The sequence below is a fragment of the Phoenix dactylifera genome, unplaced genomic scaffold (assembly GCF_009389715.1).
Source record: "Phoenix dactylifera cultivar Barhee BC4 unplaced genomic scaffold, palm_55x_up_171113_PBpolish2nd_filt_p 000076F, whole genome shotgun sequence".
Classification (NCBI taxonomy): domain Eukaryota; kingdom Viridiplantae; phylum Streptophyta; class Magnoliopsida; order Arecales; family Arecaceae; genus Phoenix; species Phoenix dactylifera.
In genome coordinates this window covers 488,868-633,046 of record NW_024067675.1, presented here as the reverse complement: position 1 = coordinate 633,046, position 144,179 = coordinate 488,868, and the positions used below count along the sequence as shown (strand labels likewise).

The 144,179-nt window shown below is 38.5% G+C and overlaps 5 protein-coding genes and 1 long non-coding RNA gene across 7 annotated transcripts; 2 read left to right on the top strand and 4 right to left on the bottom strand.

Moving 5' to 3' along the window:
• Positions 1-5,721: 5,721 nt before the first annotated feature.
• LOC120104687 lies at positions 5,722-6,405 on the bottom strand. The gene is made up of 2 exons (XR_005507063.1): positions 6,243-6,405; positions 5,722-5,775 (listed from the first exon to the last, which is right to left on the bottom strand). It is a non-coding gene; the product is annotated as an uncharacterized LOC120104687 (long non-coding RNA).
• A 37,790-nt stretch (positions 6,406-44,195) lies between these two features.
• On the bottom strand, positions 44,196-44,939 carry LOC108511921. The gene has a single exon (XM_017846928.1). It carries the CDS (start codon positions 44,937-44,939, stop codon positions 44,196-44,198), a length of 744 nt encoding a protein of 247 aa, XP_017702417.1.
• Positions 44,940-49,699: 4,760 nt separating this feature from the next.
• LOC120104691 lies at positions 49,700-85,326 on the bottom strand. The gene is made up of 5 exons (XM_039116252.1): positions 85,242-85,326; positions 84,163-84,295; positions 83,882-84,026; positions 50,053-50,403; positions 49,700-49,948 (listed from the first exon to the last, which is right to left on the bottom strand). The coding sequence occupies exons 1-5, from the start codon at positions 85,324-85,326 to the stop codon at positions 49,892-49,894; spliced, it is 771 nt and encodes a 256-aa protein (XP_038972180.1). The 3' UTR covers positions 49,700-49,891.
• Positions 85,327-88,665: 3,339 nt separating this feature from the next.
• On the bottom strand, positions 88,666-106,669 carry LOC103724297 (elongation factor P). Of its 2 annotated transcripts, none has more exons than XM_008815511.4 (11): positions 106,353-106,669; positions 105,687-105,717; positions 105,568-105,581; positions 105,405-105,455; positions 104,088-104,157; positions 101,206-101,272; positions 101,018-101,085; positions 97,876-97,999; positions 95,634-95,673; positions 90,556-90,623; positions 88,666-89,002 (listed from the first exon to the last, which is right to left on the bottom strand). In XM_008815511.4, exons 1-11 carry the CDS (start codon positions 106,551-106,553, stop codon positions 88,996-88,998), a joined length of 741 nt encoding a protein of 246 aa, XP_008813733.1. In that variant the 5' UTR covers positions 106,554-106,669; the 3' UTR covers positions 88,666-88,995. The 2 variants fall into 2 exon arrangements, with proteins under 2 accessions (XP_008813733.1, XP_008813735.1); XM_008815513.3 differs by having other exon boundaries at positions 97,876-97,996.
• Positions 106,670-108,566: 1,897 nt separating this feature from the next.
• Positions 108,567-118,999, top strand: LOC103724296 (5'-adenylylsulfate reductase-like 5). Its single transcript, XM_008815510.4, has 4 exons — positions 108,567-108,946; positions 116,551-116,732; positions 116,844-116,968; positions 118,266-118,999. Exons 1-4 carry the CDS (start codon positions 108,773-108,775, stop codon positions 118,691-118,693), a joined length of 909 nt encoding a protein of 302 aa, XP_008813732.2. The 5' UTR covers positions 108,567-108,772; the 3' UTR covers positions 118,694-118,999.
• A 13,226-nt stretch (positions 119,000-132,225) lies between these two features.
• Positions 132,226-133,771, top strand: LOC103724295. Its single transcript, XM_008815509.4, has 2 exons — positions 132,226-133,188; positions 133,311-133,771. Exons 1-2 carry the CDS (start codon positions 132,409-132,411, stop codon positions 133,437-133,439), a joined length of 909 nt encoding a protein of 302 aa, XP_008813731.1. The 5' UTR covers positions 132,226-132,408; the 3' UTR covers positions 133,440-133,771.
• The last annotated feature ends 10,408 nt before the right edge of the window (positions 133,772-144,179 follow it).

Below are 144,179 nucleotides of genomic sequence, written 5' to 3'. Positions count from 1 at the left end.
AAACTAGGACCAATGTAAGGTTTCGAAGATCTTTCAGATAGTTATTCTCCTAGCAAAAATTCAGATTTATTTCAATAACCCTACCAACGATCCAATCCATCATTTTATTCCTTTCTCTATATATAGGCAATGCTTCAAAATCTAGAGAAGGTTGTCGCAATATATCCTATGGGACATGAAGTATAATATGGAGTCTCTTCTATTTCTATAAAAGTTAGTCCAAACTATCACTATAGCTAGGTCCCTCTCAAGCCTAATCTGTGAGTATTGAAGCTAGGGAAATAGGCCTAGGTAGGCCTGAACCCACCAGCCCCCCAACCCCACCCCGCCCCCGGCCAGCCTAACTTGAGGACAAACCTTCGGCCTCGCTCGAGTTTGTTCAAGTTGCACCTAGACCTAAAAATTGGGCATAAGTTTCAGACTAGGCTCGAGTAGATGCTTTGCCCAACTTGGCCCTAGCTTGAAGTTCAAGCTCGGCTTTTGGCTGGAAGATCCTTCTAGCCAAAAATTTAATTTCGAGCCAATCTAGATCGAGCTCAACCTTTCAGCCCAAATAGGCTTCGAGCTGGGTCCAGGCATAAGCTCATGCCGGAGTTTGTAAAGAAATTTCAGGCCTAAGTACGGTCCAAAGCCTAAAAAAATTATCCGAGAAGGCTCAAGCACGCAAGTGGACCTACAGTATTCCAACCCTAGTCGAAACTCTAAAATAGTAGCCTTTAGACCCTGCCCAAAACTTCTTAATTCTTCCAGCCGCATGATACAAGGATGGTAAACAAAACCAGCAACTAAGAGGACTTTGTCCATATGATCTCCGATCACATACCAAGGCCTAGTTTTATCTTAAATCTCCATCGATCTAAATGTACCATCAAAACATCATATTGCCTGGGAGAAACAAAGCAAGAAGACAAGGTGAGGGTTGGAGAACATCAGTTCTCCACGGGTCCACTTTGATTTTATGATGAAGGAGAAAGCTTATAAACGTATATTAATAAAGAAGAATATATATTTTATGTCATTAGAAATTACTGGTTTATCATTCCATAGGTTTTGCTTGTCTTTTTGTAAAGTCTTCAAATACATCGAGATTTTGAAGGTAGGCACGAAGGAAATAACCATTTCCACATTTGGCTTTGATGTTGGATTCAATATGCATAGAAGAGTTTTGGAACCTTAATTATTAAACTTATGTAATTGGATTATTTCCTTGACACGTCAAAGTGGTTTAAACTATTCCTTGAATCTAGGTTTCAAACTTGCAAAATTCGATTAGTTAGAACAGTCATGCCCACAAGCTAGAATTTTGAATGAAGAGAAAGAGTCCAAATTACCTTAAGTTGTCTTGTGTTTGCAGCAAGACATTTATATTAGAAGTACATAAGTTGCAACCATTAGTACAATGGATGTAATTAACTGGTTAGGCGTGCTCCATTGCACACCCTATCCCTCACAGGCATTACACAATTCTCCCTTATAAGGGGTACATGTACTAGCAAAGCTACGCATACAAGTCTTGCAAAAATAGCACCAATTCTATACTTGAAAGAGCATCAACTGCATTTTCCAAAAAAATTTTAAAAATTATTGTAAGATCGCACTCACTTTCGAAGTGATTTTTGAAAGCTGACTTAGAACTAATTGTCGACACATATGCTATAGTATTATAATAATGACAATCTCTAGTAATCATGATGGTGTCAATGTATATTTTATGCACTTACTGTAATACTTCTAAGATATATCTCAATTATATATAGTAATATTATTAGTTTAGATGTAAAAAGTGATTCTTTGTATTTAAAAATTGGAACGTTTGTGTTGTATAACATTAATCTTTTAGCCAACTTAAAATAGGGCTTAAATTAACAGCACCAGTAGGAAATTTCTAACTCAAGCATGCATTTGAAGTATCCAAAGTAACTTTACCCTGGAAAGTTGGAGGTTTCTTTGTGCACATAAAGCCTCAAGATGAGGTTATCTGCACAAAAGAATCTCAATCATATTACTAAGGTAACATGACTTCAGTTAACATAGATCGACTCATGAAATTAGAAGGGAAGTGGATTTGCTGTTGACCAGTGATAGTAGCAGTCCCTAACAATCAGAAATGTCCAACAAGTTTCGAGTCGTATACTGTCTTTGTTGCATGAATCATGCAGCATGCAATGTAATGAAGGCAGTGATGCATCAATGGCCTAGAGAAACTAATTATTCTCAGTAACGTTGTAATGAGGTGCCAAAATAATGATATCTTGTAACATTTGTAACGCCAGAGTATCGGTGCAAGAGGTAGTAACCATTATATCGCGTTCATGCCTAACGGATTGTTGAGGCCAAAGTAGCACCTCATTGGCAGGAAATAATGGAAATATGACACCCCTTAGATGGGCATTGTACTCTCTGGTTTGTTGCATTGTAGCAGCCATCATCATCCTCATGATCTTCCTTCACTTATCTCTCTTACAACTTGCATGAAATAGAAATAGCCTTTCCACCTAATCTTGTACCTTCTTAGCTTTTTTTTTTTTTGGTAAAAAAATAGGAGGGGAGAGGGAGAGGGAGGGGCAGAGCCCCACTCGCGTAGCAGCCTCCGCTGGGCTCCCCTTTCACCAGGGAATATTCAATATGGGTCGTAAGTTTCCGTATGCCCTCTCCAACCCGTGGAAAATCCTACTGGGCCATCCACGTGTGAGTACATCACCCCAGCGCCACCTCAGTACTGATGGAAGGAAAATATATCCACAAAGAGCCATCCGGATGTGGGGCATGCGGTCCCCTGATTTAATTGACGCCCGCGCGTTTCGAACCCAAACAACTTGGATGGAATTCAAGCTTCCTTGCCACCAGGCTACCACCTTGGTGGCAACGTTCTTAGCTTTGTCTCATTGCTACCCTTGAAGCTTCCATGCCAACGCAAGCACTCCATGTGTGCAATAACACCCCTCATGCTCTCATGAGGGGAGTTGCGTGAAGATCCAATCTTTTCTAACTTGAAATGGAAGTAATCCTTTATTCGCACTAGAAAGCGAACTTGATGGTCTGGCGACATGAAGGACAATCGAGGATAATTTCGGTTCACATTGTCTGTGGCAGGGAATCTTCTCACATGATCATGGAGTGAGCTGCTTTGCCCAAAAGAGAGCTCATCATCTCTTATAGTTGCATGTTTATGGGCTTGTACGTCCCTTCTGGAGATTGTCGGTCAGCTGTATTTTGCTTAGATTATGCAGGGAATCAGTGGCAGCACAGAGTGTAATTCGCCTTGATATTCTGGAGTTAGCTGGCTGTCATATGCCTCCGAATAGTGTTTAATAAAATATTTAGGGCATGATTCGGCTGAAAATTTTATAGAATTCGTAGGTTAGATCGATACAACCAGTAAAATTATAAGATTATAGACTGGGTGTGATCTATATTCATAAATTCTAGAAGCATCTTTGGAGTGGGCCAGCCTAAATCCTGTATGAAAGGAAAAAAAAAAATCTCATCCCAATCATCCAAACAAGCTCTTAGATAAGATCACAAATTCTTCCCTGAAAATCCCATGCAGGTAGGATGTTGCAATCACCTTGTGCATTGTATCCATCTCATGTCCATTTTGCCTGCTGTGTTGATAGATACAGTCCATATGTAACATGTTTGCATTTATAATTATATGGCATTCATAATACATTATAGCTATCTATAATGCCAAAAATGATGTTGCTTGGCATCTTAGCATTCTCTACTTTCATATTTCAATTTGAACTCTGTCTTCTAGAAGATAATCAAACTTGGGACATATCATTCTAAAAGGTTGTCACTAAGACTATATTCAAATCCAAATAGAAGTGCTGCTCTTGTGGTTATAGTCTCTATATCTAGAATCGGCATCTTCAACAAAGGAAGCAGAAGCGCAAGCATCTATGGAAGGTCTTTTAGTACTAGAAGATATTGGAACCTCAAATGCTCAGTTAGAGGGTGATGCAAATACTATATGCAAGTTTCTACTCGCAGATGGATCTCATCCGTCTTGGCGCATTCATCGCATAATCTTAGACTGGCTTCCTCAATAAATCTTGGTATATTAGTATAAACTACCTTGTATGTTTGCCAAAACTACCTTATGGAATTACCAAATAATTCTTGAATGTATAAAATTTATCTATAGAGAAACTTGGAATAATATCTGATACGTTCCTAACTAGATATACTTAGGAAAGGAGAATCCATAAAACTGACTCTAAATAGTTGAAAAAAATACTTGATAATTATATTTACATCGAATCTATTTATACTAATGAGTTGATGAATGTAACTTGTTTTGATAGTTGAATGAAATCAAGCCCTGAGTGACCTTTTATCCAATAATAGAAACTCCATTGGATGGGCTTGTTATTAGAATTCACATTTTGATTTTGAATTATCCTTTCTTGCTTGCTTGATAATCTAAAACAAAGCACTGTTAAAGTTCATATTACAAAGATTCTTTGCCTGTTATGCTCTTATATATTCTTGTGTATTTTGAGACTTTCAGAAAAATGAAAAGAAAGATAACTATTCTTATGGTGGATGGAAGACTTTTACTGCTTGACTGTAACTTTCATCATTTTTATATTTTCAAATGGACAAAACCATAATCATATTTGCGTGAGTCTCGTGTATTTGTTGCTTTGCTTGCTTTGAAGGAAATCAAGAAAGAGATCAATGTCAATCTTAGTGTAGCTAGGTAGAGCCTCCACACTCAGATGATAACCTTAACAATGAGAGAAACCAAACATGAAAGGGTACTGCCGAGGTCATGGGGGTTCTACGCTGCGGAATTCCATGGTCTGTTGGGAGGTATCATTGTTACATGGGGGTAGGGTTGTTTCAAATTAGATGTTTTCAATGTGTGCAAACAAAAGGTGATTATAGTGATTTTGGAGGAGAAACGAGGCCCGTGGGTCCTTACAGCTGTGTATGCTAGTACTAACTATAGAGAAATGAGGAGTTTGTGGGAAGTGGTATCTCAGTTGATTAGTCAGGTTACCCTATATTGGTGGCAGAAAATTTTAATTGTATTATCGACCCTCAGGAGAAGTTGGAGAGGAAGGCTTTCTCTTACAAAAGGGAGATTAAGGAGTTCGAGGGCTTCATCAGGTCGAATTAGAGGTGATCAAAACCCGGGCCGGGCCGGACTCGGGCCGGGCTCTACAGCAAAAATTATGCCCGATAGCTATGCCCAGACCCGGCCCGGCCCGACTATCGGGCTTAAATTTTTGTCCAGGCCCGACCCAACCTTATAAATCTGGTCCCAGGCCCGACCCGACAGGCCCGATTTTTTTTTTTTTTTTGGAATTTAGAAATGGGCCAAAATGGCCCAACAGCTTAATGGGCTCTCTAAAACTGGATGTATTTTTCTACCTTTATTTTATTTCTCCAATTATTAATTGGTTAATGTTAAGCATATAACTAGCCTATTTCAAATAGATAGTGTTGGTGGTGGTTTCAAACTTTGGAATTTGGATATATCTATAAACATTAAAAAAGAAAAAATTTGCATCTTCAAGCCAATAGAAAGAAAATAAAATGTATGAAACATTATTGTCCAGCTGAAAATTACAACCCAACAATAAAAACTACAAACTTAAACAATTACATATTTAGACAAAATACAAATTACATTGTCCCATTAACATTATAACAAACATCCATCTTTGTGCATTCAAAAGTAAATGTAATCATAATTCTTGAAGCCACTTCCATAATAGAAAACTGTAGAAGAACATCCTTGCATCTTCTAACTCTCAAAACCTACAAATACAAAATTGAAACATTAGCAATTGGGATGGTAGTATTTATCATAATAAAAATAAAGCCCCATCCAACCGGCAAAAAAAAAAAAACAAAAAAAGGAGATCAGGAGCCCATCTCAGCCTGATAGCCGCTCCCTGAGATTCTCAGGTCAGGGGAGAAGAAACCGAGAGGAGAAGATTAAAAGAATCTCCACCCTCAAGAAGTCCATCTCCAAACCCCCGATCTTTCTTCCTGATGGCCCAGCTGGAACCGGAGCAATGTGAGGGAAGGAAAACCAAGACCAAAACCAAAAAAGAGAAGGGATGAAAGATCACTCCCTTCCTCAGAGTTCAGACGTGTGTATCAACTATCAAGCCAACCAAATCGCTCCTCCCTCTTTCTCTCCAGTCTCCACCGGTCCACCCAAAACAAAATCCATCCGGGATCGAGCTCGAAGAGGAGGAGGAGGAGGAGAAAAATCTTACCGGTGACTGTGAGTCGGTGACCGGAGCCGCGGAGGTTGCCGTCCGGGGGAGAAGGACGCGAAGAGCCGCCGGTCGGTCGTTGAAGAGGCGACGATACCGAGAGGAGGCGGCGGCTACAGGGAAACCGGCTACAGGGAGCGGCTATCAGGCTCTCAGCGAGGGAAGGGGGGGTCTCTCAGCAAGGGAAAGGGAGGGGGGGTTTGGGGGGGGCGGCGGCTCTCAGCGAGGGAGGGGGAGGGGGGGGGGTTGGGGGGGGGGGGGGGGGCGGCTCTCAGCGAGGGAAGGGGGAGGGGGGGTTTGGGGCTTTAGTTTTAGGGTTTCTTAAATTTTTTTAATATATTATATTTTATATCAGTGTTTTATAGCCGGGCCGGGCCGAACCGGGCCACTTTTAAAAGTGTCCAGGCCCGGCCCGATTTTTTTGGTCGGGCCATTTTTCCTGCCCAGGCCCGACCAATGGGCCCTTTTTCAATGCCCAAGCCCGAAAAATTTCGGGCCGGGCTGGGCGGGCTGGGCGGGCCAGAAGGCCCGTGATCACCTCTAGGTCGAATGGTTTGATAGACTTAGGCTTCTCGGGCCTAAGGTTTACATGATGCAATAATCAGCAGGGGCAAGCCCATGTTTGGAAGAGATTAGATAGAGCATGTGCTACAGCTGGATGGGTCCAATGCTTTCCGGATCATCACGTTAGCCATTTGCTGAGAATCGCTTCGGATCACAGCCCTCTACTGGTTTGTACTGATTCACTTGTTCCTCTTCACTCTCCATTTAGATTTGAGAAATTTTAGCTATGTTATCCAAGGTCTTGGGAGATGGTGAGGGAGGTATAGAAGGTTCCTGTCAGGGGTGATGCTATGTACCGGGTGACACGTAGGCTGGAGCTGACGAGGAGATGACTAAGAAGGTGGTACCGTGAGGAGGTGGGAAATATATTCAGGAGGATTGAGGAGGCTAAGGAGACCATTGCTAGGCTACAGTCCTAGGAGGCCGTGAGGGAAGGTTTATCGGATGAGGAGATGGTGAAGCTCAAATCGCTATTAATGCTGCATGACTTTCTTCTTAGATAGCAGGAGATCTTTTGGAGACAGAAGTCAAGGGTACAGTGGATATTGGAGGGCGACCGAAACACCAGTTTCTTCCATCAGGCGGCAGTGATCAGGAGAAACCGGAACATGATCAAAGCCATTAGGAGTGAGGATGGGCAGCTGTCGGAGGACCCCGATACGATTTGGAGGATATTGGAGGGTTTTTCAGGGCTAGGTGGATCAAGCAGATAGGGAGTGGATGTCCGACAGATATACCAGTGCCATCAGGTGGGGTGTCGGAGGAGGATAATGCAGTATTGATTAGGCCGGTTGTTGCCCAGTAGATACAACCCAAGAGGGGGGGTGAATTGGGTCTTATAAAACTTTTAAGCTACTTCTAACACTTTTCAATTAATTATGCTAAGTTGTATAGTTGCACAGTGGAATTTAAACTTAGCAATAGGTTGATTTATCGAATGAGACTTGATTAAGTAAATTTAATATGCTTGCAACTAAAGGATGCGCGGATAAGAGTTAAGCATGCAATTTATCTAGGTAAGTAAGTGAGCAAGATAGACAATGACAAAAAGCATCACAAACACAACAAACATATAGTGGTTCGGTGCACCCCAGCACCTACATCCACTCCCCAAGACCTCTTGGGAATTTCACTATAATCCTACAGATTACAGCCGGTTGTTTTACAAGCTCACAACCCAACTTGTTGTTTTACGAGGTCACAACGAACTCGGTCGGTTTTCCCAGGCTCACCGACTAGAACCACCCGATTGTTTTCACGGGCTCACAATCCAACCCAGTTGGTTTTCCCAAAGGCTCACCAACCACAACCTTACAACGATTGTTTTCCGGGTTCACAATCAACCCAGTTGGTTTTCCCAAAGGCTCACCAACCACAACCTTACAACGTTGGTTTTTCCCTTTGGCTCACCAACAAACCTTACCCCCTTGATTCAATCCCTTGATTGAATCAAGTTACAAGATATTTAGAGCAAGAGTTTAAATCAAGTACAAGCTTCTCAAATAAGCGAATATAGCAAATATAAACAAGTAAAGTAAAGGGAAGAAGCCCTCAAACAAATTTGTAGATGGAGGAACTCGGCTTCTTCTTTACTTGACCCTCTTCTGATTTTGCCCAAAGTAGAAGATCAACGAGGCAGCACACGGATGGAGAGGAAGCTTTGGGATTCACTTGGATGCTCTTCTTCTCTCTATTTTACTTTGAATGGCCCTTTTGTGCTTATGGGAGATTTTCCATGTAATCTCTTTGGAATCTTTTTCCTAAATGTTCTCTCCCACTTCCATACCGTCTTTCCTAGCTCTCCTCTTGATTTTATAGCTTTACATGTCGTGGAACCAGAAATCTAGCCGTTAGAGAGAAAAATAGAGCCGTTGTGCACAGTCTGCAACTCCTGACAAAGTTCCCGTTGGGATCGGAGTCGACTCGCGCGATCAGGAGTCGACTCGGCTGTAGCAGGAGTCGACTCATGATTTTCTGGAGTCGGCTCGGCAACTGTTCCAGATTTGAATTAAAGTGGTCTTCTCGACTGGGAGTCGACTCGACTTAACCCGGAGTCGACTCGCCAAAATCTGGAGCTGACCTCGCACTTTTGGAGTCGGCTCATCCCAAGGAATCCATGGATGCATTTTTCAACTTTGCTTACTCGAGTCGACTCGGAAATTCTGGGAGTCGACTCGGTGCTCAGAGTCCGAACTCCCGAGCTTCTGTCTTTTGGCTCGTGCTGTCTCGGAGTCGACTCGAACTGTCTCGGAGTCGACTCGGCCCTCAGTATCCAAAAAATAGTCTTCTGTCTTTTGGGGTCGCGCTGCCTTGGAGTCGACTCGAACTGTCTTGGAGTCGACTCGAACTGTCTTGGAGTCGACTCGCCTCTTAGAGACGAAAATGCCGTCTTCTGTCTTTGGGGTTGCGCTGCCTCGGAGTCGACTCGGATTTTGCGGGAGTCGACTCGGCTCTCAGTGTCTGAAATTGGCTCTCTGACTTTTTGCTTGTGTTCCTCTGAGAGTCGACTCTCACTTTCTTTGGAGTCGACTTGCCAACCATCGGAGTCGACTCGCGTTCCACTGGAGTCGACTCGAATCTCAGACCCGAAAACTGCTCTCTGACTTTTCTGCCTTGTATTTCTCTGGGAGTCGACTCTTGCTTCCTTAGGAGTCGACTCGGCAAGCATCGGAGTCGACTCGCGCTCTTCAGGAGTCGACTCGTTGACAGGTTCTGAATCTTTCTGTCCGGCTGTCTGTTGCTCCTTGGAGTCGACTCGGAACTGTAGGAGTCGACTCGAGTGCCTTTCCTTTGAATTTTTTCTTAAAACTTGCTCTTCTAAATTGAAGCCTTTGAACTTGAATCTTGGGCCAATGAGGTGTGGCTTTCTTCTAACTTTTCTTGAGAGCTTTGGAGGCCTTCTTGAATTCTTCCAACTTGCTATGTTCCTTGCAAAATAAATAATCTTTCTTCTTGCAACACAAACATTAGTATTTATACTTCAAGGTTTTGTGATCATCAAAATCAATCTTTAAATCAATCTTTGGGTCATCAGTCTCCCCCTTTTTTATGATGGCAAAACTTGGAGTATATGCAATATAAAATATATTGTGTTCTAGAAGTAATACATAGCTAAGTTGCATGAAGTAGAAAACATATATATTTAAAAACATACTTCATGATAATGCTTTAGATTTAATCAGCTTAACACAATCAACATATTTCAATTTAAGCTGAGTTGGTGTTCAATGCAAAACACAAAGCATTATGAGCATATACTTAGATATTTCTCCCCCTTTTTGACAACATCAAAAAGATAGTGAAACATTAAGCACAAAGATAAGAATGCTCAAATATTTCTTTTTCTTATTGTACTCTGATTTGCATGTCAAATTATTGCAAGGATATGAATCATAAAACTCAATGCAATAATATTAGAATCAGATTAATGAGCATAGATCAGAGCCAATTAAGATAATTTCAGAGCAGAACACATCGAATGTGATTTCAAGAAGTTTTCTAGTTTGATACCACAGATAGTTTTCTAATCAAGTATAGGTGGAATCTTCCTTAGGTTAATACAAGAAGTACCACAAATGATATTCAAGGAAACACATGAGTGGAAATCTAACCTCTCTTTAATAAGTATGAAAGCTTGTTCATTTAAGACCTTTTGCCCAATCTATTAAGTATTTTATCAACATGAGAGCAATTTAATTGATTTTCAGAATAAAAGATCAAAACTTATATATTTGAAAGACATATCATCATGTTGGATCATTAATTCTTAATGACTTCAAGGTTCTTTTATGATAATAAGAGCATTGGGGCACAAATACCAAAATATGAATTCATGCAATTTATGATTCATCTCAGAGCTCTTTTAAAGACTTTCTTTTGTTCTTTTAGAAAATAAGCACAATTTGATACATAAAAAATATGAATTGGCACACAATTTAAGTTCTAAAGAGCAAGCCAATTTGGACTCATTAGTGAATTTCAAAATAGATTTTCTAAGAGATACTCGAAAAAAAAAAAAATTCAACATGTTATTCTCCCCTTTTTCATTAAGTTAGAGGCTCTTAAGATCAACTATTTGAATTGCAATTTGGTTCATGATTTATGCATAAGATATATTAACCAAATAACAAGCCTCAAGGTGTATCATAAAGATTTTCAGATTAAATTTCAGATGATACATATTGGAGAGCATTAGGATCACTTTTCATTTAGTATGCTTTCTCTCTCCTTTAGTTATAGATTTATGCGATTAAGTTCCATAAGATCTCTCCTTCTAAGATTTTCTTTCTCCCCCTCAATTGATCATTCCATTTAAGTGTTTAGAATTTGAAGATAATGTTCAGTAAAATTGTCAATCTCAAAAAAAAAATATATTTTCTACAAGTTTCAGCTTATTTTCATAAGACTCAAAGTTTGAGATAAGACAACCTTTATAGAACTCATCTCAAGGTATAAACTTATTATATAGTTAAAGCAAGTCTTGCAATATAAGGAGGTTCATCAAAATCAATCCATAAAATTCAAGGTATGCATTAAAGTAACTATAGGATAAGATACTGAATATCTAAAGCTCTCCCTCAAAAGATGCATTCTTCTTTAATCATTCTTTTCTTTTGTTGAATTTCAGATTTTAATGATAAACATGAATAAAACTGAAACTTTATGATATCAAGAATGTAGAGTGATCTAGAATTATTCAAAATTTATAGCAATCACTCTTTTTAATCTTTCAAGAACAAGTTATGCTTCCTCTTAATCTTTGAGAAAATGTACTGAAATATTAATCAGAAAATGATTCATTTGAAGCTCAAATTCTTTTAAAAGCATTTACATTTTCTTTCTTTTAAGAATCATTTGAGTGAGCTGAAATGTTTCTAGACTTAAGATCATTCACTCTCTTAATAATATATATATATATATATATATATATATATATATTGATGGAAGTCTTTAATAATGTAGGAGAGAAAAACATATAGATGATCATTGAAGTATATATATTTATAGAACTCAATTTCTTAATTATAGTTTTTCAGCAATGTATACATGAAGCACAATAAATCTTTTTAATATCAAAATAAAATCATATATTTAAAAATATTTGTTTGCAATTAAGATCATTGAAAGACACATCATTTAGACCAATATTGGTACACTCTAAAGATAAGTAATGATATGTTTCGGATGCGTATCGGAGCAATCAACCAAGGCATCAAGATTTTAAGTAAATTAATTCTGTTTTTCTTACATTAAGATTTTATTTAGCAATCATATTGAGTTTAAGCTTTTATATAAAATCAGATTCAAAAGATTTTCAATAGAGACTTTCAAAGTCATAATTTGAGATATGTATCTTCCACATTGTAGCTCATCTTAAATCATTATGATTGAAGGCACATATTTCAATAACATTAGAGCACTTTCAGAATCTTTGTATTTAATGTTGAGTTTCGATACAAAATGGAGGATATTTTAACAAGTATTAGGATATTATGTATCCAAGTTAGGCAAGTAGAAAGATAGATCAAGATCAATTCATTTTGCCTAAATAGAAATATCCTTCTCTTCTTCTTTTTGTAAATCTATTTAACTTTCAAAGTTAATCGTGAATGATAAAACTGAAATTTCTTTTTAATATTACTTAAAAAAAAACTTTATGTAGTATTTTAAACATTCAAGCATTGAAACACAAGTTAGTTTGAGGCAAGGGTGAAGCAAAGACTTGTGAGCAAAGTTAAGACATATTCCAAGTTAAGACCTATTTCAATCAACTTATCCAAGCATGGGGCATTACAAAATATTGAGAACTCATAATTCAAAACATCATGCCACATGCAAAATATATTATGTGTTAAGTCATGCATAAAAATACTAAGAACAAGCATGTTAAGGATCAAAATCAATTCTTTTTAAATAAACTCCCCCTATTTAAATATAATCTTGCATTGATTTCATCCTTAAAGTGTGTTTTCAAGTGATAAAAAAAAATGACTTGATTCTTCTTATATACTATCATTTATTTTGTCTTTCATTTTTTTTTACTTTCTTATGCTCTATACTCTATTTGCTCCCTATCCGGTGGAGTTGGAAGGGGCACGAGGTACTACCACTAGCCTCCCTCTTGTGCCGTCCCTAATATACCCTACACCGAATAGTTGGGTCAAATAGTGCCGGTACTACCACTAGCCTCCCCATTGGCACCATCCCTATGATGAGCAATATAGAAAATTTATAAAGTTCACTTCAAACTCTCCCTGTTTAAGTGTAATTAATTACGAATTTTATCCCTTCCAAATGTGCCGAATATATTATGCTTGTTTTTCTTTTCCTTAAGATTGAAGTATTTGCCTTTGCTTAGATTTTACATCTCTTGAATAATATCCATTTTCTTTTCTTTATCTCTCTCTCTTTTTGTTATTCTCAAGTAATTTACATGAAAGAGTAGAATAAAGAAATAATCTTATGTATCATATAGATGTATATCATGCAAACAACATTTTCATTGTGCTCAAGGATTCATAATTTCTCACAAGTTATTTTAAATCAAAATTTTAAGCATAAACTTGTGTATTTCATGGTTATGACATAGGCAAAGATATATTTTAGTTTGGGCAAACCATGAAACAATTTCTAAAAGTATAAGTCAATCAATATATATATATAGACATGATATCAAAAATTTATAATTAAAGACTTTAATCATGCCATAATAAGATTTAAGTTATTGACTTTGCTCAATTAATTTATGAGAGAAATATCTAGAATTACCAATTCATTCTGCATTCTTCAGTCAAATACCTACTAGATTTCTTATGTATGAACTTTTGGCTGAAGAAGGTCCTCTCTCTTGTTTGCATGTGAATGTTTATTGTATCTTACATGGAGATATCCTTCAAGTTGAGATCTCTCATTTTCTTGCTCAAGGATCCTGCATTATTAACAAACTCCTTTTCTTTCTTGAAAGAAAGTCATTAGTTTCTTCAAGATACAAAACATTCATCCAACATATTTTTTTGACTAGATGACTCAATATAAGATATGACAATAGTTGCATGTTGAGTCACTTTACTCAAGAGATTACCTAAATATAAGCAAGCACATATCACTTGAACTAAAGAGATAGTTTCATTAACCAAAATGGTTCAAGGACAAGCATGTGAGGCAATAGAAAGATTTATCAAGGTTAAATCAATTTTTTATTTTCAGAATCAATTTAGCTTAGATTCTATTTGCTTAAGATAATTATCAATAAGACATGTTAGCTAAGTTTTAATCAACTTATCTTAAATGGTTGTTTCTATCAAAATTCAGATTATGATTTATTTGTTATCAATAAAATATGATTCATTAAAGTTAGATTGAAGTCTTGCACAAGGGCACATAATGATCACACAATCTGGTCTATTAGGTATATGATAAAATAATTATTCTATCATGCTTTTGATGCTTGTTCCAAATCACAAATTGCTTTATCATATTTGTAATGAATGTTTTCAAATAAGGTGGTTATTTTACATAGATCTGAAATAATCACATAGAAGTGCATTCTACACATTCATTTGACAGAATATAAAGCTCATAAAGCAATCAAATGATAATGGTGATCTTTACTTCTAATCATGCAAGAATTTCATCAAGATTTATTTCATCTTTTCTTGATTTAGTCTTTTAGTAGTTATCAATTTTTCTTCATTAAGTGCATTTCTGAAAAACTCAATTTGGTTCTGATTATTAACAAGTTTTCAGATTGTTATATGTAAAAGATTAACCATATACATATATAATTTGATTTTAGTATTTTGATAATAAATCATTAGTCTCATAAAGAATAAACTGAATTGATATTTCTTCAACTAGAATCTTTTCATTGAATATTCTATACGCATTGCTTGATGAATGATATCCAAGGATAGAAATATCTTTATCAGATTTGGCATTATTTTCAAAAGACCATATCAAGCATATCATAAGCTACTGAAAAATATGAAAGATATGCAATGGTTCATTTTCCATTTTTCAGAAGATCAAAAGGAGTTTTCATCAAAAATAGATCTAATAGAAATCATATGTATGACAAGCAGTGATGATAGCTTTTAAAAATCATTTAAGTAGATGACTATCATACACAATTGTCTTTTTCATTTCTTCAAGAATTCTATGAACCCTATTTTACTTAAGGTGTCCTTGGTGCTGAAATAATTAATTTCTGTATAAACTTTATCAGAATTTTGGTTTTCAACACTGTGTCATGATACTCTTCACAGTTTGGAAATCTTTTTCATTTGAAACACTTTTACAGGATTTAGCAAATACAGAAAATACTTCAGTTTTATTTGCCAAGAACAAATCCAATGTAAGCTTTTGAAAACTCAGTGATGGAAACAACATCTTTAGATTTAGAAATTGATTCTTGTTTGTTTCCTTAGTTAACATACATAGCAAACTTTGACCTTTCAGAAGATACTCTAAGTAAGCCAATGCCAAAGTCTTTTGAAATTAAATCCATACTCGCATGAGTTGATATTATATGCCAAAGATGGTTTCTTTAATCTTGGTATTTATAGTGCAATATTCAAAGGCATACCAAGTACACATTTTCATATCTATGATCAATAAACAATAATGCCATGGATAAAAGCTCTCAATCAAGCATATAGAGAATTCATAGAGTTATTCTTAATAAATTGATTAATCATCTAGCAACTTATCCAACAATAAGTAAAGTATAATATAGAAAGATGGAGAAATTTGAAGTTATTTCTTCTATTTTAATTATTTTTCTTGATTACATTTAAGTTTTATTCTTTAATATATGTCTAGAGCACCCAATGTCCAATTTAACATCTTTTGTTGGAGCCTTGAGTGCTAGACACACCTGCAGAAAATATTTAGATTTTCAACTTAGGAACCCAAGCTCTTTTGGGTCCTTGCAGGTTAGCTATTATTGTTCCTTTTGGAACCCATATTTTCTTAATAGCTATTTTGTCCATAGGCTTGCAGATTTTTGGACTACAAGAAGTGTATTTCTGCATCTTCTTATTAAATTTAACAAACATGGATTTAACATGAGTGGTAGATAATCCTTCAGTTTTCTGTTTTTGCCTTTTAGGTTTATCAAATTTGTAATGTACAGATTTAGGAACAGAAGAGATTTTGCATAACCTTTGTTCCTGTTTATCAGCATTATAAGAATCTATTTTAAAATGATTAGAAACTGTTTTAACAAACATATTCTTGAAAGATTTTTGGGTGTACCAAGGTTGACATCCCAATCCAATATTATCAAATTCAGCTCTTTGATTATTTATCATTAGATTCAACTTTTCAGAGCTCAAAGTAAATCTTTCAACAACAGGTTTTAATTTGTCAACTTCTTTAGTTAATCTTTTGTTATCTTCTGAAAGCAATTCATTATTTTTCTTAAGTTTATCATGGCTTTCAGTGAGAAGTTGGTTTTTCTGATTTAGTTCTTGATTTTCTTTAATTAAGATTTCAGTTTTACTAGTTAGTTTCAGTTTTTCATCTATTAGAATTTGATTTTCATTCTTCAAGTTCTTGTTCTTACAAACAAGTTTCTTATATTCTAAATACAAATCAGAAAAGGCATCGTGAAGTTCATCAAATGTAAAATTGCTTTCAGTTTCAGCATGTACCTCATGTGCCATGAAACATGAATTTGCAATATGATACTGCTCTTCTTCTACACATGATGTTTTAGATTTGTTAGTGCATTCATATTTATCTTCAAGCATATTCCATATTTCTTTAGCAGTCATACAAGAAGATATGCAATTAAACTCATTCCTATCTAATGCACAATATAATAGGTTCATGGCTTTTGAATTTTGTTGAACCATTTTCTCATTATGACTAGTGTTTGTGTGTGTTCCATTGACTATAATGCTCCATAAATTATAATCAAGTGATTGTATAAAAATGCGCATGCGTGCTTTCCAATGTGTATAGTTTATGCCATTAAATAGTGGAGGTCTATCAATTAATTGTCCCTCTCCTAGAAAACTATCTATTTGAGTTGTCATGATCTTTGGCTCTTTGACGGTTAGGTCAAAAACACAAGGCAAGAAACTATAGAGCACCTGCTTTGATACCACTTGTTGCCCAGTAGATACAACCCAAGAGGGGGGGTGAATTGGGTCTTATAAAACTTTTAAGCTACTTCTAACACTTTTCAATTAATTATGCTAAGTTGTATAGTTACACAGTGGAATTTAAACTTAGCAATAGGTTGATTTATCGAATGAGACTTGATTAAGTAAATTTAATATGCTTGCAACTAAAGGATGCGCGGATAAGAGTTAAGCATGCAATTTATCTAGGTAAGTAAGTGAGCAAGATAGACAATGACAAAAAGCATCACAAACACAACAAACATATAGTGGTTCGGTGCACCCCAGCACCTACATCCACTCCCCAAGACCTCTTGGGAATTTCACTATAATCCTACAGATTACAGCCGGTTGTTTTACAAGCTCACAACCCAACTTGTTGTTTTACGAGGTCACAACGAACTCGGTCGGTTTTTCCAGGCTCACCGACTAGAACCACCCGATTGTTTTCACGGGCTCACAATCCAACCCAGTTGGTTTTCCCAAAGGCTCACCAACCACAACCTTACAACGATTGTTTTCCGGGTTCACAATCAACCCAGTTGGTTTTCCCAAAGGCTCACCAACCACAACCTTATAACGTTGGTTTTTTCCTTTGGCTCACCAACAAACCTTACCCCCTTGATTCAATCCCTTGATTGAATCAAGTTACAAGATATTTAGAGCAAGAGTTTAAATCAAGTACAAGCTTCTCAAATAAGCGAATATAGCAAATATAAACAAGTAAAGTAAAGGGAAGAAGCCCTCAAACAAATTTGTAGATGGAGGAACTCGGCTTCTTCTTTACTTGACCCTCTTCTGATTTTGCCCAAAGTAGAAGATCACCGAGGCAGCACACGGATGGAGAGGAAGCTTTGGGATTCACTTGGATGCTCTTCTTCTCTCTATTTTACTTTGAATGGCCCTTTTGTGCTTATAGGAGATTTTCCGTGTAATCTCTTTGGAATCTTTTTCCTAAATGTTCTCTCCCACTTCCATACCGTCTTTCCTAGCTCTCCTCTTGATTTTATAGCTTTACATGTCATGGAACCAGAAATCTAGCCGTTAGAGAGAAAAATAGAGCCGTTGTGCACAGTCTGCAACTCCTGACAAAGTTTCCGTTGGGATCGGAGTCGACTCGCGCGATCTGGAGTCGACTCGGCTGTAGCAGGAGTCGACTCATGCTTTTCTGGAGTCGGCTCGGCAACTGTTCCAGATTTGAATTAAAGTGGTCTTCTCGACTGGGAGTCGACTCGACTTAACCCGGAGTCGACTCGCCAAAATCTGGAGCTGACCTTGCACTTTTGGAGTCGGCTCATCCCAAGGAATCCATGGATGCATTTTTCAACTTTGCTTACTCGAGTCGACTCGGAAATTCTGGGAGTCGACTCGGTGCTCAGAGTCCGAACTCCCGAGCTTCTGTCTTTTGGCTCGTGCTGTCTCGGAGTCGACTCGAACTGTCTCGGAGTCGACTCGGCCCTCAGTATCCAAAAAATAGTCTTCTGTCTTTTGGGGTCGCGCTGCCTTGGAGTCGACTCGAACTGTCTTGGAGTCGACTCGAACTGTCTTGGAGTCGACTCGCCTCTCAGAGACGAAAATGCCGTCTTCTGTCTTTGGGGTTGCGCTGCCTCGGAGTCGACTCGGATTTTGCGGGAGTCGACTCGGCTCTCAGTGTCTGAAATTGGCTCTCTGACTTTTTGCTTGTGTTCCTCTGAGAGTCGACTCTTACTTTCTTTGGAGTCGACTTGCCAACCATCGGAGTCGACTCGCGTTCCACTGGAGTCGACTCGAATCTCAGACCCGAAAACTGCTCTCTGACTTTTCTGCCTTGTATTTCTCTGGGAGTCGACTCTTGCTTCCTTAGGAGTCGACTCGGCAAGCATCGGAGTCGACTCGCGCTCTTCAGGAGTCGACTCGTTGACAGGTTCTGAATCTTTCTGTCCGGCTGTCTGTTGCTCCTTGGAGTCGACTCGGAACTGTAGGAGTCGACTTGAGTGCCTTTCCTTTGAATTTTTTCTTAAAACTTGCTCTTCTAAATTGAAGCCTTTGAACTTGAATCTTGGGCCAATGAGGTGTGGCTTTCTTCTAACTTTTCTTGAGAGCTTTGGAGGCCTTCTTGAATTCTTCCAACTTGCTATGTTCCTTGCAAAATAAATAATCTTTCTTCTTGCAACACAAACATTAGTATTTATACTTCAAGGTTTTGTGATCATCAAAATCAATCTTTAAATCAATCTTTGGGTCATCACCGGTGATGGAGAAGGATATTCAGGAGGTACTGGATGATAGTAGGACAGGATGTGGCAGTAGCTATACAGCAGTTTTTCAGCACAGCTGTGATGTCTACAGACTAGCAAAGGACCTTTGTCACCCGATACCGAAGCGGTAAGATGCCACTGAGCCGTGTCATTTTTGTCCGATTAGCCTGTGCACTACGTTGTACAAGGCTACGGCGAAGATACTTGCAGTTAGACTGAGGGATATTCTTTCTAGACTTATCAGCCCAGAGTAGGGGGCCTTTGTTGGGGGGTGAAGCATTTTGGACAATGTTCTTATTGCCCAGGAGTTTATGTTTGATCTTCGCAGGGCGTCGAGTAAGAGGAGTTTGATGGGAATCAAGTTGGATATGGAGAGGGCCTACGACAGGATGAGGTAGGATTTTGTGCAGCAGTCTTTGTGGGAGTTTGGTTTTCATAAAACATGGGTCAGATGGGTGATGGGTTGTGTTAGAGCTCTTTTTTCCATTTTGGTGAATGGCACACCATCTCGATTTTCGAGTCCTCTGGAGGGTTGCGACGGGGTTGCCCTCTCTCTCCACTCCTCTTCATCATTTGTGCAGATGCGCTCTCTAGAGCTCTTCGGCATGCAGTATGCACTCAGGATCTGGAGGTCTATAGGCTAGTATCTAGGGCCATCCCGATCTCTCATTTGCTCTTCGCCGATGATTGTTTATTGTTGGCCCGGTCAACTAGGCAGGCTGCTCAAGTTATTTGGAGGATTCTTCGAGACTATTGTGCAGCATATGGTCAATGGGTCACTGTAACTAAGTCAGCAATGTGCTTCAGCCCGAAGACCAGACCAGTTGTGAAGGCCTCTATATTGAAGATTCTGGAGGTGGGAGAGCAGGAGGTATGCTGAGGTATCTGGGGGTAACGCTCTCGGGGCACCGCTTGCGCAGCAGGAATTTTTCTTCACTTGAGCCTAGCATCAGGCACAGGTTAGAGCGCTGGCAGATGCACTCTCTGTCTATGATGGGCAGGGTCACCCTGGTGCGGTTTGTCCTCTCCTCGATTTTTGTTTATTTACTATCTAACTCTTTTATTCTGGTTGCACTGTTGAGGTCTCTTGAGCAGCTTTTTAAAAACTTTATCTGGGGGAGGGGCAGTGGAAGAGGAGGCATCCATCTGATGGCGTGGGAGGTTGTATGTTAGTTGACCAGGGATGGGGGATTAGGGGTACCATCCCTGGTGGTGAGACGGGAGATCTTGGCGGCTCGACACGCAGCCAGATTTGTGTCAGAGCTGGAGGGCATGTGGTCCTCCTTGATGAGGGCCGAGTATGGTGCTTTGGTGCCTGGAGTTCGAGTTGGCCGTCACCACTCACCAATTTAGAGGGAGATATGTGCTAGAGTTGTGCTGGTGTTCCCGGAGATTAGATGGGCCATTGGAGACGGCCGGTCCATCGATATGTTGGAGGATGCATGGGTGACTGAGCAGCCGATCGGCTGGCTGCCGACTATGGTGGATACGTCGAGGCTAGCTGGCTACAAGGTTAGTGACCTGATGGAGTCTGGTGGGGGTTGGTCGCGGAAAGGTTTGATTCAGGAGATTTTTGGGGAGCAGTTGGCAGAGATGGTCTTGGCCCTACCGCTCCTTCTAGAGAGAGATCAGATCGACTGGTCTGGGTGCCGACAGGGCGCTCGCAGGTGCGTGCCAGGGATCTCCAGGTGCTGATGAGCAGTTTGCTAGCGCGGTAGATGGAGGAGGCTGGATCTGGAGGATAAGGATTCACCCACGTGTGGCGCTCTTCATCTGGAAGGGGGCATAGGGTTGCTTACCGACTAGGTGATTGTTAGCCCGGCGAGGAGTGCAGATCACTCAGTGCTGCGAGGTATGTACGGATACCAAGGAGACTATTGATCATGTCCTCTTGCACTGCCCTAGGGCTAGGGACATATGGAGTAGGTCACTTGTTCTACTATCCCTTGTGGTGGAGTTGGCACAGGATTTGACTCATCGACTGAGAGCTTCCATGCAGAGTCCTAGCACTGTAGAGGCGGGGATATTATGGGCATACCTAGCCTATCACATGTGGTTGGCCAGGAATGCCAGTCTGTTTGAGGGCAGGAGGTTACCTCCGAGGATGGTGGTGGATAGAATGATGTTTCATGCGAGGGAGGTCACCACTGTTACTGCTAGATTCACTTATGGAAGGGCCAGGGACATCTGGGGTACTTATTCTGCTGTCATAATGCCCAGATTTGTTCTTGTTTCTTGGGTGCCCCCACCTCTTGGTCATCTCAAAGTGAACTTCGATGGTAGTGTATCCATGGACTGGATGTCGGAAGGGGTCGGATTTGTGATCAGAGACCATCTTGGCAGGTTGATAGCAGCGGGCGATCATCGTACACTTGATCATACTACAGTTGGTGCTGATTTACAAGCGGCTTGGGAGGGCATCTCCTCTGCGAGGCGGGTACTGGGTGCTGAGTGTATATGCCTCGAGGAAGACTCTTCAGTGGTGATTGATTGGGTGCGGGGAGTAGACAGATATGGTGATGGTCATCCTCTTATCCTTTTGAACTTGCAGGATGTACTCACGTAAGAGCTATATGAATTGTCGTTTCTACCAAAAAAAAAACATGAATGGGCGCTTTTTTTCAGCTGACTATTCTTAGTCAGCACGTGCATTGCACGTTCCAGATTCTAGACACTATTCTAGTCTAACAAAACCTCCAACCAACCCTTTAAGATTTGAATTGACATCGTTTCGTTGATTCCTTCTAAACATTTTATTTTAATTAAAATTTAGTTATTCACGACATACAATGATCTCTTTTAAGCATCTATGGGTGAATGGTTAAAGCGTTCAACTTATAATTGGAAAATTCATAGGTTCAATTCCTACTAGATACACGCCAATGGGAATGTTCAATAAATCTGTTGGAATTGGATCTGTATCAATGGAATCTCAACAACTATGTATAACAATTGCTATATTCATACTATAGTATATGAACAGTGAAAACTAGAATTTTTATCAATACTAAAACTCATAAGGAAGAAAATAAATTTATGGATAAAATCAAATATATAGTATTTACAGAAAAAAGTATTAGATTATTGAGGAACAATCAACATACTTATAATATCGAATCAAGATCAATTAAAACAAAAATAAAACATTAGGTCGAACTCTTCATTAGTATTAAGTTAATAGCTACAAATAGTCATCCGACCTTCAGAAAAAAAAATAAAAAATTAAAATTTATTATGAAATATACAATGCATTACAAACGTTAGATCAAATTATGCTTCAACAAGATTATTTTATTTCATCTGCTATAGAGAAAAGAAATTCAAGCAAATTACTTCCGCAAGTCGTAGGTAGGGGTAGCAATCGGGTCGAGTTAGATATAAACGGGTCGGATCAGATGCAGGTCGGATTTCAAAATCATAAACTTGAACCCAACTTATTTATTAAACATGTCAAGAATTACAACCTGAATCTATCATGTTTAATAAACAGGTAACCCGACCTGACCTATTTAACCCGCTTAATAAACAGATCGGGTCCAGATTTATGATTTTCTGACCCGACTTGTTTAGTAACCTAAATCCACACACAGAGTCTTCACTTATTTAGTCAATTGCATACATAAACCGACGTCCCCTCATGATCAAACAAGATAAAATATTAATCGATAGTAGGCACATGAAATCAGACCTCAATAAGTAGAAAGTTCGCATGTTTCATGCTAGAATTGAAAGGGATTTCAAGAGGCGAGGCGGCCGACGACGGGATATTTGGCCTGAAATTTCTTGTCCCAGTCCGGAAGGACGCCCATCTCTTTGTCGGAGAGGCCGTCGAGGTTGCCGCAGACGTCCTCCTCACTCTTGCTCATCGTGGCCAGTGCCCGACTCGCCTCCCGGCCAGCAAAGACGACATAGGGGCTGTCGGGGCCGTAAAAGCTCTTGTTGGAGGTGATGTCGTAGACCGTCCCCCAGATCGTGATGTAGATGGGCTTGCTCGGGTCTCTGCCGCGGTCGCCGTCGACGGGGAGGCGGAAGAAGTCGGTAGGGGGAAGGAGAGGGCGGAGGCGGAGGTCCGGAGGAGAGGGCGGAGGCGAAGAATCCGGAGGAGAGGAGAGGGGAGGCCGAGAGAAGAGGGCGACGCGATGAAATCAGGCCGAGGTGGTGAAATAGAATCGGGAGACTGGATAATTACAAACCCTAGGTCCCTAACCCTAAGGAGAACCGGAGAAGTCATGGTGAAAATTGAAATCGGGCCGAGCAGAGAGCGATGTGGCGGGGCTTTTCTTTGGGCCATGAAAATCTGATTCAACCCGAGTTACTGACCATATATTAAACGGGTTAACCGGGTTGAACGGGTCAGATATCTAAAATATGTATCCAACCCAATTAATAAACAAGTTAAACGGGTCAATCTGTTTACGACCCGAACCTGTTTAGGCCAAATCTAAATCTGTTTATGGCGGGTCGAATACGGGTCGGGTTGGCGGATCGGGTCATATTTTGCCACCTCTAATCGTAGGTCGCGTGCTTGGCTTGGTCCGCCGAGTGCCGGCAGCTGCTCCCCCAAATCCCAGTTTCTTTGCCTTCTTTTCTTCTCCAATTTTTTGTGGTCTTTCTTCTCCACTTGGCTGCCGAGGTTCTTCTCTTTTCTTGGGCTCAAGCTCAATGGCGGAGGGGAAAGCGAAGAGCCAACCAATTGGGGGTTTGGAGCACCGTGAAGCCCTTCCTCAACAGCGGGGCTTCGCGGATGCTCGCCACTTGTGTCATCCAGCCTATTGGTATGGTCAAGATTAGATCTTTCCGTCTTTTTCTTCTTCTATTTGTTGCATTCGGATCTTTCCCTTCTTTCTGTTCTAACTTTTGATGAGATTTTGTTTCCTGGGATTTGTCTTGATCCGTAGATCACTGGTGTCTCTTCTCTACTTCCTTTCTTTACCGTAGACTGGGTTAAAGCTCTAGCTTCTTCGGGACTTTCTTCATTACTCATAATCTGGTTTGGGGCTTTCCATTTGCTCATTCCGGTTTCTTCATGGTGGCTGCACCTTGGACGAAGGAGGCGAAGAAATTTGGGTACAAAAACCATTTCTCGCTTGGAAAACGAACAGCGAATGCAATCACCGCTTGTCCTAGAGCCCAATATGTAAATTTTTTTTAATAATGAGACTAAAGAGTGTAAAGACAGATATCAAACACAGGACCTCTGCTCTAATACCATGTAATCGCTACTTATATCTGTCCTCAGTTGCCAGTTCTATGTTGTCATACAATCTCCCTGGCTTGCATAATTGCATTGGTTGTCATCCGGGATTACAATGCCCTGCTAGTGAATTTTCTTCCTCCAGGTTGACTCGGTTGCTGCATTTTTGTATCCCTGGGACGGACTCGGTTGTCGCAGTTGGGCTCCCGCCATCCTCGGCATTGGAACATAGCAGTAGAGTTAAACTGACCCCAGATCAAGCTTTTCACATTTTCATAAACCCCCATCCGAGCATACACCATTGGAATATAGCAGCCAGGAGAGTACAACTGACCCAGATCAAGCTTGCTCGTAAACCCAGAAAGGGAAGCCGAGTTCAGAATATATGCTTATAGCCGGAGAATAAAAGACAATTCGCACGGACATCAGATTGTTCCACAGAGAATTGTTGGTATCACCATCAATCAGCAAATAAAAGAATGCCATGTCAAGCCTAGATCCCGATGCTTGAACACCAACCTCCACAGAATGGGTTGAGACCAGGCCTACAAGTTCTCGAATCGGTTTATACAAATGTTACTGGGCCAGGCTCCTCCTTATTCATTACTTTTTTCTTTCTTTTCCTCCCTCTCTTTTTTTTTTTTTCCTTGGCTAGGTGTTTTGCCTGAGAACATGTTGTTACGTCTCAAATCCAGAATATGACATGGCCATGCTACCAAGGAGTACAACCCACGATAACACGAAGCCAACATTATATTAGCTTTCAAATTCATCTCAAATACAATAGAATAAATAGGAGTTCAATCTCATTATCCAATAAATACAAATAATACTAGTTCAGAGCGTCTAAATCTAAATATAAATACAAAATCCATAATCTTTACTATTAAAAAAAATACTAACTACAAATTTATAACCAACTGAAGAATTAAAATTCTGCTTTGCTATATAGATCGCCAAGTTTGCTAGCGCGAGCTTTAAGCCCTGACTATCTTTCGTTCCTATCGACCCTATTCGTCTAGAAAGAGAAAAAAAATAGAGGTATATAAGCAACATAGCTCAGTAAGTAAATCTTCACTACCTTATCAGATCGAGCATAAGTTTTTCATTTCAATGCATCATTTAAGAAAAATAACAGATATTTCAAAATAAGCATTTCATAATACAATATATTAAAAATAGGTTATAAAGCAAATCATGCATAAACAAATCATCCATCTTTCATAAACATAGTATCAAGTTTATATTGCAAATAAATTCGTAAATTGTTATTCATGTCATGTAATCTTATCATAGATCAAAACATTGTTCACGGATATTCGTGTTATGGTCACTATAATCCGTGACAGAGCCATCTTCGTAATCAACAAGATATCATAGTTTGTATTCGTTACCAACTCTAACTCGTTAGTAAAGGACCGTTTTCATTAGATGCTAATTCCAAGATGTCGATTGACCCCGATTTTTATAGACGATTATAGCAATCTGAGAGCTTTTAGAAAACTTATATCTTTTTTTTAAAGCATATACATAAATAAATGAAAAACACTAAATAGTATGATGATATTCATATTTCATAACAAAATTATTTTCAATAAAACATTCATGAAACTATTTTTTACACTAAAGCATGATTTTCATAACACATATGCTGATCCATAATATTAAGAAAAGTATAATATTTCCACAAGCAAATTTTATACACAGAAAACATGATCATTTGAAAAATAATAAGAAATACAAGATCTAATTACACATCCAAAAACTAGTAAAAGGTATAAGATTTACTTACCTCTTGTGTCTTAGACCGTCAAACTTTACTAGGCAATTCAATTAACCCTATAAAAATATTAAAAACAAAATTAATTTCTGTTTGACACTTTTAGTCAAATTAAAATAATAAGAAATAGAGACGAGCATTCAACGATTTCGGATGAGTTAGGCTCGAGCGCTTCAAGCAATAAATCATAGGGCATGAAATCAATCATGGCCAAGGACGTTTACTATAGTTTATCATCAGTAGATTCAATATGTTGCCCAGATAGACAACCCAAGAGGGGGGGGGGGTGAATTGGGTTTTAAAATAATTTGAGTAATTAAAACGATGTGGTTGACTAATTAAAAACTATTGCAAGTTATTTAATTAATGCTAAGTGCTGTGAGTGATGTGAGGGGAAGAAGAAGAGAGACAATCCAACACAAACACAAGGTTTTATAGTGGTTCGGAGCTAACCCTTGCTCCTACGTCCACTCCCCAAGTCTCACTTGGGAATTCACTATAACCCCCTTGGATTACAGCTGGTTGTTTTCCAAGCTCACAACCAAACTTGTTGTTTTACGAGCTCACAACGAACTCGGTCGGTTTTCCCAGGCTCACCGACTAGAACCGCCCCGATTGTTTTCCCGGAATCACAATCAAACCCTTACACACGTTGGTTTTAACTCGGCTCACCAACCAACCTCAATCCCCGATTGAACCAAGTAAATACAAGTTGTAGAAAGAAAACAGAAAATGAGCTTCTCAAAAAGCAGATGAAAACAATATGAACAATAAATGAAGTTAAGAAGCCTCAAACGCTTTTAGATTGGAGATGAGGAATGGCTTCTTAAACTTCTGGTCTCCTCTAGAAAGAGTAGTCGACTTGAATGCAGGAGAAGGAGGCTTTAATTGCTGGGAAGATGTAGTTGGAAGCAGTAAATGCAGATCTTCCTCTTTTTCGTTGAAGAGCACGTTGCAGAGCTTGAATGCTTGATTAGTTGGAGTGGAATGGTTGTTCTCTGCCTTGCTACAGTCCTCTGTGACTATTTAAGCCAACCCCCACGGAAACTAGCCGTTAGAGTGCTTTTTCTGCCCGTTCTGAACACTCTGCGCAGCCTGACAATATGACCGTTGGTGGGTTGGAGTCGACTCGCGCGATCAGGAGTCGACTCGGCTGTAGCGGGAGTCGACTCAAGCTTTTCCAGAGTCGACTCGGCAACTGTTCCAAATTTGAATTAAAGTTGCCTTCACGACTGGGAGTCGACTCGTCTTGACCTGGAGTCGACTCGTCAACTTCTGGAGCTGACTTGGCAATTTTGGAGTCGGCTCATCCACTGAAGTCCGTGGATCCAATTTTGAATTTTGTCCACTCGAGTCGACTCGACTGTCCTGGGAGTCGACTCGAATCTCAGAGCCCGAACTCCCGATCCTCTGTCTTTTGGCTCGTCCAGTCTTGGAGTCGACTCGAATTTCCTCGGAGTCGACTCGGCTCTCAGTTTCCGAAACTTGGTCTTCTGCCTTTTGATGTGAAGCTGTCTTGGAGTCGACTCGAGATGTCTGGGAGTCGACTCGAATCTCAGAGGCAGTAACTTGATCTTCTGTCTGTTGATGATCGCGGAGTCTCGGAGTCGACTCGCGTACTGCGGGAGTCGACTCGAATCTCAGAGTCCCAAAAATGCTCTCTGACTTTTTCTTTGTGTTCCGCTGAGAGTCGACTCATGCTTTCTTTGGAGTCGACTTGCCACCTATCGGAGTCGACTCGCGTTCCACTGGAGTCGACTCGAATCTCAGACCCGAAAACTGTTCTCTGACTTTTCTGCCTGTGACTGCTTGGAGTCGACTCTTACTTCCTTGGAGTCGACTCGGTGAACATCGGAGTCGACTCGCGCACTTCGGGAGTCGACTCGCTGACAGGTTCTGAGTTGAAGCTTTCTGTCCTTCTGTCTGTTCTCAGTTGGAGTCGACTCGTACTTATCTGGAGTCGACTCGAGCTCGTGCCAGTGAACTTGATACGCTTGGAGTCGACTCGTGATACTCGGGAGTCGACTCGAGTCTCAGACATTGGTTCAAACAGACTCCTTAACTTATCCAAAAATTATGAACCAAGTCTTGGGACACTTAGACAGGATTTTCACTGAAACACTCAATTGAATTTATTAGTAATCAAAAGATATACTCAAATGCTTTGAGCTCATCAAAATCAAATGGGGTTTTAATCAATCACTCCACAATCTCCCCCTTTTTGATGATGACAAAACTTTGAGTATATGTAAAATGAATTGCTCAATAAATAATGAAATAAAATCCATAAATGAATTCAAATGTCTGGTAATTCAATTTATCCAAGCTTGAAAGGAGTGAAACAATAAATTTCGGTGTTAAAGCTCCCCCTTTCATTTGGAATTATATAAGCCTTCATATTATGCAATCAATTGTTTGGCTTATATGTCATTAATGATTTAGTTTGATTAAAATTCAGATTCTCCCCCTCAACATATGCATTCAACTATGTTTTGATTCTCTGAATTTCCTTTTAATGTTTTGAAGTTTTTGAACTGAATTTTTTGTATTTAGAGGGAAAATCTGTCAATTTGTTCTTGTGTAGGATTCAGCTAATCTCCGAATATCCCTTGAATAGATTCTGGAGATTACTCCATTAGGAGCCTCAAAAGAGAGATAATGAGCCTCGAGGTACCGAATCCACTTAGAACAAATTTGTGTGTTTTTAAGAGTTTTATGTTTTTATTGATTTTCATTGATTTCTTTTACATATTTCGCCCCTTTTACATACTTTATACATATTTCTCCCCTTTTTTTTTACATATTTTATTTCTCCCCCTTTTTGTCATCATATCAAAAAGGAGGTAATCACACACAATCAATGGCACAACCAATCATCAAATGGCACATAATTGAAGATAAAATGTCTACTCATTGTATTGATATGAATGTGAATACATGTGAGAATACAATAAGTAAAGTAAAACAAGACAAAACACAAAAACATCTATGGCCTCCTCGAGGATGAGGCACCTCCTCTCGAGGATGTGGGTCCTCCTCTCGTGGATGTGGCTCCTTCTCTCAATCGGCTCTGCTCCATGAGGAGGGTGACTGCATCTGTAACATGGCCAAGCTGCGTGATAATAGACGTAGTGGCTCTGCTATGTGTAGTGGAGAGCTCAGTCACCGACGTCTGAAGCCCAGTCACCGACGTCTGAAGTGCGTCCAGCTTGTCGATGAGTACATTCGACAAGCGCTCGGCCCCCTCGGTGGTGGTGTGCATGTCACGACCTATGTCCTCTCGCATCTGTCGAGTGGTGCTCGTGACCTCACTCATGCTGTGGAACTGGGCCTGGACCAAACTCCGGACATTGTAGATCTCTTCCCGTACATGAGCCGTCATGTCAGTCACGGCTGTCAAGGAAGGGACCAACTGAGAAGATACGGGTGCAGGAGTGGGAGCAGGCACCGCACCTCGGAGCTCCCGAAGCAGCTTATCCCTCACATCTCTGACTATCTCCTGTCGCAGCTCCCGGAGCTGCTCAGGATCAATCCGGACCTCCATGGATGGTGGAGCCGAGGAGGAAGGTCCGGCGGAGGTGGTAGGAGCAGGAGGAGTGGATGGAAGGTCTGGATGGTCTGGAAGGTCTGGGTAGTCTGAATCGGGCTCAGGACTGGGTGAAGGTCTGGTGGTCTGAGCGGTGAGGGTAGACTTCCTAACCCATACCCCCTCTCTCTTCCGAAATCCCATCCTGTGTAGGGTCCCCGCACGCGTGCGATCAGTCCATCGCAAAGCGCGAAAGGGCTCCCCCTCAGGAATGGGAACCTCGTACTCCCTAAAAAGAAGGGTGAAAATCATGCCGTATGGGAGGGTGAGCCTAGGTCTATCTAGGGGCTCACACATATACCTATAGATGAGCTTAGGAAAGTTGATTGGGGTGTCCTGAAGGATATAGAACATAAGAGCTAGGTCTCTCTCATTTACAAAATCAAATCTCCCTGTCTTAGGGAAGATGGACCTAGACAAAATACTCAAGAGGATCCGCACCTCAATCGGTAGTGAGCTCGCGGATACCTCGTCTAGAGGTGACTGGGGTGGATGTCCTAGAACGGCCGTAAGGGCCTCAACCCTATCCTCAGGGTGTGCGGGAGCCACCCCTGCTAATGGAAGGTGGAGGATGTGGGCAATAAGATCCTCCGTGACACGCAAAGGGACACCGGCTACTGTGCCCTCGATACCTCCATCTCCCCGATGGACGGTACCATAGAACTCTCTAATAAGGCCCGGGTATGTGGGGAGGTCCAGTGTAAGGAAGTACTCTAGGCCCTGGGCCCTAAGTCTATCACCTATGGTGAACCCTTCCCGGGAGAGGAAGTCGAAATCGACATACCTCCCGGTGGAGACGACCTTCCCGGCCAATGGCCTCGCGGGAACCGCCCTAGGCGGGGAACGAGCCGGAGGTGGTTGCCTCGCGGGATCGTGCCGCGCCTTGGAGCGCCGCTCGGGACCGGCCTCAGGTCGGGACCTCTTCCTAACTACGGTCTTACGCGGCATTTTGACCTAAACTGAGAGAAAAAACCTAGAGGACAGTGAAGGACCGACGGAAAAGACTCGGAACCGACCGGGAATGACCTAGGAAGGGAGGAGAACTCAATGTCCGGCGAAGAATCGACGGAAAAATGGCTTGGAGACGATCGGGGACGACCTAGGAGTCGGCTCTAGGGCTTTTTGAACAGTGGCGGCTTGAAAGAAAAGTGTTTTCGAAACGACAAATCTAGGGTTAAAAAGTCGGATCCCGACTGCGAGTCGACTCCACTGAGTCGTGAGTCGACTCGACCTCGAGTCGACTCCAGAATATGCGCGAGTCGACTCTCCTTATGCGCCTGTGGACCTCGAGTCGACTCCCGACAGTATGCGAGTCGACTCCCCCTCTGCTGCCATCTTTGCGAGTCGACTCCCGCCAATGCGCGAGTCGACTCCCCCTTAGGAGCCGGCTCTGAAACTTACTCGAGTCGTCTCTAACTTTGGCACGCACCTAAAACTCATGCTATAATCGTGCCGAATGACGGAAAATCACTTAATTAAGATCTGATTTGATGATCATTGGAAAGAAACTCTATTTTTAACCACATTGTAATCATCAAAATCAATGTATCTAGTGGAACCACTAGGATGGATCAATCACTCCAAATCCCCTCCTAAGCACACTAAACCTTTCTTCACTTAGGGGTTTTGTAAAAATATCTGCTAATTGATTATCAGTACAAACAAATTGGAGTGTCACATCACCATTCAATACATGATCTCTTATGAAGTGATGTCTTATCTCAATGTGTTTAGTTCTTGAATGTTGAATTGGATTTTTAGTTAGGTTTATGGCACTTGTATTATCACAATTAATGGGAATTTTATCTTGTTTAATGCCATAATCTTCTAATTGTTGTTTAATCCATAAGATTTGAGCACAACAACTCCCGGCTGCAACATATTCAGCTTCTGCAGTGGATAATGCAACCGAGTTTTGTTTCTTGCTAAACCATGAGATAAGGTTTTCTCCTAGAAATTGACACGACCCGCTGGTACTTTTTCTATCAAGCTTACATCCAGCGAAGTCTGAATCTGTGTATCCTATTAAGTTTAGGCTAGATTCTTTAGAGTACCATAGCCCTATGTTCTTAGTTCCTATTAGGTATTTAAAAATTCTCTTAACTGCAGCTAGGTGTGATTCTTTAGGATTAGCCTGATATCTAGCACACATGCACACACTAAACATAATATCAGGTCTACTTGCAGTAAGATACAGTAAAGATCCTATCATACCTCTATAAAGTTTTTGATCTACAGATTTACCTGATTCATCTTGGTCTAACTTGCATGATGAGCTCATGGGGGTGCTGATTGATTTGTTTCCCTCCATATCAAACTTCTTGAGCATCTCCCTGATATATTTGGCTTGATTGATGAAGATGCCTCCTTCTGACTGTTTGATTTGTAGCCCGAGGAAGTAATTCAGCTCTCCCATCATGCTCATCTCAAACTCACTCTGCATCAAATCAGCAAACTCTTCGCAGAGGCGATTGTTAGTAGCACCGAAAATGATATCATCAACATAAATCTGTACTAATAACATATCTTTATTTTGCTTTTTCAGAAATAATGTTGTGTCTACATTTTCCCTAGAGAATTCATGTTCTAATAGAAATTTGCTAAGCCTCTCATACCATGCTCTAGGTGCTTGTTTTAAGCCATAAAGTGCTTTGTTTAGTTTATATACATGATTAGGGTAATGATGATTTTCAAAACCAGGAGGTTGTTCTACATATACCTCCTCATTAATATACCCATTTAAAAATGCACTTTTTACATCCATTTGAAATAGTTTGAAGTCCTTAGAGCATGCATATGCTAATAGTAGTCTAATCGCCTCAAGTCTAGCTACGGGAGCAAAGGTTTCATCAAAATCTATACCTTCTTCTTGATTATACCCCTTTGCTACTAGTCTAGCCTTATTCCTTATAACAATTCCATTTTCATCAAGTTTATTTTTATAAATCCATTTAGTACCAATAATTGGATATTCAGAAGGTCTCTCTACTAGATTCCACACTTTGTTTCTAGTAAATTGGTTTAGTTCTTCTTGCATTGCATTTATCCAATTTACATCATTTTCGGCTTCTTCTATATGTTTGGGCTCAAAGTGTGAAACAAAAGCTAGATGGTTATTCAAATTCCTAAGGGATGCTCTAGTCCTAACGGGTTGAGATGGATCATCTAGAATTAGTTCCTTAGGATGCCCATGAGCATACCTCCAAGCTTTAGTTAGCCCATGATCCATAATAGCCTCTTGGCTTGATGATTCTCCTTCAATCAACTTTTGATTATCATCTTGTAATCCCATCTCATCTATCTTTTCTTCAAGTATTTCAACATCATCATCAAAATTAACCTTCTTACTAGACGAGATGTCACTAGAGTCATCAAAAACAACATGTATAGATTCTTCTATAACTAAGGTTCTTTTATTAAAGACTCTATAGGTTTTACTAGTTGTAGAATAACCTAAGAATATTCCTTCATCAGATTTAGGGTCAAATTTCCCTAGATTATCTTTTCCATTATTATGCACAAAACACCTACATCCAAAAACATGAAAATAATTAACCTTTGGTTTTCTGTTTTTCCACAGTTCATAAGGTGTTTTCTTTATAATGGGTCTCAATAGAACTCTATTTAGTATGTGACAAGAGGTATTAATGGCTTCTCCCCAAAAGTACTTAGGGAGGTTACTTTCACATAACATAGTTCTAGCCATTTCCTCTAGTGTTCTATTCTTCCTTTCCACCACTCCATTTTGTTGTGGTGTTCTAGGTGCTGAGAAATTATGGGTTATCCCCTTCTTACTACAAAATTCATTAAATGACTGATTTTCGAATTCGGTACCATGGTCACTTCTAATGGCTATGACTGAAGACTCTCTAGCATTTGTTACTTCCTTATGGAACTTCTTAAACATAGAAAATGCTTGATCCTTATGCACTAGGAACATGACCCATGTGTACCTAGAGTAATCATCTACTATAACTAGACCATATTTATTTCCACCTAGGCTTGTTGTTCTAGTTGGACCAAATAGGTCCATGTGTAATAATTCTAGAGGCCTAGAGGTAGAGACACATTTTATGGATTTAAAAGAGTTCCTAGATTGTTTGCCAAATTGACATGCCTCACATATTTTGTTCTTTTCAAATTTTAATTTTGGCAAACCTATCACGGAGTCTCTTTTAACTAGTTTAGTTATTGTGTCTATGCTTGCATGACCTAACTTACGGTGCCATAACCAACTAGCATCATTATCTTTAATTTCATTTACAACTAGACATTGGTTATGTTTTGCAAGATCTTCTAGGTCTACAACATATACATTTCCACGTCTAATCTCTTTAAAAACTAAACTATTATCATTAGGATTTGTTATAATGCATAGTGATGGTTTAAACATAACATCATATCCTTTATCACATAATTGACTAATGCTTAACAAGTTATGCTTAAGACCATCAACATATCTAACATTATCAATAAAAGTAGAAGGGGTGATTTGAACTTTACCAATACCAATGATGTGACCTTGGTTGTTGTCTCCAAAAGTCACAGCACCTCCCTTCTTAGCTTCAAGGGTGAAAAATTGATCTTTGTCACCCGTCATGTGCCTTGAGCAGCCACTATCCAAGTACCAGCAGTTTTTGTTGACCTTGGCTGCAAGACACTCCTACACAAGCAAATCATGTCATCTTAGGTACCCAAGTTTTCTTGGGTCCTTCATGGTTAGTCAAGTTGGTTCCTTTTGGAACCCATACCCTTTTAATTTTTCTTTTTGTTTTATTTTTCCTAAAATTACACATATTTGCTTTATGACCTATAGTACCACAGCAAAAGCAAGTTATTTTCTTAGTTTTAGTTTCTCCAGCTTTAACAAAGAAGTTACTAAGAAGTTTTTGTTTATTTCTTGGTTTATACCCTAAACCCGCTTTATTAAATACGGCTCGTTGACTATTAAGTATCATGTTTAATTTTTCAGAACTATATGTAAATTTTTCAACTAAGGGTTTGTATTTGTTAAGTTCTTTAGTTAGAGTTTGATTTTCTGCTTTTAGGTCATTAAGTTCTTTTGTGAGATCCTTATTTAAGATTTGTTTATGATTTTTAAGTTCTGAAAGTTCCTTAGTTAGTTTTTCATTATCTTTAGTTAAGGTACTATTCTTTTGAGTTAAAAGTTGGTTGCTTGTCTTAAGTTCTATATTTTCTTTGATGATTAAATCCTTATCCTTAACTAATTTATCGTATTTATGTAGGTATGATTGATTAGCTATTTTTAGTTCTTTATTCTTAAGATTTATGGCCTTATATTCTACCATTAATTCATTAAATGCATCATAAAGTTCATCAAAAGAAAAATCAAGATGCGTATCGGAAGTTACCTCGTTTTCGTTGGCCATGAAGCAGAAATTGACCTTCTCTTCTTGTTCATCATCTGATGAGGAGGATGATGAGTCGGAGTCGGATAGTGTAGTGACAAGAGCCTTCTTCTTCTTGTACTTACTCCCCTTCTTCAGTAAGGGGCACTCTGCTCTTATGTGACCCGGCTTCTTGCACTCGTAACACCCAATCCCCTCATTTTCCCTTTCCTTACCTTTGTCCTTGCGGTAGGAATTTGAGGGGCCTCTCCTTTGATGATACGCCTTCTTGTGGTTGATAAATTTCTTGAACTTGCGCACAAGAAGTGCCTCACCATCATCTTCCTCATCTTCTTCTTTTTCACTGCTGCTGTTGCAAGATAAGTCCTTGTTAGATGAAGTAGATTTTAGTGCTAATACCTTTTTCTTATGAGAGGACTCTTCCTCGTTGTGTTGCTTCATGGTTAGCTCGTGCGTCATCAAGGATCCAAGGAGCTCCTCGAGTGGTAATTTGTTCAAGTCCTTGGCTTCTTGGATTGCCGTCACTTTAGCTTCCCAAGACCTTGGTAGACACCGAAGGATTTTCCTGACAAGCTCACTGTTAGTATAGTTCTTGCCAAGGCTTTTTAGGCCATTGACAATATCAGTAAACCTAGTGAATATGCATGTAATTGTTTCATTAGAATCCATTTTAAATAGTTCATATTTATGAACCAATATATTAATTTTGGATTCTTTAACTTGATTTGTGCCCTCATGAGTCACTTCAAGTCTATCCCAGATCTCTTTTGCAGAGTTGCAAGTAGAGACCCTATTAAATTTATTTCTATCTAAGGCACAATAAAGTACATTCATAGCTTTAGAATTAAGTTGTGCCTTCCTCATGTCATGTTCATCCCAATCCTTTTCTAGTTTGGGTACCTTGACACCCTCTACATATATGGATGGGATGTATGGGCCATTTACTACAATGGTCCACATCTCATAGTCTTGGGCTTGGATGAATGTTCTCATCCTAGCCTTCCAGTATGAGTAGTCGGATCCATTAAAGAAAGGGGGTCTTTGGGTGGACTGACCCTCAATGTGGGAAGATCCAAATGGGGTTGTCATTTTGATCTTTTAACTCTTGGGTGGAAGAGTTTTAGGCTCTGATACCACTTGTTGCCCAGATAGACAACCCAAGAGGGGGGGGGGGTGAATTGGGTTTTAAAATAATTTGAGTAATTAAAACGATGTGGTTGACTAATTAAAAACTATTGCAAGTTATTTAATTAATGCTAAGTGCTGTGAGTGATGTAAGGGGAAGAAGAAGAGAGACAATCCAACACAAACACAAGGTTTTATAGTGGTTCGGAGCTAACCCTTGCTCCTACGTCCACTCCCCAAGTCTCACTTGGGAATTCACTATAACCCCCTTGGATTACAGCTGGTTGTTTTCCAAGCTCACAACCAAACTTGTTGTTTTACGAGCTCACAACGAACTCGGTCGGTTTTTTCAGGCTCACCGACTAGAACCGCCCCGATTGTTTTCCCGGGATCACAATCAAACCCTTACACACGTTGGTTTTAACTCGGCTCACCAACCAACCTCAATCCCCGATTGAACCAAGTAAATACAAGTTGTAGAAAGAAAACAGAAAATGAGCTTCTCAAAAAGCAGATGAAAACAATATGAACAATAAATGAAGTTAAGAAGCCTCAAACGCTTTTAGATTGGAGATGAGGAATGGCTTCTTAAACTTCTGGTCTCCTCTAGAAAGAGTAGTCGACTTGAATGCAGGAGAAGGAGGCTTTAATTGCTGGGAAGATGTAGTTGGAAGCAGTAAATGCAGATCTTCCTCTTTTTCGTTGAAGAGCACGTTGCAGAGCTTGAATGCTTGATTAGTTGGAGTGGAATGGTTGTTCTCTGCCTTGCTACAGTCCTCTGTGACTATTTAAGCCAACCCCCACGGAAACTAGCCGTTAGAGTGCTTTTTCTGCCCGTTCTGAACACTCTGCGCAGCCTGACAATATGACCGTTGGTGGGTTGGAGTCGACTCGCGCGATCAGGAGTCGACTCGGCTGTAGCGGGAGTCGACTCAAGCTTTTCCGGAGTCGACTCGGCAACTGTTCCAAATTTGAATTAAAGTTGCTTTCACGACTGGGAGTCGACTCGTCTTGACCTGGAGTCGACTCGTCAACTTCTGGAGCTGACTTGGCAATTTTGGAGTCGGCTCATCCACTGAAGTCCGTGGATCCAATTTTGAATTTTGTCCACTCGAGTCGACTCGACTGTCCTGGGAGTCGACTCGAATCTCAGAGCCCGAACTCCCGATCCTCTGTCTTTTAGCTCGTCCAGTCTTGGAGTCGACTCGAATTTCCTCGGAGTCGACTCGGCTCTCAGTTTCCGAAACTTGGTCTTCTGCCTTTTGATGTGAAGCTGTCTTGGAGTCGACTCGAGATGTCTGGGAGTTGACTCGAATCTCAGAGGCAGTAACTTGATCTTCTGTCTGTTGATGATCGCGGAGTCTCGGAGTCGACTCGCGTATTGCGGGAGTCGACTCGAATCTCAGAGTCCCAAAAATGCTCTCTGACTTTTTCTTTGTGTTCCGCTGAGAGTCGACTCATGCTTTCTTTGGAGTCGACTTGCCACCTATCGGAGTCGACTCGCGTTCCACTGGAGTCGACTCGAATCTCAGACCCGAAAACTGTTCTCTGACTTTTCTGCCTGTGACTGCTTGGAGTCGACTCTTACTTCCTTGGAGTCGACTCGCGCACTTCGGGAGTCGACTCGCTGACAGGTTCTGAGTTGAAGCTTTCTGTCCTTCTGTCTGTTCTCAGTTGGAGTCGACTCGTACTTATCTGGAGTCGACTCGAGCTCGTGTCAGTGAACTTGATACGCTTGGAGTCGACTCGTGATACTCGGGAGTCGACTCGAGTCTCAGACATTGGTTCAAACAGACTCCTTAACTTATCCAAAAATTATGAACCAAGTCTTGGGACACTTAGACAGGATTTTTACTGAAACACTCAATTGAATTCATTAGTAATCAAAAGATATACTCAAATGCTTTGAGCTCATCAAAATCAAATGGGGTTTTAATCAATCACTCCACACAATAGACATTTGACAAAGCCAGATGAACAGTCTAGTAGGCGACCCAAGCACTAGGGCAGTTTAAGGCCTCTTTTCAAAAGTCAACTCGAGTTCATTGGTCTGGTCGCAGGACCCAATTTTGGGTTTCTTAGATCTTCTAGAAAGAAAAAGTAAAGAGAAGAGAAAATAGGGAGGAAGAGAGAGAAACACTCTCTTTTCTCTTTACGAACGGGAAGTCATCTTCCCCTTCCCTTTCCCCATGCTTCCACCCACAATCCAAGAGGGGTGGTGGCCATGGCAGCCCGACTCCCACTCGATGGCAGTCATAGGCGATCGCAGCCTCGGTCAAACCGACGGCCGGTAGCGACAAGACTTAAAAGAACACGACCGAAATAGGGGTGCCCTGTTTCAGATGAAATTTCAGCGGTTGCTGACTAAAAACCGTGGGAACGAGAGCCCAAATTATAAAAGAATGAAGAGAAGAAGATGGAGAGCTCGTACCTCGGTCCGGCAGGGCTCTCTAGCAATCTTTCTGAGCAAAAAACAGAGGAAGACTCTCCGAAAGATGGCTTAAGATGGAGAGCAAAATAACCATTGGCTGAATCCCGTGAAACCATTTCATAGAAGTTCATTGATATCTTCTTTTTATAAAGCAAATCGACTGGATCTTAAAGGGGAAGGATAGGGAGTCTTAAATAGGCAAAGATTAAGCTTTTGGTGTTCGATTAGGCTTGGGATTCATCCTTTTCCAATCACGATCGGAAATGGGGAGGAATGGGGAGGAAGGAGACTTCCAGTTGGAGTCTTCGTCTCCTATTCATCGAGCCTAGGCTAGCCTCTTAGGCCTGGCCTATAGGCCCAATTTTGGTGCGGGCCGGTCAGTGGATTAGGCCCTCACACATGTAGCAGTCATTACCATGCGTGTCACACATTAAAAAAAGGCCTGTTAACTCAGTCATTAAATGCTTATATTTGATGCAAGCATACCAGATATATTAATGAACCTCCTTTAGAGGAGGCATACGAACCACCTCCCAGCCACATGATCCCAGAGGCAAAAAGCACATAAAATGTCTCACCTGCATCATGGGGCGGGCAAGTTGAGTGAAATACAACTTACCATTCAAAAACCAGTAAAGAGACAATTAGCAAAACCAATGAGCAGATATTACTGCTTCAAGTGAGAGATGCAGAGACCTTAAGCGAAGATGACAGCATTTTCTTTGACAGCAGCAACAACGAAACTCTTACTTCGTAAAAGGATGCCAGTACATGAAGTGGACTCTGTAATTATACATACCAATTCTCTGAGCTGATTGTACAGCATTTTCGAGTTTCAACAGGTTAATGATTCTTTCCTTATCAAAAAAGAAAAAAAAAAGGGGAAAGAAAAGGTTAATGATTCTAGCATGCTGATTGTGCAAGTCTTCTAGTTATTCATAAGTAAAAATGCAAAAGAAAGCTAAATCGCAATTTTAAACAACTTTGATATAAGGTGAAGAAAAATGCCAATTCTACTACCTGATTGTCACAGATGTTAACAGTAAGATTGCACCATAATTACTAGTATTTCAGTGATACACGCTTTACATTTGACCCAATAGAGGAGATAATTGGCATGCTTACACATCGTCGATACTTTCTATTTATAGTTGGTGAATAATGATACATGGTAATGCAAGACTTGCGACTCTAGTCCTAGCTCCTGTATATGCCAATGAATAATGTATGTAGGAAATCAAAGTGTGAAAATTGCACATGTACTTGATCAAGCAACCTAGTCAAGATAAAGTTCTACCAGAACTTGTACTGCATGGGTATTTAGAAAAGACCTAATTTATCTCAAAATTAAAAGAAGGATATACAAGTACAAGCACCTCAAGAATATTCATGCAGAAAGCATCCCAGGGACTTTTAAAGTTTTTCTACCTGCGAATTGATGGTTTCAGCTCCCACGTCTTGCTTGCAAATCCAGAAACACTTCAATTAATGCTAACAATTCTAGTTGCTTGCCCTGGTTCTTAAATGCTTGACACAAGGAGACAAATTTAACGAAAGATAGACATTGGTTATTGATATGCGGTCATAATAACTAAGTCATTTGCATACCTAATTCAATCAGTATTAAAAAATTCTAGGCAAATCGAACAAACTTAATATTAAAGTGTACTAAGATTATGGACATCAAACATGCTTCTGTCCACAAGTTCAATCGAGGTTTACTCCTCTTATCCTTTATTAGTGCCACCTCCTGAACTCCTCCAAGCGCTTTAGATAAGTACATATTTTTGCAAACCCATATCCTCCAAAAGCATGATACATACTTCTAGCTTTGCATTCAACCATGCGTGCACAAGTATTTGTTGCACTGTTACAGTAAGTTCATTGATAATGAGTTCGAAGAGCCAAATAGACTATAATATATGATGTTACATGACATAACAAGATGAAACCTCCAACCATTAAAAATATCATCAGCACCCTACCCTCTAGAAGGCCCTGATATTTTGTTTTGGAAGAAACATTTAGCTGCAAATCGGTAATCAGGTTGCCCTCAAAAAGATTAGGAAGCACATAGGACAGAGATGCAAGTGCAAGATTTCGAAGAAATTGCCAAGCAGATTTTGCAACTGCTATTGTATTACAAGTGTTACCGCTCATGCTATTGTCACTAATATGATTGCTGCTCCTGTTGCTCCTGCTAGGGATGCTATCAGGTCAGGTTGGGTGTAGGTACCATCTAACCCAGACCCAGACCCATTAGGCGGTTCAACTCTAGGTTCTAATGCCGGATCTAAGTCTGGATAGCTAAATTGTAAACCCGTCAAGACTATGGGTCAGTTAAGGATCAAGTCCAGATCAGATCCAGAACCACATGCCAAACAGGATCAAGTACAACAAGGAAAAGGAAATAAGAAAGAAAGAGATTATAATGCCTAACGGCTGGAGGTTGGAGGAAAGTGATAGAGGCTTTAGGTGGGAGGTGGCACAAGGGGCCAAGGTCATAGCGGTGGGAGGCAAATTTAAAAGTCATAGATATACTTTACAAGAAAATCTAAAATAAAAGAATTAAAATATACAATTTATATTGCATAAAAAATCAGGTAAATTGTTGGGCCAGAGTCAGGTCTAGGTTGGATCCTATATGTTTCTACTAAACCCAAACCTCGATCCAAAATGTAAGGGGTCTTCCTTTGGAGCCATTCAAGATCCAAAAGCCTAAGGGTTTGGATTGGGTATGGATTAGGTCTAAGCGACAGAACTACCTCCTACTAAAACTGTTGCTGCTGTTAATGCCATTTCTAATGTCGCTAGTATTGTTGCTCGTACTACTACCACTCGTGCGGCTACTGCTGCCATTATGGATTCAAAAACTATCAGAATGGGATGGTATAATCAGTACTGTATTGTTTAAAGCGAAACCACTACTGCTATGGGTGTTGAGATGTCCAAATAGGGTGTACTAGTACGTACTGTCTGTACCTACATACCGATAGTAACATACGGGTGCGTAGTGGTCAATACCCACAGTTTTTTTTTTATTCTTTTTGATGTTTTAGTTTCATTATGTACCTATGGCATACTGATAGAAAATGGTGCGGGTTTTGGTGCCAGTGTTTGAAACCTTCACTACCATTACTATTGCTATTCCTACTACTCTTACTCTTCAATCCTGTTGTTTCTATTGCTACTCATGATATTTGGTCAAGGTTTTCATCTCAGCCGGTATCTCAGCTGAGATATCAATTTGTATCAGTATCAGGCAGTCTCAGATATGATAAAACCTATATTTCAGCCTATACAATATTGACTAATACCGACCAATAACCAATATATTTCAATGAAGCAGAAATTATATCAAAATATCTGTCAAGATTTCCTGATATGCCTTTTTAGAATCATAAACTAATAATTTTGAACTATTTATTAGTATTCAATCATTTTCATACAATAGAAGCTAATCAGGGTTTACTATGTTAACCAAGATCTTGAAAATCTGAATTCCTATAACCCTGACTGAGATACCAGAAGTCTTGCCATTTTCCTATTTTGCCAAATTTCCTGTCCTAGGCAAGGTAAACTAAGATCTCAGCCCATCTTAATATAGGAAACCCTCTAAGATAGTTGAGATCTTGGTAATAATAAACCTTGTTTTGGATTCAACTGACTGCTATCAGGGCCCCTACTGCATCCACTTATTGCTCCTGCTACAGCCATTGATGCTCCTATCACTAATGCTACTATCACCACACCTACTCCAGCAACTACTGTTATTGCTTGAATCATAATTACTATGGAGCTAAAATCTAATTGCAAATTCATTCACTATGGGCAGAGGACAGAACTAGTCCATACATTCATAAGCCAAAATTACTTAACTTGAGAAAATATAAGCAAAATTTCCTAAATGCTAGAAGTCTGCATCGAACATTCCAGCGACTACCACTTCCTATTAAGGGTTTTCCGTACTCCTTGCACATGTAATAACTAGAACCATCTTACCAAGTACTACAACTTCCTAGTAAGGGAATCTCTTTGTTGAGTTCAAAGGTTTCTTACATGTCACTTCAAAGAATACTTAACAAGTTCAGAATGAGAGAAAAATTCAGCTAGCAATAAATTCACTACCTGGACAATTATCCAGAAAATTCAGAAAGAACTTAAAAGATTAAAAACTAACAAAAGTATAACCAAAAGAAGTTATGTTGCATGAATATTTATCAATGTAGCAAAAGATGATGAAGAAGAAGAAGCACCAGCATGGGAGGAACAACAAGAATGTACAATAGCATTAACAACAACAACAACAACATTGACAGCAAACAACATTATTAGTTTTATAAATAATCATGAAGTATCTGTATACATGAAAAATTAATGAAACTAGGATAATGGATGAATGATCTGTTAGGAATTGGTTCAGAAATCATTCAGTCATGAACTATTTGAAAAATGGCCATTCTCTGAAGCTGATATGGCAGTTTTCTAGGTGAAATTACCATTTCTGTTATTAGAGAAAAAGGTGATAATTGAACTTCTTTTATTCGCAGGAAATCTGAAGGAAACAAAAGAAAACATTGCCAAATATTATTCATTAAGAAACAAATTTGTCTAGAGATATGGATATGGAAGTTGAGTAAAATTATGCACTCAAGAATGGTCAACTACTTTGATGAAGTGGGAAAAATAAGCTTCAAAATGTTGAAGAATTTAGGCTCTCAATGCATCAAAGCATAAACCTCATGGAGTAAAGCATAAGCAATAAACAATTAGCATTATATTGAAAAAGATATAAAACAAGAACAAACATGATTTTGTATATGAGTGTTGCGTTTCCACTTGGGTTACATTGTCTAATTCTGATACAACAGTCCAAATGCAAATCAAGTTCAAGCATAGGAATAAGATGCCTAATTTAATTCCATATCATCATAATGCTTTTGTTAAGCTTTAAGTGAATGATGACAAGCAATCATATCTAAATATGGCAATTCTGTGTACAAACAGCATTATGTAAAATATACACAAGAAAATTTCTTCCACTCCATTAAAGAGTGGAAATCGCAAAGCCTGGAAGGATTAAAAATAAAACACAAGGCAGTACCACACACAAATCTTTCTGTGCAAAGTTATGCCACCCTTTATATAGCACACAATGAGCTTAAGATGCTTTATCGCAAAGCCTCACCTCACGACAAGGCGAGATGTGCCTCAAATAAACCATTTTAAATGATGGATTCCTTCCTCTTGAACATGAGCAAATTCACCAAATTCAGTAAGCACAACTTCTACGTGAACATATATTTTCTTTTTCTCGAGCTCGATGCAATGCTAAAATCATAACAAATGCATGCAAACAGAGCCTATTATCTCCAACACTAAATTGAGCTCAAACTATCCACAGCCAATTATTAACAATTCTACAAATACCAACGAAGAAAAGAAAAGAAAATTCTGTCTCTACCTATCTTGGAAAAATTTTCTCTTGAACAAGCCAAAACCCAAAGCCTACTGATCAACCAAAACCCCTGCCATCAGTATCACTCCAACCTCCCTTCATCAGCAGCATCCAACTGTCTCAGTTCCTCCTCTCCAGCGTCCAGCTGCCCGACCTCCTCGCTCGAATTTACCCTCACCTCCTCGCTCGGGTCCGACCTCAACCGCTCGTTGGCATCCCGGCTCTCCGCCGCCTCACCGGCATCCGCCCTCGCCTCCTCGCTGCCGGCATCCGGCCTGGCGAACTTCCCGTCGACCCGGGGCCTGAGGTCCGCGTACATCTTCCGGGTCTCGTACCTGACCGTCTTATCGAACTTGCGGCTCTTCCGCTTCTCCTTGTACCTCATCACGCTAGCCACCCGCCCGCCGGGCGCAGCCCCGCCCGCCGACCGCCGCCTCCGCTTCCCCCTGCCACCGGCGCCGTCATCAGGATCGACGGATGAAGGGGCCTCCTCGTCGGACGACAGCTGCACGACCTGGTTGGGGTCTCCGCCGGCGTTAGGGTTAGGGTTCAGGTTAGGGTTGGAGACGGGGTAAGGGTAGGCGTAGGTGTAGGGATAAGGGCTGGGATTAGGGCTAGGGTTAGGGTTAGGGTTTGGGGGGACGGCGACGATCCAGTTGTGGCCGTGGACAACGGCGGCGCAGCCGGTGCAGAGGAAGGACCATTCCACGCGGCAGAAGGGGATGCCGGGGGCGGCTCGGCAGGACTCGCACTCCCTCGCTGCGATCCCGCCGCCGAGCTCCGGCCGGATTCCTCCGCCGCCACTGCCGCTGCCGCTGGCCGCCATGAACTTCGCTCCACAGCGGTCTCTTCTTCCGGTTGGCGCAGTGGGATTTAGGCGACGGCAAATGGTAAACCGGGATAGCCCACACGCATACGTGGAGGCTTATTTGGCCACAGAAGGGGCGAGAGGGGAATCGGAGTTTCCTTTTGTGAGTGCAGTGCCTTTGGCCTCCGCAAGGGAGAGGAGACAGCCCTTCGTGGGGAGGAGGACCCACATGGGTTGGGTCATTTCGCTTGTTCGGGTCTAAAACTTTGTTCCCTTCATGGGTGTAATAAGATTTTGTTTTTGTTTTTTTTTAAGAAAGAGAATGCTTTATAGAGATAAAAAAACTAATACAAAAAAACAACCATAGAGAAGCAACCAAGATGCCCGAGCAGCGGTGGAGGGAGACGCGTTTACTTCGAAATATTTGGTATGTAGTGAGTGATGACGTAGTTTTCCATGTCAGACATGAGATTAGAGGGACTCGGTGTCGCTCCGGAGGTATCTTATGAGTCAGAGAGAGAGAGAGTTGCCCAGGACACTGTGAAATTTATTGTTTTCTGACTTTATTGAACATATCCATACTCGAATTATATGAAATGATTGTGATATAATGGGCATAACCAGATGCAGAGTAACACAGACATTCTTTCTTCAGCCCACCCGTATTGCAGCTAAAATGGCTTCGATGGACCAACAAACAACGCGAAGATATAATGCATGACAGGGATCTGCAATATGAAAGGCATAAGCAGTCAAGATATGAGCTAAATCTGGATGCATCTGGTCACCTGACCTGACACAAAAATCCCTTTTTCAGTGCCCGCACGGCAATATCTTGAAACCAAGGGGAATGCTGCAAACGACCTGCCGAAAAAAGAAGGAAGCCACATGACGACTACAGCAGAGTCTCCTTGCACCCACCCACACTTTCTTGGGGGTTAAAATGAGAGATAAGTGCATAAATCCCCAGCCAAGCACCTACAAGTTCTGCATATGGAATTACAGAAGCAGACAGCGTTTGACCTCCAGCAAATAGCATTGTCCCTTCATGATTTCTAATTATATACCCAGCTCCAGGAAATCATTGGCTTCGAAAGAAAACTCCCTGTTATGAATAAGGTTAACTATATCCTTAACCTTATTCATAACAGGTGTGATAAGGTTTGCTAATGCACCCATGCATTAGGTCGCAGAGATCGAAGACACCCCTATATGTATCTTCTCTACCGGTACACATGCTGCAACTTGTAAGACAATATCCATCTCTAACTTTCTCGAGATCAACTTTGATAGCAATGTAAAGAACTGCTGATCATCCTTGATTGCACTATTTGCTGGGTTGAGAGCTACATGAGAGGAACTGGCATTTGCCATCTCTGTTTTACAGGTGAACAATATAACTTTGGAAGAGGATTCCAAGATAGTAGATTGACTCAAGGAGCACCAGAGCTTTAATCTCCCCTTGCTGGCTGATGTTTAGAGGCTTATATCCAACTGCACCTCATGTATGGTGGTCCGATATATGCACAGGGATGCTAATAATGTGGCTTTTTAGGTAGCATCCTATATGACTGAACACAGTGGTACTGTGGTATGGGAGCCTATCATTATTACCCTAGTGACTCCGAGATATAGTGGCGACTGATTCTAGTGGTTGTATTTAGGCCCTGTTTGGGGGAGCTTTTGGAGGGCCAAAAAGCACTTTCTGGCCCTCCAAAAGTACTTTTAGGTAAAAAAGTGTGTTTGGTAAAATTTTCAAGAAGCTGTTTCCGCTTTTGCGGGAAGCTGAAAACAGCTTTTTGGCAGAAGCTCAATTTTGGAGCTTTCCGAAAACGCTGTTTTCAGCTTTGTCGGGAAGCTGTATTTTTGACCAAAATATCCCCATTTAAAAGTTTCTTTTTCCTCCCAAAAATCTCAATCGCACCGCCTCTTTCTCTCTCACCATCCCCCCTCTCTCTCTCTCCCTCTCTATCTCCTTCTCCTCAATGCCGCCGACCCTCCTCTTTTTTTTTTTTTTTTGGGGAGGCAGCCACCATGCCGGCCACCCGTGGCCGCGCCCCCCAGCCCCCACCCGATCCCCCCGCCGCTGCGACCCACCACGCAGCAAAAAAAAAAAAAGGAAGGGGAGGAAGGGGCCGCCATGGCCGTTGCCTCCCCGGCCGGCCCGCCGTCTCGGCCCCCTCCCGAGGCCCCCCTCCCCCGCGGTCGCCGCGGCACGCCGTCCCGGCCCCCTCTGAGCCCCTCCTCTCCCACGGTCGCCGCGGCACGCCGTCCCGGCCCCCTCCCGAGCCCCCCTCCCCCCGCGGTCGTCGGGGCCCGCCGTCCCGGCCCCCTCCCGAGCCCCCCCCCTCTCCCGCGGTCGCCGCGGCACGCCGTCCCGGCCCCCTCCCGAGCCCCCCCTCCCCCCGCGGTCGTCGGGGCCCGCTGTCCCGGCCCCCTCCCGAGCCCCCCTCCTCCCGCGGCCGCCGCGGCCCGGCCCCCCTTCCGGCGCCGCCGGCTTCGCGGGAGAAGAAGAAAGGAGAAGAAGGAAAGAGAGGAAGGAAGGAGAAGAAGGGAAGAAAAAAGAAAAGAAAAAAAAGAAAAAAAGGAAAGAAAAAAAAGAGAAGAAAAAAAGAAAAGGAAAGAAAAAGAAAAAAAAGAAAAATAAATAAATAAATAAATATGTATATAAATGAACGAATAAATAAATAAAAAAATAATAAATAAATATATTTCAATGAAATAAAATAATAAATAAATAAATAAATAAAAATATTAGTAATTATTTAACCAATTTTTTCACCTAGTTAGAAAATTTGTTAGAGAAATAAATGGTCATCAAAAGAGTAAAAAATTAATTTATACTAATAATTATAATATTTTATATATTTATTATTGTATTATACTATAAATATAATATAATATAATATTATGTTATGTTAAATAATTTAATATTATATTAAATTATTATCCTATAGTATACAATGTTATAGTACTATATTATAATAATATTATGTTACATTACATTAATATTATACTATATCATATATTTATGTATTAATATATATTATATTTTATTATGCACTATTGTATAATACTAGTAATGTCCTTTATGGTTATTTTGCCATATAAAAGTACTTTCTCAGTTTGTTTACCAAACAAATGTTAAAGTGCCACAGCACTTTAGAAATGTAGTTACCAAACAGGAAACAGCTTTTTATAAAAGCTCTACTTCCAACAGCTCTACTTCTAACAGCTCTACTTCCAACAGCTCTACTGCCAACAGCTCCCCCAAACAGGGCTTTACTCGACGACTTTTAAAGCAGCCGCTTCAGAGAAAGAGAGAGAGAGGGAGAGAGAGGCAATGTACGATGTCGCTATATAAGTTGCATGTAAGCTATTTTCTCCCTCCACCTATCATTGATTTACCAAAAGGAAGGCCACAACAACTGGGCCTGGCTCACTCAGTCCAAAAGGAAGCTATATAAGATTCCAACATCAATGAAGAGGGTCTCAAAATTTTCAATAACATTGGGTTGATTTTAAAAAAAATGTATAAAGAAGCACGTCCAAGATATAGAATAATATTTTTGATCCATTTAGTGTTCCTAACTATGAGGAAAATGTAGTGTGATACAAAGGTAAACCTCCTTCGACTGAAATGCTTTGGAAGGAAATGATATGAATGAAATGCAAAGCTTGCACGAACTCGATCCTTAACTGCAAGAGAGTAGATTATGTTAAGTAGATTGAACCACCACCCGCAAAGGATAATGTAAAGTAGTGCGATTGGTCACAAATTAAAGAACATGTCAAATCTCCACTCTCTAGGGTTTGGAAGGATCGGAATAAGCAGCACACCGAGGTTATATTGTTGAGGATGTGATCATTTGCCACCATGCACTTGGTGGTATTTATAGGCATTTTTGTTATATATTTTGCATTAAATGTGAAGTTCTCTTTCCTTGATTTAGAAGAAAATATAACATTTTGTTGTTGGCATGCCTAGCTAGTTTTGAGTTTTCGGTTTGGAGGAAGAATTTTTTCTTACTGAAATATTTTTGTTGAAAACTGATTCCTGAAAATATAATATCTGAAAAAATGGTTTTAGCAAATTTGATTGATATGAAAAAGTGTTACATTCCAAACTAGCCAATGTTTGGTTAACCATCTATTTTCTTAGAAAAGTTGTGTGAAATATCCATCGTATCTTTAATAAAGAAAAAAAAATCTTATTCATAGATTTTGATGGCTTAAAAGTAATTTTTTAAAAAAAAGAAATCTCAATATTCAACTAGTGAGGAAGTAGCTTTTCTTACGACTAATAGATAGCTGTGATGTTTGCTATGACTAATTGCTTACGATCACTATAGGAAAAATGATCTATCCCGGCGCTTTTTTGGACCTTTAGCGACGCTTTTTAGCGTCGGCTAAAGTACCGCCGACGCAACGACACGCGTCGCCAAAGCGTCGGAGATACTTGAGTGGGGAAAGTTTTTGCCGACGCTAAGTAAAAGCTTCGGCAAAAGTCAACCTTTGCCGACGCTTAGTGAAGCATCGGTGTATGGTTTTTTCCGACGCAAAAAAGCGTCGGCATAAACTACAACAGTCGCTGCCGGTTAGTAGCTGTATTTTGTCCGACGCTTATCGCATGTTTTTACCGACGCTTATTTGCGTCGGTAATTACCGACGTGTTTTCGCGTCGGCGAAAGCGTGCCAGCCTGTACCAAAGGAGGTTTTTAACGACGCTTTAAAGCGTCGGGAGTGGTTTTTTTAATGAAAAAAATTAGAAAAACAAATACACATTAAGAAACATATTATAGCAATATGAACCTGCATTACATTTACATCAAAACAAACATTCAGATCATTCAAAAAATACATATTGTCATATATGATGAAATTTACATAATAAGTTTAGAATTACAATGTATTTTGAAAAATATAAGAAAAATACATATAAAACTTCTTAGATAACTGTCTCAAAAATATCAGGGACCGGATTCAGCACCATCATCATCTCTACGAGCTGTTGAAGTATCAGAAATCTACAAAAAAAAAAAAAAATTTAGAAGTTAGGAATATGAAAATCATTAACTAATGAAAATAAGTGATAATTATGTAAAGTCATCAAATATATATAGTTATTTACCTGAGGAGGGAGAAATCGCTGCAACATAGATGAAATATGCTCAAGCTGAGACTGCAAAGTTTGTTGGTTCTGCTTCAGCTCCGCCAACTCTGCCTGATGGCGATCCTTCATATCTTCAATTGAAGCCCGAAGTCTACTAACTTCTGCATTGCTACTATCTTCTCCAGCATTTCTTGTATATATTTCCACTGCAGACAACTGAGTGGGGGTAACTCCAACGCCATAATCCCTCACTCGTCCATAACGCTCTGGGCCTAATAATTCGGCGAGCACCTGAGCTTCGACATGACTGGTCGCGTCGGATGATGATGACTCCCCGACACGCTCTGAAATAAGAGTTGTTGTCCTGTCCTATAATGTACAAAAGAAAAAGTCATATTAATGTATGCCAATAATAGAACTAATAATAATATCGTTAAAAGATTCAAAGATTAATACATACAACTATATCTCTTGCCTCCTTCCGAACAAAACTGCCATCTCGGTGGGTGTGAGTCATCTTATAAAACTCCACCTTACCAGGCTCCCTCCCATTATCATTGAGGATGATAGTGGTATTTTGATGATTAATACAACAATCAAGAGTATGTTACAAGTTAATTCGATACTTCATTTATGAGTCTGTTACTCTCAGTATATTCGTATAATAAGATAAAGATGCATTTCATTGTTTATATGGATGAATCTAACCTTGAGTTGCAGCAAAGTGTGGATTGAGTCGACCCCAATGTTGATTGGGTCGACCCCGGCACATCAAGAAAGCATCTGGCACACTTCTGCAAAAATGGCACGGATGAACAGTAGTTGGGTCGACCCAAGGAAAGCATGAGTCGACCCAAACCTCAAGCCTCTCAAGCCTCAAGAAAGCAGTTCTCTGAAAACACTGAGAGGGTCGACCCAAGAGAAAGTTGAGTCGACCCAAACTTGAGTCGACCCAAACACTGAGAGGGTCGACCCAAAGGCAATGACATTCAAAATAGGTTCTCTGAAAACCCTGAGAGGGTCGACCCAAGTGAAAGTTGAGTCGACCCAACTGAACCTTGAGTCGACCCAAAAAGATGTTGAGTCGACCCAAGTGAAGGAAGGCTGAATTGCAAGGTTCTGTGGTCTGAGAGGGTCGACCCAAGGAAAGGTTGAGTCGACCCAAATGAAAGTTGGGTCGACCCCAGTAAAAGTTGAGTTGACCCAAGCACGGGCAGAAGCATAACGGCTAGTTCTGCAGAAGTACTTTTTGTCCTTCCAACAGTGAGTAACGGCTAGTTTTTGAATTCTAACCGTTGGGGCTTGTCCAATGGATGAAGAAAACTATTTAAAGTGGCACTATTCATCAGAGAAAACATCCTTTTGAAAAATATCAAAGAGTACACAAGAAAGACAAGTGCCCTAATCTTCTTCATCCAAGTGCTTCATTCAAGAGTAAAAAGAAGGTGGTTGAGCAGATTCCAAGAGTCATTAAGAGCTCCATCCACCCTTGAAGAGTGAAGCATCCTTGACAAAGAAGAGAGAAGTCTCATCAAGCGATAACTATTCTCTAAACTCTTCTTTGTAGATTATATTGTTATATTTGCTCATCTAGGAGCTTAAATCTTCTTACTTCTTTTATTAATCACCTTGTAAAGGTTTGTTGGTAAGCCCGCAAAACCAACGGTGTAGGTTGATTGGTGAACCCGTAAAACCAATTGTAAAGGTTCGTTGGTGAGCCCGGAAAACCAACATAGGTTCGTTGGTGAGCCCGTAAAACCAACATAGGTTTTTGGTAAACCCGGAAAACCAAAGTGTAAAGGTTTTTGGATTGTGAGCCCGGAAAACAATCCAACTGTAATCCGCGGGATTATAGTGAATTTCCAAGGGGTCGCTTGGGGAGTGGACGTAGGTGCTTAGGAGAGCACTGAACCACTATACTTCTTGTGTGTTTGTATTGTGCTTTGTTAAATTCCACTAACTCATCAATTGACATAAGTAATATAGTAAAAATTAAGAGAAACCAATTCACCCCCCTCTTGGCTTGTCATCTTGGGCAACAAATGGTATCAGAGCAAGGTGCTCCGATAGTATTTATTGATCTCACAATCAAGAGTTAAAGATCATGACAACCCAAGTGGGATGTTCTATGAGTGAGGGGCAATCTACAAATAGACCTCCTCTATTTAATGGCACAAATTACACATACTGGAAAGTTAGGATGAGGATATTCATTCAACCTCTAGACTATGAATTGTGGTATATTATAACTAGAGGACCTCACACACCCACAATTAGTATAGAGGGCACTATCATACCCAAACCAGAAATGGATTGGAATGAAAGTGATAGAAGATTAGCACAATTAAATGCTAAAGCGATTAATGTACTTTACTGTTCATTAGATGTAAGTGAATTCAATAGAATATCTACATGCATCTCTGCAAAAGAAATTTGGGACAAACTTGAGGTCACACATGAAGGAACTAATCAAGTTAAGGAGTCAAAAATAAACATATTAGTACATAAGTATGAATTGTTTAAAATGGAATCTACTGAGTCCATAACTGATATGTTTACTCATTTTACTGAAATTATAAATGGGCTAAAGAGTTTGGGAAAGTCTTATACTAATTCTGAATTGGTGCGAAAAATCTCAGGTCTCTACCAAGAGTTTGGGAGGCCAAGGTAACTGCAATTCAGAAAGCAAAGGACCTCAATACACTCATCAGAGGTGCGGGCAGACGGATAAGGAGAGCAATTAGAGGAACTTCTACGATCACTCATGACCCATGAGTTGACCATGAGGCAAAATTCAGAAGATGAGGTCAAGAGAAGAAAGACCATTGCCTTAAAGTCTACCACTCCAAAACAACAAACTGAGTCGGAAGATTCTGATGATGATGATGAATTTGATGAAGAAGGAATGGCTATGCTTGGAAGAAAATTCAGAAAATTTATAAGAGGTAAGAATAGATTTCATAAAAAGAAACCCTTCTTCAAAGGTAGCTCAAGCAAAGAAAAGGGTAAGGACAAAGAAAAGAAAAAAGAAACACCTATTTGTTATGAGTGTAACAAACCCGGGCATTATGAGATAGATTGTCCGGAATTAAAGTGGATGGCAAGAAAACTTAAAAAGAAGAACTTCATGGCTGAATGGAGTGAAAGTGAGGAGTCAAGTTCGGAAGAGGAAGATCATCAAGAGACGGCCCAAATATGCCATATGGCCAATGACGATGAGGTAGATTCTGAACTTGAATGTGATTTTACTGTTGATGAATTACATGATGCATTTTTAGAACTCATGGAAGAACATAAAAAACTAATCAATAAAAATAAAGTTGTAAAAGAAGAAAATCAATCTCTTATCAAAGATAAATTAAAACTATCTCATAACTATGAAACATTAAGTAGGAAACTCACAAATGAAACCAAGAATCTAATTGCTGAAAATGTCAAGTTAAAAGAAGATGCTGAAAAATATAAATCTTTAGTAGATAAGTTTACACTTAGTTCAACCAAATTAAATATGATTCTTGATAGTCAAAAAGCTGTATATGATAAGGCTGGATTAGGATATAAAACAAATAGGAAACAAAAATACTTAAAGAACATTTTTGTAAAAGCTAAAAATGAAAATATTACTTGTCATTGCTGCAATAAATTAGGACATAAAGCATATTAATGTAACTATAGAAAGTCCAGTTAAAACAAATTGAGTAATAATCATAAGCTTAAATTCAAGAAAGTTTGGATTCTAAAAGAAACATCAAGTACTAACCCTAAAGGACCCAACATAGTTTGGGTACCTAAAGCTCATTCTTGATCTTGATTGCAGGGGTGTCTTGCAGCTAACAAAGTGGAAAAACGATGGTATCTAGATAGCGGCTGTTCAAGACACATGACCGGTGACGTAGACCAATTTGTCACCTTGGAATCTAAGAAGGGCGGAGTAGTAACCTATGGAGACAATGGAAAAGGGTATATCATTGGAAAGGATAAAATTTTCATTACTCCATCTACCTTCATAGAAAATGTCTTATTAGTTAATGGTTTGAAACATAACCTACTTAGCATAAGTCAATTTTGTGATAAAAGGTTTAAAGTCACATTTGAAGCATCAGTATGCATAATCACAAATCCTAAAGATAATAGCATTGTACTTGTAGGACAAAGGCAAAGAAATATTTACATGGTAGATCTTCATGAGTTAGGCAAGAAAAATGGATTATGTTTAATTACTAATGAAGAAAAGAAAAATGAAACAAGTTGGCTTTGGCATCGTAGACTAGGACATGCTAGTATGGAATTAATATCAAAACTAGTCAAGAAGGAGTTAATAAAAGATGTGCCAAAATTAATCTTTGAAAAGGACAAAATTTGTGGACCATGCTCTTTAGGAAAACAAACAAAATCATCCTTCAAATCAAAGAATATAGTATCAACAACTAGGCCTTTTGAACTCATACATATGGATCTATTTGGACCCACTAGAACTGCGAGTCTAGGAGGGAAGAAGTATGGACTAGTTATAGTATATGATTTTTCAATATATACATGGGTTTCTTTTTTGGCACATAAGAATGAAGCATTTTCAGAATTCTTGAAACATTATAATTATATCATAAATGAAAAGAAGCTCACCTTAGTAGCAATTCGAAGTGATCATGAAACTGAATTTGAAAATCAACACTTTGAAGAATTTTGTAATAAAAACGGTATCTCACATCAATTTTCAGCACCTAGAATGCCTCAACAAAATGGGGTTGTTGAAAGGAAAAACAGGACCTTGGCAGAAATGGCACGCACGATGTTGTGCGAGTCAAATCTTCCAAAGTACTTTTGGGCTGAAGCTATAAGCACTGCTTGTCATATTCTAAATCGGGTTTTAATACGACCAATAACCAAGAAAACTCCTTATGAACTTTGGAAGAATAAGAAACCAACCGCTAAATATCTTAGAGTATTTGGATGTAGATGTTTCATTTTAAACAATGACAAGGAGGATCTAAGTAAATTTGATGCCAAGTCAGATGAAGGTATCTTCTTAGGATACTCCACATCTAGCAGGGCATACAGAGTGTTCAATAAAAGAACACTTGTAGTCGAAGAGTCAGTTAATATCATAATTGATGAGTCTGATAGTGAGTCTGCTAGGAAAGAAAATATTCTTGATGATGATGCAGGAATTATTAACTTTGAAAAGTTGAATCTTGATGACGTGCCAATTCAAGATAAGGGAAATGACTGCGTGCCACCACAGTCTCAAAACTTGCCAAAGGAATGGAGGTATGCATATGGACACCCTAAAGACTTAATCATTGGTGATCCATCTCAAGGGGTAAGAACTCGATCCTCTCTTAGAAATTTAAATGATTATCTTGCTTTTGTCTCACAGTTAGAACCTAAGACTTATGAAGAAGCTGAAAAAGATACCAATTGGATAAATGCCATGCAAGAAGAATTAAATCAAATCAAAAGAAGTAATGTATGGACATTAACTGAAAGTCCAAAGCATAACTCTGTAATTGGAACAAAATGGATCTTTAGAAATAAATTAGATGAAAATGGGGTAGTTGTAAGAAATAAAGCTAGACTTGTAGCTAAGGGATACAATCAAGAAGAAGGGATAGATTTTGATGAAACATTTGCTTCCGTAGCTAGATTAGAGGCTATTAGATTACTTCTAGCTTTTGCGTGTTTCATGGATTTCAAATTGTATCAAATGGATGTAAAAAGTGCATTCTTAAACGGTTTTATAGAGGAAGAAGTATATGTAGAGCAACCTCCTGGTTTTAAGAATCATGAATTGCCAAATCATGTGTTTAGACTACATAAGGCATTATATGGATTGAAGCAAGCACCTAGGGCTTGGTATGATCGATTAAGCAAATTTCTACTAAATAATGACTTCAGTAGAGGAAAAGTAGATAAAACACTTTTTCTCAAAAGAAAGGACGAAAATCTGCTAGTGGTACAAATATATGTAGATGACATAATCTTTGGTGCCACAAATGATAATCTTTGCAAAGAGTTTGCTGATTTAATGCACGGAGAATTCGAGATGAGTTTGATGGGGGAACTAAGTTTCTTTCTAGGATTACAAATCAAACAAACTAAGGAAGGTATCTTCATCCATCAAACTAAATATACAAAAGAAATACTAAAGAAGTTTGGGAATGAAAATCACAAGGGAGTAGACACTCCAATAAATCCTACTAGTAAGCTAGACAAAGATGAGAAAGGAAAGAATATTGATATTAAGCTTTATAGAGGATTAATTGGATCCTTGCTCTACCTTACTGCTAGTAGACCAGACATCGTGTTTAGTGTAGGAATATGTGCTAGATACCAATCAGATCCTAAGGAGTCACATTTAAGTTCTGTTAAAAGAATTCTTAGATATTTAAGAGGAACTACAAACATAGGATTATGATACTCGAGAGACTCCTGTCTAGATTTGCTTGCATACTCATATGCTGATTTTGCTGGATGCAAATTAGATAGAAAAAGCACTAGTGGAACATGTCAATTTTTAGGAAATAACTTAGTATCATGGTTTAGCAAAAAGCAGAATTCAGTGGCACTGTCGACAGCTGAAGCTGAATATATAGCTGCCGGCAGTTGTTGTGCTCAAGTACTATGGCTTAAGCAACAACTAGAGGACTATGGAGTTAAGCTAGATAATATTCCTATAAAGTGTGATAATACTAGTGCCATCAACTTTACTAAAAATCCGGTTCAGCATTCTAAAGCCAAACACATTGAAATAAGATATCATTTTATTAGAGATCACGTGCAAAATGGAAACATATGTATTGAGCATGTATGTACTGAGAAACAATTAGCTGACATATTCACAAAATCCTTGAGTGAAAATAGATTCTGCACGCTTAGGAGGGAATTAGGCATATGTGATCCTTTTTATTGAAGAGATATAAAAGGGAGCAAGCAGTCTCATGATACACTCCTCCCATTTCTAAAAATCGATGAAACATGAGTCAAATTGTCATCTATAGATTCCTTACTCATGTATCATTGTTCCAGAAAGAATTTGTAAGGATTGGAAGCAAGAAAAATTTTTAGAAGGGAAAAGGAAGAGAAAGGAAAAATTTCTGAACTTGGGTCGACCCAACCCAGAATAGGGTCGACCCAACGTTGAGTCGACCCAAGAAAATTCTTGAGTCGACCCAACGTCGGGACTCCACTGTTAAAAGGGGGACCCGTGAGCTATCTAGGGCACTGTTTTCACTTTGTCCTCTTCCGAAAATCCTATTCCCCACTCTCAAATCTCCTCCAATCATCTCCAAACAGTAGATTACTTCAAGATCTTGGAGAAATGGGACCCAAGAGAGCTGTTGCCCAGATAGACAACCCAAGAGGGGGGGTGAATTGGGTTTTACACTAATTTTGCAATTAAAACGTTTGTGGATAACTAATTAATTCTTTTTGCAGGTTAATTAATTAGATGCTGTGAGCAGTGAATGAAAAGAAAGTGCAAATAACAAGACAATCACAAACACAAGGATTTTATAGTGGTTCGAAGCTAACCCTTGCTCCTACGTCCACTTCCCAAGTCTCACTTGGGAATTCACTATAACCCCTCGGATTACAGCCGGTTGTTTTGCAAGCTCACAACCCAACTTGTTGTTTTATGAGGTCACAACGAACTCGGTCGGTTTTTCCAGGCTCACCGACTAGAACCACCTCGATTGTTTTTCCGGTATCACAATCGAACCCTTACACGTTGGTTTCAACCTAGGCTCACCAACAAACCTATATACCCTTGATTCAATTTTCTGATTGAATCAAGTAAGAACCAAATGGAAAGAACAAAGACAAACAGAAAAATAGAGCTTCTAAAAAGCAGATATACAGAGATATATATAAGAGAAAAGTTAAGAGCCCTCAAACACGTTTGAGATGAAGTAGAGAAGGGCTTCTTGAACTTTGGGTCTCCTCTTGAATGTCTGGATGACTTGGAGGCGAGAGGAGACTTCTTTAATGCTGGAAAGAGTTGGTTGACTAGAGTTAATGGCCCTCTTCCTTCTTTTCCGTTGAAATCAGTTTGCAGATGAAGGATTCTTGTTTTCTTTGAGTGGAATGTTACTTCTCTACTTTGCTACAGTCCTCTGTGGCTATTTAAGCCATTCCTCACGGAAACTAGCCGTTAGACTCACTTTACTAGCCGTTCTGCACACTCTGCACATCCTGACAATGTGTCCGTTGGGGTCGGAGTCGACTCGCGCGATCTGGAGTCGACTCGGCTGTAGCGGGAGTCGACTCATGCTTTTCTGGAGTCGGCTCGGCAACTGTTCCGGATTTGAATTAAAGTGAGCTTCTCGACTGGGAGTCGACTCGACTTAACCCGGAGTCGACTCGCCAAAACCTAGAGCTGACCTGGCATTTTTGGAGTCGGCTCATCCCATGAAATCCACAGAGCTATTCTTCAACTTGGCCCACTCGAGTCGACTCGGAAATACTGGGAGTCGACTCGACGCTCAGAGCCCGAACTCCCGATCTTCTGTCTTTTGGCTCGTCCAGTCTTGGAGTCGACTCGAACTGTTCCGGAGTCGACTCGGCTCTCAGTATCCGAAAAACAGTCTTCTGTCTTTTTGGAGTAGCGCTGCCTTGGAGTCGACTCGAGCTGTCTTGGAGTCGACTCGCGTCTCAGAGACAACAATATTGTCTTCTGTCTTTTTGGGGTCGCGCTGTCTCGGAGTCGACTCGGGCATTGCGGGAGTCGACTCGGATCTCAGTGTCCGAAAACTGCTCTCTGACTTTTGCTCAGTATAACACTGAGAGTCGACTCTAGCTTTCTTTGGAGTCGACCTGCCAACCATCGGAGTCGACTCGCGTTCCTCAGGAGTCGACTCGGCTCTCAGGGTCGAAAATTGCTCTCTGACTTTTTGTCTGTAACTCCCTGGAGTCGACTCATACAGCTCTGGAGTCGACTCGGCTAGCATCGGAGTCGACTCGCTGACAGGTTTTGAGTTGTATCTTTCTGCTCGTCTGTCTGTTCTTAGTCGGAGTCGACTCGTAATGTTCCGGAGTCGTCTCGAGCCTGTGCCAGTGCTTCTGATACGCTTGGAGTCGACTCGTAATATCCCGGAGTCGACTCGAGTCTCAGACTTTGGTTCATCTTGACTTCTTAACTACTTATCCAAATTGTCTCGAACCAAATCTAGAGACACTTAACCATAAATTTACAAGAATATCACTGAAACACTAGATTGAATTCATTAGTAAACATAAGATATACTCAAATGCTTTGAGCTCATCAAAATCAAATAGGGTTATAATCAATCACTCCACAATCTCCCCCTTTTTGATGATGACAAAACATTGAGTATATGTAAAGTGAATTGCTCAACAAACAAGGAGAATTATAGTAAAATTTTAAAATGAATTCAAATGTCTGGTTATTTAATTTATCCAAACCTGAAAGGTGTGAAACAATAAATTTTGAAGTTAAGACTCCCCCTTTCATTTGGAATTATATAAGCCTTCATATCATGCAATCAATTGTTTGGCTTATATATTTAATGATTTTGCTTTCTTAAACATTCAGATTCTCCCCCTCAACACATGCATTCAACTTAGTTTTGATTCTCAGAATTTAACCTTAAATTTTTGGTTTTTAGAGGAAAAATCTGTCAATTTGTTCTTGAGTAGGATTCAACTAATCTCCGAATATCCCTTGAATAGATTCTGGAGATTACTCCATTAGGAGCCCCAACAGAGAGATAATAAGCCTCGAGGTATCAAATCCACTTAGAACAAATTATTGTGTATTTTAAAAGTTTTTCTTTTTATTAATTTTCATTGATTCCTTTTTCCTTTTACATATCTATTAAATATATTTCTCCCCCTTTTTGTCATTGCATCAAAAAGAAAGTAAGCAGAACACACAAGCAAGCGGAGATCAATTTGCACAATTTTGAAGAAATTTGTCTACTCATTGTATTGATGTATATGTAAGTACATTTGTGAATACAATAAGTAAAGTAGTAAATACATGTCAAAGTAAACAAAATAAGCTAGGGCTTCCTTGAGGAGGATGCGGCTCCCTTGGGCAGTCTGGACTGGTGTTCCATAAGTACGGTGACTGCATCGGTGACGTGCCCTAACTGTGTGATAATGGCCGAGGTGGCCCTGCTGTGTGTCGTGGAGAGCTCGGTCAGAGTCTCCTGAAGTGTGTCCAGCTTGGCAATCAGGACATTCGCCAAGCGCTCGGCCCCCTGAGTAGTGGTGCCCATATCATGTCGGATGTCATCTCGCATCTTCCGTGTGTTGCTTGTGACATCGCTCATGTTGGAGAACTGGGCTTGTATCAGGCTCCTGACGTTGAAGATCTCCTCCCTCAGATGAGCCGTCATCTCGGTCACGGCTGATAAGGAGGGAACCAATGCAGAGGAGGGTGCAGGGGCTAGACCTCGGAGCTCCCTCAGCAGGTCGTCCCGAAGATCTCTAACAATCTCCTGCCGCAACTCCCGGAGCTGCTTAGGAGAAATCCGAACCTCCATGGGCTGAGTAGGTGGAGCTGAGGAGGAGGGTCCGGCTGAGGTGGTGGGAGCTGAGGTGGAGGGAAAGGTAGGAAAGTCTGAATCAGGATCTGCACTGGGAGAATGTCTGGTAGTAGGTGTGGAGGAAGATGGTTTCCTGACCCAAGTTCCCTCTACCTTACGAAACCCCATCCTGTGTAGGGTTCCCTCACGCATGCGATCTGTCCATCGCAATGCGCGAGAGGGTTCCCCCTGAGGAATAGGAATCTCGGACTCCCTAAAAATAAGTGTGTACATCATTCCATAAGGGAGGGTGAGCCTAGGTCTATCTAGTGGCTCACATAAGTATCTATAGATCATCTTGGGGAAGTTGATAGGGGTGTCCTGGAGAATGTAGTACATGAGGGCTAGGTCCCTCTCAGACACAAAATCAAATCGGCCGGTCTTAGGGAACAATGACCTAGAAATGATGCTCAGGAGGAGCCGCATCTCAACAGAAAGTGAGCTAGCGGACACCTCATCTAAGGGGGACTGGGGTGGACTCCCTAAAATGGCCGTAAGGGCCTCAGTCCTATCCTCGGGGTGTGTAGGAGATACCCCTACTTGGGAAAGATGGAGGATTTGAGCTATGAAATCCTCGGAAATAAATAATGGGACATCGGCTACGGTTCCCTCTATCCCACCATTGCCCCTATGCACAGTTCCATAAAACTCCCTAACTAGACCTGGGTATGTGGGGAGATCTAAGGAACAAAAGAACTCTAAACCCTGGGCCCTCAACCTCTCCCCTATGGTGAAGCCCTCCCGGGAGAGATAGTCAAAGTCGACGTATCTCCCGGTGGAGACCGCCTTCCCGGCGCACGGTCGCGAGGGAACCGCCCTCGGCGGGGAACGAGCCGGAGGTTGTGGCCTCACGGGATCGTTCCGAGCTTTGGAACGTCGCTCGGCACCGGTCGCGGGTTGGGGCCTCTTCCGGCTCGGGACAACTGACTTACGGGGCATGGTTGACCTAGGGATGAGGAAAACACCTAAGGGACGGAAGAAGGTCGACGGAAAAGCCCTAAGGACGGTCGGAGACGTTGTCGGAGTCGGCTCTAGGGTTTGTGAACAGTGGCGGCGGTGAATAGAAGTATTGATTAAACGCTTGGATTAGGGTTAAAAACTCGGATCCCGACTGCGAGTCGACTCCTGTAAGTCTCGAGTCGACTCGACCTCGAGTCGACTCCAAAATATGCGCGAGTCGACTCCCCTTATGCGCCTATTGACCTCGAGTCGACTCCCGACTATATGCGAGTCGACTCCCTTATGCTGCCATTGATCTCGAGTCGACTCCCGTATATGTGCGAGTCGACTCCCCCTTACAAGCCGACTCTGAAACTTACTTGAGTCGTCTCGAACTCTGGCACGTACCTAAAAATCATGCTATTTTCGTGCCGAATGAGGGAAAATCACTAAGTTATGATCTGATTTGATGATCATAGATAAGAAACTCTATATTTTGCACAATCTAATCATCAAAATCAATGAGTTAGAAGAGAATATCACTAGGATGGATCAATCACTCCTAATCCTCTCCTAAGCACACTAAATCTCTCTTCACTCAAGGGTTTTGTGAAGATATCAGCTAATTGATCATCAGTGCAAACAAATTGAAGTGTCACATCACCATTCATTACATGATCTCTTATGAAGTGATGTCTTATCTCAATATGTTTAGTTCTTGAATGCTGAATTAGATTTTTAGTTAGATTAATGGCACTTGTATTATCACAATTAATGAAAATTTTATCTTGTTTAATGCCATAATCTTCCAATTGTTGTTTGATCCACATGATTTGAGCACAACAACTCCCGGCTGCAACATATTCAGCTTCAGCAGTAGATAATGCAACCGAGTTTTGTTTCTTGCTAAACCATGAGATTAAGTTTTCTTCTAGAAATTGACATGACCCGCTGGTGCTTTTTCTATCAAGTTTACAACCAGCAAAGTCTAAATCTGTGTATCCTATTAAGTTCAGACTAGATTCTTTAGAATACCATAAACCTATACTTTTTGTTCCTATTATGATGACCCAAAGATTGATTCATAGATTGATTTTGATGATCACAAAACCTTGAAGTATAGATACTAATGTTTATGTTGCAAGGAGAAAGATATTTATTTTGCAAGGAACATAGCAAGTTGGAAGAACACAAGAAGGCCTCCAAAGCTCTCAAGTTGGAAGAAAGCTACAATTTATTGGCCCAAAGTTTAAAGTTCAAAGGATTCAAATTGGAGGAGTAAAATCAAACGAAAAATTCAAAAGAACAGTCTTCGAGTCGATTCCAGTGGAATTCGAGTCGACTCCGGAGAAGTATGAGTCGACTCCGGAGAAGTGTGAGTCGACTCCTAGGAGTCACAGGCAGAAAAGTCAGAGAGCAGTTTTTGGGTCTAAGATTCGAGTCGACTCCAGTGGAACGCGAGTCGACTCCGATGGTTGGTAGGTCGACTCCAAAGAAAGCAAGAGTCGACTCTCAGCGGAACACAAAGAAAAAGTCAGAGAGCATTTTTGGGACTCTGAGATTCGAGTCGACTCCCGCATTGCACGAGTCGACTCCGAGACTCCGCGACCATCAACAGACAGAAAAACCAAGTTACTGCCTCTGAGATTCAAATCGACTCCCAGACAGCTCGAGTCGACTCCAAGGCAACGCTACACCAAGATGGCAGAAGGCTGTGTTTCGCAAACTGAGAGCCGAGTCGACTCCAAGGAAGTTCGAGTCGACTCCAAGACTGGACGAGCCAAAAGACAGAGGATCGGGAGTTCGGGCTCTGAGATTCGAGTCGACTCCCAGGACAGTCGAGTCGACTCGAGAGGACAAAATTCAAAATTGGATCCACGGACTTCAGTGGATGAGCCGACTCCGAAATTGCCAAGTCAGCTCCAGAAGTTGGCGAGTCGACTCCAGGTTAAGACGAGTCGACTCCCAGTCGAGGCAAGCACATTAATTCAAATTTGGAACAGTGGCCGAGTCGTCTCCGGTAAAACACGAGCCGACTCCTGCAACAGGCGAGCCGACTCCTGATCGCGCGAGTCGACTCCAATCCCAACGGTAACATTGTCAGGAAATACAGACTGTGTCCAACGGCTCTTTTTCTTGTCTCTAACGGCTATATTCTTGTTTCCACGCCATCTAAAGCTATAAAAACAAGAAGAGAGCTAGGGGAGAACTCATGGAAGTGGGAGAGATCATCTAGGAAAGAGATCTCAAAGAGATTACAAAGGAAATCTCCCATAAGCACAAAAGGGCCATCCAAAACGAAATAGAGAGAAGAAGAGCATCCAAGTGAATCCGAAAGCTTCCTCTCCATCCGTGTGCTGCCTCGGGGATCCTCTACTTCATGCCAAATCAGAGGAGGATCAAGTAAAGAAGAAGCCGAGCTCCTTCATCTTCAAAACTCGTTTGAGGGCTTCTCTTTACTCTATTTGTTTATATTGTCATATTTGCTTGTTTAAGAAGCTTTGTTTTGTTTTATACTTTGTTTTAATATCTTGTAACTTGATTCAATCAAGGGATTGAATCAAGGGGTTAAGGTTTGTTGGTGAGCCAAAGAAAAACCAACGGTGATAGGTTTGTTGGTGAGCCGAGGGTAAAACCAACGTGTAAGGGTTTGATTGTGATCCCGGAAAAACAATCGGGGAGGTTCTAGTCGGTGAGCCTGGGAAAACCGACCGAGTTCGTTGTGCGCTCGTAAAACAACAAGTTGGGTTGTGAGCTTGTAAAACAACCGGCTGTAATCGGTAGGATTATAGTGAAATTTCCAAGAGGTCTTGGGGAGTGGATGTAGGTGCTGGGGTGCACCGAACCACTATATGTCCTTTGTGTTTGTAATGCCTCTAGTTATTGTCTAACTAACACACTTACTTACTTAGATAAATTGCTTGCTTAATTCTTATCCGCACATCCTTTAGTTGCAAGCATATTTAATCAAGTCGAAGTCTATACATCAAACCCTTGCTAAGTTTAACTTTCACTGTGCATCTATACAACTTAGCATAGTTAATCAAAAACTTTTAGAAGTAGCATAAAAGTTTTAAAAGACCCAATTCACCCCCCCTCTTGGGTTGTATCTACTGGGCAACAAGTGGTATCAGAGCGGGTGCTCTAAGTTTAATCATTGATCTCACGATCAAGAGCCAAAGATCATGACAACTCAAATAGATAGTTTTCTAGGAGAAGGACAATCAATTAATACACCTCCACTATTTAATGGCATAAACTATACACATTGGAAAATACGCATGCGCATCTTTATTCAATCACAAAACTATTACTTATGGAAAATCATAATAAATGATCTTCACATACTCTCTCAAACTTTTAATGAAAAGGACTTAGCACAATTGAATGCTGATGCTATGAACATATTATATTGTGCTATTCAAGAAACAAAGTTTAATGAAATTTCTGCATGCTTATCTGCTAAGGAGATCTGGGATACTTTAGAAAATATTTATGATAAATCTCAGATTAGCTCTCATGTGCTTCAATTACATTCTAACAATGAGACTGCAGAAAAAGGTGTTGAATCTCCCACCTCAGTCGAGTCGACTCCAAGTATTTCAGAGTCGACCCTCAAGATAACCGAGTCGACTCCAATAAGGTCCGAGTCGACTCCGAGGCAAATCAACTTCCTAAAGACAAAGAAAAAGAGGAAGCAAGAAGAAAGGAAGAAAGAGATAAAAAGGAAGAAAGCCTTGACCAAGAAAGAGTCAAGCCATAAAATAAAAGTTAGGAGCAACAATGATGATATTAGCTCCAAGAAACTACAAGAGGTAACGGACTTGTGCTTTATGGCACAGGAAGACAAGGTAAAATCTGAATCTACTTTTACCTCAAATGATTTTCAAGACGAATTCTCTTATGATGAATTATTAAATGCTTTTCACGATTTGTATAGTGAATGTAGAAAATTAGCTGTAAAGAATAAAAATCTTAAGAAACTAAATCTGAAAATTTCAAAAGAAAATCAAATTCTAATAGATGAAAAACTGAAACTAACTAGTAAAACTGAAATCTTAATGAAAGAAAATCAAGAACTAAATCAAAGAGATCAATCTCTCACTAAAAGTCATGATAAACTTAAGAAAAACAATGAATTACTTTCAGAAGATAACAGAAGATTAACTAAAGAAGTTGACAAATTAAGACCTGTTGTTGAAAGATTTACCCTCAGCTCTGAAAAATTGAACCTAATGATAAATAATCAAAGAGCTGAATTTGATAAAGCTACATTAGGATATCAACCTTGGTACACCCAAAAATCTTTTAAGAATATTTTTGTTAAAACAGTTTTTAATTATTCTAAAACAGATTCTTATAATACTGATAAACAAAAGCTAAGTAAAATCTCTTCTGTTGTTCCTAAATCTATATATTACAAATTTGATGAACCTAAAAGGGAAAAACAAGAAACCGAAAGTTTTTCTACTACTCATGTTCGATCTAAGTTTGTTAAATTCAACAAGAGGATACAGAAATACATCCCTTGTAATCCTAAAATCTGTAAATTCATGGACAAAATAGCTATTAAGAAAATATGGGTTACAAAAGGAACAATTATAGCTAACCTACAAGGACCCAAAAGAGCTTGGGTTCCTAAGTTGAAAATATGATTATTCTTCAGCAAGTATGTCTAGCTATCCAAGGTTCTAATAAAAGATGTTATCTAAACAATGGGTGCTCTAGACATGTGCTAAGGAATTGAATTTAAAATGTAATTAAGAAGAATAAGTTAAATAAAAGAAATAATGATATAAGTTATTATTGCATCCTCTCATATTGAAATTACTTTAGTATTCGATTAAAATATGAATTGCATGTATTGATCAATTTTGAGATATAGAAAATACTTTTGGAAATATAATCAAATCACTTCATTTTATAGTATACTTTACTCACTATTGGATAAGTTGCAAAATGATTAATTTATTAAGAATAATTCTATGAATTTTCTATATGCTTGATTGAGAGTTTTTTATCCATGGCATTATTGTTTATTGATCATAGATATGATAATGTGTACTTGGTATGTTTTTGAATATATGCACTATGAATACCAAGATTAAAGAAACCATCTTTAGCATACAAAATCAACTCATGCTAGTATGTACTTAATCTCAAAAGACCTTGCCATTGGCTTACTTAAAATTATCTTCTTAAAGGTCAAAGTTTGCTATGCATGTTAACTAAGGAAACAAACAAGAATTAATTTCTAAATCTAAAGATGTTGTTTCCAACACTAAGTTTTCAAAAGCTTACATTAGCCTTGTTCTTGGCACTCAAATTGAAATATTTTCTGCATTGGCACAAACTCACAAAAAGCGATCAAATGATAAAGGTTTGCAAACTATGAAAGTAATGTATCATGGCATAGTTCTGAAAACCAATTTTATGTTAAGTTGTGCACAGAAAATAATATTAAATTCGATTATTTCAGCACCAAGGACACCTTAGGTAAAATAGGATTAATAGAATCTTTGAAGAATTGAAAAAGGCAATGTTGTATGATAGTCATCTTCTTAAATGATTTTTAAAAGCTATCATCACTGCTTGTCATACATATGACTTCTATTAGATCTATCTTTGATGAAAACTTCTTTTGATCTTCTGAAAAATAGAAAACGAACTATTGCGTATCTCTCATATTTTTCAGTCGTACATGTTATGCTTGATATGTTCTCTTGAAAAATAATGCCAAATCTAATAAAGATATTTCTATCCTTGGATATCATTCATCAAGCAAAGCATATAGAACATTCATGAAAAATTCTAGTTGTAGAAGTATCAATTCATTTTATTCTTTATGAGACTAATGATCTATTATCAAAATACTAAAATCAAATTATATGGTTAAATCTTTTACATATAACAATCTGAAAAACTTGTTAATTAGAACCAAATTGGATTTTTCAGATATACACTTAATGATGACTACTAAAAGATTAAATCAAGAAAAGATGAAATAGATCTTGATAAGATTCTTGCATGATTAGAAGTAAAAATCACCTTTATCATTTGTTTGCTTTATAAACGTTATATCCTATCAAATGAGTGTGTAGAATGGACTCCTATGTGCTTACTTTATATATGTTAGATAACCACCATATTTGAAAACACTCATTACAAATATGATAAAGCATTATATGATTTGAAACAAGCATCAAAAGCTTGATAATTATCTTAAGCAAATAGAATCTAAACTAAATTGATTTTGGAAATAAGAAATTGATTTGACCTTGATAAATCTTTCCATTGCCTCACATGCTTGTCCTTGAACTATCTTGGTTAATGAAACTATTTCTTTAGTTCAAGTGATATGTGCTTGCTTATATTTAGGCAATCTCTTGAGTAAAGTGACTCAATATTCAACTATTATCTTATCTTAAATTGAGTCATCTAGTTAGAAATATGTTGGATGAATGGGTTGTATCTTAAAGAAACTAAAGACTTTCTTTTAAGAAAGAAAAGGAGTTTGGTAATAATGCAGAATCCTTGAGCAAGAAAATGAGTGATTTTAGCTTAAAGGACACCTCCACATAAGATACAATAAACATTCACATGCAAACAAGAGAGAGGATCTTCTTCAGCCAAAAGTTCACACATAAGAAATCTAGTTTGGCTTGAAGAACATATAATGAATAAGTAATTCTAGATATCTCTCTCATAAATTAGCTGAGCAAAGTCAATAACTTTAAATCTTATTATGACATGATTAAAATCTTTAATTATTAATTTTTGATATCATGTCTATATGTGTATTGACTGACTTATACTTTTAGAAATTATTTCATGGTTTGCCCAAACTAAAATATATCTTTGCCTATGTCATAACCATGAAATACACAAGTATATGCTTAAAATGTTGATGTAAAATAACTTGTGAGAAGTTATGAATCCTTGAGCATAATGAAAATGTTGTTTGCATGATATACATATATATGATACGTAAGATTAATTCTCTATTCTGCTCTCTCATGAAAATAACTTGAGAATAACAAAAAGAGAGAGAGATAAAGAAAAGAAAATGGATATTATTCAAGAGAAGTAAAATCCAAGTAGAGGCAAACACTTCAACCTTAAGGAAAAGCAAAACAAACTTAATATATTCGACACATTTGTGAGACTTGTGTGAGCATTCTTTTGGAAGGGATAAAATCCATAATTAATTACACTTAAACAGGGAGGTTTTGAAGTAAACATTTTAACCTTTCTATATTGCTCATCATAGGGATGGTGCCAATGGGGAGGCTAGTGGTAGTACCCGGCACTATTTGACCCAACTATTCGGTGTAGGGCATATTAGGGACGGCACAAGAGGGAGGCTAGTGGTAGTACCTCGTGCCCCTTCCCAACTCCACCGGATAGGGAGCAAATAGAGTATAGAGCATAAGAAAGTAAAAATGAAAGACAAAGTTAATAAAAATATATAAGAAGAATCAAGTCAATTTTTTTTTTTTAAACACTTGAAAACATACCTTAAGGATGAAATCAGTGCAAGATTATATATAAATAGGGGGAGTTTATTTGAAAAGGAATAGATTTTGATTCTTGACATGCTTGTTCTTAGTATTTTAATGCATGACTCAACACATGATATATTTTGCATATGGTATGATGTCTTGATTTATGGGTTCTCAATATTTTGTAATGCTCCATGCTTGGACAACTTGATTGAATGTTTGGAATATTACATAAAATTTTTGTTTGGCATTATTGAAAAGAAATTTTCAGATTGGTTGTTAACAATCATCATTAAAACCTGAAAGTTGAATAAAGGAGAAGAGAAGGATATCTCTATTTAAGAAAAATAAATTGATTTTGTTCTATCCTTCAACTTGCCTAAATTTGGTATATAATGTTCAAATTCGTACCAAAACTCAACATTTAATACAAAGATTCTGAATATGCTCTTATATGTTTGAAATATGTATTTTCAATCGTAATGATTTAAGATGAGCTATAATGTGGAAGATACATATCTCAAATTATGATTTTGAAAGCCTCAATTGAAAATCCTATGTAATTCAGAATCTGATTTTGTATACAAGCTTAAACTCAATATGATTTCTAAATAAAATCTTAATGTAAGAAAAACAGAATTTATTTTGATTGCTCCGATACGCATCCGAAATATATCATTTCTTATTTTCAAAGTATACTAATATTGGTTCAAATGATGTGTTTTTCGATGATCTTGATTGCAAACAAAAATTTCTAAATATATGATTTTATTTTGATATTAAAAGGATTTATTGTATCTCATGTATACATTGCTGAAAAACTATGATTAAGAAATTGAGTTCTATAAATATATATACATCAATGATCATCTATATGTTTTTCTCCCCTACATTATTAAAAAAAAAAACTTCCATCAATAGAGTGAATGATCTTAAAACTAGAAATATTTCAGCTCACTCAAATGATTCTAAAAGAAAGAAAATGTAAATGCGGTTGAAAGAAACTAAGCTTCAAATGAATCATTTTCTGATTGATATTTCTATACATTTTCTCTAAGATTAAGAGAAAGCATAACTTGTTCATAAAGGATTAGAAAGAGTAATTACTACAAATTTTGGAATAATACTAGATTACTCTACATTCTCGATATTACAGGATTTCAGTGTTATTCACGTTTATCACTATAATCTGAAATTCAACAATTTAAAATGATTAAAGAAGAATGCATCTTTTGAGGGGGAGCTTTAGATATTCAGTATCCTATCCCAAAGACACTTTATTTTGATGCATGCTTTGAATTTTATGGATTGATTTTGATGAACCTCCTTATATTGCAAGATATGCTTTAATTACCTTAAGATGAGTTCTATAAAGGTTGTCTTATCTCAAACCTTGAGTCTTATAAAAATAAGCTGAAACTTATAGAAAATATATTTTTGAGATTGACAATTTTGTTGAACATTATCTTAGGATTCTAAACTCTTAAATGGAATGATCAATTGAGGGGGAGAAAGAAAATTTCAGAAGGAGAGGTCTTATGGAACTTAATTACATGAATCTATAGGAGAGGGAAAGAATACTAAATGAAAAGTGATCCTAATACTCTCCAATATGTATCATCTGAAATTTAAATCTGAAAATCTTTATGATACACCTTGAGGCGTGTTATTTGGTTAGTATATCTTATGCATCACTCATGAACCAAATTACAAATCTTAAGAGCCTCTAATTTAATAAAACAGGGGGAGAACAATGTATTAAATTTTCTTGAGTATCTCTTAGAAAATCTATTTTGAACCTCACTAATGAGTTTTAATTGGCTTGCTCTTTAGAACTTCTATTTTGTGCCAATTCATTATTTTATGTATCAAATTGTGCTTATTTTCTAAAGAAATAAAAGAAAGTCTTTAAAAGAGCTCAAAGATGTATCAAAAATTGCATAAACTCATATTTTGGTATTTGTGCCCCAATGCTCTTATTATCATAAAAGAACTTTGAAGTCATTAAGAATTAATGATCCAACATGATGATATGTTTTTTCAAATATATAAGTTTTGATCTTTTACTCTGAAAATTAATTAAATTGCTCTCATGTTGATAAAATACTTAATAGATTGGGCAAAAGGTCTTAAATGAACAAGCTTTCATACTTAGTGAAGAGAGGTTAGATTTCCACTCATATTTTTCCTTGACTATCATTTGTGGTACTTCTTGAATTAACCTAAGGAAGATTCCACCTACACTTGATTAGAAAACTATCTGTGGTATCAAATTAAAAAACCTCTTGAATTCACACTCGATGTGTTCTGCTCTGATCTTTGTACTTAATGTTTCACTGTCTTTTTGATGTTGTCAAAAAGGAGGAGAAATATCTAAGTATATGCTATATACTCAGAATGCTTTATTACTTTGAATTGAATACAAATCAGCTTAAAATTTATTACTTTAAGCTGATTATCTAAGTATATGCTATATACTCAGAATGCTTTATTACTTTGAATTGAATACAAATCAGCTTAAAATTTAAATATGTTGATTGTGTTAAGCTGATTAAATCTAAAGCATTATCATGAAGTATGTTTTTAAATATATATGTTTTCTACTTCATGCAACTTAGCTATGTATTACTTCAAGAAATCAATATCTTTTATATTGCATATACTCCAAGTTTTGTCATCATCAAAAAGGGGGAGATTGATGACCCAAAGATTGATTCATAGATTGATTTTGATGATCACAAAACCTTGAAGTATAGATACTAATGTTTATGTTGCAAGGAGAAAGATATTTATTTTGCAAGGAACATAGCAAGTTGGAAGAACACAAGAAGGCCTCCAAAGCTCTCAAGTTGGAAGAAAGCTACAATTTATTGGCCCAAAGTTTAAAGTTCAAAGGATTCAAATTGGAGGAGTAAAATCAAACGAAAAATTCAAAAGAACAGTCTTCGAGTCGATTCCAGTGGAATTCGAGTCGACTCCGGAGAAGTATGAGTCGACTCCGGAGAAGTGTGAGTCGACTCCTAGGAGTCACAGGCAGAAAAGTCAGAGAGCAGTTTTCGGGTCTAAGATTCGAGTCGACTCCAGTGGAACGCGAGTCGACTCCGATGGTTGGTAGGTCGACTCCAAAGAAAGCAAGAGTCGACTCTCAGCGGAACACAAAGAAAAAGTCAGAGAGCATTTTTGGGACTCTGAGATTCGAGTCGACTCCCGCATTGCACGAGTCGACTCCGAGACTCCGCGACCATCAACAGACAGAAAAACCAAGTTACTGCCTCTGAGATTCGAGTCGACTCCCAGACAGCTCGAGTCGACTCCAAGGCAGCGCTACACCAAGATGGCAGAAGGCTGTGTTTCGCAAACTGAGAGCCGAGTCGACTCCAAGGAAGTTCGAGTCGACTCCAAGACTGGACGAGCCAAAAGACAGAGGATCGGGAGTTCGGGCTCTGAGATTCGAGTCGACTCCCAGGACAGTCGAGTCGACTCGAGAGGACAAAATTCAAAATTGGATCCACGGACTTCAGTGGATGAGCCGACTCCGAAATTGCCAAGTCAGCTCCAGAAGTTGGCGAGTCGACTCCAGGTTAAGACGAGTCGACTCCCAGTCGAGGCAAGCACATTAATTCAAATTTGGAACAGTGGCCGAGTCGTCTCCGGTAAAACACGAGCCGACTCCTGCAACAGGCGAGCCGACTCCTGATCGCGCGAGTCGACTCCAATCCCAACGGTAACATTGTCAGGAAATGCAGACTGTGTCCAACGGCTCTTTTTCTTGTCTCTAACGGCTATATTCTTGTTTCCACGCCATCTAAAGCTATAAAAACAAGAAGAGAGCTAGGGGAGAACTCATGGAAGTGGGAGAGATCATCTAGGAAAGAGATCTCAAAGAGATTACAAAGGAAATCTCCCATAAGCACAAAAGGGATATCCAAAACGAAATAGAGAGAAGAAGAGCATCCAAGTGAATCCGAAAGCTTCCTCTCCATCCGTGTGCTGCCTCGGGGATCCTCTACTTCATGCCAAATCAGAGGAGGATCAAGTAAAGAAGAAGCCGAGCTCCTTCATCTTCAAAACTCGTTTGAGGGCTTCTCTTTACTCTATTTGTTTATATTGTCATATTTGCTTGTTTAAGAAGCTTTGTTTTGTTTTATACTTTGTTTTAATATCTTGTAACTTGATTCAATCAAGGGATTGAATCAAGGGGTTAAGGTTTGTTGGTGAGCCAAAGAAAAACCAACGGTGATAGGTTTGTTGGTGAGCCGAGGGTAAAACCAACGTGTAAGGGTTTGATTGTGATCCCGGGAAAACAATCGGGGAGGTTCTAGTCGGTGAGCCTGGGAAAACCGACCGAGTTCGTTGTGCGCTCGTAAAACAACAAGTTGGGTTGTGAGCTTGTAAAACAACCGGCTGTAATCGGTAGGATTATAGTGAAATTCCCAAGAGGTCTTGGGGAGTGGATGTAGGTGCTGGGGTGCACCGAACCACTATATGTCCTTTGTGTTTGTAATGCCTCTAGTTATTGTCTAACTAACACACTTACTTACTTAGATAAATTGCTTGCTTAATTCTTATCCGCACATCCTTTAGTTGCAAGCATATTTAATCAAGTCGAAGTCTATACATCAAACCCTTGCTAAGTTTAACTTTCACTGTGCATCTATACAACTTAGCATAGTTAATCAAAAACTTTTAGAAGTAGCATAAAAGTTTTAAAAGACCCAATTCACCCCCCCTCTTGGGTTGTATCTACTGGGCAACATATTAGGTATTTAAAGATTTTTTTACTGCAATTAGATGAGATTCCTTAGGATTAGACTGATATCTAGCACACATGCATACACTAAACATGATATCAGGTCTACTTGCAGTGAGATACAATAAAGATCCTATCATACCTCTATACATCTTTTGATCTACAGATTTACCTGATTCATCTTGGTCTAGTTTGCATGATGAGCTCATAGGTGTGCTGATTGACTTGTTTCCCTCCATATCAAACTTCTTAAGCATCTCCTTGATGTATTTAGCTTGATTGATGAAGATCCCTTCTTTTGATTGTTTGATTTGAAGCCCGAGGAAATAGTTCAGCTCTCCCATCATGCTCATTTCAAACTCACCCTGCATCAAGTCAGCAAACTCTTCGCAGAGGCGATTGTTAGTAGCACCGAAAATAATATCATCAACGTAAATCTGCACTACTAACATATCTTTGTTTTTCTTCTTTAGAAACAGTGTTGTATCTACATTTCCCCTAGAGAACTCATGATCTAGTAGGAATCTGCTAAGTCTTTCATACCATGCTCTAGGTGCTTGTTTCAAACCATAAAGAGCTTTGTTCTGTTTATACACATGATTAGGGTATTGATGATTTTCAAAACCAGGAGGTTGTTCTACATACACCTCCTCATTAATATACCCATTCAAAAATGCACTCTTTACATCCATTTGAAATAATTTGAAATTCTTGGAGCATGCAAATGCTAATAATAATCTAATTGCCTCTAGTCTAGCTACAGGAGCAAAGGTTTCATCAAAATCTATACATTCTTCTTGATTATACCCCTTGCTACTAGTCTAGCCTTATTCCTTATTACAATTCCATTTTCATCAAGTTTGTTTTTATATATCCATTTGGTGCCTATAATTGAATATTCAGAAGGTCGTTCAACTAGATTCCATACCTTGTTTCTAGTAAATTGGTTTAATTCTTCTTGCATTGCATTTATCCAATTTACATCTTTTTCAGCTTCTTCTATGTGTTTGGGCTCAAAATGTGAGACAAAAGTTAGATGATTATTTAAGTTCCTAAGAGATGCTCTAGTCCTAACAGGTTGAGATGGATCATCTAAAATTAATTCCTTAGGATGCCTGTGAGCAAACCTCCACGCCTTAGTCAGCCCATGATCCACAATAGCCTCTTGGCTTGATGATGCATCTCCAATTAATTTTTGATTATCATCTTGTAACATCATCTCATCTATCTTTTCTTCAAGAATTTCAGCATCATCATCAAGATTAACTCTCTTACTAGAAGAGGTATCACTAGAATCATCAAAAACAACATGTATGGATTCTTCTATAACTAGGGTTCTTTTATTAAAGACTCTATAGGCTTTACTAGTTGTAGAGTACCCTAAGAATATACCCTCATCAGATTTAGAGTCAAATTTTTCTAGATTATCTTTCCCATTATTATGAACAAAACACCTACATCCAAAGACATGAAAATAATTTACCTTTGGTTTTCTGTTTTTCCAAAGTTCATAAGGTGTTTTCTTTATAATGGGTCTCAATAAAACTCTATTTAATATATGACAAGAGGTATTGATGGCTTCTCCCCAAAAGTACTTAGAAAGGTTACTTTCACATAACATGGTTCTAGCCATTTCCTCTAGAGTTCTATTTTTCCTTTCCACAACTCCATTTTGTTGTGGTGTCCTAGGTGCAGAAAAGTTATGAGTTATCCCCTTTTTACTACAAAACTCATCAAATAAGTGATTTTCAAATTCGGTTCCATGGTCACTTCTAATAGCTATGACTGAAGTATCTCTAGCATTTGTTACTTCTTTATGAAATTTCTTGAAAACTAAAAATGCTTGATCCTTATGAGCTAAGAACATGACCCACGTGTATCTAGAATAATCATCTATAATAACTAGCCCATATTTATTTCCACCTAGACTTGTGGTTCTAGTTGGTCCGAACAGGTCCATGTGTAGTAGTTCTAGAGGTCTAGAGGTAGAGACACAATTTATAGATTTAAAGGAGTTTCTTGATTGTTTGCCAAATTGACATGCTTCACATATTTTATTCTTTTTAAACTTTAGTTTTGGCAAACCTATCACGGAATCTCTTTTAACTAGTTTTGATATTGTGTCCATGCTTGCATGACCTAACTTACGGTGCCATAACCAACTAGCATCATTATCCTTAGTTTCATTAACAACTAAACATGGGTTATGTTTGGCAAGATCCTCAAGGTCTACAACATACACATTCCCACGTCTTATTCCTTTAAAAACTAAACTATTGTCATTTGAGTTTGTTATGATGCATAGTGATGGTTTGAACATAACATCATAACCTCTATCACACAATTGACTAATGCTTAGTAGATTATGCTTAAGACCAGCAACATATCGAACATTATCAATAAAGGTTGAAGGGGTAATTTGTACTTTACCTATACCAATGATGTGACCTTAGTTATTGTCTCCAAAAGTCATAGCACCTCCCTTCTTAGCTTCAAGGGTAAAGAATTGATCCTTGTCACCCGTCATGTGTCTTGAGCAGCCACTATCCAAGTACCAACAATTTTTGTCGACCTTGGCTGCAAGACACTCCTACACAAGCAAATCATATACATTTAGGTACCCAAGTTTTCTTGGGTCCTTCATGGCTAGTAATGTTGGTTCCTTTTGAAACCCAAATTCTTTTAATTTTTCTTTTACTTTTATCTTTTCTATAATCACATACATTTACTTTATGTCCTAATGTTCTACAACAAAAACAGGTTATTTTCTTAGTTTTACTTTTCCCTGCTTTAACAAAGAAGTTACTAAGGAGTTTTTGCTTATTTTTAGGTTTATACCCTAAACCTACTCTATTGAATACAGCTCGTCGACTATTAAGTATCATCTCTAATTTTTCTGAGCTATATGTAAATTTTTCTACAATAGGCTTGTACTTTTCAAGTTCGAGTGTCAATTTTTGTTTTTCTGTTTTCATATTATTTAATTCTTTTGTGAGACTCTCTTTTAAGATATGTTTATTGTTTTTAAGTTCTACTATTTCTTTGTTCAGCCTTTCGTTATCTTTAGTTAAGGTATTATTCTTTTGAATTAAGATTTGATTGCTTGTCTTAAGTTCTGAATTTTCTTTGATAATAATATCTTTTTCTTTAACTAATGTATCATACTTCCGGAGGTGAGTTTGGTTAGTTAGTTTTAATTCTTTGTTTTTAAGGTTTATTGTCTTGTACTCGTCCATTAATTCATTGAAGGCATCATATAGTTCATCGAAAGTAAAATCTAAATGTGTTGCGGATGTTACCTCATTGTCGTTAGCCATAAAACACAGATTGGCCTTTTCTTCTTGTTCTCCATCCGATGATGATGATGATGTGTCGGAGTCCGATAGGGTGGAGACGAGGACTTTCTTCTTCTTGTACTTGCTCCCCTTCTTCAGCAAAGGACATTCAGCTCTGAAGTGCCCTGGCTTCTTACACTCATAACATCCAATCCCCTCATTTTCCCTTTCCTTACCTTTATCCTTGTGATAGGAACTTGAGGGGCCTCTTCTTTGATGTGAGGACTTCTTCTGGTTGATGAATCTTCTGAATTTCCTTACAAGGAGAGCCTCATCATCATCTCCCTCATTGTCTTCTTCTTCACTGCTACTACTGCAAGATAAGTCTTTGTTAGTAGAAACAGATTTTAATGCTATTACCTTTTTCTTGTGAGAAGACTCTTCTTCGCTGTGTTGTTTCATTGTGAGCTCGTGCGTCATTAGGGATCCAAGAAGTTCCTCAAGTGGAAGCTTGTTCAAGTCTTTGGCTTCTTGGATTGCCGTCACCTTGGCTTCCCATGACCTTGGTAGACAGCGAAGAATCTTCCTGACAAGTTCACTGTTAGTATAATTTTTGCCAAGGCTTTTTAGGCCATTGACAATGTCAGTAAACCTAGTGAACATGCAAGTGATTGTTTCATTAGAATCCATCTTAAATAACTCGTACTTATGAACTAATATATTTATTTTGGATTCTTTGACTTGATTCGTGCCCTCATGGGTCACTTCAAGTCTATCCCAAATCTCTTTGGCAAAATTGCAAGTAGAGACTCTATTGAATTCATTTCTATCTAATGCACAGTAAAGCACATTCATTGCTTTGGCATTGAGTTATGCCTTCCTAAAGTCATTGTCATCCCAATCTTTTTCAAGTTTGGGTACAGTGACACCCTCTACATAGATGGATGGGATGTATGGTCCATTTAATATAATGGTCCACATCTCATAGTCTTGGGCTTGGATAAATATTCTCATCCTAGCCTTCCAATATGAGTAGTCGGATCCATTAAAGAATGGGAGTCTTTGGGTAGACTGGCCCTCAATGTGGGAAGATCCAAATGGGGTTGTCATTTTGATCTTTTACTCTTTGGGTAAAAAGAGTTTAGGCTCTGATACCACTTGTTGCCCAGATAGACAACCCAAGAGGGGGGGTGAATTGGGTTTTACACTAATTTTGCAATTAAAATGTTTGTGGATAACTAATTAATTCTTTTTGCAGGTTAATTAATTAGATGCTGTGAGCAGTGAATGAAAAGAAAGTGCAAATAACAAGACAATCACAAACACAAGGATTTTATAGTGGTTCGGAGCTAACCCTTGCTCCTACGTCCACTCCCCAAGTCTCACTTGGGAATTCACTATAACCCCTCGGATTACAGCCGGTTGTTTTGCAAGCTCACAACCCAACTTGTTGTTTTACGAGATCACAACGAACTCGGTCGGTTTTTCCAGGCTCACCGACTAGAACCACCCCGATTGTTTTCCCGGGATTACAATCGAACCCTTACACGTTGGTTTCAACCTAGGCTCACCAACAAACCTATATACCCTTGATTCAATCCCCTGATTGAATCAAGTAAGAACCAAATGGAAAGAACAAAGACAAACAGAAAAATAGAGCTTCTAAAAAGCAGATATACAGCGATATATATAAGAGAAAAGTTAAGAGCCCTCAAACACGTTTGAGATGAAGTAGAGAAGGGCTTCTTGAACTTTGGGTCTCCTCTTGAATATCTGGATGACTTGGAGGCGAGAGGAGACTTCTTTAATGCTGGGAAGAGTTGGTTGACTGGAGTTAATGGCCCTCTTCCTTCTTTTCCGTTGAAATCAGTTTGCAGATGAAGGATTCTTGTTTTCTTTGAGTGGAATGTTACTTCTCTACTTTGCTACAGTCCTCTGTGGCTATTTAAGCCATTCCCCACGGAAACTAGCCATTAGACTCACTTTACTAGCCGTTCTGCACACTCTGCACATCCTGACAATGTGTCCGTTGGGGTCGGAGTCGACTCGCGCGATCTGGAGTCGACTCGGCTGTAGCGGGAGTCGACTCATGCTTTTCTGGAGTCGGCTCGGCAACTATTCCGAATTTGAATTAAAGTGAGCTTCTCGACTGGGAGTCGACTCGACTTAACCCGGAGTCGACTCGCCAAAACCTAGAGCTGACCTGGCATTTTTAGAGTCGGCTCATCCCATGAAATCCACAGAGCTATTCTTCAACTTGGCCCACTCGAGTCGACTCGGAAATACTGGGAGTCGACTCGACGCTCAGAGCCCGAACTCCCGATCTTCTGTCTTTTGGCTCGTCCAGTCTTGGAGTCGACTCGAACTATTCCGGAGTCGACTCGGCTCTCAGTATCCGAAAAACAGTCTTCTGTCTTTTTGGAGTAGCGCTGCCTTGGAGTCGACTCGAGCTGTCTTGGAGTCGACTCGCGTCTCAGAGACAACAATACTGTCTTCTGTCTTTTTGGGGTCGCGCTGTCTCGGAGTCGACTCGGGCATTGCGGGAGTCGACTCGGATCTCAGTGTCCGAAAACTGCTCTCTGACTTTTGCCTAGTATAACACTGGTAGTCGACTCTAGCTTTCTTTGGAGTCGACCTGCCAACCATCGGAGTCGACTCGCGTTCCTCAGGAGTCGACTCGGCTCTCAGGGTCGAAAATTGCTCTCTGACTTTTTGTCTGTAACTCCCTGGAGTCGACTCATACAGCTCTGGAGTCGACTCGGCTAGCATCGGAGTCGACTCGCGCTCTTCAGGAGTCGACTCGCTGACAGGTTTTGAGTTGTATCTTTCTGCTCGTCTGTCTGTTCTCAGTCGGAGTCGACTCGTAATATTCCGGAGTCGACTCGAGCCTGTGCCAGTGCTTCTAATACGCTTGGAGTCGACTCGTAATATCCCGGAGTCGACTCGAGTCTCAGACTTTGGTTCATCTTGACTTCTTAACTTATCCAAATTGTCTTGAACCAAATCTAGAGACACTTAACCATAAATTTACAAGAATATCACTGAAATACTAGATTGAATTCATTAGTAAACATAAGATATACTCAAATGCTTTGAACTCATCAAAATCAAATAGGGTTATAATCAATCACTCCACAAGAGCCGTAACCAAGCGATCCGGGAGAGTCTCACAGATCACACGTGCGGATAGGGAAGCTACAGAGCCATCTACAGTGTCTCCACAAGGTGAGACACGTGTAGAGCCACCTCCTCCTCCCTCCCCTTCAATACAACTTGCAAAGTTTGCGGGGAGACCGGTTACAACGGGGAGAAGGATCCATTTCGAGTTCTTGGATCAAGAAGGGTTCCGTTTGGGGGAATGGATCCGAAGGCAAGGATGGGAGTATCTTTGCTCCCTAGATGTGGTGATATACCCGAGACTAGTTCGTGAGTTCTATGCCTTTCTCAAAACTGGGATGGGAGGGCTTATATCGGAAGTTCGAGGAGTTAGGGTTCGAGTTTTCGAAGAGAGTTTGAGTGAGTTGCTTCATCTCCCCTGCGAAGGAGCAACTCCAGAAAAGCCAGAAAATAAATTGAGAGCCTTGCAGTTAATTCTTCAGAATGAAGACTTCGACTACTCGGAGAATGTTATAGCAAGCTCTCTTTCTGCAGAAATGAGGTTGTTGCACAACTTCATTGGTCGGATTCTGTTTCCGAAGAGCGGGAGATTTGATCTCATTTCAGAGCGAGACCTAGTTGTGATGGAGCATATTATTCAGGGTATTCCCCTGAATCTCCCGGCCATGATACTGAGGCAGATGAGGAAGGTGATTTGCAACTCCAGAGTCTCCCTGCCTTATGGTATGATACTCGCCTTGATCTTCCGACAGCACGATATTTGTAGAGGGAGAGATCTCCAGGCATCTACTATTCACTGACACATACACTGCACGAACCCTTATTCGCATGGGTTACGAGAAGGTGAACGGGCAGTGGGTACGTACTGGAGCTGGGATTCAGGGTGATGCACCAGAGATTGGAGACCCCATCCCTGAGGATGAGGAGCATATGGATCATCCTACTGCACCTTCAGAGGCTGGACCTTCGTCATCTGTTCCTGCGGGAGACACATATGAGTTTTGGAGTAGGATGACTGAGCTTATGTCAGCTCAGGCGAGGACTATCACTGATGGGCTGACGAGCAGACTAGATATCATGACTGCTGAGATCAGTGATCTTAGAGAGCAGATAGGAGCTCTATGGAGAGAGAGAGGTTCATGGACCATCTGTGCCACAGGCAGCTGAGTCAGAGATTTCGGCACAGAGTCATCCAGCTCACCGAGCTCCACGCCAGACTCAGTCCCATCAGGCTCGACCTCCCCTCGCCACTTACGCTAGGAGGATGAGGACTAGATCACAGCCATTAGATACCCCCTAGGCTGATATTAGCATTATGATTAGAGCCTAGGATATGTATCTAGTTCTCATATGTATTTTGTGTTGATCATGTACTTTGAACTTTGATTGAGGAACATTGTATTTATTTTTGTTTTGGCATTATTGTACTAAAATGTTTCTTTTTGATCAATGAAGTTTAAATGTTTGTTAATTATTGTGTCTATTCCCATGCACCTATTTGATGATAACAAGAAGGGGGAGAAGTAAGGAAAGAGAAATAAGTTGAGCAAAGAAAGAGAAATAAGTTGTCAAACAAGTTGAAAATTATAATAGGAAAGCATATACATTTAAGGGGGAGCAATTTGTAACAATGAAAATGATCAAATCTAAAATTTATATTGAATTTCAGAATTTGGCACATAGAATTTCAGAATTTGGCACATACCTTTCACACCTCGATACATAATCTGAAACTCATGCTTTATCTCAAATTTTTGAAGTTTCATCTTTAATGAAATATAAAAGAAAGGGGGAGTAATTCAAAAGGTCAAATTGAAAACATTTGGATGAAATAGGGGGAGACTTCACTCTCAAATTTGAAAAGCTGAAATTCAGCAACTTGAGCCCTTTTAAAACTAATTTTAAGATAAGTATCAATAGGCTCATACTCTATATTTTGTAATCATCAAAAAGGGGGAGATTGAGGATGATAGTGGTATTTTGATGATTAATACAACAATCAAGAGTATGTTACAAGTTAATTCGATACTTCATTTATGAGTCTGTTACTCTCAGTATATTCGTATAATAAGATAAAGATGCATTTCATTGTTTATATGGATGAATCTAACCTTGAGTTGCAGCAAAGTGTGGATTGAGTCGACCCCAAGGTTGATTGGGTCGACCCCGGCACATCAAGAAAGCATCTGGCACACTTCTGCAAAAATGGCACGGATGAACAGTAGTTGGGTCGACCCAAGGAAAGCATGAGTCGACCCAAACCTCAAGCCTCTCAAGCCTCAAGAAAGCAGTTCTCTGGAAACACTGAGAGGGTCGACCCAAGAGGAAGTTGAGTCGACCCAAACTTGAGTCGACCCAAACACTGAGAGGGTCGACCCAAAGGCAATGACATTCAAAATAGGTTCTCTGGAAACCCTGAGAGGGTCGACCCAAGTGAAAGTTGAGTCGACCCAACTGAACCTTGAGTCGACCCAAAAAGATGTTGAGTCGACCCAAGTGAAGAAAGGCTGAATTGCAAGGTTCTGTGGTTCTGAGAGGGTCGACCCAAGGAAAGATTGAGTCGACCCAAATGAAAGTTGGGTCGACCCCAGTAGTGGATGCTATATGATAGAACAATTTAAAATAGTTGTAAAGAGTTTGAAAAAAACTTACGAATTCAGCTCTACGCCTAGCATAACTCATCGAGCCTAAAGTATGAGGAACAATCTGAGAGGCTCGTGCAGCTCTACCAATGTTGAAATATATCTTTCCAAAAAAGAATAAACAATATAATATATTTAATGTATAAATTTGTAATCTATATTATTAGTAAATACAATCTAAGGTATTGAAAAAATATACACAACCTGAGCTTTCTCTGAAAACCAGTAGTGGACAAGCTCCCTCCATTGATGAGGGATTACATCAGGAGGACAAACACGAGCCACCTCCTCTTCAGTCATGCCCACATGCTTCCAGTCCGCATTTAGTTTCGCCTTATATTCTTTCCATTTGCGGTTAACGGACTTCAACACCCAATCATGGCTATTTGCAGGAAGGATAAACTTTTTCTACACCAAAGTCAAGAATGTTATAACAATGATAAATCAAAAAATAAAATTATGATAGTAAGCAAATTCAGTTCTTTACCTCAATAACTTTAAGAAGCTCAACCTTATACGAAGGAAGCATTTCATTTCATTTCGTATAGTTGAGCGGACACAACTGACCCTTCCGTGCAACCGATCCTAGAAAAGTCGATAAAATGCTTGCAGCCCTCTTGATAGGCTGCCCCAGTTCATTGCATTGAACGACGATCTTCTCATCCTCACGTAGACTCCACACGTCCTGTGCTCGAGTGGGTCCTCGTGTCCTCCTCACTCTTCCCAGTCCATCTATAAAAATAAAATAAAATATCCATGGATTGTAAGAAAAATTAATATAAAAAATGTAAATCAAATTACCCTAGATGTGCACGTCATCCATGTCTGGACAATCAGCAGGTGGCACGTGCTCAGACTGAGACTCATGCTGATGGGGCTCGTCGGGCTGCTGAGACCGTGGAGACTGATCGGAAGAAGATCCCACGGATGTGTGCTGAAACTCAACATCTCTGAATCGTTTTCCTCGCAGCATGTTGTTACTTAGTATGCACAAAAAGAAGCAATATTAGTTAAATAATAAATAAAATCTAAATAAATTGCTAATTAATTCAATGTATAGAAGTAATTTCTATACATTAAGCAAATGTATAGAAATGTCAGAAATGCTTAGAACATGCCACCATTCTCCAACTGATGAACAAATAGCCCACGATTTCCTAATGCTCAGCACAGAACACATCTCAAAGGCAAGTTCCAGTTCCTCTTTGTTTGATTCTCCACTGTTAATAGCTTTTTAATCAACAACAGCCTCCCAATATCTCTAAGCTTCTTCAGAATTGCACTCCTCCAAGTAGCATAAAAAATAGGAGGAACAGATCCCTCCGCAGTGGGGAAAAAAAAAAGAATCAGAGAAACCTTTCACAAGAAAGATCCCATATCCAAGTCACCCTATCTATGCCCTCATTCAGAAGCACATGCTGTTGGATGCTAACCAAATCAGCAGCCTCATCTTGCTCCTCCTCAACTTGTAGAAGCTTTAGGAAATCAACTGGTTACAGGATTATTCTTAAGCACTGAAAATGAAGGCATATCATTACAAGCTTTTGCTTTCAGAACATGGTTCCAAAACACTTAAATGGTTTCTAAGAGCTCTCAATTTTAAAGTAAGTATTTATAGAATTTTAAAAGTTACATAGTTTCTATAAGAAACAGTTATAAGTTTATAAACTATCAAATTAATGAAGAAATAAGAGAATTATACAACATATTCTATGTTATGTGGATTGCATTATGTTAGATTTAATCTTATGTATCTAATTATGCACTTAGTTTCTATTCCAGCGTTAAATCAACAATAAAAGAATTAAAAAATTAAATAGTGATTTAGATGTTTGAGAGAATATTTGTACAGCTAAACATATTATGGCTTCCTAGTGTTTAAACCTTCATGCTTCAATCGAGTTCTGCTTTGGTGTTTAAGTGGCTGTTGTTGACAAATTTGATTGAGTAAATGATCAAGTTGCAGTGGCATGCTAATGTTTCAAGTCAGTCGTTCCTAAGATGAACGATCACTTTATTTATTTGTTGGCTGCTATAAGTCCACATTTCCTTTTGTTGATGAATTCATCTCATGAGTAGTCGTCAAGTTCATGGAACTGTAAAAGTTGAAGTAATCTTTGAAGTTCCTCTTTCCAATTCTTGTATTCATACTTTATAGGAATAGATTCATTTATCTACATAAACAAATAATGTATATTGTAAACAAACTGACAGCCTTACTCTTCTATACAAACTCTAACAATTTCTGATTCCATTCATAATCAAAGAAAATAGATTTTAGACAATTAACTAATAATATCTTGTACCATCAAGCTCAACAAGCTGAATTTATGTATGCAATGGTTAAGTTAAAATTTGATAGTAAAAGAAAGAATGAAAAAAAATATCATTATTAAAGAGGCCAACGGTAACACTTCAGAAGTTACACATATTACCCTTGGTCAACCCACAAGCCAGCAATGCGTCAACCATTGCAGTATATGCAGTTCTATCAATAACAAGATCAGGCAATGATTTCATCTCCACCACAATCTTCAGAACTAAAACCAGGTGTTTGTTGTTTCCTAAACCCTAAAGCACTTATCAAACACATGGGATACGCACCAAATGCGATGCCTATCAGGATTTTTGAGTCAGTGAACTGTTACACTCTGCTAAAAGTGAATCTAACACCACTCTTTGCAAATCCAAGCTCAAAAAAGAGGAGTCTAGGCATGGAAAAGGAAAGGAATGGAGGGCAAATAGAGAGAAGAAGGTACAAGAAATCTAGTCTAGAAATACTACTAGTCTACCATCCAATATCCTTTTGCTTTCTCATCTGCTGCTCAGCGCTCTCTCTTCCATTGTTCATTGTTTTGCCTAACCTCAATAACAGGAAAATGTGTATGAGGATCAAGACGGAGAGTATGAGGATCACTTACCTCAGACGACGGCGATGTCGACGGCGACGGAGTAGCTAGGGCTCGCTTGGGATGGAGGTGAGCTGTCGGCGCGCAGCTAGGGCATCGACCGGCAGAGGATGAGGAGACGGGGCCGGAAGAGAGTTAAAGACAAGAAGAAAACAAAGAGGAGGAGGAGGAGAAGGAGTAGGAGGCTTACCTCAGATGACGGCAAGGTCGACGGCGGCGGAGAAGCGGAATCTTCGATCGCCGATCGAGGCTAGGGATGGAGGTGAGATTAGTTTGAGGAGGAGGAGGAGGAAGCTTACCTCAGCCGAGGGCGAGGTCAACGGCAGCGGGGAAGTCGGTGCGCAAGTAGGGTATCCACCGATAGAAAATGAACTCGAGAGGGGGCCGAGCGAGCGGTCGGAGGTTTTATGTTTTTTAACGACGCTTATAAACGTCGTCTTTTGTAAAAGTTTTAACGACGCTTAATAGCGTCGTTGTTTTTAAGATTTTCCGATGCTAAGTTAAAGCGTCGGCAAAGCTTGGCGCTGAGCCAAACTTTACCGACGCTTTTCCCTAGCGTCGGAAAAAGTGAGTCGGCAAAACCCACATTTGTTGTAGTGGATATACACAAGGAAGAGTTCATTCTCTGTGATACATCAACTTGATTAGCACCAACCAAATGTCCCAATGACCATGTTCCATCCACGTCGAGGTCACACGTTTTGCCATTTCGTCCACACATGCCGATAAGATATTCACCCTTTTTTCTCTTAAGGTTCTCTTCAACATCTGCTGAAGTTGATGGGAAAGAAAAAGAACGCCGAGCAAATTCGTGCGAGGAAAGCTTTTGCAGCGCAGCATCTCCAAGTTTTTAGGATGACTAATTTTGATAAAGCCTAAAATTTAGGGATCATAAATTCCTTAAGGGGCTATTTGGTTGGCGGAAATCTAATATTAAAAAATAAATCCTATATCATATTGTCAAGTTTGGTATGAAAAGTTGATGAAAAGATATAATAAAATAAATGATGCGTCTCATATCTATTTTTCTATTTTCCTATGCTAGATTACCGGGTGGAGGCAATTTAATATTAATATATTGATTAATAATATGTACAAAATAATAATATATTAATATATTTATTAATAAATATTATTTTTTTAATAAATAATTAATAAATATTTATTAATTATCAATAAATCTAAAATAAGATTTATTAATAATTAATAATTTTTAATATCAAAATATACCAAAATTTATTTATAATAAGAAGTATATTTTCTAATATAAATTTTATTTAAAAATATTTATTGACTCTGTAAGTACGTTTTGATATTCGAAATAAACAACATTGATCGTGTTCATGTAAATGTGTCATAAATAGCCAACAAATAGACTTACTTATTATTTAAATAATTTATTCAAAGGTATCGTTGAAAATTCAACAATATTTTCGTATAAGATTATCTTTAGCCAAACATAATTATTTTTTTCCGATGCTATTTTTTCTAGTAATTTTTTTACCAACCAAATATGGTAAAATTTGTTTTCTCCACAATCAATTTTTTAGATAGAAAATTCCTATGAATCGTTAGATTATCTCATAATCTAACATATCCCAGCCAAACGAATCCTAAGCTTCCAAGCATATGAGATGATCTTAAAAGTGGACTCTCTATCTCAGTCTTTATTGATAGTTGTTAGGAAATAATTTACACCTAGCCAAAGAAGTGTCTGGATACTTGAATAACCTGTTCTCTGGATATAGAATAACCTGTTCTCTGGATATAGACACCAAAGAGGGAACAATCATTGAGATAGAAAACTATCCTAAGCACATACTCCTAGAAGATTGGGATATCTTATTCCATCTAAAGAGTGATATCACATCCAACTCCTTTAGTAATTATATGGTCCCATGCTTTCTCTATCATCCCGTCGTTACCATCTTCCTAGCACAAAGTATTCAAGGATTACTCATTAAAATAGCCTGAGAAGACCATTTTTTTTTTTATGCTAAGGCGAAGAAGGCCTTTTTAGCCAGATGGTATCTTTTGACAAGTTTAATTTTGAAAATACAATAGAGAAGGGAGTGGTTGAAAAAAGGGATTGGGTTAGCCAATCAACACAAATAGTCCCTTACTTTTAGGAATCACTCTTTTCGAGGATGACTTGATTTATCCCTAAAAATTATGGATTAGTCATGTCACAAAGGAAACCAATCTCTACGTAAAACTCTCTCTTTTGGGGACGTGCCTCCAATTCCAGCTCTAGGAGGGGGGTCTACACATGGTATCATATCCCAATACCCATTTCCAAGGGATCTCCAACTAATGAAGTGTTTGGTGCTGAATCCTTTGCACTTTTAAGTCTTGTAGCTAAAGAAAAATCCTTAGAGCATCATATTCTGGTGTCAACCACTCTTGTGCAAGATGAGGCCAATTAATTTTTGTGATTTTTAGGTACCGTTTGAGAAATTGGGTAGACATATGAACTTCCAGATATATTAGACTTTTGGAAGAATCATGATCTACAACACAAATTTCAGATGTGCCTGCCTAGATGCTCGACCATTATATCGATACAATACCTCTCATCTGAAGCAAAGTAGTTATGCATAGATAGTTTATCACACAGGGATCCAACTAAAAGACGATGTCAAACTTCATCACAAATTTCAGGACAATAAAGTTACGCCTCCTGTCACAAATTTCAGACGGAAAATTTTAGCTCGAGAATAAGTGACTGGTAAGAGCCTGAACAGCCCAGTAGCTGTAATAGTCCAAACTCAATCTATAGTATAAGACCAACCCCAAATATCATCTAGAACGATCACCCAAGGAAATCGAAAATAAAGCCCTATAAATTATTAAAACCCAATTAGCTAATACCAACACATCCTAGAAAGCATAATGTTAAGAGTGACTTAAGACCATACCCTTTTAAATAAAGTTAGATAAACGTGTATAGCATTAAAGAAAATAAATACATATATATAAAAATATAACATCAACATATGTCCAGTTGAAATGCAATTCCAAAATTTTAACCTTTAGCTCTTCCCGTAAAAGTCAATTATATGGAAAGCGAGCCTAATTATGAATATTGATACAATAGTATATACAGATTTTCAAAAACTAAAAGTTCATCTCTTGTGCAATAATTTATGGCATTAAAATTGCACAATCTCCTTCCATCTACATAAGATGGAAACTCTATTGGAAACTTGTGTCCCCCTGCCGTGGAGTTGCAACAATAGTAAATTTGCAGTGCGGATGTACTATCTCATAGATACTACTTCTAAGCCCTGAAAATGAAAATAAGAAAACTATGTAAAAAAAAGTCACGCAATGATGTAATTAAAAAAAGTAGCATCAAATACTGCAAATAAATAGCTTAGCTTGTTTTAAAAAGAAAGTCGCTCTTATATTTTAACTGTTATGCAGGTTTTTTGCTTATAAAAGGAGCCTGCACGGCTCATCAAAGTTTGGACACGATGCATGCAGGATGTATCGTCAGCTAACAGATCCTTCACTTCTCTAGGATGCTAATCACTGAATACTTTCATAGGTTTATAACTCAGAAGAAGATGTGGGATCTAGGTCTTAGGTGTGAATTTGTCATTTTCTGATTCTAATCTAGTCTATAATAGCCTATATTAGAAAAGAATTTCCATAATATTGACTATTGTTTAGCCACTTAGATCAATCCTTAAATTGAATATATCTCTAGCCAATATAGAAAAGAAGTTAATGCTTGACACAATATGATGGCAAAGTAATCCACTCTTATCCTGCTTTCAACATTGCATAGCAACTGATTCTGTATTATTGTATATTTTTCATCTGTGGATATATATCTTTGCCACCAACAACCAAGAAATAAATGTAAATTAAGTCATTTGTGTTGAAGAAAATGATGTCATGGTATTTTATAGCATGAATATTATGTCAGAATATGTATGTTATAGAAACTAAAAAATTTCAAGGAAAGATAAAGTCAGTTAAACATTATTTCAGCAAAGATAAGAACAAACTTAGATAAGTCGGTGTAGTCTGATCCTAAGTGCCATCCTGCATATGGGGGAGAGGGTTTTGAATGACAGAATAGCAAGCCTGGAAAGTTTGAATCAAGCTTGAGTGGAATTTTGTATTCTTAGCTGTTTTCAAATGCTTTTCTCATTCTGCATATGTAAAGATCAAGATCATCTGTTATTCTAGGTCTGGGCATACCCCATCTAGAGTTTATTTCATCTTATTTCCCACCAACATCCTCGTTTGTCATGACACACACACATACATATACACGTATGCATGTATGTATGTGTGTGTGTATGTATTCATGTGGAAGTATGCATGTATGTATATAGTGCATGTCCCTTCAAGGCTTTCTTTCATCTTATTTGCACATAAAACATTCTAGATTTTATCACATGGTGACAACTAAATCATTTGAGATCATTTGATTTCTCTCTAGGTTTGCTCATCTACTTTCTAGCATCTCTTCTTGTGCGCAGAAAGATTATCAAGGTATGATATGTAAGAGACATGAAATGTGCTAACAACTAAGGAATACCACAATTTAACGAAAATACATCATGTTAAATCACATCTACACATAAAACTATAATATTATACTGCAATAAAGTTGTAATGTCCATAGCCGAACATAGCAGCTATTCTATGACCAGAACAAAATGGTAGTCAACCTATATGCCATATCAATGATAATGGCATGCATAAAAAGTTACTATTGCACTATATATCAAGATACAATAACTGAAAACTTGAGAAAGAGTCAAAGATTAGTGCAACATTGACAGTAACAAAAGAGAGGACTCAGTGATGCAGAATTACTAACCTAGTCATGTATGAGTCATCTGTAGTATTGATCACGATCTTATCACCAGCTTCAACAAATGGAGGTACCTAGGAATTTCAATAGCACATAAGAAAACTACAAAAAGATAATTTCCCCAACCTTTTCGCAACCGCATGAATAAAAATGTTTGTTGCTCTGCACCTACTATCAAGTATTCAAAACCAAAACTAACTCTAATTAAAAGTAAGCAACAACCATACACATGATGCAATTTATTAGTATTCAGTAAATGAAGATAAATTGATAACACACAATTTGGAAACCTAAATGTTAGCCCTGCCACCTTACCCATAATGTACATAAGAAATCTGCAGACATGAAATTTTAAAACTCAAGGAACAAGTGTTGAATAAATATAAATAACTCATAATCCACCAATGGGGCAATAACCTAGTATACGCACTAACAGCTACAATCCTAACCATGCATCATATGTAGGACTAAAGTACTTCTAAATATTTTGTACAAGGTGTGTAACTAATTGTAAACCCCCAACCCATAATATGGATACTAGAGAAAGAAAGAAGAAAGATTTTAGATACTTCACAGACTCATAGTAAGAAAGCAAAGCGGTAGCTCATAGCTAGTCAAACAAGTTGGCGAAGTGATGATGTATGTTGATGCCACTATTTAGGTCGTAAAGCATGCTGTGGTTCACCAATGCTTGGCATGCATTGGCACTATATTGTCTCCTAAGCACTGGCATGCAGCTAGTGCCATGTTATTATCATCTGCCAGTCTGAGCCAACCAGCAGAGGCAACATTTTAACCCATGATAGGACTTTAGTCTTCCCATTTTATAACCCATTGGCAAAGGATCCAGCGGGCCTGTGATTGTGTTTGCCACAAGTCTTGCAACCATGGTTGGTCGTACCATCCTGAACTGTTCGATTCAAGGCATAGCAAATCTAACCGAAAGAGTACTAAGACGGTTCGCCCTATCATCTCGGAATATAGGCCGAACTGCTCAGTTTAATCCTGAACCAAGCGATTCAGGCCTAAATAGAGGCAAATCGAGTAGTTCATCTCGATTTGGACATTTTGACCCCATTTTGAGCCAGTTCAGGGCTTTAATAATCGAGGGGACACTGAGAAGGCCTCCCATGACTTCTCAGCATCTCCCTCTTCCTTTTTCTAATTATATGGAAAAAAAAGAGGCTGATTTTTATGGGTAAGGGCACTCTCCCCATTGTTCTTCCTTTTTTTTCTTTTGATGCCAAAAATCGACAAAAAATTAAGAAAGTTAGGAAAGATCATGCCAAAATTTTGAATTTTAATATGATTTTATGATGTGTTGTAGGTCTACAGATGATCTATACAATACAGCTGAAGTCATAATTTTTGGTTAACTGGATGATCTACGGATGATCTAATTTGTCAACTTGTGTAAATTATTGAAAATATCAAATTGACATCATATTCTGTCTTCTCCATAGACAAAATGTTTTGGGAGGGCTCCTACACTTTTGGCAATAAGCAAGCTATGGTGTAAGCAAAGACCGCATGAGTCTCGATATTTTGAGACGTCGACTATAACTGCTCCTTGGATGTTCTATAATTGGTAGTATTTGATAAGTAATTTTCTTGAATGCATATGCAGTCAAATGATAGTTGCACTTCGGCGGGTCATCCAAGAGCTTTAAGCAGCTAATGATTTAGATCCTCTCGTAGACGATCTCCTTCGGTGGTTGTGAGCGCAATTGGTCTACCTTTGCCCTCATCCACAGCGCAATTGGTCTCATGCAGAAGCACCGAAATAATCTTGTATACATCCATTAAAATTTGCGTCTAAGATAGAAGTGCACTGAGAGGAAGTGGAATTAAAGTACAATGATACACTTCACAACAACTTTGTATATGATGATAAGGATCCGATGATTGATTAGCTTGAGGGCTAGCAGAAGCAGTCAGAGCTAGATGAACTAGGATCGCCTCCTCGACCAGCCAGTTTTGTAGCAAGGGAGACTAAGATGGATGTAGAATAGTGGGCAGAGTAACACATGCTATAATTACATCGAGCCAACCAACGATATGAGACAGGGGGGAGCCGATCGTCCCAAGGCTCCATGGTCGAGACATCCTAACAACGATTAGATTAAAAGGTGCTAAGAGGTTATCACGATACTTGGGCTAGTTAGGATGGAGGGTGCAGTCGATCCTCCAAACAAAACCAAACAACGAGGGGTATCCAGAAAAAAAAGGCAGCTACTCAGGCCAGCAAAAAGGGAAAAGGAAAAGCAATTGCACAACCATTGGAGAGTGAAGGAAGAGTCTGTATACTCAGATTCCGAGACCAGATTATCCTACGATAGCAATGTGATGACAGCTCGAGCGATGATACATCTAGTGGCCAGGATGATATGACACTTTATGACTCATAGTCCCAGGATGATCTTTGATTCATCGGTCAGTGCTAGTTCACTCATGTCACATAGTATAGGGACCATGGTGCATAACCTCGTAGAGCCCATGAGGATACTATTGCGTACAAGAGATGGATCCTTTAAGATGGTTCGGGACATAATGATACTGCTGCAAATGACCTCGCACGTGGTGTAAGGTCCCTGGACATATCTAGATCCATGTGATATATCAGATCCTATTCCACATAGGCAAGCTATGGCTCATATGGATATAGTTCATCTAAGGTATTGCATTCAAGTGAGTATTATCCTTCACAAACTCAAGCATCTCATAGGTCGGATTTCACCATGGAGATCTTCGAATGGCTAGCCCAGTATCAAACAGATGATTCCTCTCAAGATACCTATCTAGGATGCATAAATTACTCTTCTCGGGATAACTATCCAACAGACAGATTATGAAAGGATATAGATGCAGGATTATGCCGTAATGCTCTTGAAGTCTTGGTTTTTTGTGTCAGACACGAACAACAATCGCAAGCGTAACAACTACGAGGGACATGGACACTCCACGAGATTTTAGATTCGTATATATTTTGTACTTAAATATAATAAATCAACTCCATTTGTTGTATTGTATGTATATTTACTTATAGGTACATTAACTAGTCTACTTTAATTCTAAAACTAACATCAAAATAAGGATAAAATTACAAATTAGACAACCATAATTATCAAAATTAGAAGTGAAAACAAAAAAATAAAAAATTTAAGAAAATGGCGTACCAATCGGTTGACTAGCATGCCAAGCAGTACTATGTGCCGGTGCAGTACCAAATTGATAATGCACCATACTAGTGGTTGACTAGTACGGGTATCGGTACCGATTCAATGAACATTGGTTGTAACTCCAACGGATACCTAGCTATATGTATCAATAGGATACGTGATGGGCATGCTCAACTTCAATCCTCCTAGGCGTATGGAATCATTGCCTCTTGAAACTACCAAGTTTTGACAACTTTAGTCAGTTTCAACCAAAGTCTTCATGTTTCAATCTAATTTCAGTAGTTTCAACTTGACAGATAAAAGCCTAAAATCGTATTTCTAGTTTTTTTTTATTTTAACTTGAGCTGGTAAATCTACAAAGCATTTTCTGAAGACTAAACTTTCATTTCACAAGCAAATGTGACATGTAGCATTAGCTCACTAAAAGTTTAAACTTTAAAAGGGAATATAAATTCTAATCTAAAGCTTATAGACCTTACATCTTATACACCCTTACAAAAAATTTGAAAATTTTCCAATGAGGATATATATGTTTGTATATAAAGTAAACATCAATGACTGCCAAACCAACTCGAACCGCTTGGTGCGAACCGATGTGGATCTGGGTTTGTTTGCAGGTTTAGTCTGAGACTTAGTGCAAACCGTCCCAAACCGTCCCAAACCGCTGTAAACCAAGCAGAAGCGGTCAATTCTGTTTTGTTCAACTAGCACTAGCTGAACTGATTAGGTTTTATAAAACTCTTATAGTTCCCCATTTAATCCCTGATTCCTAACTTCTCTCTCTTGCTCGCTCGCTTTCTCTCACCACCATGGGGGACTTCATCTTTATCTGCAACCTTTGAGACTGTCATCTCTATCTATCTCGCCCGCTTGTCGTCATGCAAGATCTCACCGATGCCTATGGTGGCCATGGGCTCCACCAGAGCCACCGCCACCACCATCTCCAAGACTAGCTGCCTTTGGTAAGAAGCCAGACCCCCTCTCCCTCTCTCTAAATCTAGGACAAAAACCTAGATTGAGTGAACCAGCATTGATCAACATTAGCATGCATACTACATATCGATATGATACAGTACGTTACCATACTTACCTGATACCTAACCAATACAGGTCACGGTACCGATTTGCGAACCTTGGTAAAAATGTTCTATTATATCAAGATGAATGCATATATTGGTGTCTAAATACTCATCCAATAATATTCATAAAATGATGTCTACTCTATATCTACAATTAGCAATACGTCTCACTTATGGCCTACCATCACCTATATGGTGGTATAAACCATGTCTATTATAAAAGTTGCAATCAAGGTTTGTCGTATTGGACGATACCGTAATATACTAATACCAGACCATACTGACACTCAGTAGCTCGACCTTACTATATACCGTGCCGCGTACCAAGACTGTAATAAGATGGTACTGATACATGGAGTCCGGTACTATGATTGCAAACCTTAGTTGCAAGCTTCCAGTTCTCATGATGTTGTCTTTGTTGATTAGAAGTCATGAAGTTGCTTGGTTAAGTTATATTGTTCCAGCATCAACCTTGGACTAGAATTCAAGTGTTTTTTGGCAGGTGGAGGGAGTTAAAAGTTCAAGCAATTCTCACATGCATATAAACTAACAAAGCAAGCTCATTTGAAGTTCCTTGGCAATCTGCAGTGATGGATCTTCATCTTCCATATTATTGTAAGTTAAATTAATTCCGGTAAAAACTAAGTTGCTGTGTAGCATTAGTGAATTAGAGGATCCTCCATACAGAGCGATCTTGATAGTAGTACCAATACCTTCCTAGCAATTCTTATTATACATATAAATAAGAGGATCATATCAACATAGAAGCATATGCTTGAAGTACTGGTAGCACAAGTAAAACAGAAAAGTAAAATGATCCACTTACATGCACAGTGAGCCCATTATCTAGTACAACTCTTTTATACCTGCATTGCAAGAAAGGTGCAGTCAAGAAATTCCTCAACAGTCAGAAAAACTTCAACCAATTGAATGAAATGTGTCAACAATTCACATAATATGATTTATTAAATAAACAAAGAATTCAGTAAAACAGCAAAAATATGTCAACAGAAGCACCAGAAAAAGCCGCAGAAGAAAAATATCTTAGTCAAAGATCAACATACGGATACGCACATATTAGGAATCAAAACTTCGTTAAGCAAGCATTTGCCATTGAATTATAATGGACGACCCCTTATTCAATTGCTTATAGGTTCTCATAAGGAAAACTTGACAAGAGTTCGCTAATAGGATTCCTGGTCAGTACAATGCTTTCCTTGAGGACAATAGGACATTCTCGATGACCTCATAACCATGGAAAGCTTTAGCAAAAGGATGTAATATTATTGGAGGCATCTTAGTAGCAGATGAATGTGTATATTTATGACATTAGTCAAAAGAACCACCATAACAGTCTGGAAGTTAAACTTTGGAAAGGCACATGATAAGAGTGTGTTGGCACTTTCACTTTGATGAGAACAAAAATCTTGGTTTACTTGCTCTTTGTCTGAGGAAAAACACTGAATCATGTCGGGCCATATCTGCAACTCTCATCAAAAAAAACATGCCTTTATCGCTGCCACTAACTCAAAAAAGGCTTCACCTAAATAAATATAGCTTATGTAGTTACATGCATGTATAGATATAAAAAGGTTATATATGGTAGAAAACTTAGTAAGGATAAGTGCAAATAAAAAAAATGCATATAATGTACATGCCATAGGAGTTAAGTTGATCCAGAAAGAAAGAAAATCTGCAAACAGAACAGTATTCAAAATTCAATCTCTGTGATGCAATGTGTTTCTGAATTGTCATTCTACTATAAGATGTAGGGACAAAAGAACAGCTGTTGAATGTCCTGTTCTATACAATAGGCCTTGGAAACATAGAAGTAAGTTCCCCAAAACTAGAGCTGCAACAAAACGTGAACTGTGTCGAATAATGCTTAGTAAAGGTATGACTTGCTTAGACTAAATTGAAATTGATAGTTAAGACCATTGATGAAAGAATGTAAAGACAAAGTTCTGAAATGGACAGAACATGGGGCAAGACCTTGACAAAAATCAGTCTGTAAAACTTCAGGAACTAAGCTTGTCTCCCTAGTGAGTGGAAAAGGAGATTCAGTTTGTCCCAATTGACAACCAGAACTAATATAATACCATAAAGCTTTATTATAGGTTGCAGTCTTGTTGAGACACTAAATTTTTAAAACTGCCATAAGCATGTCTAAGACAAAAAATGCTATATAAATTAATCTGATAATCAGAATTAGAGAGGTAATACAGATATTTTTAACCAAGATGACAGATGATTAGCCAGATATCCTAAACATAACATAGCACTAGAACTGTCAGAGAATTGGTCAGTTTGATTCATTCAAAAAATCAAAGCAGACATTTGATAAATATCAAATCTATATAGAAAAGGTTCTTTACTGAAAAAAATATAACGAGTCCTTATAAAAAATTAATGGTGACAGGTTCTGTATGTTGGAAATATGACTTATTACAACATCTATCATTCAATAAGTGATATATCATCGAGACCACAGACAATGCGCAACACAAAGTGCAATTAGCTTATTCTGTGCAAAGGCCTCCAACAGATCAATAATTACAGGAAAAAACAGTGACTATTTAATGAACTTATGCATCATGGTATTAGAAGCGTGATGAGAGATCTTTACTTGATATTGGAAGAAAACGGATCAAGCATGCTGCTTGAAAAAATCTCAGTGGTATAAGATAATGCAGTCTAGAAATTTCTAGCATGCACACATCTTGGAAGAATACATTCTACTTCACTTCCATAAAAATGCTTTTAGTCAATCAGCCGACTTCCATAAACATTCGAGAAAGATGCTTGACCAACCATGACGGCATGAAACAGTCAGATGCCTTACCAATGTTAGGCAGTTACTAGCACATCATCAATTAGCAATATATATAACTGTAGTGGAGAAAATAAACAGAAGTGCATGTTACCAGAATATATAGCCGCAATAGATCAAGGATTCAGGATAATAAGAAATCTACAAGGTATCTTTGAGAAACAAGTTTGCACTAATTGGTGCATATGACGGAAAAGGGAAAGTACAGTGAAATACTTCAACAAGACTCATAACTTACTGAGGAGCAGCCGTTAGCCCTTTGGTATAAGGCTGTGCTTCAACCACAGTGCATGTTACACGTTGAGGAACTGATGCAGACATTGGTTTACCATCATAATACTGTAATGTCACTGTCAAGTCTTCTGTTCATCATGATGAACAGAGCTTCAGCCTCAAAAGTGCTAAAAAATTATGCCACTGAATGAAACTTATATCATGTGGAAAAGATTGTAAATACTTAAACAGCTTGCATATTTGCTGCCAAAAAATTCAATAAATAATAGAAACCTATATGTATGGAGTACTAGAAGTAAACTGGTCAAAACAGTTCTTTTAAATGATAGAAAATTATGAGTTTCATGAGAAGAAAAAGTAAAGAACAAAGCCATAGTCTAAAGCTTCTGTGTTTAGCAAGAAATAAATCATAAACAAAGATATAATGAAACTAGCTGTCTCAAAATTTACAGCTGATTCCGAAGGTATAAACTTTCTTCATAGGATATATTGACTGAACTATGGGAGAAACTATGAAAAAGGAAACGAGTTTAAAGAACACCCTCCAGCTCTTTATGTTATACATTACATATCAACAAATTCTCACAGCTGGAAGTTAAAGGAGGGTTGCATCCTCATAACTGGATGTTGAAAGGGTGCTACTTGACTAGATAAGGTATACATGAGCTTATTGAATTGTTGTGAGAAAAGAGTTGACAATGTTATGACAATCACATAGCAAGATGATGAAGGATTGCCAATTGTGCTCAATAACACGAACTTATTATTTTTCAATAATCAAAACACAGAGATCAAATCAGAAATCTAACTGGTAAGCTTCAGATTTTGTCAGATTCAACGCAATATCCCAGTCAGATTTATGTATTATATAATATTGTATATAAACCAGTACCACATTATATATCATTTTTAGTTTATTTCAGAATCTTTTAAAAATTAAGTGGATTTAATATTGTATATAAACCAGTACCACGTTATATATCATTTTTATTTTATTTCAGAATCTTTTAAAAATTTAAGTGGATTTAGTGCAACACAGGTCTCAACTGTTGTCCAAAGTTTTAAATTCATGTTTGCAGGCTACCATTTCAAGCTTATTGACAAAATATCAAGCTGCACATACTAACATCACAGAATTACTAAATGCTTTTTACTCACATGAAAAGATAATGTCATTTCAAATAACATTTAAACTGTGCAAATATGTCAATTGTACATTCATACTTCTCAATTGATTATCTTATCTATGGTTAGGAATTCCATAATGTTGTACCTACACATCTCACAAACCATGGAATGCAAAATACAGGGCCACAGCAAATTTTTTTCTAATCAAAGAAGGTAAATTGTTCTGTTTGTTTCCAGTGCATCTTCCTTGCCATATAAATAAATTAAAAGAATATCTCATTGCATCGGTTCATCTGCCTGGTGTGAAAATATGTGATCCGGTATCAATATTATGTTTATCAGGCTCCAGTCATAGTGCTAGAGTTGATGCCCTAATGAAAATGGTTTCGTATGTGAGAGAATTTCTGTTGTACCATATAAAAGTGTATTGTATCAGATAGTTTATTTCTAACACTTTCTGATTTATTATATAAAATAAGGTTTTAAATACCACAGGACAGGGCTATTCCAGTGTGGTTTGGGATGCCCCATGTCCCAACACTTGGGACGGTGAATGTCCCATCCATTTCTTGACATTCTGTCCCGACACTTAGGACAGTAGAACGCTCAGCCGTTCCACAGGTATATAAAACCTTGATATAAAAGTACACTATATGAGATAGTTTATTTCTTTATCCATGTGTTTTAGGTTTGTCTAGATATTAGCACGAGATTCTTGATGTGGTATAAAGTACCTAAGATCCATATGACATATTTCAAAAAAATGATTGTTAAGTGCAAATATGACAGAGCAAAAGCTCCAGCTCCTCTATAAAATCTGACAGCTAAGGGTAAGTTTGAGAAAGGCGCTCAAATGGCTGCTCATGGTATAAATGACCATAAAATGATAATGAGTGTTCAAAATTCAGAGACTCCACATGGACACATAGGTATATTGTTACACGTTAGCAGGCTGGCTTTAGAAAGGATTAGACTAAAACAACAATATAAAGATAGCATGCTCTCATATGATAAACGTATATCCCCAAAACTAAAGGACCACATACACTAATTTAAGTCATTAACAATTTTGATAGCCAGGCTGTGTTTCCAAGAAAGGATATTACCTCAGTGGTCAATCAGAGTTTCATGATTTTCACTAAGCAAATCAACTACAAATTACAAGAAAACATCTAGATTAAACTTAGAGAAATGGTTAGATTACAAAATTCGGCATTACCGGTATTATCAGAGCATGGACCAAGTGCCAGACGGCATACAAGGTACAGCATGATACACATGTGCTAGTTGCTTACCAGCTCCAGCATTGAAACAATATCAGTTGGATGCCACTACTTGGCATACTGCCATGCCAATGCCTACCAAGCATTAACATGGCACATCCTGGTACATACAATGCTAGTGCCAGAAAATGATGCAATACTTCAATTATTGTCTCAAATAACTTTGCACAAAACAATTCTAGAAGGAAAAAAAAAAGTTCATTATGGAAGTTTTTCCCGGAGGTTGAATTTCTCCAGTGTATAAGATCAAATTACAAGACCCAATGATAACAATACATATTGGTAATGAGTGAGGCAATCAATGCAGCATACTTTCCAATGACCAAAATGGGATATTGTTACAGTGGAAGGACTTGAATGCCAAGTGGAGAGAATATCTATCTCATAATATTCTGAATACTTTTATTGGATCCAAGGAGTTAATTGTGGAACCATTTTCCCTTGTCACAGTTTACGTACAAGTGATCAGACAAGAACTATCTACCATTTCATTGGATCATATATTGGTACTTGTAGCAAATTGGACAATTTTCGGTATATATCTGTATGATATATGAACCACAGAAAGTTGCTTATTGGACATATGTTACACAATTATGCATGATAGGAGTGCAATATTATGGAATACCACAAAAACCCTCTGCTGCAGTACATGCATGACAGGATCAACTTGATTTTGACTCAAAGCTGGTTTCAATGTGCAGCAGAATTTGCAATAATTTGCACAAGTATTACCTTTTAGATAACCAGCAGCCTTGCCAAACAATTCCTTGGGCACTTCCAGTTGTTCAAATGTGCTGGGCCTGATAAAACAAGAAACTACGATTAAATTCAGCCTAACATTTCTGTACATAAATAACATTAAGGATGACTATATTAATAAACTGTGATAAGTTTAAATAAATGCCACTGAGATTACTCACTCCATTAATGCTATGGAGTCACCTTCCTGGTACAGATATGTGAATGACTTCTCCTCAACAAAAACCCCTGTATGACATGGAAAAAGATTGAGTAACCCTATCGTCCTTTCCATCGCGCATCATGGATTTTTCTTTCATTTTTTTTAAACCTCTTCCAAAAAATGGTAAGCCTCTAAACAATTTTTCAAAGATCATGAATATTTAATTCATTCAGTCTTCCAGATATCAATAAACGTAGTCCTAAAAATCACTAGTGCAGCCTAACAATAAGCACATCTATGTTAGTTTATACCAATTTGTAAGAGGACCAGCTCCAACTGCAGCAGCCATCAAATTTGGAAAACTCTTGAAGTGGAACAATCCTAAACATCATAACGGTTAGAACATTGGAAGGTTCCAGTTCTGAGGTTTTTCTTCTTTTTTTCCCCGTCAATGAGGAGTTATCTACGACTCCTTTAACCAAGGATTTAATTCCGGTACCAAGGCTCATCTGCTCATGCCAGTGTAGGGTCAGGTAGATATACTATGGGGATAGTATGGGACCAGGATGGACAGGAATAATCATTAAAAAAAAAGAACGAAGAGAAATTAAAAGACAAAAAAATAAAGAAATTAGTGTCCCAAGATGCTAAGTTGTTCCAAGTATCAAGATAGAACTGCCCTAGCCCATTCTAACCAGGATGGGTCGGAAGAAGCCAATCTGCAAAGACCCAAGGTCTTGGATGCATCCCAGAACCAAGTCTTTCTCCTGCCTAGTACGTTACTGCCAAGGGTGACCATGTCCTTAGGCTGTGTTTATATGCTCAATAGCTAACCCACCCCTTAAATAGCTTTAACCATTGGTATTCACCCCCTAACCAGCTAACTAGCGAATAATTCTATTCATTATTTGGTTGGTACTTCCATGGTTAGTGGGATAAAGTTGTGCGGAAAGTAAAAAAGTAGAGGGGGAGTGAGAGCTTTGGATGGTCAAAGTTATTTCACCCTTCCACCTGAAATAAACTTACCTAGGTTAAGTACCTTTTTGCCTTGACCAAATAAGTTTATCCACCACTTTTTGAATGGAATTTGGATGATTAACTCGATAACTTTATGTTATCTACCCAATTTAGTTTAACTAAAGTAGGTAGGGCTGGGCGAGAAACAATCCCTTGTTGCCTATTAGTAAGCAAACCTTCGATTCCACCTAGGTTTTCTGGTCTCTAAGAGGGGGGAGAACTACCTAACAAAAGAAGAATAGCATTGTTTTGTTCTTCACAGTCATTTGAGCAGAATCAACCACCGCCGCTTTCAAAAGGACAACTGTTGCTATGGAGATTCTGTTCCATCTCTATGCATGATGTTTCGAGATACGAAAGACAACTTTTGAGAGTTGGACATACGATAAAAAAAGTCAGAAAAGACCTTCCAAACACAGCTTAAGGCTTGGTTTTAACTATTAAATAATAGGCTATAAGTGTAAAATCAATTGCAATGATATGTTGTAATAGTTGGCTAGGAGTTACACAACCAACTTTTTCTTTTTCTGAAGACCATAGAAGAATAATTAAAAGAACAAAGATCTATACTACCTTGCTGAACTTCCCCCACCAATAACAGAGCAACATGCCAATATGCCTTTTATAGGTTAGTTCTCACAAACAAAGATGGCATACTTGCTCCCATCATGAAGACCTCGAGTTGATTTATATGTAATACACCACACAATAGTTAAGCTTTCCAATAGATTAATAGCAAACATATTAAACATTTTAAGTCATGAATAGGGACATTACAATAGCCAGCTTTGCACTGAATTGACTGAACAAAGAATTTGCTTACTGTGCTGTTCCAATGTAATGAACAGACAGTGTATTAGAGCATTCAACAAAACCTTTCGAAAATCTATCTTGAGTCATTTTAAAACCAAGCTCATAAAAAAGGCAAGATTTAAGATCTTCTTAATAACCATTCCAAACCTCATCTCCTTCACTAGGAGGGAAGTTAGATTTTACAGACCCTTAACAGCAAAGAACCAGAGGTGTGACTTGAATTGGGATCAGCAGAATACAGAAAGAGGAAGACTAGAAAGAGTCTTCAAGCTTAACTTATCCTTTGGCATATCTTTTAATAGTGCCATGTCTTACCATTCTAGTTCATAGTAAAAGTCAGCACAGTCATGTAAATGTTCAGCACAATTGCAATGCAGGATACTTTAGTCCTTGGCCAAAGTTACAAGTCCTAAATTCACAAGTCAAATTGAACTCCTCTGAAAAGCCACAGTTTGTGGTTAACTTATATGAAGAAAAAAGCAAGAAATCCAAGATAAGTTCGGACAGGTAGATAAAATAACCTCAACATCCTAAACTCCAGATAATAACAAATTATATCTAATATCGAAAAAAAGAAAGTAGAAGCTGCCAATTTACTAGAAATAGTCTTTGAGAAAACAACATTTACCATCACCAAGGATCACACAGCTCAAAAGGTCTAACCTTGCATCCAATCAACAGCTTTTGGACAGCAAATGTATTGGACAAACAAAATTTTCTTCTTGTTATGGTTTAGATGGTATTTATCTTGTTTTGTTCAATATCTATAAGCTTCTAGTCTAAGATGAGGGGAATTAAGTTGATTATTATGGTATAGCTAGCAATTGTAAACCACTTATCTTCTAGTGAATACAGTGGAACTCATTGTAATTGAAAAAGTATGAAATATTTATTCATCATACAGTAAACAGTTCAAGATTCTGCAGTACCATCAAGTAGACAGAACATCAAGAGTATGTAACCTCAACATCCACCACCAAGTAGATAGAACATTAACATAAGTATTTAACTAGTAATTAGATGGTAAATTGGAGATCTAGTATTCAGAAGAAGATTATCCTTGGTACATACTTTCAATAGCCTCATCGGTACGAAATCTTTCAGTTACTTTGTTACCATTATCAACATCCCGAAGTTCCACCTGTCACAGCCAATAAAATGAGGTTACAGGTTCAGTTGAATTAAAGTAATAACTAGTTCATAAAAATGTGGGATTTGGTTTAGAAAGTCAAATGAATTTCATGCTGAGAATGATGAAATAAGTTAAACCAATCTTTCCATGATGTATCGATTCAAAGAAGTAAATATTAGTCAACAATTTTACCATGTGATGCAATAACTCCTTGAGATACTACATATCCCAACCTTCAGAGCATCAATTATTACAAAAAACCAACTCAGTCTTCAATATATACTAAGGCTGTGAGGGCTAGGTCTACCTTGTCAGCCAAAAACCAGCGCCAAAGTTTGAGGATGAAGTTCTGCTTGCTAATGAACCAACATTAGCTCCTTTGGCTTTGCCATATAAAAGCAAAATAACAACTATCCCAGCACTTTATTACCACCATCATCCCTTATCATGTTTGATCTACTTGCATCATGAATTGACACTACTGCATTAATTACTAACAATTCATCTTCATAGCCAGTCAAACACTCACCAGATACCAACCCTTATCAATGGTGTGAATGCTGAAAAGCACGTTGAATGTGGAAATCTCTCACTTAAAGCAAATTAAAAAATCAAGTGGAACTACAATATGTATGTTGGACAAGTATTGGGGGCATATGATTATCTTTTATAGTATGACAAAGAAAATCATCCCAGGTGATAAAAATTAGTTGGGAGCATATTACACTTATTCACAGAACCTTCATTTGCCTCAAATAGTCAAGTCATTAAAGCTCATTAGAAGTCCACAAAAGTGTTATGTGAGAAAGGACAAGAAGATTTGAAGAATGGAACGATACCATCATCACTAGCATATAATTAATATAAGAAATAATGTTCCTATAATAGGGATGAATTACCTGAAAGATATTTAGGAACCAGGTCTTGATACCATTTACCAAATACTCAATTTGACCACAAAAATTAAAAAGAAACAAGTACATGAAATTTTTAAAAATACAATTATAAACAAATCAACTAGATTAAAGAACAAAGAGAACAGAAATTAGATACAGAAAAGCAATTGGCTAAGAAATTATTGCATCACTAAGCAAGAAAAACAATTAAATGACTTTAGAAAATGATGAAAACTACACGCACTACAAGAGTAACATCAGCATTTAAACAGTTTGCACAGCAAATACTGAATAAGTGGAAAACACGTTGTCAGCGGCATCAACTTTTAAAGATGATGAAGTAAATGGATGATGACTAACCTGTATGGTGGCTCCTCCCCTTCCATGCTGCGTGTGTTGTGCCTTAAGTACCTATACAAGTCAAAATAAACCAAAATGGAGGCAACAATCAATTGCAAGAGAAACAAACGAAACAGCTCCTACAAATTTATGATTGCACAAACTTAGCCTTTGATGATGATACCTGATAAATACGCCCTTTGTCAACAGAGTCCACCCAAACCGGTCAGTAACAAACTTTATTAGTGAATTCAAAACTGAAAATTTCGAAGCATGATAAAAGATGTGAATCTCATTGCAGACCTTTTCTTTGTATTACATTTCCAAGTCTCACCTACATCATGAGAAGCTAATGTTATAAAGCAGTACAGCTATAGTAAGGCACATTTAAAAATATACTAGTGTTTGCACGATATGTCAAAAATATTTTTATAAAAAACATATATACAGACATTTAAAATATTTTAATTTCCATACACAGAGAGAGAGAGAGAGAGAGATTTAGAAATACACTAACGTTTGCACGTTATATAAAAGAAAATAAGAATAATATATTAACTTATATTTTAAATCCAAGAATGTCTTTGATCATAGAAACTTAGTTCTAATCAAAAAGAGTTTTAGATAAGTGGAACTTCAAATTAAAGAAGGAATAGAAAACTTTTATTTCGATAGAGTTCTAGAAAAATATATTTTTCTGAAGAAGAGTGGCATGCTCGATTTTTTTACGATTTTTCTAGAGCTTGTGCTCTCGCATATCCGTTTAATATGTATATATAGAGACAGTATCCAGCACTGTTTTCATCCAGGAAAATAAAAAGAACAGAGTGATCATGAATTTAAAAAAGAACGCGAGATAGAGACCCTGACCAAGAATTCGTCAAGAATGAGGGCCCTTATCTGTATACTAATCATCAAGAACAAAAAAAAAAAAAAAATCCATGGAAGAACTCAAGACGGAAGCATTACATCGGAACCGAGTACTTTAGCGCCTCGGGTTTGGATGGCCGCCCACGGCGCGCCGAGGGTGGCACGGGGAAGGGACCCATCAAGTGCTCGATTAAAAGGCTTCGAGGCTCCGCGAGCGAGGGTCGTTATCGGTGAAGAAGAGGAAGGAGGAGGGCGGGGGAAGAGGAGAGCCCGCAGCAGTCGCCTTCTTGCGGTCTGCATCGGAGCGTGGGCGGCGTCCGAACTCCAACACCCCCAGTCTTGGCCCCAGACCCCTCTCTTTTGCGCCTTTCGCCGCGGCTCTCCCAGGCCTCGCCTGGCTCGGAACCTGGCGTGGACGCGAGGTACCGTTGGATTGACGGTTGTGATCTTCCCATTTAGACAAGATTAGTCAAAGAAAACGGTTACCGTTGGATTTCACCTGTCAATGAGGTTTGGTAAAATGTCGGTACCTTTGGGTTTGGGAGTGTCAATTTTTTTAATGAACTTGTATTTTTTTATTTATATGACAATTAGACATGCAAGCAGTAATTATTATGAAGTATTTTGCCATGTGAGTATGGATTGTGTGCATCAGGGTAATGACTATGATGATCAGGATTGAGAAAGAGAAGCTTGAGAAAATAAGGTTATAAAAAATGTGATTTTAAACATACTCTTAGTAATTTTAGAGTTGTGAAATTTATCATTGATAATTTGATACAGTTTTAAAAAGAGAACCTAATACATGAATAAAAAGAAAAAAGTCATGCAGTTGATGTATTGTTCTTTTTTTTTGATACATTGTAGACGAAGCAATGGTAAAGATCTGCACGGATCAATTGCCATTTTACAAGATTTAGCAGAATAGTACCATTTGACAAGGTTTCCATCACAAAAATGTATTTACTTGATTACATTCTATCTACATCAGTACATGATTAATTACTCCTTTTATCTTTTTTTATTAAATTTTTTATCTAATATTACCATTTCATGTTAATAGCCTTTCGAAATTAATGGAAATCAAATGTTGGTGATTTTTTTATATGGAGATGAATCTCCCAACAAAGGAGTCTTTTTCTCCCTTATTGCCTTGCAACATAAGTAAAATGATATATATTTTGATATGCTCATTATTTTGCAAAATAAAATCTCATTATAACTACATTGCTAGTTAGAAATTTTAGTTGAATTAATATTTACTTGTTTTATTCCTATAAATTATACCAAATGTTAGCGCAAACAATTCAGAGTAACTCCTTTAGAAAAATAATTTTACCAAGGCTTTATGCCCTGGAAAGCTTGCTCATCAACGCCCTCTTAATTATGTGACTTGTTGAATCTAGATACTAAGGGTTGTATCCATACAATAGATATGTAAGTTTGCTGCCTTACTTAAAAATAAAAAATAAAAATAGTTTTATTTAATATTGCTCTATGCTTTTATAAATCCTAAATTAACTACTTACATTCTCACCAATTTCTTTGTTTCCTTGTTGGGTTTGTTAGTAGTGCTTTTCCATAACATAGTTTTTGGTCAAGGCTCACTTACAATATCGATATAAGTCCGAGATATACATTTTGCTTGATGTATTTTTTCTTATTGTTGTAAAGGTCAATCTTATTGCATTTTTTTTTCTTTCTATAACCATTTATAGCCCTCTTATAAAATTTCGATGCGGTAATTAAAAGATTCCTGCTTTTGATTACTATGTATATGCCTAAACAAACTATACTGCGAATTACAATTTTGTATTTACTTTGCATACGAGGGACGTCTTCGATGTTCAACTATATTGAACTCTTAGGTATGCGTAGCGGGGCATTTGTTGCTGAGTAAAAAAATTAAAGAAATATAGTTGAAATAGAAAAATTATTGAAATTGAACAGTTTCATTATAATAGTAGAGTAATAAATATTCTTTACTTATTGACCCTTCATTTTTCATCAACTGACAATGAGCGAAAAATAAGATGCACGATGAAAAAGAAACATCTAAAACATTTAAAAGTTATAGAAGAAAAAAGCAAATGGCAAAGTATGAGTTGAAGGGATGCCAACTTAAGGCTGATGTGAAGAAGAATTATCTATAAGATATTTTATGCTCTTTCAGTGCCAAAGATACATATAAATTATTTCTGGCAAGATATAACACCATATTTATACCAAGAACTTGTATGTAATTATGAGAAAGTTAGGGGCTTATCTATGTACACTTGCCTGACCTACAACAAAAATGGCAGGAGGGCGTTTGGTGGGAGGTCCGGATTGGCGAAGTAGAGAGAGAATTAAACTGCGGTAGGAGAAGGGACGACCCATAATAAAACCGGAACAATCCATCCGGGAAACGGAGGAGAGCGAGACCAGAGAAAAGAGAGAGAAAAAGATATCACCTTTCCCCCACTTGGCCTCTTGTCTCCACCCCATCCCTTCGCCTTCTCCCTTGTTCCCTTCGTTCCATGGCCGGCTCCCCTCTCCCTCTCCTCCTCGTTCTATCCATCGCCTCCTTCTCCTTTTCCCGATCCTTCGCCGCCGCCGCGGCGACGCCTATCTGCCCTCGATCGGACATCGCCTTCCTCGATGTCGTCAAATCGCAATGCCCTCTCTGGATCGAGCCGTTGCCGCCTCTGGAGGTAGGGTTTTGTTTTCCTCCCTCGTACATGCTTCTATGGATGCGCATAATCCGTGTTGTTCGTGGATCTCTTTCGATTCTCTCTACGTGGGATTTCGTTTTGCCCTAAAAATCGCGTCTTGGTCGTGCTGTTTTGGTTTCATCGTTGGGAGCCGTTGAAAGGTGGGAGCTTTTTGAAGATTCTCTGGGTTTGCCCATATGGTTTTGGGGCTTCTAGTAATTTTTCGTTATGAGATTTCTTGGATTGAGGTTTTGATTTTCTCACGGTCAGATTCTATAGGTTCTAACTTTATTGGAGTGAAATGGTGAAAGAATCCGAATCCTGGCTTGTGCGTACATGTGATTTTGTTGTCTTCACATTTTTCAGGGCTGAAAGTTTTGAATATGTGGAAAATTTTGGAGTCGTTCAGCGGGCAACGTGAAAACTTGCTTGTTTGCCTGAAAAATATGATAGGCATGCATTGCTTTAGGTATAGCTGTTAGAGAAGCGCCAAGATTGCTGGTGGACTCATGAAGGCCTTTTTAATTCCCATCACTATAAAAGAGTTTATCTGATTTCTCTTTGAGTTGCTTTTTTTGGGGAAATAACTCTCTCAATAACCCTTGTTTTGTGGATTATCTGACTGAATTCTGATTGTCTTTTTGCACCCGTATTCTTTAGTACGTGTTATTCCCATGCATGCAAAGAAAAAAATTGAACATCTTGCATGCAGTGTCATGCTTGATGCTGTCCTTTGAAGAATGTGTGGTTAAGAAATTTAAGGGGTTTGGATGCCAGTACTTGATATAAGGATAAGTGCTAAAACATTTAATATTAAAGTGGAAAATAAGTGGCAACATGTTCTAGTACAATTGAGAAACGAAGACCGAGGAAGGAAAATAAAAAGTCCTGGAGATGAAAATAGCAATCTAGATTTCATGTCTCACAATTATTGAGGTACAAGCAACCAGAGATGTCTTAGCATCTAACTGGAACATACTGTAGTGCCGTCCTTTTAAAACTATCCTTATATAACAAGTCGCAATGCCCGAACTCCTCCAAATAGTCAAGATGCATATGCTGCTGCTAAATTGATTGAAAGTTTCTTAGAGCTTTTCCAAAACGTATGCTGATATATATATATATATATTATTTTTGCTGTTGTAATTAAGCTGCTCATGCACCACGTGCATGTGTAGTTTGCCACTAGCCGACCAAATTCAAATTCATCATTATTAATAGTGATATCCTACTTTCATACATGCATGACTTTATTCTTTTCAGTTTTTCTGGAAAACATCTCTCAGTAAATGAAAGCCCTGAGGAGGATTCAAGTACAGGGCTTAAGCCTCATACGATATGATTCTAAGGAAGAAGCATTGGAGGGTTCTCCAAACCACCAATTGCTTCTGCAGAGGGCTATCGAGCTGGAGTCCTCAAGCTTAGGGTCAAAGTATTTGAACATCAAACTCTTAAGAGCATAGAGAAAAATGAGAGGAATTTCATTGGTCAATATCTTTAAATAATACATATTTTCCATTTTTCAATGCTTAATTAGTTAGTAGTGATTATTTCTTAGCTTTTTAAGTGAAACTATATACTACCATATAAGGCTAATGGTGTGTCAGAAATCAATACGAGGTTTGCATTTGCTTTACAAAAAGTCTTAAACACTATGAAAGGCTTGTGAAAGTTACTGAGATTGCTTAAATGATTGTTTTGGTAAATTTATCTCTTTGTATTATGCATGCATTTTTCTCTATCATATTACTTTATAATACACTTCCCATGCATGAAAGAGAGAGAATCCATATATTCTTATTGCATATTTTATGTCATGTTTGAAATATTATTATATATATACTTTCGTAGTAGACATACAAGTGATTTCATGAATTCCCTGATTCAGATAAGGTTAACGTGCTAGGATGTTCAATCCTCAATTGGAAACAATTGGCAATATGTTTGTCTAGGTGGATAGCAGATTCAGACATAAAATAGTATTTGTGTATCTCATAAATATCATACTACCATTTTACTTGCCCTCTTTATTTTTAGTTTTTGGAGAGGAGTTTACTTTGCCTTCTTCAATATGTAAAGTTGCGGAATTCAATTCCATATAAGTTACTACCATCCCCCAACAACCAAGTTTTTCCCCTTAAAGTCTAAACGGGAGTTGCAACAGGTCTTTCCTTGTGTATCAAAGTCTGAAATCTACGCACCTCTAGATGGTCATAACACTTCATGCCACATTGACTTAAAGATGCTTGGTATCCACCAAAATTTATTGGCAGCGTGATCATTAGCGTATTTTGACATTGTGTTAGAAATCGGTGTAATGACCCAAGATCTTATGCAAAAGACTAGCTGGAAGGTATTATTTAAGTTCTTTATCTTGTATAAGTAACTAAGATCTCTCCAGCACATAACTAATGTCATACTAAACATACACCCAAAGAGTCCAAATGGAATCAAATCCAATGACAAATACTATAATTGTCCCATGGTTGGTCCCACATAGGCTTGCGTTGCAGTGCTCTTTGTCCAAATGGGCCATGCTGCTATGATACTATTTGTAAGGACTCGGGGTGTAACAACTTAAGACTTTATCCAAAAGGCTAGCTAGAAGTTACTATTTGGGTTTTCTAGCTCTGTATAAGTATCCAAGCTCTGTATAACCGATATGAGATTAAATACATGCTCGTATGGGCTCTCACATACTCTTCGTCTCTTCCCATTTAAGCTATGGTCTCCTCAATATGCTAAAGGTTTAAATCTCTTCAAATCCAATCATAAATACCATGATCACTAGCAGTCCGAGCATAGTACGCCATATCGGTATGAACCGGGTGGTACGGGGTGTACTGAATCGGGTGGTACGGGGTGTACTGAATCGGGTGGTACGGGGTGTACCGAATCGGTTTGGTACCAGTACCCGATACAGATGGCGTACTGATACTAGGCACGCCAAAAAATTTTCGTATCATATCGACACGATGCTAGTGTGGCACCGGTATGGGGTCCGGTACCGAGATGGCGAACCTTGAGTATGGGTTTGTTACAGTGAGATATTTACGTGGATCATGTTAGAGCTTATAATGATTCTTTTCTAGCTAATAAATAGTAAGGATATTCTTGCTTTGTATGTACATGGGTTTCCATTTTTTAAGTTTTGTGCAAGATATTTTTATAGTATTCTTGCACCTTGGCCATTCTCATATAGTATTTAGGTGTTTTATATATATATATATATATATATATATATATATATATATATATATATATATATGTATTTATGTATGTATGTTTTGATGCAGTTTTCTTTCAATAAGGAAAATGTGAGTTACTTGGTAGTACATGTTTTGATCGATAGTTATTATCACGCATAGGGATGCAAACGAGCTGAGCCGAGTTGTAGGTTCCTCAAGCTTGGCCCACTATATACATGAGCTGCTCAAACTCAGCTCACTATATACATGAGCTGCACGAAGTCGGCTTACTATATACATGGGCTGCACGAACTCGGCTTACTATATGCATGGGCTGCACGAACTCGGCTTACTGTATACATGGGCTGCACGAACTTGGCTTGTGCTTGAGCTGAGCTTGACTTCAGCTGTTCAAGCCTAGCACATTTAAGCTTTCAACTTAGCTTTTACTGAGCCGTGCTGAGCTTACACATTATTTCTCCAACTGGCTTATGTTCAAGCTCTACTCATTTATAAGTCAAACTTCAAAAACTGTTTGAACTTGACTCATTTTCTTGTTGACCCGAGCCTGAATTGAGCGTGGGTCGATCCAATCCCAAGCTGCTCATAAATTCCTGCGAACAGACATTTGACCAGAACGTAAGATTGTTGTCGTAGTTGCTCAAATTGATGGGATGGCTTTTGATATTTTAAAGTTTATAATATCACTACTGAAGCATTATATATTCAGTGATACTGTTTTCCATAAATTCTTAGTTTAAACTATTTTTTTTGGCTTATTCTAGCTAATACCTTTACTGTTGCTATTGCTTGTTGAGGTTTTCAGTCTTGATGGGTCTAAGTGTAAACTAGATGGTTAGCCACTACAGTTTTACTTCTTGAATCCATTACCGTCATGGGATTCCAGTGCTGTTTGATGCCTTGACCTGTATTTAGATGTTTGTTGCAATTTGCTACTCGTTTATTTGGAGATGCTTTTTGTACATGGAACTTATCATCTTTTTCTGTGTGCTAGTTTCTTGTAATTTTGTTTATTTTCATTTTATTTTCCTTCTATTAGTAATCTTGTCTGTTTTTGTGACAACAAATCTTATGATTTGAGACACATTTGGGTTGACCAACTACCTGCTGCATATAATGGGTTAGGTCAAGTGTAAACCTGCTATTCATAGAATCCCATCCATTGTTCACATTGCCTGGGTCAAAGGTTGGATGGCCCGCAGGCGAACCAGTTCTATAGTTAAATTAAAAGGTATAAACTATTTTTTGCCCTATCCCATAGATTTCCTCAAATGGAAAGCCATAGCTCTCCTTTGTTCAGCCGCCTGATCCTTGAATTCATTGCCGGATGTTGGAAGAAGAAAATGTGAGGAGGGCAGCGGGGGGAGATCACCAGCAAGATCTCATCAAATAGTGGTCACCAGGAAGAGTCTGCAAGCCACCAATCTTTTCATCTGCATAATTGGCAGTTGTGCTCGGCCACCAGCTGATGGCCCTTTGGCTAAAATTCGGGCCAATTGGGAAAATATTTTTCCTGTCATCATCTGCCAACAATCCCCTTGCATTGAATTTGTCCCCTTGTGAACATGATAATAATCATGAAACTGCTTGGCCCTCGTGCTTGTTCGTGTAAGTAGAGATTCATTGATGGAGGTTCTATGAGGAAATAGCTTGGGATTTTGGAGTCCTATTCAAACTTTTTTTTAATAAAAAGACGTGCTAATTTTATCCATAGGAGTGAATATGGTCCTATTTGACCAGATATGTGGACTTGCATTGGCGCTTATTTTGTGATCTTGTTATCTGGTTGTCTCGTGATCATGTTGCTGACTATTTGGTCCAGTAATTTACTAATTTCTAATGTTGTAAATTTTTTACTGATGATTCCTGAAGTGGAAAGTATCATGCTCTTGTTTATTATCTGGGAACTAAAACCACCAATGGCTTGACTTTGCACTACAGTGCATATATCCAAGTATTAAGGGATCCAAATCAGTTGTAATATAGAGATGTCTGATCAGAAACTAAATCGATAAATATGATGGCACGAGTATTTATCTATTTTTATAATCTTTTTTTAAATATTTCTTGTTTTTGATAATTTATTATTGCAAGTATCTATAATTTTTAGGGTTGATATCACAGGTCAACTAGACAGTTCATGGGTGGACTGCCCATTACCCAGATGTCAAAATGGATTGCGCCGGGTCAATAGTTTCAGAACACTTTTCATCAACCCATAACCTTGATCTTAGTTTCCTGGCATAGTTGGCTTTTCCTATTACAGTATGAAAAAAGATGATGAATTTACATCCTGGAAACATTTCACCAAAGAAAATGTGCTGTGAAACAAGAAAGGCAGTTTGACAGGAGTGTAGGTTATGTAATTTAAACTCGTATGCTACCAAGGAGCAACTAACTCATTAATATCTTGTAGACTTGGAATAGATTTAGGGAAAGAGGGAAAAATGAAGATTCAACTTGTGGTGGTAATTAGATGTGCGCCCAATTGGTCATTTAATAGCATCTATGAAGTTCATTGTCAAGCATAGATCATTTTCAACCTAGTAATGTTTAACTGTGCAATGCCTTGCTTTTCTTTCTCTTGAATTGTTTATTAGGTTGAATTTCAAGCAATTGCACCTGTCATTCAATTAATAGTGGAGGATTTTAACCAACTTAGTTAAACAAAAAAACCAAGGGTTTCAATCATGTTCTGTCTTTTATCGTGCTGAGAAGTGGCCTGTTATGGTCAAAAATGCTAAGATAGTAACTTTGTAGAAAGTTTGGCTCTCACGGGTCCTTGATTAAATCTGCATTAAATCATAGATCGGATTAACTATTTGTGCACCAGTATTATGACAAATTCATGCATATTGCATGCACATATGCAAAAGGTTTATTTTTACAAGCTAGAGAAAACATATTAAATGTAAGTTGTCAAGGATTTAACTCATCACTTTAAAGATTGAAGTCAAATTTGAGAGAATTGCCAATGCTAGGCCTAGGTCCCAGTAGTTTAAAGAGCTATTATAAGAGTGAAGCTTGATGATTGGATTTATCTACATCAAAGGGAAAGGCTTTGTGTTTCCCCAGTTCTCTGAGTCCATGGAGGCCAGCATGCTTTACCTTTTCTCCTCTTTTTATTCAGCTCTCGTTCTTCCTTTTTTCCTCCAATTTTACCATTTTTAATGGTACGGGCTAGTAAAATGAGTTCATATTTATTACCAATCTATTTTATTCATGATTTGACCGGAGAGTTGGACTAAGTGTTAATCTAATTAAATCATCGTAGAAGCCCATCATTTGATTGCAGTCATTGATAATTCACCCTAAAATAAGAAACCTCATGCACTGGCATCTCGGCCATAGAAAATATCATGTGACATTGTTCACATAAATAAAAGGAAATGGAATCTTGAAATTTCCCAATCATGTTGCTGTGGTTGGATGTGTAAAAAGTCCTGTCTACATCTACCTGATGGAGTGAGGATGTGTGAGGATGTTGAGAAAATCTGACCCATCTGACCACAGTAACATTCTTGGGAAATCCAACCTCCTTGCAAGATGTTTTCTATTTATTTATAGTGAATTTTGTTATAGCTTGCAGATTTTCTGTTGTCTCTGTGGTAGCATTGCAATTGTTCCCTTTATTATTGTCTTAAGAGATACTCACTTTTGAAGCTAGTTATCTCTGAAGTTGTAACTGTAGCCTAATTGGAGGTATAGAATGTAATTGGTTGCAGTGCATTCAGAAAGTTCAGGTTATGTGTTGGGAGAATGTTGCGACTTCCCAACTATCCAAGAAACACCTGAAAAGCATGTTAAAGATACCTCTACATCCATATTTGTAGGCATATGGTTTGCTTTTTGTCTTGTTTAATTGTTTCCAGAGAGAACCGCTCCACCTGTCCTGTGAGAATTTACTATTCTTTTGACATGGTTTGTCTGACTTGATTAAAAATGAGACTATGGTTGTTTTTGAAGTGGTTTCTCTGAGTTCATGTTGAATGCTTGCTTTCCAGGGTGAGATCAACAATCAACAGACTCATCTCTAAGGTTTTTTTTTTTTTTTAATGTCATGTTGTTAGATATTTCAAATATATAAAATATCTTTATTTCGATACTTATTATGTTCATTAATCACTTAAATTTTCCTTTCTTTTGAGAAATCATGTTTATATCTGATGTCATAATGCGAACAAAAATGTAGTTGGCCTACAATCCATTCTTTCTCCTTTTTCCCTTTCAGATATTATTTTGTTGGTTTTGCAAAGCACCATTACCATGGTGTCTTTGTCGACTTTAAGCCACACTTTCCATATTAATGATAATGAGTTTATGTGCAAGGTTAATGTGAAAACCCTCTTGTTGGTTATGGTGGAGAGAAAGATCTAATGTTATTCTTTTTTGAAGGTGAGTGGCAAGACACTTGAGCAAGAGTTGAGTCGCAGCCAGAAAAGTGCATATTACTCTATTTTCTTTTTTGCCTCATGGTGTCCATTCTCCAGCAATACTCGACCCATTTTTAATGCCCTCAGCTCTATGTTTCCTCAGATAAAGCACTTAGCAGTTGAAGAATCTTCTTCCATGCCAAGGTATGTGAAAAATTATGGTACCCATAGCCTTTGTTGCATTAAGGTATACATGATCTGTTTTCTGAGCATGAAAATAGGCTTCTGTTTAATATCTTCTCACATGCCAAGCAGTGTTTTCTCAAGATATGGGATTCACAGTTTTCCAGCTATACTATTAGCCAATGGAACAATGATGGTTCGATACCGTGGCTTAAAAGACATCAACTCCCTCGTGAATTTCTACAAGAAAACTACAGGTGGCTCCCTTTAGCTTTTTTAATTTTCTTCCAATTGTTTTTACTTAATCCACATAATGCACATCTCGTGTCTCCAACTCTTATGTCTTAAAAAGTTTAGCTTGAAGGTAAAATCTTTGAGGGTGCCAACTGCCTCAGTTGGTAAAGTCACTTGGGGTAGGTACATGGTTTGAATCCTGCTCTCGCATGATTTCGGCTGGGTTTTCTCATGGCCTAATTATTAAACTTGCAGCAGCAGGAGCAGAACAAGCAAATTTTTGCACCTAGACAGGGTTTTTGTTGTCTTGTTTGACTTAGGGTTCAAGAGTGATTTGATTGGCCTGACACTAATGTTGTCCTGGTTGTAGTTGAAATATTTGGCGAAGCTTTACAAAATACGCAAATAATTTGTAAAAGGAAACTGGCTGAAGTGCTCGTGAATTATTGCAAAACTTCACACCGCTGAATCATTCGTCAGTAGATTGCAAGCCCAAGTTTCTTTTTCCTGTATTCTAAATGCAAGAGTGCTGCGAAAAGGAGGCCACACTGCATTCATTAATTAGTTTCCATTAAAAGCTGGACTCTTGAACCTTTCAAAAAAGGAATTGCATTTATGAAAAACAAAAATAAAGAATTTAAGAGCCATCTTCTCTGTTCCTTGCAAGTTTTCATTTCAGCTGAGATCGTGGTTTCTATTGGTATCATATATGTAAAAATCTCAGTTCTATTATCTCGGCCACATATATTGATAAAATCCAAGATATTGTTCGATATGATATTTCCAATCACCTTTTACATCCTTAAACAGGTTGTTAATTAATAAATCTTGAAATTAATGTTAAAGATAGTTCTTTTTTACCATATTGGGGAAGATTTTGGTATCTCGGTCCAAAAATATTGGTCGAGATCTTGGAAAATTTCAGTTCTGTCGAAATTTCACCATTTATCATATTGGCTCGGTTTATCTCAGTCTCAACCACAGATCGAGATAACTGATATATCCAGAATTAAAAACCTTCCATCCTTGCTTCCCAATATTATACTTTGTGTACTCCCTCCTTTTTTTAATCATCACTTCTGAGGATGTGCACCCTATCATCTTTTCTCAAGAAATTGTTTGAGTTTAAATATATAAATTTTACCTCATTTAGATTTTAGCATCTGACTTTAACTGTCTGTTCTTTGTGCTGTACTGATAGTCTGTACTCATATGCATTGCAACCATCTGCTGATAGAAGAGAGGTCATCAGATACTGTAGAAACAGATTTTAAAAAACAGCTCAGTTCTTATATACACTATCCTGCTTCTGTGATGCAGGTTTTGATCCAGTTTCATATTTTGCGGTCGATCGGCCCAGCAATTCAAGAAATGTGGGATCCCTTCGGCCATGGAATGGATCTCTGAAGGAACTGATAGCCCATGAACCTTACATAGCGATTAGTTTACTTTTTGTCTGTCTAAAGGCAATGGTGCGTTTCTTCCCTGTGATCTTTGCTCACCTCAGAGCCTTCTGGGTTTCACTTGCCTGGCAGCTGAACTTGGGGATCTTGGGCGAATGGAGCCAGCTTTTGGAGCAAGCACAACATGTATTCGATATCAAGAAGCTGTGGAGCAAGCTTAGGCTCTGCAATAAGACGAGGAACTTTCGGAAGGGGGCGAACAATGCTCGGGCCTGGGCTTCCTCCCTTGCTTCTGTCTCACTGGGCGAGTCATCTGCCTCCAGAGCGGCCCCTCTAGGCTCATGATTTTATCCTTCCTTAATCCATTTCTGACCATGGTAAGGAAACCAGTGGGTGGACAGGGTCTTCATGTTCTCAGGGAGCAAGTCCATCTATCTATTTCCTCATCGTCATGTATCTATGTACTTTTTCTGTTATGGGATTTGGGACATGGGAAGCATCTAGCATGTAAATTTTTGAGAACCTGATCTTTTTTGTATATTAGTTTTATGGTAGTCTGCATTGCTACTGCAATGCCCAATCCACAATGGGTTTTCATTATAAATTACCTTTCAGTCAAGGAATCTTATTGATACATGGTTTGATTCTTGAGTTTAATTATCACCATACTATTATTGTCGTCAGTTTCTGTGCAATCATCAGAAAGTTCTACACCTACATGTATTAGAGATGTTTCTTTGAAATTCATGTTGTATCTGTTGACGACAGGCTCGATGCACCATTGCAATGCCTTGTAATCTTGTTGGCCATGTTTTCTTCAGATCTAATTAGAAGGTTGATGCAATCTTAGATGAAAGGATTCCAAGCTGGCCAACAGACGACACACTGGTTATGCTGCTTAAATTCGGGTTGTGCGAGTTGGTGATCTCAGCTTTAGCTATCTATTTGTGAAGTCTCGCCAACAGAGCATGACTCAATATAAACCTGAAGACAATGCTACCTTCGTCTGGTCCTTCCAGTAGCTTTCCGCACCGCATTATAAAGGTTATCTTAAAGCAGGCTTCCATGAGCTTTCTCACTAAACTCAAACCATTTGGATGCAGAGAGAGGCAGTGATAGGAGGTTTCTTTTGGTTGAAAAGATAGTTCAGAGGACAAATGCTGCATGGAGTTCTGGAGAGGGTTGCATCTCCTACGAGGAGATCCACGTAAAGAACCGATGTTCGAAACTAGCTGGAGGTAAGGTGCTCGTCCAAAATTCTAGGATTTAGGAGGGAGGATGTTTGTGGAGGAACTCAGACAATAATATAAAATTTTTTGATATTGCTAACAATATCCATTGTGAAGATTCTTCTCCCTTGAATTGTTAAAGAGCCATGTTTCTTGTAATCAGAAATGGAAAACTACGTCTATATCGCATCATTAGTCAGTGTTCTAATGCTCAACTCGAAGCTAATGGGAGGTAAGCAAATCAACAATAAGCGGTGATAAGTCTAAGCAAAATCGCGCATCGCATTAAGGTAAACAAGCAGTACTGAAGAGATTAGGATTGCATAACATAGTCTCTCGACGATCAAAAAAAATTGCTAGTCTTTTTTTTTTATTATTATTATTGTGCGAAAAAGTATCTGAATGCTTGAAGGGATAGATAAGTATCTTTGTGGGGAGTTGGAAGGGCCGGCGTCAATGAAAGGGCTGGTGGTAGGAATCTCGCGTGCCCCATTTGCTACGTTCACCACACCACATGCATGCCGTCACGGCGCTCTCATGATGGAGAACGCATCCAAGGGGATAAATAAAACTAGTTTCTCTTATGGGATATCTACGTTATGTCCTGCGTATCACTACGAGTCACCGTGTTCTGCACGTAGTTAGGACTCCGTTGGATGATCAACCATACAATGCGCAATGCATAAACCCTAGACCTGAGATTTGTATGCTAGATTGGCACTTGGATATCTTTGTTAGAACAACAATTTGTTTTGCCAAGAATGCAATTCGTTGCTCGTTTTCTTTTTCTTTATTATTATTATTTGCAAATACTACTACTACTATTACTATTACTACTGTTTTTTTAAGAACTAGAAGTCGAGAAAGTTCGGCACGATGAGGGCAGGATCGAACCCAATGTACCGATATCCAACATTTAATTATTTTTATTGATTCTACCAATTGGTATGCTCTCCCGTTTGCCATCTCATTTAATCAGCTATTTTGAAGGTTAAGCATATGATCTAGCTGAAATAAAGCTTGAGATTGGCAATTTATGTATTGTGTCACAAATTTCTGTGGTAGCATCTCTCTGTGATAAAAATTTTTGAAGAACAACTTACGAGAGATCAAAATCCTATACGTCCTTGCAATAAGGAAGGCTACGACAGGTATTACATCACTTAACAAATTGAAAGCTTTGTCTAGAACTAGATTACAAGACTTGTTTACATGGTCAGTTGTCCAAAATAATGAACATCCTTTACATGGTAACAATAAAAATCATCCATTTTCTCATCCCTATTATTACAATCCAAATAGCATCTTGGACTGGATAGGCGATTTTTTTTATTATTCTTTTAGATTGGAGGGGTTGATTCCACATTCTTTTTTATATTTATCTCATGCTTCGGCCGGAATTGAACCACAATCTCCATTTTCTAAGTGAAAAGGGATGATACCAACCAAACAAGTGCTCAACGGTGGATAGATAACTACTTCCACTCTTACATGTTCGCACAAATTTTTTTTTTTTTTTTGATTTAATTCTTATTCTTTTTTAAAAGATACGGTAAAGATAAATATCAAACTCATGTAGGTATATTGGTTCACCATCAACAAAGTTGAGAGAAAAATAGCATTCTATCAACTCGGAGATCGTATATCCATATTTTTTCTCTGATGCATCTTACTTGCTTAACAATAATTATTTATAAATCAATCTTGCTCCTAATGTTATCATACATAAAATTCTATAATCTATCACACATGCTCTAAATTGTGTTTGCATCTTCTCAAGTTTCCTTTCAATTCCTTTAGTTGGGAGAGTGGTGATAATCCCAAATTGGATAATGAAAAGACCTTATTGGTACTCAATATACATGTCGACCCATCCACCTACAACCTTAAGTTTTTCGATTGGATTGTGACATCCTTTTCCAAATCTGTTTAGATAAATCCCATCCTGCTTTGTGATGACAAATAATCTAACCTATTGCATTTCCACATTGAATCTCTTCTTCTTTTTTTTTGATCGGGCGGATGGATCATACAAACCTAGTATGATCGCATAAAAAAAAAAATCAAAAAATAAAATGTCACGATGCGCAATTGGGGAGCTGATGATCTGCTGTACTATTTGCCTTGCGGGAAGTATGCTTGCCTACAAAGATGGATATCTTTCATTTTCATATCATGACAGTTGACTGTTTTTTAGTCTCAGCTAACAATCAATCTGACAACTGTTTTGCATTCTTTTTCCAAACCTGGTATTTAAATTATTCTTCTTGTTATCAGACCCGATTTGATTTCTCTAACGCCAATCCTTAACTTTTATGCCCCTCCTTGAGACATCAATCCATCAATCAATCATAAACTTCCTTTTCCATAAAAAAAAAATCATAAACTTCTTCTTCAAATCTAGATTTCACAGCCAATATGATCTATTAATTTAGCGCCTCATGATTACCTTTCAACTTGATCGTTCTTCCATGAGCTTCTCTAGATGAGAATACTAGTCAAGCCTCCTTATAATTATAAACCAGGAGGCATGCGCTCACTTGCACTCAGACTAGTTAGATTTTCCGGTAAGATGTTTGATTCCATAATTTTACGAAGTCAGTGGGTCAGATGTCTGGCAGATTCTACACAGAAAATCCAGGCTTCTAATTGAAGTTAATACGAAAGATTGATTGATCTTCTTTCACGATGTTGACCGTTGTATCCATCCGGCACAGATCTCAAAATACTTCGAACTTCTCAATTCATCCACCTATATAGATCTCGAAGTATCCAACAGTGATTCGTGTGAAGGCAGGTGAGTCGTTCTGTCACGCGAAAGATACAACCCCTATCCCTTAATAACTATGATATAAATGATACCTAACCTTTGTATGACACAAAGCATCAGGAGCAATCTCCAATCTTTATTTAGATGTCCATTTATTGAACAGCATAAATGACGCTTACCAATTACTGTAGCCCTGCATGCAGGGCAAGCCCTGAAATTTGCATGCAATATTGTCGGGGAATTCTCGTTCAATGGACTAGATTAAGATAAACTTTGATGGATTGAACTATCATTAGGGATGAGGTCTTTTTGTTATATGTATGATAAATGAGTCAAAAGCTTGTGACACACAAAACATTGTTTTCTCAAGAATACGGTTTCCTTCATATATCATCAAATTATATGTCTGTGAGCTTCTCATATGAAAGCCAAGCCTAACATGAAGGTTAATTGCTTGCTTTACCTAGTGATTATCAATCATTTTCTTCTTCAATTTGAACTGTTTACTGAGCAGAATTGCTGATCGTCGTTAGGTATTTTAAATTATAATTTGAAAGCCTACTCTTGTTCCTTGAGGAAGAAAGGCTTCCATGAATCCTGGCCTTCATAAGATCATGAAATGCAGATTTCTGGTATAGCATTTGAAAGAATAGAAAATGCAAGTGGATTTTACTTATATAATGTTCTTTGTATGCAGCCTGTTCAAATTTCTGCCAAGCCAGCAACTTGAGTCGCATTTTTGTTTTTTTTTTCCCTCAAAAAAGAGAAATGTTAAGGCCTTATTGTTGGGTTTTGACCCACATGACCACATCGTGGTCAGTTACGATTCCGTGAGAAGTGGAAGCATTATCCTTGATGGTAGGATAACATAACGGGTCTCACCCTCTGCCTATATAGAAAACACGGCATCGGTCTCCATCACCGGGTGTTTTGAACAGGGGCTAAGAGGGAGAAACAAAGGAAGCTTTGATCGTTCAGATTATCATGGACTCAGGTATGCTTCCTTTCAAGATTGGTTCTATCATGATCCTATTTAAGATGGTTTTTAACATGTGGTATCAGAGCCTAGTTCATCCTAGAACCAGATCACAGTGAAAGGGTAGATCACAGTGGACAAGGCAATGGTCGTTTTGGCACCATAGAGGCGATCTCATCATCGCCATCTTGACCGGCCGTCACTGGGACGCCGGGATATTGCGCCGAGAGCCGACCATTGCATTGTCCCTGGATGGGTTTTTAATGATATCATACAACCCAAACTGGATCCATGGATTTGAGAAACAACCCCACTCGGGGTTTGACCCTGCTGACGCCGGATCTGGCCGGCATATGCCGCCGTGAGCCATCAGAGGATCCGGCGTAGCCGCCGGCCATGGTCTCCCTCCCACTCTTTAAAAAAAAAAAAAAAAAAGGGAAAACTTACCGGATGATCGCCGTCTTCCTCTGTATTCCTGCGGGTGACGCCGTCGGGCGGCGTTTCGTCCGGCGTCGGGCCCATCCCGGTGGCGCCGTCGGGCGGCACTTCGTCCGGCGGCATGATCGCCGCCCGCTGCTCCTAAGAGCCGACGGGTTGGGTTCGGCGGAACCCCAACCCGCCGGCGTTGCCCTGCTGGCGTGCGACTGCCGGTGGGCTCGCCATCGGGCGGCGAGTCCACCGGAAGGAGGCGGCGCGCTCGTCGCCCGGCGACCGGAGGCTGGCGGGCTGGGTTTGGCGGAACCCTAGCCCGCCGCTAAAAGAGGAGGAAGACGGGTCGATCCCGACCCGTCTTCAGTTCTTTTAAAAAAAAAAATATTAATTTAGGCAAAACGGGTTCGAGTTTTTGGGTTTCGATCTGAAACCCGAGTTCGTTTGGCCAATAAAAGGGAATTTTTGTTTAAGCCCCTCTGCATAGTTTATTTGTGCAAACAGTCCTTCCAGGGCTGTTAGAAGGACGAATTATTTTCATTTCAGTCCCTATTAAATGTTAAACTTATGCATACAGTCCTTCCAGGGCTGTTAAAGAAAGAAAATGTTTCTGTTAAATCCCTGTAAAATATTTTATTTATAGTGAAGTCCTTAGAGGGCTGTTAAAAGATGAAATTGTTTCTGTTAAGCCCCTGTGCAACATTTTATTTATGCTGACATCCTTCCAGGGCTATAAGAAACAAAATATTTTGATTTAGTCCCTGTAAAACATATCACTTATTTAGAGGTCCTCAAAATATGTTAATTTAGTCCCTATAAAACATATTATTTATGCAGAGGTCCTTGTAGGGTAATGTGATTAAAAAAAAAAAATTGTTGTCATTTATTTTACATTTTAGTATACTTGAGCATGATATGACATATGTACTGATTGTGTAGATTAGTAAAATATTAAATACATGTTTTATTTTAATTTGTCATATTATAAATTGTCAATTATGTGCAATGTCATTATTTTAATTTGATGTCTATATTATGTAATGGTTTGGTAGTTACCAAAGTAACCCAACTAGAATGTTTAATAGACATTAAGTCATCAAATACTCTAATCCCAGGTATTAAGATAATGACTTTGCAAATTATGACTTACAGTTTTTCAATCATGAGATATTATGGATTGGCCCAAAGGTGCACCACTTTCAAATGATTGATTTGCTGAGTTAGGATAATTAATGAGTATCCTTGATTTAATAGGTATTGGATGCTCAAAGGCAACAGACCTATTTGAATTTTGGACCTATATCATTAATTATTTCTAGGTGAATTGGGAATCACCATAATAGTAATTTAGTGTTTCATAATTACAACCCAAAGGTGTATTATGGTAATACTGTTTATGTTATTCATCATTATTGCTAACTCAAAGTGTTAATGTTGTAAGCATTTTCTTATTGTTAATTTTCTTATTGTAGTATCTATTCCTGTTTCGCTTCATTCGCAAGCTTCATCTGTTACGATCTTTAATGGAACTAATTTCTCAGAGTGGAATGAACAAGTCCAGTTTCACCTAGGTGTTCTGGATCTTGATTTAGCACTCCGATCTGAGAAACCGGCTGACATTACTGATTTGAGCAGCTCGGAAGAAAGGTCTTTTTATAAGACTTGGAAAAGATCGAACAAATTGAGCATTATGTTTATGCGGATGAGTATAGCGAACAATATCAAGTCAACGCTTCCTGAATGTGACAGTGCTCAAGCATTATTGAAAACTGTGGAAGAACGTTTCCGATCTGCTGATAAGTCTCTGGCTGGGACATTAATGGCTAAACTTACCACCATGAAATTTGATGGTACTTGTGGGATGCATGAGCATATCCTTGAAATGACAAATATAGCTGCTAAGCTGAAGGCTCTTGGGATGGATGTGAATGAATCCTTTTTAGTTCAATTTATTTTGAACTCCTTGCCTCCTCAATTTGGATCATTTCAAATTCACTATAACACTATTAAGGATAAGTGGAATGTGAATGAATTGACCAGTATGCTTGTTCAAGAGGAGACAAGACTTAAGCAACAAGGATATCATTCTGTCAATCTTGTAAGTCATGGAGCCAAGAAGAAATGGAAGAAGCCAAGAAAGGGCATGAAGAGTGGACCATCCAAGGGTAAAGAGCCTCATCATGATACCGAGGTTCATAAGAAGAAACAAAACAAAGATAGATGCCATTTCTGCAAAAAATTGGGACACTATCAGAAGGACTGCCATAAACGCAAGGCATGGTTTGAAAAGAAAGGTAAGCCTTTGGCTTATGTATGTTTTGAATCAAACCTTACTGAAGTTCCTTCTAATACTTGGTGGTTTGACTCAAGTTCTAATGTTCATGTTTCAAATACGATGCAGGGATTCCTTACAACCCAGATGCAAGATCCAAATGAGAGTTTTATCATTTTGGGGAATGGGGTTAGAGTTCCTGTAACAGCTGTTGGAACCTATCGTTTGCTTTTAAATACTGGTTGTCATTTAGATTTGCTTCAGACTCTTTATGTTCCTTCTATTTCTAGAAATTTAATTTCTGTTTCTAAATTTGATGTTGAAGGATATTTCTTTAAAATTGGGAATGCTAGTTTGCGTCTTTTCAAAGACAATGTCTTTCTTGGTTCTGGTGTTTTGTGTGATGGCTTATATAAAGTAAATCTTGATAATCATTTTGCTGAAACTCTTATGACCTTGCATCGTAATATTGGAATTAAACGAAACATGATAAATGAAAGATCTTCTAACTTGTGGCATAAAAGATTGGGTCATATATCCAAAGAAAGATTAGAGAGATTAGTAAAGGATGGGATTTTGTTAAACTTAGACTTTACTGATCTCGGTATGTGTGTAGACTGCATTAAGGGAAAGCAAACCAAACACACAAAGAAAGTTGCCACAAGAAGTGAAGAACTTCTTGAAATTATCCATACAGACATTTGTGGGCCTTTTGACTCCCCATCATTTGGTGGAGAGAAGTATTTTATCACCTTTATTGATGATTTTTCACGTTATGGTTATGTCTATTTGTTGCATGAAAAATCTCAGGCAGTGGATGTCCTAGAGGTATACATTACTGAGGTTGAAAGACAATTAGATAGAAAGGTGAAAATTGTCAGGTCTGATAGAGGTGGTGAATATTATGGTAAGTATGATGAAACAGGACAACACCCTGGCCCATTTGCTAAACTCTTAGAAAAGCATGGCATACGTGCTCAATACACTATGCCGGGAATGCCACAGCAGAATGGAATAGCTGAAAGGCGTAATCGTACACTTATGGATATGGTTAGGAGTATGTTAAGTAATTTTCCGTTACCCATATCGTTGTGGATGGAAGCCCTTAAGACCGCTGTATACATATTAAACCGGGTTCCTAGTAAGGCAGTTCCAAAAACTCCTTTTGAGTTATGGACAGGAAGGAAACCGAGTTTAAGACACCTGCATGTTTGGGGTTGTCCGGCGGAGGCCAGAATTTATAATCCACATGAAAAGAAATTGGATTTTAGAACGATTAGTGGATACTTTATAGGTTATCCCGAAAAATCCAAAGGGTACAGGATTTACTGTCCTAACCATAGTACAAGAATTATAGAGACCGGTAATGTCAAATTCATTGAGAATGGTGAAACCAGTGGGAGTGATAAAGTACAAAATATGAAAATTTAAGAAGTTAGGGTGCAAGTCCCTTTACCCATGACTTCTAAGAAAATTGTTGTTCCTACAGTTGTCACACAGTTTAATAACAATGAACAACAAATTAATGATCAAACACTCCATAATGAAGTTATCACCACTGAACAAGTTGTAGAAGAACCACAAGGGATGACATTAAGGAGATCTCAAAGAGAAAGAAGATCTGCCATTCCAAATGATTATATGGTTTATCTACAAGAATTTGATTTTGATATAGGGACAAGAAAAGATCCGGTTTCTTTTAAACAAGCCATAGAAAGTATTGATTCGACTAAATGGATTGATGCCATGAAAGATGAGTTAAAATCAATGGATCAGAATGAAGTCTGGGATGTCGTTGATTTGCCCGAAGGTTGTAAGACAGTTGGGTGTAAGTGGGTCTTTAAGACCAAGCTCGACTCAAAGAGTAATGTTGAACGACATAAAGCCAGACTGGTGGCCAAGGGTTTCACTCAGAAAGGAGGCATTGATTATAAAGAGACCTTTTCTCCTGTATCTAAAAAGGACTCATTTAGAATTATTATGGCTTTGGTTGCACATTATGATTTAGAGTTGCACCAAATGGATGTAAAAACTGCTTTTCTAAATGGGAGTTTAGATGAAGAAGTCTATATGGACCAGCCCGAAGGTTTCCCATTAAAGGAAAAAGAACACATGGTTTGCAAATTAAAGAAGTCAATATATGGTCCTAAACAAGCTTCCCGACAATGGTATCGCAAGTTCAATGATACCATCACTTCCTTCGATTTTAAGGAAAACACTGTTGATCGGTGTATATACCTGAAGGTCAGTGGGAGCAAGTTTATCTTTTTGGTCCTATATGTTGATGATATATTGCTTGCCAGTAGTGATCTTGGCTTATTGTATGAAACTAAGGTTTTTCTCTCAAAGAACTTTGAAATGAAAGATATGAATGAGGCAACCTACGTGATAGGCATTGAAATATTTCGTGATCGATCACGTGGATTGTTAGGGTTGTCTCAAAAGGCATATATAGACAGAGTTCTAGAGAGATTTGGTATGGAGAATTGTTCAGCCAGTGTTGTTCCAATTCAGAAAGGGGATAAATTTAGTCTCATGCAATGCCCACAGAATGAATTGGAACGTAAGCAGATGGAAAATATACCTTATGCTTCTGCAGTTGGTAGCTTGATGTACGCTCAGACCTGTACCAGACCGGACATCAGTTTTGCAGTTGGAATGCTAGGAAGATACCAAAGTAATCCAGGGATAGATCACTGGAAAGCTGCAAAGAAGGTGATGAGATACTTGCAAGGAACAAAGAATTACATGCTTACATATAGAAAGTCAGATAGCCTTGAGGTGATTGGCTATTCGGATTCAGACTTTGCTGGATGTGTGGATAGTAGAAAGTCAACGTTTGGCTATTTGTTCCTATTAGCTGGAGGAGCAATCTCATGGAAAAGTGCCAAACAGACAAGCACTGCTTCGTCCACCATGGAAGCAGAATTTGTGGCATGCTTTGAGGCCACGGTTCATAGTTTGTGGCTGCGTAACTTTATCTCGGGACTTGGGATTGTCGACTCTATTGCCAGGCCGCTGAGAATCTTTTGTGACAATACTGCAGCCGTCCATTTCTCCAGAAACGACAAATATTCTAATGGTGCCAAGCACATTGAGCTTAAATATTTTGTTGTCAAGGAGGAAGTTCAGAAACAAAATGTGTCTATAGAAAATATGAGGACAGAGCTCATGATTGCAGATCCTTTGACAAAAGGTTTACAACCGAAGACTTTTAAAGAGCATGTTGAAAGAATGGGTCTTAGTTGTAATCCATGATATTAATTGTGGATTGTATTATGTTTATTTCTTTGACATTTAGATATAATTGATTATGTTTCTGTTTTTCCTGTTCTTCAAATATATGTACATGTATGGGTTTGAATGTATGATTACAGGAATTGTCTCTGACAAAGACATAATGTTTGACCATTAAAGATACTTCTCATTTTTGGACTATGATTAAATAATTTGCTAGTGTTGTAGTACTTGGAAGGAACTATGTCATTATATTGATGTGGAACCGCCTTGACTCGCATTAGTAAGTTGTTTAATTATGGTATTATGATGACCCAACTGACTATGGATTAGAATGATGCACGCCTAATGTTTATATCATTTCTAACCAAAGTATGGTCATATGGGCCAAGTGGGAGAATGTTGGGTTTTGACCCACATGACCACATCGTGGTCAGTTACGATTCCGTGAGAAGTGGAAGCATTATCCTTGATGGTAGGATAACATAACGGGTCTCACCCTCTGCCTATATAGAAAACACGGCATCGGTCTCCATCACCGGGTGTTTTGAACAGGGGCTAAGAGGGAGAAACAAAGGAAGCTTTGATCGTTCAGATTATCATGGACTCAGGTATGCTTCCTTTCAAGATTGGTTCTATCATGATCCTATTTAAGATGGTTTTTAACACTTATATATCTTACTCACAATACTTAATAATTTGTCTCATCCAATAAGAAGTAGAAAAATGGAATCCTTTAGGAAGAAAGAATGGGGAATTGTGGATTTGCAGTTTTTGGAGTTCCCTTATATTTTCTTCGCGAAATTGCAACAAATGTTCATGTTTTATAAGAATTTTCCAAATAGAACTTTTCCTAACAGTAATAGAATAAAGGTCAGATTAGTTTTGCACCTGCATTTTCTTTGATTAGGATGAGTTCTCTCATTTTGATGGTTGTAACCTTATGAATGAAGTGGAGAAGGAATATTACAAATAGATAGCGATGGAAAGTGCTTTCAATGCCAAAAATTTGTTTAACCATAATTTTTTGGTGTCCTCATTATCGGCGAATCATGGTAATATTACCAAACAAATCTTTATGGCAACTTTTGGTTACTCGAAAAGCATAGGTTTAGGTTAAATGAAAAACAAATCTGGAGAGGGTTTTAATCGATGTCCGACAGCAATCTTAGCTATCGCATTAGCTGATCGCTTAATTCCAAAGCTTGAATCGGTAAGGAATGGCATAACAAGATATATGATATGAGAACCTGTACGGATATGTGTTTAGTCCCACATCAGTTATTCGTTGGGTAGATCTTGGGTACTTATATAGGATCAAAAAACTTAAATAACACCTTCCGGCTAACCCACCCATATATGGAATAGGGGACATTGCAATATGGATCCATTGGGGCTAGCCACGGGCCGATTTGCACTTGTGATTAGGTTTGAATGGATTTAAACTCTTAACTTGACGTAGATCTTGGATACTTATACAGGATCAAGAAACCCAAATAATATTTTTTGACTAGGCATTTTGGATGAGGTCCTGAATTGTTATATATGAGGCTTAACATATATAATAACATTTACAATCAAGCGACCAGCATCATTACAAGCTCTTTCCACCAGCTCTTGATGAAAGAGCAAGTGTTAGTAACTTTTTGAAGAGATTGTGACTCTAATAGTTTGAACCTTTCGTTGAAGATTTTTCTCTCCCCCTCTGCAAAGTTACAAGCGTCTCACCCAAGCTGTGTGGATCACTAGATTCTCTGTACTCATCTTCAGGTATTCGTCCTGCCACTCTCCACTTTTGTTCCTTATCCTATCTCCATCAAACCTGATTCTAACCCAAATCTCAAGCAACTCCACACTCTTCTTCCCCTAGGAAGAGATTCTCTTTGCAGGATAAAGCCAAATTAGTGTATGCATATTTGTCGCAAGCCTATATATTGAATCAACCAACTCAACCTTTCGCTATTTTACAAACTGTTCTAAGATTAAAAATAGACAAACTACCACAAATTCATGCACTCCTTGTGATCTGAATGGTAGGTGGCTAACCTACATCAAAGGTCATACGTATGGCCAAGATGGCACCACATTTCTAAAGAAAGCAGCTCTGCAACTCCCTTCCATTCATCTAATCTCATGAATTCCTGATAGATCAATAGAAGCAGTGATGCAAATCATTGATGAAAGGCAAAGGCGGAGTGACCATTTCATCGACCACATAAATCTTGAAGATTTTTTTCATGCAACTTTTAATTTAGAAAAAAATAAATCAGATGTTAAGAAGAATTTTTATTTAAGCAAGAAGATTTGTTTTCGTTTATCCAATGTGGAACTAAAGAGCGAAGTATTTTAAAGCTTTTGGGGACAAAATTGGTTTTACGTTTAAAATTTTATTTTTTTTAATAATTAAAACTCTAATAATAGGTGGGGTCGGCTCCTCCAATCTCATAAATTTTTGATAGATCAACCGAAGCAGTGAGACAAATTATTGATGAAAGGCAAAGCAGGGTGACCATTTCATGGACCACATAAATCTGGAAGATTTTTTTTTTGTGACTTTTAATTTAAAAGAAGCAAACTAGATATTAAAACAAATTTAGAAGACTTGCTTTCATATATCAGATATGAAGCTAAAAAAAAAAAAAACTTTTGGGACGAGACTGGTTTTACTTTTAAAATTTAATTTTTTAATAAATTAAAACTCCAACAATAGGTGGCGTGGGCTCATGCAAACGATACCCTCGAATGATTTAAAAAGGGGAATAATTATGAACTCCAAGCAGAGCAAAGCTAATTTGGTACACGGTAAGTGTTTGTGAAGCTACGTCTTATCTTGTTTATTAAATATAGTGACGCTCATCAGAAAAAGGTCGAGATAAATAAAATAATTCAAGTGGTGGGCCCCAATGACACCTTACCTCATTTGTCGCTAGTTGGAAGGATAAGCCCCCGTCAACCTCTTTCCCTCCCCCCCCACGGCAAGAAGACACGCCATGGGCTGCCACTGCTTCCCCAGAAATATCCCATAGCCCCCAAACACATCATGGAAAGTTCCCTTCTTTGATCACCCACTGATTCCATAGCACCCTCTCTCTCTCTTCTAAGCCTTCCTCTTTGTATCGATCGCTATAACCCCTTCTTTCCTTCCCCATGGAGAAAACTTCCATAGACATGGATCTGGAGGAGTGGGAGTTCCTCCCTGACGGCAAGAGTTTCCTGGATTTTGGCCATGAGGGTGGCAAGGAGTTATCCTCCAAGGAGATCTGTTTTGATACCAAAGGAATCGTCGACATGAATTACTTCATCTGCCCGTCACCCACCTCTCGCTTCACCCATGCAGAGGAGGAGAATTCGAACCCTGCAAGCGAAACCAAACAAGCTCTACGTCCAACTGGTCCGGACCCAATAGTAGAGAAGAAGAAGGAGGAGGAGGAGCAAGATGATGAGCTAGCCAAAGAGTTCAAGGACATCGGCGTCATCCCTCCGGCGATCATAGCCAACCATGACGCGGTGTCTCAAGTCTTCTTCAAGGTGAAGGAGAATGAATTCAAGATGAACTCTCCCAAGTCCAACACCAGGGGGCTCATCCCTCATATCGAACCCGACCCAATTCGATTCGAGGAGGAGAAGGAGGAGGAGGACTGCAAGGTTGAGGAAACGAAGGAGCACACGAAGTCAAAGAATTCAGCATTTGAGAAAGAGGCGGAGAAAGACGAGGACCATCTGGAGTCTGAGGTCAAAGGCAAGCCTTGCTGGGAGAGCTTTGGTTGTGATATGTGGAGGTGGAGATTGACCGGTATTGGAGCTCTCTGCTCCACTGGAGTGGCTGCTGCCGCCACCCTATGTATGCTTCTTTTGGGCGGCCGGCAGCGGCAGAAGCAGCAGCACCAGAACCAGAGGATCCAGTTCCAGATCTATGGCGATGACAAGGTCTCGTGTTCCCCTACTAAAGATTCATTTAACTCCTTTCAAATCCTCCGAATAATTCGCATCGAATGCTTTAAAAACTCGATTTCAGTTCGCTGATTGATTAGGTTTGGGAATTTTTGCAGAGGATCACGCAGATGGTGCAGCAGGCCACAAGGCTGAACCAGGCGCTTTCGGCAGTGAGGGGGGCTCCCATGGCAAGGCATCAAAACGTGGCACACATATCATTTCGTGGATACTACGATGGGCTCTGATCCATTGCTCTCGTTCCAGAAGATCTCATCAAATGGTATGTACCTGGTGCACTTCCGAGCTCTGCACCCAGGAAGAATGGTGGAAGGGGAATAGTATACTGGAGGAGAACAGTTTCTAAAAGACTAGTTATTTAATGATTAGTTATGAATACTTTAATAGTTTCAGGGGCAGGATTGCTTTGTTCTTGTGAGCACTGGTCCCAAAAAAAAGAAAAAAAGAAAAAAAGAAAAGATATCCTTGGTGTGTACCACAATTATTATTCCACTTTGATGAAGTAGGATGGTGCGGAATAGATGAATAATTGCAGTGATAACAGCTTTCTATTCAGAAATTAATGCGTTACTTAACCGTATTCAGTATAAAAACTTATACCATTATGGAATTTCTAAAATATCTTCCCAGCGTCCAAATCAGAGCAGAAATGAATTTGGTTCCATCCCACAAGTTACTTTCTTCCTATTATTAAAAAAAAACAATTAACAAAAGAATGGTCACTTCTATGGGAGATAAAATATCTGTAGCCTTTTTAACATCACTGCCCTTCCTGAATAAAAGCTTCACTTCAAACAACTTGAATAGTCATCGGAGAAGATTGTCACATACTTGGAATGGACTAATAATGTCCTGAAATAAATATACCTTCCTTGGTCAATATGTTGGAACTAAGTAGCATTCAACTTTCAATTTTGATGTGGCCCTGGAGAAGGCAACAAAGATATGGATGGTTCGTTGCTTGTCGCATACCCTCATGAGGTAGCTGTGCATTGATTCTGACCGTGAGAGGGAGGCTTTTGAGTCGGAGTGCAGAGGCGGCACTGTGAAGGCCACATTCGCTGCGTTTCGTGCTTCTTTATCCATCATTCATCTTGGGATCGGTTTCCACGTCCCTTTCGCCCTCACTTTTCTCCTCGTGCCCTTCAAACGCAAGCAAAGCTAGTGCTTTATCATTAAACTATAGCTGGTGTCGGTAACCGCACGAAACTTCAGAAGTATTTGTTTCATTAGGGACATTGTGGCAACTTACTTTGCGTCTTTTTCAACTTCCTCTGCATCTCTTTTGCAGGCCAGTTGATATTCTTTTAGAGTTTTGAGTTTTTTTTTTCTAAAATAAGCGATTCATATCTGATGAATACGAATACATCCAATAAAGTCAGAAAACAGAATATTTTAAAGTGCCCAAGATAGCTCCTCATCTCCAGCCCATACTGTACTAGTCGTATGATTGATCATATAGGCGTCCATCCAATCTGCAGCCCCATTAGCTTCACGGAAGACATGCTTAGCCTAAAAGGCCACTTCATCTCTCGTCATGGCTCAGATGTCACGAAGTAGAGGGTGGTCGTCACCTGCACCCCTTGGACCTTCCTGAATCCAGAGTTCTTAGAAGCTTTTCTCCAGCTTAAGTTTTTGATTTATTTAAAATTCTAAAAATTCTTTTAAAATTTACATTTATTATGCTTGCATTCAATACTTCGTAAAACCTACGCTTACAACCAATGAAATTAACAGTATTAGTAAAATTATTTATTTTATAAAAAAATTGAAATTATCCTTAGATGGGGAGGATGATGCACACGCGTTCTTATATCTTTGAATGGTTGTTATATCACTTAAGATTATTTTATTTTTTTTTATTTTTTTAATATAGTATTTAGATTCTATTTAAGATTAACCATTTTACTGATGTTCTTAAGTTATAAATTAAAATATTAAATAATAATAAACAACTATTAGAGATGAATATAATTTATTTTAAATTTAAAAAAACTATAATTTACTTTAAAATATGATTGGATGTTTAAGAACGACATATTTTTCTCTCTCTTAGGGGCAGCGCACTTGAACATCAAAGAAGGGCCCAGAAGTGACTCATAGTCCACTTAACCCACGCTGGTTGGCACCGGCACCCTATTATTCCCCCAAACGGCTTGAAAATATTGAAAATGGCTCAGCCATTTACGGAACAAATTGGTTAACTCCGTCGGTATCCCACAGAGAACAGTAAAATGACAAGACATATTCTCGCTGTCCTTTTTTCGGAAATCAGTCGGCTAGGATTGCCAGCTGTTTTCTTACCTTTTTAAATAAAAATTTTATTGTAATGGAGAGTCGATCCGGCAACTGGTGCATAAATGATGTAACTATGTATAACCATTAAAAAGTTAAAACATATTAAATTATGGGCCGCTCTAGGTAACTTTCTTTTTTTCAACCTATAAAACTTTTTTATATACGAGACTACCTAATCCACCGCATCGTTAGCCACTCTATAAACATGCTTGGTCTAAAAAACCATCCCGCCACTAATTATAATGTGAATATTTCGAAGAAAGAGGTGGCACCCACTCATGTTGCTGGTGTCCTCTGAATCCAGCCAATTATCATGGTCAAATCATCCTCAAGCATGACTATTCTAGCCTACTCTCTTTTTTTACACTCTCCTAGGACTTCCTTCTATTCGTAAATAGGAGGCAAAGAGTAACTATCCTTTTTTATTTTTTATTTTTTATTTTATATTATTTATTTATTTTAATGTTTCTAAATTAGACCTATTTCAGCCTATTCCATAGGGGAGCCTTGGGTTTAAATCCAGGTGATGGCATTGCAATTATATTCCTCAGAGGGAGATTAATTTCTATTATCTGTCCAAAAACTTTGGAATAGTTGTTGCAGCTGTCCATGTACTTGATCACTCTTAACTTTCAGAGGTTGGAAATCTGATTTCAGAGTCCAGATTCTTTGTAACTTCTGAATCAGTAAACTGTTGATAGGCGTTTTGTAGTTGCTGAGATAGAGATGCATTTCTTACTCTAACTTGGTCAGCCTGAGAGTTGGACAACAAACTAATAATATGAGCTTCTCTCTTCTCTCTTATTTATTTTTCTCTGTTGTTCTATTATATTTCTGCTAACTGAATATATTTTATTACAATTCTTTCACATCTGTTGATGAATCTTGCAGGGCGATGATTGAAAACAGAGGGACCACTCTGCTCTATGGGGTCCCACTGCATTCAATGTACTCTTACTTGGATTTGCAATCTTCGAAATGAACTGCTGCACAGTTGCATGGATACCATTGGTTTAGCTGTCTTCTTCTATTTGATGGCTCCATAAGACAAATCATCTAGTTTTCCTTGTGCTTCAGTGGAAAGTTGATGGCTGCTGATCTAATTTGTTATTTCCTGCTGCCCTTGGAACTATATCTTTTCCTCCCTCCTTTTATTCCGAATTGGCTGACTGCCCTTGGAGCTATATTACCTAATTTCCAATGACAGACTGGCTAATGCTAACATAGAGTTTGGAAACTTGGAATTGAGGAGAAAGGAATGGAATGGAAGGAGAAGTTAAAAACTTTGATGTTTGGAAGTTTTTTAGTAGAGGGAAAGAAAAAGAATAGGAGAGAATAGAAGGAAAAATTTTGGCTCTAATTCTCTCATTTCTTTCCTTCCATAAGTTGGAAAATTTGGAGAGAAAGAAATTGGAACTTAATAAATTTTTTATAATACCTATTTTACCCTTAAATTAAAGAAGTACCAAATTAGAAGGATAAATATATCCTAGCCTTGACCCCAACCCGACCCGATCTGATTTTCTAGTTGGTTGGGTCTGGGTCTAAAATTAGGACCCGAACAAGGATCCAGATTGGGTCGGGGTCACTTATGACCCGATCCATTTGCACATCTACTCATAAGCATACCCCTTTTATAATAAGGGTATTTTAGTAAAAGCATTAAAAAGATATGTTTTTTTTTCTTTTCTTTTCAAACTCGCAAACAAGAGGAAGGAAAGTACTTTCTCTTCTCTTCTCAAACTCCCAAACAAGAGGAGAGGAAAGTCTATTCTATTTCTTTCTTTTCTTTTTCCTCCTCATTAAAGTTTTCTTTTCTTTTCTTTTCTCCCCAAAACTCCTAAACGGAGGGTTAATCAATTATGGTTGGTTAGCCTCCTTATATCTACAAATTTGATGGCTTACAATTTTCATAAGCATCTTCCATTATAGTATCTTAAATTCTATATGGCAGTATAGATTAATCTATATGACTGCATGCCGAATAGAAATTTATAAGTTTCTTATTTATGAGCTTCCTGGATTCTATAAAATTGGCCCAGAATAAATTTACTTATTCGTTTGTGGGTTCGGATATTATCTATCAAATGATTAAAAGTTAGATGACCCTGTAGAGAGTCTAATATGGATGATCCAAGCTATTTAATATGATCTAGACTAGCCTATGATAAAAATTTCCATAATCGAAAAATCCCAAATATCAAAGGGTTAAAATGATGATTTAAGTAACACGATATAATACTCACTTGATGCATTCTTCAATTAACATGATTTTTGGTCAGTAAGTAATTTAAATAGTAAATCCAACGATTCAAACCATCAGTTTCAGATCCTTGCTTCCCAATTTCATCTAGTTGTTCAATTGGGCAGACCCAACTTGGAAGCTCCTAACCAAAAAGTTTCACCATAAAATCAATCAACCAAATTATGTAAAGCTATCTTTTCCTCAAAAATCAAAAGGATTGGGGCCGCTGTGAGCCTTGCTCGAGCCGGACGCAAGCCACCGCTTTCCCACTACAAGCGAGACTCTGCTCCTTTCTTTGAAAAGGAAAATTAGGTATAAAACCAAACTAAAACATAGCAAACCCATAACCTTTTTTTTTTTAAAAAAAAAATAGAGTTAGAATCTTAGATCTAAACCAAAAATAGAATTAAATAAAACAAGAACTTTTTTTCACCAAAAAACTGGAAGATTATGTCTAAGGCTGCTTGGAGGACAGCATATGGGAATGGAAATGGAGCCACCTCAAAAGGACATGAGATGATATGATTTTTGAGATGCCAAACAGCTTCCAGAGATAAGAGACTCCTTCTCCAGTGATCCAGCTAGATCCAATAAATATTTTAAATTTTGCAAAAAAAATAAAATTCATTTTCCCAATAGGATGCCACTTTTTCTTTTTCAAAAACTATTTATTTGGATTTTATTGGAATACTGATCATTTAATTAGTGTGTCCTATGTGTAGTATTTGTTACCGACTTGTATGCTATAAGAACCTACATCCAAAATACTAGCCGAAAGATATTATTTGGATTTCTTGATCCTGTATAAGTACTAAAAATCTATCCAGCAAATAACTGATGTGGGACTAAACACACGTCCGTACGGGTCCTCACATATGCCATTATATATATTAACTGTGAGTTCATTTGAGACTAACGGCATAGTGATTTAATAAAATTCTTTACACAAAACAAATGTAATATGTTTCTGTATTTCTAGAAACAAGACATTTTTCTATGAACTTCCCCTCCAAAATAGCTTCATTTCTTAGTTTCAAAATAACGAAGCCTAAATCTATTCTCTTAGCAGCATAAAATTTTGCTTAGCGGTCCAAAGTTAGACCCGTCTATAACGAATAGTCCCTCTTGACTATTGTTTTAATAAGCGGTCCAAAGTTAGACCCGTCTATAACGAATAGTTCCTATTGACTATTGTTTTAATAAGCGGTCCATTGACATTTGAAATGCCAAAAGGAGACCAAAATACCCCTGACCCTTCTCCTCTTCCGTCGTTCGTCGTATGCTTCTCTGTTCATTTGAACGAGCCCTATTCAAACTTCACCGATTCCAGCCCTCCTTTCGTCCCCAATGTTCGTATCCTAATCCTCTCTTCGAACGGAAAAAAATCCATAAAAATCTCGCCCGATTCCATTTGATTTTTACACCCCGGTTTCAAACCATAGAACTACAAACCACGTCCCAACGGTATTCGATCTTCCTCTTTTCCCCTGTTAAGCCGTTCGCCTTTTCGAAAAGTAGAACCCTTCCGACCCGATTTTGAGGAGCAAGGAGATATTTTCCGTCCGGCCTCGGAGTCGACTTTTGAACCGACTTCGCCCTGTTCGTTTGTAGCGGAAGCTTAGGTGGACATTGGTCTCTCCAACCTTCCCTGAGGCCTCTCTGCATTCCTTCAACAGGTTTGTCACCGCATACTTTCTCCAATAATTTATTTGAACACGGATGTGATATGCAGTATTGTACGGCATTTGAGATATTTATGGGAATGGATAGGATTTGCCGAATTAATGGACAGAGAGGTTGTGGTAGCATATTTGAGATATTTATTGTGGAAAAATATGTTTATTCCGTGCTAATTGTGTTCTTTGTTTTAGTTTTAGAATGATTTATTTTGCGTTGATATTATTAAAAATATAATTTGTAACTATATTTGTGATGCAAAAATCTAAGATGGCCCCAAAGTAGAGTACCGGCAAAAAATTCTCCATTGGCCCGAGTAATATGGTGAATGGAAGGTGTTATTTCACCCACTTTGTAAATTTTATGGTCACCCTAATCCCATATATGTCTCATGAACAGAAGGATAGAATACGTGGCACTTCATTTGGGCACATGCTAGGTCTACCATATATAAAACAGAGTAGGCCTGTGTTGGACACATTGCTCTCCCTTTGGGATAATGTTGAGGACGGTTTTTAGTTTGGTAGGGTTATAGTGCCTTTTACAGGGATTGATTTAGCACTAATCATTGGTTTGAGTGCCACAGGTGATGAGGTGCAACTGCATAGGAAGGGGAGGGTTACGTCTGACCTCATCACCCGGTTTTTTGATGGTGACCACCAGAAAGCCAATAGAGATGTAATTAAAAATAGATTACAAGTCCTTGTCGGTAAGAGCAGGCGACAAGATGTGGAGGATTTTACAAAATTATGGGTTCTTTATCTCTTTGGGACTATCCTCTTCCCAACCGCACACTACTATGTTCCTAAGACATTATGTTCATATGTTGATGATTTAGACCGCTTAGGTTCGTATAGTTGGGGTCTTGCCGTTTTCTCTTTTCTTCGGCAGCAAATACCTAGTCTAGCCGATAGTATGAAGACTAGAAACATCACAGGCCAAGGATATGCTAGATACATGGATGGTTGCACGGTCGCTCTGGTGGTGAGCATCAAAAGATGTTTTTTTTTTTAAATTTCATTGTTACAATATATATATTTAGTTGTAATTTGATGTTTACAATGCATTTTGCCAGGTATGGGTTGTTGAGCATGCTAGCAGCATTGTTGGAAGCCACCGGTCGCCGTTCATGTATCCATATCTCGTACGCTGGAACAACACCCCATTCCCTCGCAGAGTGGACGTGATTGCGGATGTTATGAAGAATTTAAAACGATTTGAGGTTTGAATGTTGATTTCTTACATTGGAAATATTTTAACTTGTTCGTAAAATTAACTGTTCACTCGCTTTAGGTTATTGAGAAGCTACAACCAAGAGAGGAGGAGTTGCACCTTCTCTCGCAAGGAAGGCCACAATTAGTACGGCCTGTTGAGATGCGTACAGATGAAGAACAACAACAATCCGAGCATGTCGGAACTCAGGTATTATTAGCTTACTGTGACATAGCATTTCCGAACACAGTTAGAAGCACTTTTGATTTGGCATGCACTTTTTACTTGCCGGCACATAGTTTAAGTCTGCACACATGGCTGTATGCCTACAGTTTGTTCAATTCATACACCACATTCATTATTGTGTTGTTTTAAGTTTCGTCATCCAGCCAAAGTGATCGACATCTACTGCGGGGCATTCACACACGTATCACAGTGCTTGAGACGTGTTTGCTACAACATGGCTTTAGTTTACCAAACCCTCATCCTATTGGGGATGTCGAGAATACCCGTATAGAACAACTTGATAAGAGGATGTCGAGAATAGGAAAGGTCCTACAAGATAAGGGCTTTCTGGTTGATGACAAACCTGGGGAGCATGCTACAGTTCCCGCTGAGGTAAGCATGCTTCCTCTGCATAAGGTCTGACAAGTTAACTATCAGTTCTAGTATGAATCGACTCGCTTAATTTAAATATGATCTTCCTTGGTTATGTGAAGGAGCATACTACAGTTGCTGCACCTATTCACGATGATGCTCTTTAGACAGATCATATGCAGCATAGTGCTGATTCGGTGGAGGTATGTAATTATTTGGTACGTAGTGTATATGATTTTAGAATGGTAGTATAAATCGTCTTCAAATGCATTTTCCTATCAGGTTATTTGGTCCACCGATGCTGAAGCTAAGAAGAAAGCTGGAGCTTCGAGCTCATATGTGTCCTCTTTATGCAAGCACGTGAAGCTGGAAGCAAGCGAGCGGAAGCCATCGGAGAAAGCGAAGGCCATATCACAGCTTCCAAAGACTTATAAAAGGGCTAAAAAAAGGTGAAAGTTGCCCAAATAGGTGAGGTTTGTACGGAAATTACTATTCAAACCGAGGATTTGTCCGCTCGGTCAACCAACATATTCGACCCACCGACAAGTTCATTAATGGAGCTCCAAAAATCTGCTCCAACATGGAAGGAAACCTCCCCCCTGGGAGCGGTATAGAAATGTTGTCTCGTTCTTATGTGTTTATGTATCCATATTGAATTTGCTAAGTCTATAAAGTTAATTTTCGTAATCAAAATTTCTGTTTTCACTAAATATGTGTTAGAATATAGTGTCGTCCACTAAAGTGGTAGATCTTGAGAGAGTGGCACTGAAATGTAGCTATTATGGGAAGGGGGAAGGTATACTCCCTATTTACTATGAAGAAGCTATTAATTTCTTTCTTGAAGAACATGAGTTTGGGTAAGTTAATTATATTAACTTACCGTTTTTCACAATTATCGCATTAAAAATTGCTTAAACATTTGAATTATGTAGGGATATAATATGGGAGGACGAAGATCGTACCAAACCTACATGCAACCCTTATACCTTAGTGCAGCTTCTACATGACAAGCCACTATGGAGTAACATATGCTTCTACCTCACTTTTACTGGAGGAATATTATTTGGTATTCACTGGTATTCACTGCTATGTTCTTTTATTTGCGTACAGGTAATCAATGTATACTTTTCGCATTTTGAGCTTCTTTCTTGAGCATATACTGAGATTATTGACAATCCGTGTTTATATTTGCACTGCGAGATCTAGGTTTTGACTTACTGCTCATCATGTCTCGTCCTTACATATTTCCAATTGAAATTCAGCGTGCCAACGCTGCTGTAACAAATAAATTGTATGCAGGCTGCCGTGCTCCAGCATCTACCATTGGATTACCTCTCCATTACCACTGATGTTACCAAAAGAATCATAGAGTCATTGCTGCCTAGTATTCAAACATGGCTTCGGGAATTCAGTTGTGCCAATCTTGAAAAGTGTAGATATCTCTTCATTCCGATGAATACGGGATGGCATTAGTATCTACTTTCTTTGGACTTGAAGGAGCAACGTTTCGAATGCTACAACTCCTTGTGGAGTTTCGACATTGCGGACGACGCTATTAGATATGTTGGTATCACTTGTACAATATGATATTACTGATTTTCCTTCTTTATTATAGATATGTTCTTAAAATTTTGCATTCTTCACATTATTGCAGGCATCTTTTGTGCGAACGTGGCTAAACGACTATGTCGGATTTTGTATCCTTGAATTAGCATATCATGAAATTCGACAATGTGCACAACAACGAATTGATAGTGTTGACAGCGGGGCATATATGCTTATGTTTGCAAAGGGACTTGCCCAAGGCAGCACGAGACCATTGCAGAAAGAATTGAAGGATCCTTCTTTATACAGGAGCTGGGCTGCAAGGAGTATTCTATTACATTCCGGCTGTATTGCCTTTGATAGGTTTTGGTCAATGTACGGAGTTCGGACATGTACAAAAAAATCGTAGACTACTTGTTGTATCATATGATTGGAAATGAGTTGTAAAACTTGATTGTAAATGTGTTGTAAAGGATGTTTGTCCAATTGTAATTTTTATGTTCTGTGTAATATAACATTCTAACATATAATATCATTATTCCTTGCTAAGTCCATATTGATTGGCAATTTTTTCAACTTCCTGTCATGCTCATTGCTTAACTAGGAGTTCATGATGATTTATTATAGCTGAGCCACTTGAACGTATTTTCAGGTTGTCACGTAATTCAGTTTGGAAATTTTTCCTAAATCAAATGCAATCTCAGAATGGATGAAAATCGATTTGTACCAACCTAGTTCATGGTAACATTATCAACCCGCACTAAACTAACAATGAAGAGCACCAACAAATCTGTGTTCATAAAGTGTATCGGAGTTTGAGAAACTGTGTGCAGCGGAATTCTCCTGGGGTCGACTCCTAAATTCAGGGGTCGACTCGATATATAGACTAGAGTTGACTCTGGCACACCAGTGACTTTTCTAGATTTCTCTGAGACTCTTAAAGGTTGACTCTCTTAGAATAGGAGTCGACTCGAGCTGTCCAGAGGTCGACTCAAGTCTACCTGAGGTCGATACTTAGGCTTGGCTGATTTCGGCTGCTCTTTGTTTTTGCTCTGTGCCACTTAAGGGGTCGACTCGCCATTTACTGGGGTCGACTCTAAGGCTCCTGAGGTCGACTTGAATGAATGAGGGCCCAACTTTACGGCTCGACTGTTTTCAGCTGATTTCTATATTTGCCCTGATACGCTTCTGGGGTCGACTCGTCTTGGCATGAGGTCGACCCCATAATAGCTTGAGTCGACTCTTAAGTATCAAGGGGTCGACTCGTCAGCCTTTCATTGGACTTATTTTCTTTCACTCTGGAAAATTGTGGTCGACTCGGCTGTTGCTGAGGTCGACTCCATAATGAGCAGCCTAATTAAGTTTTAAATTTTAATCAAGTTAACTTCTCTTT

What these genes read in the sequence shown, in the direction of transcription:
- LOC108511921 (XM_017846928.1), bottom strand. Translation starts at nt 44,939, where the DNA reads ATGGCGGCCAGCGGCAGCGGCAGTGGCGGCGGAGGAATCCGGCCGGAG.
- LOC120104691 (XM_039116252.1), bottom strand. Translation starts at nt 85,326, where the DNA reads ATGAAATCATTGCCTGATCTTGTTATTGATAGAACTGCATATACTGCA. An exon ending in TTTCTATACATTTGCTTAAT is followed by an intron (nt 50,404 to 83,881) that starts GTATAGAAATTA and finishes TGTACATTATAG; the next exon opens with GACAGGACAACAACTCTTAT. An exon ending in AGCGATTTCTCCCTCCTCAG is followed by an intron (nt 49,949 to 50,052) that starts GTAAATAACTAT and finishes TTTTTTTTGTAG; the next exon opens with ATTTCTGATACTTCAACAGC.
- LOC103724297 (XM_008815511.4), bottom strand. Translation starts at nt 106,553, where the DNA reads ATGCAGACCGCAAGAAGGCGACTGCTGCGGGCTCTCCTCTTCCCCCGC. An exon ending in GGGGAGGAGCCACCATACAG is followed by an intron (nt 104,158 to 105,404) that starts GTTAGTCATCAT and finishes TGGCTGTGACAG; the next exon opens with GTGGAACTTCGGGATGTTGA. An exon ending in GACTCCATAGCATTAATGGA is followed by an intron (nt 101,086 to 101,205) that starts GTGAGTAATCTC and finishes TTGTTTTATCAG; the next exon opens with GCCCAGCACATTTGAACAAC.
- LOC103724296 (XM_008815510.4), top strand. Translation starts at nt 108,773, where the DNA reads ATGGCCGGCTCCCCTCTCCCTCTCCTCCTCGTTCTATCCATCGCCTCC. An exon ending in AGCCGTTGCCGCCTCTGGAG is followed by an intron (nt 108,947 to 116,550) that starts GTAGGGTTTTGT and finishes TCTTTTTTGAAG; the next exon opens with GTGAGTGGCAAGACACTTGA. An exon ending in TTTCTACAAGAAAACTACAG is followed by an intron (nt 116,969 to 118,265) that starts GTGGCTCCCTTT and finishes TCTGTGATGCAG; the next exon opens with GTTTTGATCCAGTTTCATAT.
- LOC103724295 (XM_008815509.4), top strand. Translation starts at nt 132,409, where the DNA reads ATGGAGAAAACTTCCATAGACATGGATCTGGAGGAGTGGGAGTTCCTC. An exon ending in AGATCTATGGCGATGACAAG is followed by an intron (nt 133,189 to 133,310) that starts GTCTCGTGTTCC and finishes GAATTTTTGCAG; the next exon opens with AGGATCACGCAGATGGTGCA.